This window comes from Sciurus carolinensis, chromosome 5, assembly GCF_902686445.1.
Source record: "Sciurus carolinensis chromosome 5, mSciCar1.2, whole genome shotgun sequence".
Lineage (NCBI taxonomy): Eukaryota > Metazoa > Chordata > Mammalia > Rodentia > Sciuridae > Sciurus > Sciurus carolinensis.
In genome coordinates this window covers 146,116,002-146,238,189 of record NC_062217.1, presented here as the reverse complement: position 1 = coordinate 146,238,189, position 122,188 = coordinate 146,116,002, and the positions used below count along the sequence as shown (strand labels likewise).

The 122,188-nt window shown below is 41.7% G+C and overlaps 3 protein-coding genes, 1 non-coding gene and 1 pseudogene across 4 annotated transcripts; 4 read left to right on the top strand and 1 right to left on the bottom strand.

The window, feature by feature from the left end:
- Nucleotides 1-18,183: 18,183 nt before the first annotated feature.
- On the top strand, nt 18,184-20,547 carry Frat2 (FRAT regulator of WNT signaling pathway 2). The gene has a single exon (XM_047553153.1). It carries the CDS (start codon nt 18,481-18,483, stop codon nt 19,174-19,176), a length of 696 nt encoding a protein of 231 aa, XP_047409109.1. The 5' UTR covers nt 18,184-18,480; the 3' UTR covers nt 19,177-20,547.
- Nucleotides 20,548-30,974: 10,427 nt separating this feature from the next.
- Nucleotides 30,975-33,577, bottom strand: Frat1 (FRAT regulator of WNT signaling pathway 1). Its single transcript, XM_047553095.1, has one exon. It carries the CDS (start codon nt 33,386-33,388, stop codon nt 32,555-32,557), a length of 834 nt encoding a protein of 277 aa, XP_047409051.1. The 5' UTR covers nt 33,389-33,577; the 3' UTR covers nt 30,975-32,554.
- Nucleotides 33,578-48,786: 15,209 nt separating this feature from the next.
- Arhgap19 (Rho GTPase activating protein 19) lies at nt 48,787-95,139 on the top strand. The gene is given in 15 exon segments (XM_047553508.1): nt 48,787-48,848; nt 69,686-69,951; nt 71,400-71,480; nt 73,065-73,193; nt 73,196-73,273; nt 76,119-76,348; nt 77,883-77,931; nt 77,934-77,968; nt 81,882-81,947; nt 83,620-83,811; nt 84,003; nt 86,372-86,469; nt 91,558-91,668; nt 92,609-92,687; nt 94,847-95,139. Coding segments are annotated over 15 exon segments (1,539 nt in total). The 5' UTR covers nt 48,787-48,792; the 3' UTR covers nt 94,915-95,139.
- On the top strand, nt 61,956-62,087 carry LOC124986022 (U8 small nucleolar RNA). The gene has a single exon (XR_007108934.1). It is a non-coding gene; the product is annotated as a U8 small nucleolar RNA (small nucleolar RNA).
- Nucleotides 95,140-101,648: 6,509 nt separating the features above from the next.
- Nucleotides 101,649-103,374, top strand: LOC124985251 (bleomycin hydrolase-like; annotated as a pseudogene).
- The last annotated feature ends 18,814 nt before the right edge of the window (nt 103,375-122,188 follow it).

Below are 122,188 nucleotides of genomic sequence, written 5' to 3'. Positions count from 1 at the left end.
ATTGCAGGGCGAGGTGGCACACACCTTTAATCCTGACTCAAGAGGCTGAGGCAGGAGGATCACAAGTTCAAGGCCAGCCTCAGTAATTTAGTGAAGCCCTAAGCAACTTAATGAGACCCTGTCTCAAAAGGAAAAATAAAAAGAGCTGGGGATGTGGTCAGCAGTTAAGTGCCCCTGGGTTCAATCCCCAGTACCAAAAAAAAAAAGTGACCACTAAGGATGTGCAAAGGTGATCTAACCATGACTGCTGTTAGTACACCTTGTACATAAGGTGCGTCAAATTATCCAGTCCCAGTTTTTCACTGTCCCTGTCCTTTCTCAGGTAATGAAGCATATGCTAGGGAGTCTTGTGAAGTAGGGAGAGGTGCGAGCCAGTTGCCTGGTATTGACATCATTATGAAAGGAAGTTTGAAGCTGGCCTGCATATTATCACTTATTTCCCAGGAAGCTGTTTTCTTTTAAAGGTGGGAGGGGCAGGTGACCTAGAAAGGTTGGTATTAGTGATGTGCCTGACTCCATATTCTTCCGGAAGTAGACTTGAAATGCAAATTATTTTGCTGCAGAGGCAAAAATTAATCTGCCCCAAAAACTTCAAGTGCTTTAAACATGTTACAGAAGTCAATACTGCTTTTGGGTCACCAGTGGGGTGAAGGGGGATCTTAGGAGTGTTCATCAACACAAGAGTCATTCAGTTTCAGGGCAAATAGAAAACTTGAGAACTTCCACTAAGATTCAGATTTACTGTTTTAATTTCATTATGCTTTTGGTGATGTCAAACTGTTGAGATTTTTCTGGGTCTGTCTGTCTGCTCATTCTCAAATAATAGACAGATTACACCTTGCCTGACAACCAAAAAAGCCAAGGTGGTTGGGCCCTGGGGATTGGCAAAGACACACTGAGTGTGTCCCTGCTGTGACACTTCTGAACATGGGCAAGTCAGGTTAGTCCAGTTCCCCACTTCCTGTTCCCTTCTTATGGTTGTGGCAGAGGCTTGGTGGTGACAATTCTGGAGGTTCACTGCTACCAGTGGCTATCTTACTAGGTCCTTAGTCTTTCTTGCAGTCTGATCAGCCCAGAGAGGGTATTTTTTTCTGTTTTATTTGTAACACATGAGAAATTTGCTTTTGATGTTCCAGTAGCCTCTCTCTTCACTCCTGAGGGTCTCCCAAGTTTTTCCCCTTTGGTTGCTTATGTTTCTTCAAAATATAATCTAAATAATTAAAATATCTTCTTATTTTGCTATAAAATTAACAAATTTTCACAGAATATCTATGAAAAAACAGAAAAGTAAAAGGAGACCTAGAATCTGTCCACCAAATTCTCATTTAACCCTAGTGTATTTCATTCCTATTTTTTTTCTATATGGGGCCTATTTTTAATATAAAAATATAGTTTTTAAATGCAAGTTTATTTTCTAAATTTGCACTTGACTACAACAAATTTTTTACCCTATGTAAACACTTCATAAATATCATTTTTTCAGTGATTTTCAGTTTTTTAATTTTTTAAATTTATTTTTATTGTAAACAAATGGGATACATGTTGTTTCTGTTTGTACATGGAGTAACAGCATACCATTTGTGTAATCATACATTTACATAGGGTAATGGTGTTTGATTCATTCTGTTATTCATAAATATCATTTTGGTCTTTTTTTTTTTTTTTTTTTGGGTGCTGGGGATCGAACCCAGGGCCTTGTGCTTACAAGGCAAGCACTCTACCTGCTGAGCTATCTCCCCAGCCCCTATAAATATCATTTTGAATGGCCCAGTTTAAAATGTCTGTCCAAGGGGCATAGCTCAGTTTATTTATAAAAGATCTTTGAGTTCAAAAGTATGTCGCTCCTTGCTTACGCAGGAATTTAAAGTCATCACTAGATGCTGCATCGTGCATAAGCTAGTGACATGATGAATACTCCTTGTTCTATTTTTGATATACATTATTATGAATAGATAGATGACTGTACTCCAGAAAATAACCCTGATTTGGGACAACATAAGATGGTTTGCCATTTCCTGAAATTATGCTTAGTGTAGCTGCTGCCATTAGAAACAGTTACCATGCTGTTAAGAGAACAGCCGAGTCATCCAAGGCCAGGGCCACAGTGGCAGGTTTCCTCTTCCCATCCCAGGTTCCACTGACTGATCACAGAAACACTAGAACAGGATTTTAAGGCTGTAGCCAATCAGCAAATATGAAGATCGGGTGGAGGGTTCGATGGCTTGCCACCAGATACGCACTCCAGAGCCCTGTAAGTCTAAAACCAGGATCAAGTTCAGAGAAAAACCCAGACCAAGGGGCCTATTCAAAAGTGTAATTTATTAATTTGTGAGAAATAAAATTGCCCAAGATACTCAGTGACTGTTTAGGAAATATTCTACCTTGCATTGAAAATCAATCTATTTTAGTATAAAACAGGGCAAAGGGAATCCTACAAGTGATATATTGGTAATGTCATTGAGAAGGGACAGTTTTGTCTCCTGGGGATTTGATTGCATATTGGGCCCATTCTCATTGCAGCCTATTCGTGGTTTGTGCTCCTGAGCCAGCAGATCCTTTCTGGTGTCTCCCAGACTGCAGTCACTTTCCTGTTGTGGAGAAGCTTTTCTGAGGTTTAATTAGGCCCCTGCTTCCTTCACATGCAGGCATGCCTGGATTGAATTTCCAGGCAGAGCTCTTCCGGCTCTCACCAGGGAAAGAGCATGTTCTCTCTGGAGCCTTGTACGGATAACTAATCCTGTCCATCATGTGTGCATTTGAAGGGTATAACTTCTAGAGGGCAGTGTGATATCCAAATTCCAGGGATGTCATCCTGAAGACCCTTAGGTACCAATTACAGAGCTGATCATTTAAAGTCACAATTTCAGAGAGGATCTGAGGCACGGCTGGTGGGCAGATGGGTTTGTGAATGGTGCCAGGAATAGGCTATGCAGTCCTTATGACTCCTCTGCAAGTTCTGCAAGTTCCTGAAACCTCTCTTTTAACCAGAACTGTTTTTACAATGTAGATCTTGGACTTAAGGCCATAGAGCCTGAGTTATATACACAATAGATAACCTGAGACCAACCCTTAGTTGTAAATATGCTCATAAAAATGACAAGGCACAGTGTAGTCCCAAGCAGATTTTACATAGCATGGATCATTGTCCCATAATTCTTATCTAAAAATGTTTTCTTGGGGCTGGAGAGATAGCTCAGTTGGGAGAGTATTTGCCTTGCAAGCACAAGGCCCTGGGTTCGATCCCCAGCACCACCAAAAAAAACAAAAACAAAAACAAAATGTTTTCTTAATCATTCCAGCAGCAAGTTCAACTTGCTTACAAGTAAGTGGGCAGACTGCTTAAGGCAAACAGTCATATTCATCAAGTAGCAAAGGTGATAGCCAGTAATCTAAAGAAAACTCTTCCCTACCCACATGAGGATTGTCACATGAGTCACATGTGTCCCCTTCCTCAGAACCTTGCACAGGGACCTGGTGTCTGCTAGAATCATGGGCAGTCACACCTGATCTACACTGCCAGATCCGAATCTCCTGCACAGATACAGTGGCAATTTGCAGCCTATGCTCCTATAGAGCTCTTCAGTTTGCCCAAGGCATTTGCGCCCACTGTCTCTTTGGATTCCTGTGGCAGTCATATCTAATTATGGTTATCATTAGCATTCCCAGCCAAAGGCAGAGAGGAGGAGTGGTCTGGGTAGAGTCATACAGGTGGCATAGGTGGCACCCAGGCAGGCCTCCAAAGTTCAAGCCTCCACTGCATGACCTGCCCTGGGGAGAGCACAGTGGGTAGACTTCGTTGTGAATTTCCAAATGCTGGGTAAGGTTGGGACACAGTGTCTGATGTCCTTCTTGTTAATTACTTTGCAGGTGCTTTGCTCTGAAATCCCTGAATCTCTGGGATGAAAACCAATTACAAAAATAGGTCTCATTGTACTAGGTGAGAGGAACAAGGAGCTGTGCCAGGGTTGACTTGACATGAGGAGCAGGACTGGGCTGGACCGGGCCGAGTGTTCCTCTTCTGCCTTCAATGAGAGAAATACAGTTGGCCTGCAAATCTTTCCTTTCTTTCCATCATTTTCTTCGACAACCTAGAAGTTAGGGGTAAATCCGAGTGTGTCACACAGACTGGAGAACCATGATGTCATCTGGAGTGACCAGGGAATCTGAAGGCCAGAACTCAGACTAAGGTGGTTCTGGACTGCTAGTATACCCATGTGCCTGGCAGAGACAGACAAATCCTCTAGGGAGGATGGCAACACCATTCTGGGTCCTACATTGTTTCTACAAATAAATTTTCAAATATGACATCCAGTATTTCATCAAAGGTAACTGGCCAGAGCCAGGCACAATGACACACACCTATAATCCTAGGGACTTGGAGGTTGAGTAGGAGGATCCCAAGTTCAAGGCCGCCCTCATCAATTTAGCAAGACTCTTGTCTCATAATAAAAAGGACTAGAGGTGTAGCTCAAGGGTAAGCACCCCTAAGTTAATTTCCCAGTACCACATAAATAAATAAATAAATAGCCCTATTAAGGGCAGAAAAACATGAGTAAGAAAAAGAAAAACCAAAGAACAGGCTCACACTATGTTATAGTTTATATCCCCTTTTCTTTTTGTGGTACTGGGGATTGCACCCAGGGGTGCTCTGCCACTGAGCTACAATCCCAGATCTTTACTTCTGAATTTTGAGACAGTCTGGCCTTGAAGTTGACCAGCTTGCTTGGAACTTGGAATCCTCCTGCCTCAGCCTCCTGAGATGCTGGCATCACAGGTGGCTGCATGGACCAGTGCACCTCCTTTTCAACAGTGATCACTTCTTGGCTGCTTTCCCCGCACCCATCCTGTACTTTTCCCTTTCCAGCACTCTCCATGCAGGGCATAACACAGCCCTGGTGAGGCTGACCCTGGACTGGCTCTGGGAGAACAGCACGTGAGCTATCTACGTAGTCTATGCTTATTTCCATAGACTTGGTTCCAGGGTGAGCAGGTAACGTCAACCAGTCTAATGGGCAAATCACAGCCCTTCTGAAAAAGATGCTGGTACACAGACTACATGCTTTGAATGAGGAAGCATGTCCCCTGGGCACAGCTGCATTGAGGTTCACTAGCTATAGAACAAAACCAATGCCAGGAAGAGCAAGTGAAGAACCAAAAAGAACCCTGGTCTTTGGAGGCATTTTTTGGTTTTGTTTTGGTACTGGGAATTGAATCCGGGGGTGCTTTACCACTTAGTTACATCTCCAGTTCTTTATTTTATTTTTAAATTTTGAGATGGTGTCTTGCTAAGTTGCTGAGTGTCTCACTAAATTACTGAGGCTGACTTCAAACTTGTGATCCTCCTGCCTCAGTCTCCCTAGCCACTGGGATTATAGGTGTGGGTATTAATGATGTTGTTAAGCTGCTAGATGGAGGCTCATCTGGAGCTAGGCCTATCTCTAAAGCAGCAATGTCAATTAAGAATACAAGTCACCTTTGCAAATTTCAATATTCTAGGAGCCACATTGAAAAAGCAAAAAGGAAAAGTTTGGAGCTAATTTTAAAATAATTTTAGGGCTGAAGGTGTAGCTTAGTGGTAGAGCACTTGCCTAGTATATGAGAGGTCCTGGGTTTGAGTCTCACTACCACACACAAAAAAGATTTTTTTAACCTAATTTATCCAAAAATCTCATTTCAACATATAATAATATAAAAAGTTATGAACGCAGTGTCTTACATTTTGTTATTTGTGCTAGGTCTATGAAATGCAGTTTATATTTTATCTGTAAAGACATGTCTTAATTCAGACTAGCTTTGTTTCAAGAACTCAGTAAGTCTGTGGGCTGGAGACTACCAAATCAACATAGCTCTAGAGTTTCCCTTTATTGAGCCACTTAGTTCCCTTAAAATAACTGTAAGAGGTTTATTAATTTATGATTTACACACCATAAAATTTGTCTGTTGTAAGTATGCGATTAATTCTATGACTTTTGGTGAAGTTATAGATTATCCAACCATCACCAGCCTCCAGCTTCAGAACATTTCCATCACCCCCAAAATGCTCCCTAGTGCCTTTTTTTTCTTTTGTGATGCTGGGGGTGGAATCCAGGTCATCGTGAATGCTAGACAAGTGCTCTACCACTGAGCTACACCCCCAGCCCAAACTGGTCAGTTACTCTCTACTCTGAACCCCAGCCTCAGGCAATCACTGGATTGCTTTCTGTCTATAAATTTGCCTTTTTAGATAATTCGTGTAACTGTGATCATATAATATGTGGTATTTTGTGTCTGACTTCTTTTACTTAGCATAGCGTTTTTTAAACATTCACCCAGCTATAGTTTCTTTTCTTCTTCTTTATCCCCCTGCTCCCCGTCTAACCTGGAATTGAACCCAGAAACACCCTACCACTGAGCTATATCCCTATCCCTTTGTATTTTTTATTTTTATTTGTATTTATTTATTTATTTTGGGGTATACCAGGGATCGAACTCAGGTGCACTTGACCACTGAGCCACATCCCCAGCCCTATTTTGTATTTTATTTAGAGACAGGGTCTCACTGAGTTGCTTAGTACCACACTTTTGCTGAGGCTGACTTTGAACTGGCAATCCTCCTTCTTTGAACTGGGGATCCTTCTACCTCAGCCTCCTGAGCTGCTGCAGTTATATATAAGTGTGCACCACCATGCCTGGCCCTTTTTATTTTTTATTTTGAGCCAGAGTCTCACTAAGTTGCTGAGGTTAGTCTCAAACTTGCGATCCTTCTGCCTCAGCCTCCTGAATCTGTGGGAGTACATACATGTGCCACAGTGCTGGCCTCAGTAGTTCATTTTCTTAAATTACTGAATGGTATTCCATTGAATGTATATACACACACATTTCTTTATCTGTTCACTAGTTGATGGACATTTGGATTGTTGCCAATTTTGAAACCATGACTAATGCTGCTATGAATATTCACATGCACATCTTTGTGTGGACATGTTTCCAGTTCCCTTGAATAGAGTCCTAGGGGTGGACTTATTGGGTCATATGGTAAATTATAGTTGCCTCTTTAAGAAACTGCCAAACTGTTTTCCAAAGTAGCTGTACCATTTAACACTCCCACCAGCAAGATATGAGTGTTACCATTTCACTACATCCTTGCCAACAGTTGTTAGTGTCTGGTTTTTGTTTTTGTTGTGTACTAGGGATTGAACCCAGGGGCATTGTACCACTGAGCTACATCTCCTAGCCCTTCCTATTTTTTATTTTAAGACTGGGTCTCCTTTAGTTGCTGAGGCTGGCTTTGAACTTGTAAATCCTCCTGCCTCAGCCTCCTGAGTTGCTAGGATTATAGGCACGCGCCACTGTGCCCTGCTTGATATTTCCTTTTCTTATTGGTAATTTTTAAATAATGGCTTTATTGAGATAGAACTCACATTCCGGCATGCTAGCCAAGTGCTCTACCACTGAGCTATACCCTCTAGTCCAAATCTCACTCTTTGAAGTAAACAATTTTTTTTTATTAATGTATTCACAATGGTGCACAATAGTCACCACTCTGATTCAAGAACATTTCTATCACATGTGTCCAGTAGCCAGTCATTCCTTATCCTTTACTCTCCCTTCTCCCCAACTCTTGGCAACCACTAATCTAGTCTCTGTTCCTATAGCTTTGCCCATTTTGGATTTTGCATATAAATAAAATCATTCATGTGGTCTTTTGTGTCTGGCTCCTTTCACTGAGCATATTTCAAGTTTGATGCAAGCATGATCAGTAATTCATTCCTTCTTACAGCTGAATAATGTTCCATTTTATTACATATCCCTTTTTGTTAATCTGTTCATCTGCAGATAGACCTGGGTTGCTTCCACTTTTTGGTGATGGTAAATAACGCTGCTAGGAATACAGATGTACAATATTTAAGTCCCTGTTTTCAATTCTCTTAGGCATATAAGTAAGGAGGATTGCTGGATTGGATGGTAATTCTGTTTCGTATTTTTGAAGCTTGCAGCCACATCTGCAGTGTAGAGTAACATAATTTAAGGACACTTGGCCCCAAGTTCCTACCTGACATTTCTGTAGGCTGTTTACCTTTTACAGATTTCCCCTTTGTGCAGAAACCCTTGAACCACTATGTTTTAAAATGATTTTATTTGCAACAAAATGAGAAACCCCTGTTAAGGATGCAGGCTTACCAGGGTAGGAACACAGCTGCAGCAGCTGGGCAGGTGCTCCTTCCCATTCACTTCTTTAGCCTCTTTTGCTCTTTCTATGCTGCAGGCTCTCCAGGCAGAGGGCTCTGTGGGATCAGCAGGCTTAGCTGCCGCTGAAGCACTGGCCAAGTCAGAAAATGGGTTCTGGTTAAAAATAAAGTGTAAGTGCCCTTTACCCTCATGCTCCCAAGTCAACTCCCTCCATGAGGCAGGAAGTGCTTTGGAGAAGTAGATAATGCTTTCTCAGTGCTATGGTTTTAATATGTCTCCCCAAATTTCATGTGTTGGAAATTTGGTCCCCAGTACAAGCAGTTGAGAGATGGGCCTTTGGGAGGTGACTAGGTCATGAGGGCTCTAATCAAGGAAGTGGCTTGCTCTGTCTGGTCACGGGATGGCCCTTGCCATATTATGATGCAGCAAGAAGGCCCTCTCATTAGATGCCAAGCAGGTGCCAGAGCCTGCACTTGGACTTCCCAGTCTCCAGAACCGTGAGCTAAATGAGCATCTATTGTTTATAAGTTACCTGTCTTGAGTGTTTTGATTATAACACCAGAAAATGAGCTAAGAGGCTGGGTGCTGTGGAGCACACCTATAATCCCAGTGGCTCAGGAGGTTGAGGCAGGAGGATGGTGAATTCAAAAGCCAACCTCAGCAAAAGCAAGGCTCTAAGCAACTCAGTGAGACCCTGTCTCTAAATAAAATATAAAATAGGCCTGGGGCTGTGGCTCAGTGGTTGAGTGATCCTGAGATCAATCACCAGTACCCCCCGAAAAAAGAATTTTATGACCTGGCACAGTGGCCATGCCTGTAATCCCAATAGCTCAGGAGGCTGAGGCAGGAGGATTGAGAGTTCAAAGACAGCCTCAGCAATTTAGTGAGGTCCTAAGCAACTCAGAGAGACCCTGTCTTAACATAAAATATAAAAAAAGGGTTGAGGAGGTTGCTCAGTGGTTAAGTACCCCTGGGTTCAATCCCCGGTACCACAAAAAAAAAAAAAAAAATTATATGGTAGGCATACAATTAATTATTGCCATTATTACAATAACTAACTTTTGTAAAAGTACTCCCAGTTGAGAACCACTGAATTAGGGTAACCAACTGTCCTGGTTTGCCCAGGACTAGGGGGTATTTCCCAAGAAACAGGGTGTTTGGTCTAAAACTAGTAGAGTCCCAAGCAAATTGGGATGGGTGGTCACCCTAAGTCCAGTCTCCCACTAGCTAGCTGTGTGAGTGTGGGTAGGTTACTTTACTTCTCTAGGTCTCAATTCTCCAGAGATAATATCTTCAGAGATAATTACATTCGACTTGTACATTTGTCTTGAGAATAAAACCTAAACAGTACACAGAAAGTTCAGTATGTGGCACATAATAAAATACAAACATTTAGGTATTATCTAAATTCTTAGCTAATTTAATCTTGTGAGCTTTGTTCTTTTTTGGGAGACAGTAGTTTTTATTTGAATATGTAGGCAGTTCATCTACATCCACAAGGGCTGGGGATGTGGCTCAGTGGTAAAGTGCTTGCCTGGCATGCATGAGGCCCTGGGTTTAAATCCCCTGGCACTGCCCCCCCCAAAAAAAATACATCCACAAATTTATACAATAAAAGTCATACACAAGCAACTCTGCTGGAAAAGAAAATATTAAAACCACACTGTGGGAACTGGGGGTGTGACCTGGTGGTCCAGTGAGTGACTGTCTAGCACGCACAAAGAAGCCCTGAGTTCTGTCCCCCAGCACTGCAAAATGATCAAACAAAAAAATCTCAGTAGAAGAAAGAAGAGAATGAGCCCCAAATGAACAGGTTTTGAGAAGCATGCCTCCAGAAGGCTTAGCTAAGGGACAGGGGCCCTGTTTCCTTGGGGCTGGCAGCCTGCAGGCTCTTTCTTCCCCATTGGAAGAGCTCCTGAGTGGAGTGTGGTGGGTTTTTTTTCTTTTTTTTTTTGGGTGGTGGTGGGGATTGAACCCAGGGCCTTGTGCTTACAAGGCAAGCACTCTACCAACTGAGCTATCTCTCTAGCCCGAGTGGAATGTTTTTAACACACCCATTTTACAAAGGAGGATACAGAGGAAGCACAGGGAAGTGGCCCAGTTCTCCTGTCAGTTTTTTGGAGGGCCCACTGTACAAGGACTATGAGGAAGGGCTAGAAAAGATGGGCCTGAACTCCACAGCAGCCTCAGCAACTCAGCTTCCTAGAGCCAGAGGGGCCTTCAGGTATGAGTCTGAACTCGTTGCTGGGTGAGCAAGCAAGAAACCCTTGGCCCCAGAAGGAAGCTGCTGCCTCAACTCCAGGTGCTGGAGAAATCAGGGCTAGAACCCAGGTGCTGACTCAACCTGGTGCTCACTTCCAAAGCTGTCAGGATGACGCAGGACAGGGCCATGGACAGCTCACCAGGCCTAGGGGCACAGATAAGAATGAACTTAATGTCCACAAGTCTGCATTGCCAAATGGCCAGGTAGCCCTGTGTGTGTGTGTGTGTGTGTGTGTGTGTGTGTGTGTGTGTGTGCGCGCGCGCACGCGCGCATCCCTGCAGTCACTCACGCATGCACAAGCACAGGTGAGGGGGAGGAGTGTCATGTTTTCGTAGGTGAGGTTCTATGGTTCCTTGTGGATGAGATTGCATCTGTCTCCAAGGAGATCCCTGAGGTCACCCACAGCAATCTGAAGTGGGAAAGAGAAGGCCTGAGCGTGGTTGTATATTGGCGTCTGCAGCTGTGTGGAATTGCCTGCCCTTTCTGTGCCCCTTCCCCCAGAAACCGGAAGCAAAGCTTCAGGGGGGACACTCAGGTGGCCTAATTGAAGCCAGCTGCCCTCTCTAGGAGGAACACCTTAAGATCCTGTGAGGGGCTGGGGATATAGCTCAGTTGGTAGAGTGCTTGCCTTGCAAGCACAAGGCCCTGGGTTCAATCCCCAGCACTGGAGAAAAAAAAAAAAAGATCCTGTGAAATGGAGGGCCTGTGGGACCTAGGAAACAGAAAGGGCAGACTGCCCAAAATGAAGCTAACGCAGGTGATCAGGGGCCACTGCTTTCCCATCAGTCACACACTGGCGTCTGCTTCTATGTTCACCTCTTTGAGGTCAGCTTCCTCCTCCCCTGAGCCTTAGCACCTCTGGGGATACTGCTCTTCTAAAAATGCAAATCAGGTCTTGGCCACTTACAGCCCTGTGTCCACCAGGGCAGTTGCCCCTCACCCACCCTTCCCACACCTCCTTCCTGCCCTTCCTCAGCACCTGCTCTGGGGTGCTGCTCTCTTCCCACTTCTCTTTTCCCTATTAACCTTTACTCATCTGTATTAGTTGGGGTTACCTAACAAACCCCCAAACTTCAGCACTTAACAAAATATTTTTTAAATTTTTATAACAATATACGTATCATGGGTTCTGTAACCACAGATTCAATCAAACTCAGATCAAAAACATTGGAAAAAAATAACAGTTGGGTTTGCACTGGACAGAATTTTTTTTTTTTTTCTCTCTCCTTGTCATTATTCCCTAAACCATAAGTACAGCAAAAAAAAAATTTGTTTTTTTGGTACCAGGGATTGAACGCAGGGGCTCTTAACTATTGAGCTACATCCACAGCCCTTTTAAATTTTTATTTAGAGACAGGGTCTTGCTAAGTTGCTTGGGACCTCGCTAATTTCTGAGGCTAGGCTTTAAATTTGCAATCCTCTTGCCTTAGCCTCCAGAGCCGCTGGGATTATAGACATGTACCTCCACACCTGGCAAGATGATTTTAACTATACCAGAGGATGTTCATTCGTGGATTATAAGCAAATACTATGCCATTACATAAAAGGGACTTAAACATCCATGAATTTTAGTATTCCTGGAAGGTCTTGGACCAATGTCCATAGATGCCAAGGGACGATTGTATACAGCTGTTCCTAGTTTGCTCTGTATTGGTGATGGCATTGCTATCTTCTACAAGTGGCTTCCTAGATTGCCCTGAGTATTAACACCCTGTTGGCACAATGGGAAAGAACATTGCATGATCATACAAGGGAAGTTCTTATGGGTCAGCCCACCTCACTTCTGCTCACATTTCACTAGCTAGACCTTCACTTGGCCACATTTATTTGCAAAGGAGATGGGCAGCAATGTTCTAGCGGTGCTCCTGGAGAAGAGAAAAAGGGTGTTTCACAGATACTCTGTCACACTGACCTCGAGGTGCCAGCTGGGTCACTTTCTCCAGAAGTATCTCCTAACTCATTACGACTGGGTTGTCATCCTTCTCATCCCAAAGTGAACCACCACACTTGGTACCTAGTTCTTTTATAACCCATATTTCAGGTAGGGCACAATAAATGTGTTTTTTCCTGTGGAGATTGTATTAGTTTCCTAATACTGCTATAACAGGTTCCCAGAAACTTAGTGGCTTAAAATAACATAAATTATTATCCTCTGGTTCTGGTGGTCAGAAACCTGAAGTGGGTATCACTGGGTTAAAATCAAAGCATCAGCAGAGCTGTGTTCTTTCTGGAGGCACTAGGGGAAAATGTGTTTCCTCACTTCCTCCAGCTTCTAGAGGCTGCCTCCATCCCTGCGTCTTCAAAGCCAGCAACTGCATCACTGCAACGCCCGCTTCCGTCATCATTCTTCTCAGATGCCGACCCACCTCCCTCTTATGAATTTCCTTGTTATCACCTAGATGATCCAGAATCATCTCCCCATCTGAAGATCCTTCCCTTAATCACATCTTCAAAGCCTCTTTTGTCACATAAGGCAACATGGTCACAGCTTGCAGGGATTAGATTTTGTTTGTTGTGGGGCCTAGGTGGCTGGCACAGTGCCTAGGACAGTGAAGGTGCTCTTCAATGTGTGGAATGATGGAATAGGTGGGGTGACAGCCTTCCAAGATGAGTCCCAGGCTATAGTGATCCTACCAGGACATCTTTCCATGAGCCCTGGTCTGACATGCAGCCAGCAGCCCACTTATCTCTCTCTCTTATTCCCTAGATGATCTGATTAGTTGGCATAGATAGCTTGGTGTTTCATCTTCTAAGGTAAGGTTTTAAGAATCAACTTTATTGAGGTAGATTTACATATAATTAATTCTTGCATTTTAAGTATTCATTGCAATTTGACAGAAGTATACACTCATGCAGTTACCACTATAATCAATGATGTGTGTGTGTTTGTAGTTTATTTTGTTGTTTTAGTTTTGTTTTGGGGTTTTGGTTTTTTTGAGACAGGGTCTTACCATATTGCCAGGCTGACCTTGAACTCCTGGGCTCAAGCTATTCCTCCTATCTCAGCGTCTCAAGTGCTGGGACTACAGGTGTGAATGCATGTGCCCATCTAAGTTCTGAGTTTTAAGATGGCACAGACATTGTAATCATTCCCATAATGAGGATTGAGTGGTTTCATCCTCTCCCAATTGCCCACTCCCACTTACCCCTTGGCAATCACTGATCTCTTATTGAAACCTACATTTGTGTTTTTAAAATTTTTTTTAAATTTTTAAAAAAATTTTTAGTTACAGATGTACACAATACCTTTATTTATTTATTTTTATTTATTTTATATGATGCTGAGGATGGAACTCAGTGCCTCATGCATGCTAGGCAAGCACTCTACCACTGACTGAGCCACAACCCAGCCTTAAACCTATAGTTTTTGTTTAAAAAAACAATTTTTTTTTTGATGCCAGAGATTGAATGTAGGTGTTCAAGGTGAATTTAATCATGATCACTTAGTCATTTTCTTAAAAACAATTCCTCTCTGTTTATGCATGGCATTGTATCTGCTTTTCCAGCCTACATCTTTGGCACAAGGGAGAGAGGCAGGTGACCCAGAGAAAGCTTTGGGATGAGAAGGATTACTTAAGATCTTCATCAGGCCCACTGTGGTTCCCTGGCTGCCTCTGAACTGTCATTCACATCCTTGCTGAGGGAAAACAACACCCTAGTTCACCGTGGTCCGAAAAAAAGAGTAACTGGAGAATGGAGTGAGGGAATCAGGCAGTGGAACATTTTCTTTCTTTTCTTTTCTTTTTTTTTTTTTTTTCAGTTCTGTGGATTGAATCAAGGGACATTTTATCACTGAGCTACATCCCCAGTCCTTTTTATTTTATTTTGAGGCAAGGTCTCACCAAGTTGTTGAGATTGGCCTTGATCTTGGATACTATTGCCTCAGCCTCCTTGGTTGCTGGATTTCAGGTTTGTGCCATGGTGCTTGACTAATGTGTTATTTTCAATGTGACCTCAAAGTTGAAAAAGATCAGCCCTGCATTGGAAACATGGTGAAAATGTGATTATTTCATATCAGCAAATAAATTGTGGTTCTAATTACAAAGAATGGATCAAATAACAAATACATCATAAAATTTTTTCATTGAGGTGAAAGTCACATAACCTAAAATTAACCATGTTAGCTTGGGGATATAGCTCAATGGTAGGTCACTTGCATATGTGAGGCCCTGGGTTTGATCCCTAGCACTGGGGGGAAAAAAAAAAAAGTGTACAACACAATGGCATTTAGTGCACACATAATGTGCTACCACCAGCTCCATCAAGTTCCCCAAATTTTCATCACCTCAAAAGCAAATCCAACTCCCAATTAGCAGTCACTTCCCCACCCCAATTCCTCTCCTTGCCCCAGCCCTAAAAAGCATCTGCTCTTTCTTATGGATTCCTCTACTCTAGATATTTCATGTAACTGTAACCTTTCCGGTCTTGATTCTTTCATTTAGTATAATGTTTTGGAAGATAATGTTGTAGTATGTGTCAGTACTTCATTCTTTTTAAGGTTAAATAAAATTCCATTATATAATTATATCACAATTTGTTTATCCACTCATCCACTAATGGACCATCACATAGAATTTTGCCCTTTTGAAGTTAAACATGTCTAAAAGTATGTCTGCTCCCTAGAGTCTAACTCAATTCCAGCACCACCCACAGGCTCCATGTGGTAAGTCTTCCAGAACACAGCATCCCCTATTTTACAAAGTAGGAACCAGAGGCAAAGAAGGATGAAGTGACCGCATCCAGACAGGATTCCAAGCCTAACATTCATCCCATGTTACCCTTGCCAGTGTCTTGAGCGCAGATAATTTAAAACAAGGTCCTCCTGGCCAACAAACTCCTTGGGGAGGATTTCAGTGCAGTCTGCCTGAACACAGAAACCCCTTGAATCCTGTGTTCTTCCCTGGTGTTTCTGAATGCTCTCAGTGTCTTTCCAGGCAGTCAGCCAGTGTGCCAGGCACACAAGCTCTCATTGCTTTCCTTTTTGATATCTTCTCATTACTTTTAATTGCATCAGAGACTTTGGCATCTTGTATTTTGCTTCCTAATCCAGGGCATTTCTTCACCTCCTACAGCTCTCCAGAGGAGTGCCCCCAGAAAATGGAGCGGGCCTCCTGTAATGCATTCATCTCTATAATGAACAGTGTAATATCCACGTCTAGGCATATTTACATACCAATCTGCACACAAAAGCAACATTACAAAGGGAAGAAGGAAGATTTTTTTTTTTTTTTCTTTTAAAGAATGCCATCTCAAAGTTCCATTTCCTATAGGAGTAAGAACACTATTGGAATTATCCTGACAGGAAGACAAAACAACTTCCAGGGATGCTGGGTTAGAGACAATAGCTTCACCAGACCCATTAATGTTTAAAGTCAATGGAGCATAAAACTGCTTTTCTCTACTTACAATCAGGCATCATCTTACAGAGAGGAGGGGGGGAAATTACCATTTTAACTCTACTGAAATCCATAAGCCCTTCCTAATTTTCATTCCCCTTGAAATTCTCCAATAAGTACCATCAGAATGAAAATGAGACACTCTCTCTGGGGCGAATGGCTTCCTATCTCATCAGTGAAGTGTGTGAAGAACCCTCCACAGAGGCAGAGGAGGGAGCTGCCTGCTGGGATGGGTTTCATCACTGAAACCTGCAGAACTAGTTGTGGTGACACACCTTGGGAGCCCCTGGACTGCCTTCAGGAAGGCCCTAAATAATTCCAGGTCAGGGTGGGTAGAAGGCAGAATTTAAGGGACCCCGGCAGTTCAGGGAAGTAATGCCTTCAGGGTATACTTTACGTAGTGGGCTGCTGGGGGAATCTCATCATTAATATATTAGCTGTTTCCCTGGGGGAATTGCTGGAATAGAGCCAGGCCTCTGTTAGTAAACCACTGGACCTAATCCCTCAGTACATTTGTGTAATGCCTGACAAAGCCCGTTCCCATTATCTCATTTGATCCTGAAAACAATCCTCAGAGGGAGGCAGGGCAGGGATTATTTTTTCCATTTTACAAGTGAAAACACTTATAAACTGATTTGCCAAGAGTCCCACACCCAGGATGTAGCAGGAATGAGACTTGAATCTAGGTCTTTGTTCAACCTGTTCAGGGTTCTTTTGACTCCACACAAGACTGATCAAAATATTCCCATCCCCACCCAGGCCTCACAACCACCAGCTTAACTAGCCACCGGGAACTAAAGGACAAGAGTGGCTGTGTACACTACCCACACACCTCTGCCTTGGCTGGCAAATTCTCTGGGAGAAAAAAAATTAATTTCATCTCATCTCCCTGCACCAGAGACCAAAATTAATCCCAGATGGATTTGGATTAAAAAAAAAAAAAATCCAGGCATTAGAAAAATCTAAAGAAAATAGAACTGAATATTTAATAACTTTCTGGAGGCAAGGAGACTCTAAATTTAGCATCATGTTAGAAATTTCAAAGGAAAGGATTTCATAGATCTGACTACATTAAAATGTTATGTATAACTGGTAAGGAAAAAATTGTACAGTCAACAAAACAACAAAACAAACCTAAAGAAATGCTTATATTAAAATATGAAAGAAAAGGGTTAACTTCCTGTACCTAGACAGAAAAACGCCATAGGAAAAATGTATTAAGGAATGATTTACAAAAAGGACGTACAGTTAGTTAACAAATGTTTAGAAAATTGCTCTTACTAAAATCGTAAATTTGTAAACTGACGGAAGATACCAATCCACCTATGAAATCAGTAAAAATTTTTTCAGTAATCAAATTTTAGTGAAGGTGAACACTAGAACAATGATAGGAGGGAACATTTACCCAAATCTCAGAAAGTGATTTCATCAAAAATCTTAATGTAATACCCATATTCTTTGACCTAAAATTCCACTCCTGGGAATCCGCTCTAAGGAAAGAAATGTAAGTACGAAAAAGTTTGATGGACAAAAACTTAAGTCACACACTTATTTACAACGGCGAAATTAGGCAAATAGCAAACGTTAAAGGAATTTAAACAATTACACTCAGTGGAAATTTACGTAATCACTAAAACGTTTTCAAAGTGCATGCAGTAACACGAAAAAAAACTTTGATTGCAATACAAAGTAAAAAAAAAAAGTGTATAACGTTGTACGCGTGGTTGTTTGTATAACATGCCTTTATAGAGAAAAGCCTGAAGGGAAAAAAATCCTAAGGAAAAAATAGTTCAACCATTTTTGAGTCCTATAATTGAGAAAATTTCCCCAGCCCCTATATTTCTATTTGAACCTTAGAAAACAAAAAACAAAAAAACAACTCTTTAGGCAAGCTGTGGTCCTTCCTTTTCTCGCTGTGTGCCTGGGAGGCTTTAATGATTGGGGGAGGGGAAGCCTCCGTGACCCCCACCTCCAACCCATTCCGCCCTCCTTAAAAGTGTCCCTTCTTCAATCGCGATTCCCTCCTTCCTGCCCCGCCCCCACCTCCGCCCCGCCCCTCCCCCCGGGCCCGGGTGGGTGACTGCGGTGCGCGAGGCGGAGAGCAGGGCGGGCCCAAGCCTGCTGACACGTGGGGAGGGAGCAGGCGCCGGCGGAGGAGGGGTTGGGTGTGTGGGTGGGTGTGTCAGTGAGTGGGAGAAACCAACGGTGGCTGAACCGGGTGCGTTTCTTTTCATACTGTTCGAGGGGGCCCACACAGAACGAAAGTGGTCCCCACTCCCGGGAGCCCGTCACAGATGGATAGCCAACACAGACCTGCGAAGGCTCTGGCTGTGGCCCTGCGCTGCCCGCGGCGTCCCGCTCCCTGGCGCCTCCTAGCTTCTCACCCCCGGCTCGGCGCTGTGGTAGAGCCAGTGGACGTCATCCATTGTTTACAAATCAACCCGAGCCGGCAGGATTCCGGCTCCCCGGCTGCAGGCGCGCGGCGCGACAGCCCGGCCGACCCCGGGTTCCGCATCCCCCCGGCCCTGGCCCCGGCCCCGGCCTTAGCTTCAGCCTCCGCCCCGCGACCTCTTGTGCCGCGGCCCACCGAACCCGCGGGCAGCCGAGCCGCCAGCGACGCCCGCAGAGCTTAGTGTGCTCGGGAGGGGAACCATGCCGTGCCGGAGGGAGGAGGAAGAGGAAGCCGGCGAGGAAGCGGAGGGGGAGGAGGAGGAGGACGACGACGACAGCTTCCTCCTGCTGGAGCAGTCGGTGACGCTGGGCGGCTCGGGCGAGGTGGACCGACTGGTGGCCCAGATCGGCCAGACGCTGCAGCTGGACGCGGCGCACGACAGTCCGGCCTCCCCGTGCGTGCCCCCGGGGCCGCCGCTGCAGCCCCCAGTGGCGCTGCCGGCAGACAAGGCCCGGCCCCGGGCCGTTCCGCTGCTGCTGCGACCCGCGTCGTCCGAGGCTGTGGGGCCGGCGCCCTCAGGAGCTCTACGCTGCGCCCTCGGGGACCGCGGTCGCGTGCGGGGTCGCGCTGCGCCCTATTGCGTGGCGGAGCTCTCCTCAGGCCCAAGCGCACTGCCCGGGCCGTGCCGGCGAGGATGGCTCCGGGGCGCCGGCGCTTCCCGGCGACTGCAACAGCGACGATGGACCCAAGCCGGGGCACGCACGGGCGATGACGACCCCCATCGTCTCCTGCAGCAGCTCGTGCTCTCGGGAAACCTCATCAAGGAGGCGGTCAGGAGGCTCCAGCGAGCCGTCGCCGCGGTTGCGGCCACCAGCCCCACGGGTGCCTCTGGGCCCGGGGGCGGACGCAGCGGACCGGACCCGGTCGCCTTGCAGACCTCGAGCGCCTTGCTCTGACCCTGGCCGCTTGGAGGAGGAAGAGGACGCTGCTGCGTACAACTCACAGTGTCCTGTCCCCATCAATCTTCATCTGAAGTCTCGGCTTCTATTCCTGGGAGCGACAGCATAGGCTGCAGGGAGTCACTTGGAGAGATCTCAAACAGAGAAGTTAACCCTAAGCCCGGGCAATGCTGTCCGAGAACTTAAAGCATGGTGAAATACACGGACCAAGGCACGTCCGTATCGCGTTCGAATTTCCCCGACCACCCGGGGCCAAGGACCTGGGATAGACTGGGGGACCTATGGCAGCTACTTGCATCCACTTGTAACTGACCTAGCCCTTGTGGGCATCGTGTGCTTGGATTGTTTAAAGATAGGGCTGGAAGGGCGGGAATCGCGAGGGCTTTCTAACAATACTTGAAAACTAGTGATACAGATACCTTTTCTCGTTATTTGCCGGTGGAGGAGCTTACTGAAAATGGTGCTATATTTGTTGTGCAGAGAAATTCTGGGTTGAAGAAGAATGTAAAATCTTGGCATGGGATGGGTTGGCATCGCCTCTCTTCCTCCACTTAATCGGTTGGAGGAGGTGGGAGATGGGAACTCCATTTAGAGAATGGGAAGGAGGTGGATAATTTTGAAGGTTGGATAATTTTTTGGTTGTGAACTTTTAAATAACTTGACCTTGCCACCCGTGTTTGAAGGTCACATTTGTGCTGTAAAGTGAGAGGCAGTGGGGTTCCTGCAAGAGCTAACTCACCCCTGGTGTCTTTTTCTCTCCAAGAAGAGCTGTCTTGCTTTGCCACCGCTTGGAGTCTCCCGAGGACACACAGGCAGGGTGGGAACTGTGAGGAGAGTTGGTTGCTTTTTCTGTGCTTTCCTCTTTCCAGAACTCCTCCTCTTGCAAGGCTACTCTTGGCCACACCACCAGCTTTCTCAGAAACGGTCATAAACAATCTCCTGTCCTCCCAGCCGACCTTTCTTACTCTGCCCTTTCTTTGGGGTTGGAATGAAGGCCCTGGACGCCTTTCTGCTCTGTTCTGGCGCTCTGGAGTGGTGGGCCGGAGCCTCTGTGTTTCCTCATGCACAGTTATTTTCCTCCTGCCTGCCAGCTCTTTGTGAGTGACTGAAACTTTTTAAAATGTGACTCTCCTCTAGGAGAAACCGCTGGCTTTACCCTTGTGAAACTTGACGGTGCTTTAGTAAGGCACCATCCCTGAACTTTAAGGTAGCTAAACCAGTTTTTTAAAGATTCAATGGCTTGTTCATCCTCCAGATGTAGCTATTGACCGTACACTTCGCAACGGAGTGTCTGAACTTGTGGTGGTCCTGATTTATAGGATTTCTTAATTAAAATGTCTGCTGAATAAATCTGATTTTTGTTTTGGAGCATGGTTTGACTTTTTGGTGGAAGGTGGGGGATGGAAAGAAAAGCCCATAGGGCATACTCTTATTTAATGAAGAGTGCGCTTGGGGTAATTAGGGGGACCTGGGTGAATGGTTGGGGCCGCTGCAGCTCACCTTGAATCCTTGTAGAGTTGCAGCCCTTGAGTGCTCCTGGGTTAATGTTCTACACAATCAGAAAATTAAGTCCAGGTTTTTAGGAGCTACCAGGTGGACTTTTTCTCCTTTTGTGGAAAATGTTCCGGAAACATTTTCTGGACTGAGGGCAAAGAAACATTGTGTCTAGAAAGAGAGGTGGATTTTCTTTTTTCTTTTTTGGTGCTAGGGATTGAACCCAGGGTGCTTTACCACTGAGCCACATCTGCCCTTTTTATTTTGACAGAGTCTCACTAAGTTGTTTAGGGCTTCCCCTAGTTGCTGGCTTTGAGCTTGCCATCTTCCCACCTCAGCCTCCTAAGTCACTGGGATTACAGGTATGTGCTGCGTGTACCATGCTATTGCGCCCAGCAGGAGATAGGTTTTCATTTGAATTTTTTGGGCAAAGCCTACCTGTTTTCTCCTTTTAAGACTAACTCATTGGAGCTGTGGCCTGGGGGAAGAAAAACGGTTTTAGGCGGGCACCATCGCTCACCTGAAATCCCAACAACTTGGGAGGCTGAGGTTGGAGAATACAAGTTTGAGTTCAGCCTCAGCAAGTTAACAAGACCCTGTCTCAAAATAGAATATAAAAAGGGCTGGTGATGTGGCTCAGTGGTAAAGCACCCCTGGGTTCAGTCCCCAGTGCCAAAAAAAAAAAGGGGTGGGGTGGGGTGGGGGGACTTTACAGTGATTTATTTAGTAGTTGTAAAGATGACTTGGTTTGAGCTGGCAAGGGTTGCATTTACCCTCACGAGGGGATGATCCCTTCCTCTTCCCCTCAGCCCCACCTTCCCTGGGGCATATAGCCCTTGCTGAGCCCCTTCCTACTTCCTGTCTTGCCTTTCCAAGGAAAGCTTGGGGGCAGTCCAGTTCTACCTGTCAGCCCCCTGCAGGATCTCTCCTGCCCCATACCCTTCCCACCCTGTGCCCTGTGCACAGCTGGTTAGTACTCTGTGACTGGGGCCTGACCCAACCTTGTTACTTACCAGCTGTGTTGTGGTGATCAAGTGACTGCCCTGAGCTTTTCCCTTTTTTCATTTATTTATTTTTGGTACTGGGGATTGAACTCAGGGGTACTTAACCACTGAGCCACATCCCCAGCCATTTTTTATTTAAAGACAGGGTCTCACTGAGTTCCGTAGTGCCTCACTAAATTGCTAAGGCTGGCTTTTGAACTCTCGATCCTCCTGCCTCAGCCTTCCCCTTTCTCATTTATAAAGCAGTAATGCTTTGTAAGGGAGTTGGGAGGGTTAAGTGAGAACCTGAGGGGTCTGGGAGACTTAAATGTTCAAAACATAACTGCTAATTCTTGGCACTACCACATGGCTTTATGTGCCATGAGGTAAGCACCAAATTTCCATTTTATAGATGACAACATTGAGGCTTAGGTAGTTAAGCGATTTGCTTGAAGTTACCACCTATTGGATGGTGGAGCTGGAATTTGAAACTGGATAGTCTGGCTCTAGCATCTTCTGCTTTCCTCAGTCAGGTCTTTAGGTCATATTGTACCACCTGCATATTGTACACCTGGATTGAACCCAGGGATTTTACCACTGAGCTACATTTCTCTACCCTCCCAACCTTTTTTTGAGACAGGGTCTTGCTGTGTTGGAGAGGCTGTCCTTAAACTTGCAATACCCCTGTCTTAGCCTCCCTAGTCTCTGCAGGTGTGTGCTACCAAACCCCGCTAGAAGACTTTCTTGATACCATTTTCACCTTTGTTCGATTTCTTTGAGTTCTTTAGAACATCCCACAAACCTTAACCCACCAATACTCTGACTCAATAGTAAACTTTTCTTGTGCATCAGTCATATATCTGCACAATGTGGAAATCTGGAATGAGACAGGGTTGAAACATCCTGGTAGAACCCACAGCAGATTTGGAGACTCAGAGCTTCACATGAGGAAACAAGAATTATAGAAGAGAGAGGCCCAAATAACAGATACCAGTTCTTTCAGAACCAGTCATAGGTCCTCTGTAAGGGCTGGGCCAACACAAAGAGGTCTCACTCAGGGCAGATCCCCTGGAGGTCTGCAGCCTGACTGGAATAGCAGGAATGCAATGGGAATGGGAACTGCAGCTGAGGAGAAAAGATCTATGGAACCTGAGAAGCTAAGGAAAGAGGAGACGGGAACTGAGTAGAGAGGAGAAGGCACCCTGGTGCACACTTCTACAAGACTCCAGGACTTGGTGGTAGAGCAGGATTTGAACTCAAGGTTCAAATTGAACCTCATTAACTCTTTTGCCTCCTGTCTGAGCCTACTCATGATCTTTTTTGGGGAGGGGCAAGGATGAAACATCTTAATCTGATGGTAACACAGGACACTGTACAGGGAGCCCTCAGCTTGAAGAGTTGCCCTCCAGATTCTAAATAAGTTCTGGAAATAATTAGATTTGCTAGTCTGCCCTCCACCAGTGACTGGTGGCAAAGTGAATGGGAAAAACATTGTTGTCTGCCCTCATGTCATTTATGGATCCAGTCTTATAATTCACCAGTTCTTCAAATTGAAAACAAGCCAGTCTTCTCTGTACTCTGAAGAATCACTGCCATGAACAACATTCCTGCCAACTTGGGTGCAAAAGCTCTCCTGGATTGTCCCAGGCTTGGAATCTATAGGGACTATGTCCCTGAACATCACTTGGCCTGTCTTCCCAATGTCTAGCCTCTCCCAGACCATGGGAACCACTGGCCTTGAGCATATATTTCACCAGGCCAAGGAAGAATGGAGCGTACTTCAGGTCAATGTAGTGTTCCTTAAGAAAGTCTTCAGAAGTCTACATGAACTTCAAATTTAGAAGGTGGAATCCCTTCTGAAATGCCTAATGACCTCTCCCTTAAGATCTTGCTGGACCCCAATAGCCTTGATGGTAATGAAAGTGCGCTCATTGTTGAACAGCTCCTCTGCAGCTGTTTGGGCTTCAACCCACATTCCTTTCCTCACACACCCCAGCCCTTGCTACTGATCCAGCCATTTGCAAAGGCTGTAGAGTGCCTAGCCCCAGTCCTGGGCCTGAGGAAGTATGTTGTCTAAGAGGCAAAACCATGTCCCAGGTGTTGCAGCGAGGGATAGCCATTCCTAGTACACATGACATTTGCTAGGATATCCCTAGCTGGACATAGCTGAGACAAACTCCAACTTCTGAAGGAGCCAGTTGCCCAAATTCCCCTGATAACTTTGCAAGTGTAGAACCCAGAAGGATTGGAGCAATAGGGAAGTGTCAAGAAGCTGGGTGTATGTGTAGGTGGGGAGGGTTGGTTAGGAGATTCATGTGGGAAGTTACGTGAGTAGCAGCCTGGTGTCTCATAAATGGGAGTTGGTGGGAGATGACAATAAAGGGTGACAATAAAGGTCTGGCAGTTTAAGAGGTGAATAGAGTTTGGGAGATGCTGGCAGGTGGGCAGTGCTAGGCTCTGTCCTAAGTACTTTACAAACGCCAGCTCATCAAATCTCCTTGGGAGGAAGAAGAGAATACGCAAAAGGAGCAGACAGAAAGTAAGAGTAGAACCAATGCAAGTTGTAGGCTGAACTGTAGGGGTGGTGAGGTATGTGAGTATGTCTTTAGGTGTGCACGTGTGTCTACACATAGCTCCATCTATGTTATCTCCATGTATATTCCCTGTGGTCAGGCTATAGGGGTCCAGGGCATGGTCCATCCGATTTTGCTCAGTGACTTACTTTCATTGTCTGTCTTTGAATACTGGAGTTATTTCAACTTTCTTTTTTATCAATCCATTAAGTAGTGTCTTTTGAGTGAGTTTCTCCTGTCCTCAACGCAGCTAAGGAAAAGTACTATTTGGGATGCATCTGGAGAAAGGGTTTTTGTTTTTGTTTTTATTTTTATTTTTATTTTTGGTACCTGGGTTTGAACCCAGGGGTGCTTAACCACTAAGCCACATCCCCAGTCCTTTTTATTTTTTATTTTGAGATAGGGTCTAAGTTGCTTAGGATCTTGCTAATTTGCTGAGACTGGCTTTGAACTTGCAATCCTTCTGCCTCAGCCTCCCGAGCTGCTGGGATTGCATTTGTGCACCATCATGCCCAGCTGGAGGAATGGTTTTATGACTCCAGTGGGGAAGATTTTCAGGAAGCCATTTTTCACCAATATTGGGCTGTGGAATCTAATTTAGACAGTTAAGACACAAGCAGGCAGGCCAAAGGCAGGGCAAAGGTAACAAGATGATAACCAACTTGTGGTTTATTTTAACCCACCCAAATCAATAAGTCAAACAAACTGCCTGAACAGCCTATCAGTTGGGGGTTGTGAATTTTACCTCCTATGAGTCAGTTAACAATTGACAAGGGGAAGCAGTTAAACTCCTTGGTATCAGTTTTAGTTTTCATTCTATTGCTGTGTTAGCCACAGAGAATTCATTCACATGAAACCAACACAAACACACAGCGATCCCAGGCATGAAGGGTTGCACAAGGTTGCTTCAACAGCCAGTCTCTCAGGTCCTGGGTCTTACTGGGGTAGGAGAGTTTGTGACACAGGGCACTGTCCATACCTACAGTCCCCCTGAGCCCTGCTCTTCAAACATTCCCAGACTGAGGACCCCATGACTTTCCACCTCCTCCAGTTGGTCCTTTGCAGCATCTTCCCATTAATTTCTCCCTTTCCTCCAAGTGCATTGGGTCAAGGTCTTGTGTCTCCTGGTAAAGCAAATCCCTCTCTTGGCCTGTTCTCCCTTCTTTATTTTGTGGTGCTGGAGATCAAATCCAGGGCTTTCCTTAAAGCAGGCAAGTGCTTTACTTCTGAGCTACATCCCACTTTCTGCTTTCCCTTTTTAGCATCTCCTTCAGACTTCTAGGCACCTCAGCTCATCATCTCTGTCCTGAGCACCCCACTCCCTTAGCCTCCAGCACTCTGTTGCAATTGCCCCATTTGTTTGCTCTGCAAATATTTACCAAATGCCAATACCCAGGCAAAGTTACTAAATGCAGCTATGTTTCAGGCAGTGGCCAAAGCATTGTATGAGCATTAGTTCAATTAATCCTCACAATAACCCAAGGAGGCAGGGACTTTTATTATTATCAGCTTTATTAGGAGGACCTTGAGGTTAGAGAGGTGAAGAAATCTGCCCAAGGTCACAGGAAGGAGTTTTAAAAGAAGGAGGCAGGAAGTCTGGTTCCAGAGCCCACATTTTTATGGCTACCCAGTACTAAGGCCTCTGGGTTTTCTTTTTTTTCTTCTTCTTTTCAGAATTTTAAAGTTGTAGATGGACACAATATCTTTATATTATTTATTTACTTTTATATGGTGTTGAGAATCAAACCCAGTGCCTCACATGTGCAAGGCAAGTGCTCTACCACTGACCTACAACTCCAGCCCCTTCTTCTTTTTAATGTTGTACTATTTCCCCCTGACTGTGGGTTTTCTTTTCAAAACATCTCTCTTGGGCTGGGAAGATAGCTCAGATGGTAGCGTGCTTGCCTTGCAAGCACAAGGCCCTGGGTTTGATCCCCAGCACCGCAAAAAAAAAAAAAAAAAACATCTCTCTTGTCTTTTCCTCCCTTTCCCGCCCAGAACTTTATCGCCTGGTGCCTGGATGTTGTAACAGCCAGTCACAAATCTGCCTGACCAGAAAGTTTCCCTCTCAGCCCCAGTCCATTCTCCACACCATGTGGCCTGCCAATCTGCCGAAAACATCCTCTTCATCTTGTCATTCTTTTACCATCAAAGAACATATAATCTCTTTGGGAAGAAGGCATGCACATATGAGCCCCTGAGATAACTCTATAATGGAGGTAAATAACAAGAGCAGGGAGAACAAAACTCGAAGGTCACTTCCTGTGAAGAAACTGCATGACTTTCTCAGTACGAATTATAGACAGGAATGGACAGGGCAGGAAAGCCGAACTTCAGCTGAGCACAGAGCACAGAAATGGAATTAGAGGGGATAAATATTCTAATAGGAAATGGGGGTCTTAAGAGCTGGCCCCAGGGCTGGGTAGATAGCTCAGCTGGTAGAGTGCTTGCCTTGCAAGCACAAGGCCCTGAGTTCAATCCCCAGTACTGCAAAAAAAAAAAAAGAGCTGGCCCCAGCTGTCCTCTCTGCAGACCCTACCCTTTGAGATATTCCTTTAACACCTGTGCAGTTGGGGTGCGTGATCAAGACCCTGGTTTGACCTTCAGAATAAACAGGTTTGTGCTTTTTAAGAAACATATTAGGGTCGTCGTTGGTGGCACATGCCTACCCAAGAGGCTGAGGCAGGAGAATCCCAAATTCAAGGCCAACCATGGCAATTAGTGAGACACTATTTCAAAAATATAAAGGCTGGGCCAAGTGCAGTGCCGAATGCTTGTAATCCCAGCAGTTTGGGAGGTTGAGACAGGAAGATTTCGAGTTTAAAGCCAGCCTCAGCAACGTCAAGGCTCTAAGCAACTCAGTGAGACTCTGTCTCTAAATAAAATACAAAATAGGGCTTGGGATGTGGCTCAGTGGTTGACTGGCCCTGAGTTCAATCCCCAGTACCCCCAAAAAATAAAAAATGAAGAGCTGAAGATGCAGCTCAATGATAGAGTGCCCTGTGTAGGATCCCTATTAGCGAAAATACAAAAAACAAACAAACAAACAAAAAACCCAGGTTAGGGTTTGGGGTGTAGTTTAGTGGAAGACTGCTTGCTTAGCATTTGGGAGACCTTAGGTTTAATCTCCAGCACCAAAAAAAGCAAAAGAAAAAAGTAAAGGAACCCCCCACAAACAACAAGAAGAAAGACAATAACAACAACAACAAAAACATTGAGAAAGTCATTAAGAGGCAGGGTTTGCTGGCAGTGGCGGTGCACACCTGTAATTGCAGTGACTCAGGAGGCTGAGGCAGGAGAATCACAAGTTCAAGACCTGTCTTAGCAACTGTGTGAGACCCTCAGCAATTTAAAGGGATCCTCTCTCAAAATAAAGAATAAAAAGGGCTGGGCACATAGCTCAATGTTAAAGTGCCCTTGAGTTCAATCCTCAGTGAGAAACAAAAAGGGAGAGGTTCTTTTTTTTCTTTCTTTTTTTATTTTTCAGTACTAGGGGATTTTACCAGAGCCTCGCATATGCTAGGCAAGCACTCTGCCACTGAGCGATATTCCCAGCAAGAGGCATGGTTTTTTTTACATACCTCAGACTTTAAGCAGTGGCCTTAATTCAATACCTTCTAGGAATGATGTTTCATTATTTGCTATTTGTTTCCAATACAATATCTAATTTAATCTCCACATAATTCTAAGGCTCTGCCCTTGTCCCATTTTGCAGATGAGTTCATTGATATTGAGTTTATGGACTCTGTCCTGAATCACACAGCTAGTAAGGAAGGGCTGCTTGTAGAACCCAGGCTCTCATCTGTTATGTCTTTTGGGAAACACTGTTATGGGCAGGTCATTGTTCTTCCTTCAGCTATGGATGGAAACAATGCACGGGAGAGTTTTCTCCTTTGCCTGCACGAGCTTGTATGGTGTTCAAATGGAGTGCACCTTCAAGAGGAAACCTCTCTGGGCTTCCATCTCTAAATGAGGCAGTAGCACCAGACTGCCAAAGCCGGAGCTCTCCCGGGGCTGACATTCTGTGATTACTGAGCATTGGTGGAAGAGGGGGGAGCTAATTGAGTGAGTTAGTAATTTGGTTGCCAAGGTAACTCTTTCCTGATTGGAAGGAAGGGATCACAGGGTTCAACGCAGACTTTGCTGGATAGGAAAGTGGTGTCTGATCTTCGCTCCATATTTCAGCTTCTGAGCTGGAAAAAGAGAAAGAGAAAAAAAGAAAGGATAAAAATTGAATCCGAATATAGTAGCATTTATGCCTAAATTAGAAAGAAATCTTAGGATGGCAGACTCTGGAATCCTCTATAGGGTGTGGCATTTTTTTCCAAATTACTTGTTGTTTGCCAAATGATCCATGTCATCTTATTTAAAAAATTTTTTTCATTCAGTTTGTAGCTTTGGTCTTTCATCTCATCCAGGCCATTTTCTATAGCTAGCTGTCTTCATGGGATGCTGAACATTTTGTAAGAAAATGGGTATGTCCTATGTGGCGTTTCCTAGCTCAGTCTAGGCACCTGGGGCAGAGCTTTCCAGGATTCCAATGGCAGGGCTACCAATTTGGGCAACTGCAAGGGTGTCATTCATATTATGGTGTATGTGCAGTGTTGTGCAGTGAACAGTGCTGGATCCTGTAAGATGGTGTCAAGTTATTGGAAAGAGGCCTGAACTGGGAGCCCATAGACCTGAGTTCCAGACTCAGCTTGATCTCTGATTTCATAAATGACTTTGGTAGGTCACTCTGCCCTGCCCAACTCCCCAGACTAATTTTGCATTTATAAAATGGTCTAATATGTAGATCAGTGGTGGAGCACTTGCTTAACTTCCTTAAGACCTTAGGTGTCGGGCTGGGGATATAGCTCAGTTGGTAGAGTGCTTGCCTTGCAAGCACAAGCCCCTGGGTTCAATTCCCAGCACCGCAAAAAAAAAAAAAAAAAAAAAAAAAAGACCTTAGGTGTAATCCCCAGTACACCAGCCCCCCAGCCTAACAGCTTTGAAAGATTATTTATAAAAGTCCTAATTTTTTCCAAAGAGGATTTTGGGGTGAATAGTAAAATTTGATAGGAAGTTTTAGAGCTGAACAGTTACAGGATTCAGGATTATAGGGTATTTCAAGTGTCTTATACGGAGTAGGTACTAGTTTTCTCCAGTTTTCCTTTTTCAAGGATGAGACTGTACTGTGTGAACCCTAAGGCTGAGTTGGCCTTAGCATTCTAGAAGCCAGCATAATCAGTGCAGTGGCATGGAATCATAGGCAGTTTGAGGATGGAAAGAAAGCCTTGGATTGCTTCCAACCCTTGACCGCTAAGATTCTTCCACAGTTAAGAATCTGAGCTAACTCAGGACTGCTCCCATGCTAGGGGTTCCTGACCACTTTCTTCACATGCTCAGTACCCATAGGTAGAAGCCCACTGTACTGTTGGCAGCCCCTTTCTCAGTTTGTTTTAGAGTTTCCATAATCACTCCTCCCTTGTTGGGTAACATGAGACTGAACACACTGCAGTCCTTTCTGGGCAGATAATGGAAAATAGCTTTCTGGGTGTGTTCTGGAGGTAGGTCTCCTCAGAGACCTATGTATTTGAGAGAGAGAATGGGACAAATGAGAATGAGTCAAAAAGGGAGATAGAAACTGGCTGAGGTAGCACATGCCTGTAATCCCAGTTTGGGAGACTGAGGCAGAGGGATCACAAGTTCAAGGGTAGCCTCAGCAACTTATAAGACCCTAAGCCACTTAGTAAGACCCTGTCTCAAAATAAAAAATAAAAACGGCTAGGGATGTGGCTCAGTGGTTCAAATGCCCTTGGGTTCAGTCCCTGGTACAAAAAAAAAAAAAAAAAAAAAAAAGGGTGGTGGTGGTGGAATAGACAATCAGGACACAAACTCACTCTCTCCAGAAAACAGTTTTGGCATCTTGCATCTTGGCTCATACTGTTTTATGAATAGCTGAGGATCCAGTCAGTTGGCCACGTAGGGCTAGTCATGGGAAGGAAGGAATGGGGACTAGATAGCTAGATAGTGTTCATCTCCAGTACATGCCAGTCAGTCACCCTGTGACTTTTATGTCATTATCCCTGTAGTACAAATGAGGAAATGGAAGCCCACAGAGGTTGAGCAACTTGCTCAAGGTTCCCTCCCCGCTTAATAAGTGAACTCAAATGCCAGGTACCCTTTCTGTCACCCAACCTCGCTCCTTCCGTTACTAAAGCAACAGAACAAGAGGGGTAGAGAAGGGTTGCTGTGTTACTGCAGGGACAGAATGGTAGTAAATATGCCAAGGGCAAAGAGGGAGGAGCCCTTTAATAAGCTCCCAGTCAATTTTCCAACACCATTCTTGCACCTTGAGCAGCCTCCTGACCAACAGTTCACTTAAATAACCACAGTAGAAGGAAAAATAAATGATAAGCTGCCCCCGCTGCAATGAGTGGCAGATCTAATATCCTTTGCTAACAGTTAGAGGCAGCTTCATAACACATTGCCATCCCTAGCTAGTAATCCAAAAGCTGTGAGGTTTTGGTGAATGGGATTTGTCCAAAACCTGACCTCACTTTCATTTAATTTCATGCCAGCATTGATACACACCCAGCTGAGCAGACCTCAGTCTAACTAGTGAGCTGCTCAGACACAAAGGCGCTCTAATTATCATCAGCAAGCCAGGCTGACAGGGATTTCAAGTGTTTTCATGTTTATGGAGATCAGAGAAATATGTTCTGTACATCTTTCCCCACTGGTGGCAAGTACAAAATAAAACTGAACAAAAAAACCAACACATTTATTCAAAACAGGTCTTTCAGTTAAGTTAAAATCCTATAATCAGGATAGCCACGATTCCAGACACTCCGGTGCGAAGTGTAGATATGTCAACAGCCACATCTGGATGCTGAACAAGCCATTGACTCTATAAAACTAAAACAACAAAACGTCTTAGTGCCCTCAGAGAGTGAACAGTATGTTCCATGCACTTCACCATGATCACAATGGCAAAGCCTGCAGCTTCTCCATTTGGAGGGTCACATTTTCTACTCGATTTCTTTCACTTACAAAGGCGAGCGGGCACGGCTGGGGGAGGGGAAGGAGGAAATCAACTCCGGCTACCCAGGGAATTGCAGCTGTTATTGCAAATGGCCCCGGAGAGCCCATTATAAGATGCTGTGCTAGGCTGTGTCCCTCGAGTGCCTGTCACGTGGTGCTTCCCTAGCCCCTCGACCCTGCCCCCAGGATAGCCAGCGCCACCCGCTTGAGTAGGGGAGAGAGCCAAAGGGGTGAGGAGGGACCACGGACCATGTCTCAGGGCAGTTTCCATGAAAGCATGGAGCCCAGCCAGGGGCGGTGACCGCCCGCGGGAAGCACAGGCTCCCTGCACCTCCCTACTTCTCCACTCGTGGTGGTGGCGGCGCGCATGTCCTCAGGAGACTCAAGCACTTGCAAAATACAGCGCTCTTCTCTGAGCACAGGCAGACCCGTTTACCCTCCCTGCAGGAGTCCCGCAACGCAGTGAGCGCCCAGGCAACAGTGACCTTGAACTCTAGGAGGGACAGGCAGACTGCGAAAACACATTAGAGAGGACCGGGGTTCATTCCACATCTCACTTTACCCTTCCACCACCCAATATCCGCGCCGCCGCCTACCATACCCACCCCGTGGGTACAGCCCTCACCCAGTACTCTGAAAACTGCAGCCAGTTGCAAAGAGAGGCTTGAGAAAAAGGGTTACTCCTATTCAACCCCAAGAGAGTGTTTTCTTAGTACCGCATTTTCTATATTGAAACCAATACCCGCAAAGTCACAAGATGATATTTTAAGTGTCAAAAATCTCAAATCTGGCAGTTTGGGGTAGATTCCTGAAATTATCGTCTACTCTTGTCCCCTTCTCCCGAAGTGGATCAGGAACCAGCCCTGCAAAGATGAAGCAAGTAACTGGGACCATGCTCCTTCGTTCTGATGCTTGGCGATCCTGAGAAGCGTGAACCGTGGCCACGTGGTCACCTGGCTGGCCCAGAAGCTGCGCGGAACTGCACACTGAGCGGCCAGGTCCGGTCACGCCAAATAAGGAGTCCTACTAAGTGTGAGCTTGGGGTGCGCTCCATAAAATGTCTTAAATAGGGCTAACCAAGTCCTGGATTGGGGACCTCGACCTCAGTTCCCCACGAAAACTTTCACGATTTTTTGGTTCCCGGTCTTCGTTAGCTTATTATTATTATTATTGTTATTATTATTAATTATTTCTACTTCCAAAAGCTAGAGTTCTCCAGTAGTCTGAGCAGGGTCACAGCCCTCAGAGGAATCCCTTGCCTCTACAGTTAAGAGGCTGGCGTGGTGGCCACCTTGGCTGTTAGCTGCCAGGCACAAGAACACCGTCTACGGTTATGAGCTGCGCCCTTCTGCCGGACGCCCCAGGGTCACTGCAGGCCGCTCGAGGGCTTCGGGGTGAAGGGGGCTCGTGCACTGGAGCCGACAGAGGACCCAAGAGAGGGTGTTGGGGAAGCTTTGCATGTAACTGCAGCCGTCGCGAATGAAGCCTTCTGACTGCCTCCTTGATGAGGTTTCCCGAGAGCACGAGCTGCTGCAGGAGTTGGTGCGGATCGTCGTCGCCACTGCAGGTGTCGGGCTGGGACCCGCGTCGCTGCTGCAGTCGGCGGGACGCGGCAGCGCTCCGTAGCCATCCTCGCCGGCACGGGCCGGACAGAGGCTGCGGGATGCCCTGTTTGCCGGCTTCCGGAGGGCCATCAAGGCCGGGCTGAGAGGGCAATGGAGATAGCGCGCTTGGGCCTGAGGAGAGCTCCGCCACGCAATAGGGCGCAGCGCGACCCCGCACGCGACCGCGGTCCCCGAGGGCGCAGCGTAGAGCTCCTGGGGGCGCCGGCCCCACAGCCTCGGACGACGCGGGTCGCAGCAGCAGCGGAACGGCCCGGGGCCGGGCCTTGTCTGCCGGCAGCGCCACCCGGGGCTGCAACGGAGGCCCCGGGGGCACGCACGGGGAGGCCGGACTGTCGTGCGCCGCGTCCAGCTGCAGCGTCTGGCCGATCTGGGCTACCAGTCGGTCCACCTCGCCCGAGCCGCCCAGCGTCACCGACTGCTCCAGCAGGAGGAAGCTGTCGTCGTCGTCCTCCTCCTCCCCCTCCGCTTCCTCGCCGGCTTCCTCTTCCTCCTCCCTCCGGCACGGCATGGTTCCCTTCCCGGGTACCCTAAGCTCTGCGGGCGTCGCTGGCGGCTCGGCTGCCCGCGGGATCGGTGGGCCGTAGCACAGGAAGACGCGGGTGGAGGCTGAAGTCGGGGCCGGGGTGCGGGTGACGCGGAAGCCGGGACCCGCCAGGCGGTCGCGCCGCGCGCCTGCAGCCGGGGAGCCGGAATCCTGCCGGCTCGGGTTGATTTGTAAACAATGGGTGACGTCTGCGGGCTCTACCACAGCGCCGAGCCGGGGGGGTGGGCGCCCGTGGCGGTTAGGATTCCTTTAGGGCTGGGGTCCAGAGTGAAGCCTGGGTGCCTCTGAGCTCTATAACTTTGCCTCCGGTTTGTGCGGGTCCCCTGGAGTGCTGATCGTGGCTCCCTCAGGTGGGCGTGATTGGCATACCGGAAGATAGACACCCTGGCGGACTCTGTTGGTTCCTTCCACGCACAAGCACACACACTTCCACACACTTCCATACACTCCTTCTCTCCGTACGTCAATTCGTCTGGTTTTAGCATTTGCGTTTTTGAGGTCAGGTTGCCGGCGTCAGGAGAGGGTGGCAAGGAGAGCGAGTCAGACTGAGAATCGGTGTGACGATTATGGAAACGAGGCTAACAGAGACGAAAGGAGGAAGGGGACCCTGTCCTGCAATGGGGGTGGTGGAGTTGGAAATGGCAAAGAAAGGCCACAGATGAATGTTTCTTGACTGGAAGCCTGGGTGTGTGGGGGCCGGGACTGGCATTATTGGAGAGGAGGAGATTGCCGGTCTTGGGAGAAGCTGTGAGCTGGAAAGTTTTTAGAAGAACGCATCAGCCCAATGGGGAATATCTTCTCTGAGGGGGTAGCAAGAGAGGAAAAGATGAGGCGTTTGGATGAGAAGGAAGCCACGGGGCCATCTTAACCCTTCAAAGTATCGCGGTTGATTTAATAGTTAGCCAAGACTTCATTTCTTTTTCCTTTTCTTTTCCTTTTGTCCTGGGGATCGAATCCAGAGGTTACATTCTCAGCCATTTTTTAAAAATTTGAGACAGAGTCTTGCTAAGTTGCTTAGAGTCTTGCTAAGCTACTGCGTTGGTCTGGAAGTTTCGATCCTCCTGCCTCAACCTCCCGAGTCTCTTGGTTTATAGGCATGGGCCACGGTGGCTAAGATTTCTTTTTTTTTAATGTTAATTTTTAATTTATTGGTTTATTGATTTTCGTTTCTAGGGCCAGAATCCAGGGCCTCAAGCATGGTAGGAAAGCACTAAATGTTTTGCCAGTGATCTATACTCCCAGCCCAAAATTTCATGTTTCAAAAGCAGAAAGGGCAGAAAATAATCCTTTATTGTCATGTTGTGTTGAAATCTTTAGACCTTTATTCAAAATCCTAAATTCCCCAGGCATACCTTTCAAACACTATACTTGCAGGTAGACTAAGCAGGGGCCCAGCCAGTGAGTGTCTTGCTGGTGGAGCTGCAGCTACTCAGAAGGCTGAGCATTTGGTGGCCAGCAGGCAACATGGCAAGACCCTGCATCAAAATAAATAAATAAATAAACAAACAAATAAATAAATAAGAAGGAAAGAAAGTCAGCCAGGGGAGAGAAATTATCAGGCCTAGTGCTGGGGATCATACCCAGGGTCTCATGCACACAAGGCAATTACAGTACCACTGAGCTATACCCCATCCCAGAAATATTATAAACTTGTCCTTTACCAAAAAAATTGAGTGTATAAGTAAAATGAAAGAATCATATATGTAAATTGTCCATCATTAAAGTTGTTTTAGCTGATGTGGGTGTTGCACCCCTGTAGTCCCAGTAAACTGGGAGGCTGAGGCAGGAGGACTGTGAGTTCAAGGCCAGCCTGGGCAATTTAGCAAAATCCTATCTCAAAATAAAACAAAAAAGGGGCTTGGAATGTGTTGGACACAGTGGCGCAGGCCTATAATCCCAGTGACTTGGGAGACTGAAGCAGGAGGATGACAAGTTCAAAGCCAACCTTAATAACTTAGCGAAGTATTTAGTAACTCAGGGAGACCCTGACTCAAATAAAAAATAAAAAGGGGCTGAGGATATGGCTCAGTGGTTAAGCACCCCTGAGTTCAATGCCCTGTGTCAAAAAAAAAAAGGGGGAGGCTTGGGATGTAATTCATTGGCAAAGTGCCCCTCAGTTCAATCCTCAGTACTGAAAAAAAAAAAAAAAATAGCCATAAAGCAGTCACACAAACACACAGAAGCCAACTAGGAAAGTTTGGGCTATGTGCAAGTTGTAGGGAGCTCCTTTAAAATTTAAACTTTAAAGGTGTTCTTTAAAAATTTAAAGGTGTTCCTTTAGAAAAGGAGGTGTGATGGGGGATACAGGTAAGTCCAAAACAAGCATCTTTTTTTTTTTTTTTTGTGGTGCTGGTGATCGAACCCAGGGCCTTGTGCTTGCAAGGCAAGCACTCTACCGACTGAGCTATCTCCCCAGCCCCCAAACAAGCATCTTGGTGGACATTTCCCAAGATGACAAGTACAGAACCAAAATTTAGGAAGGGTAAGATGGAGCAAAGAGGGGGAAGAGCTGATTGAAAAGAGCTGGTTTATTTTTGTCAAGAGTGGAGGGAAGAATGTCAGAGGAAAAGGGATTTAGAAGAAAGTCATTGATTTCTAAATCGAGGAAATCTGTACTTTTATGTATTTTCATAAAGCCCATCATCTCATTTTAGTGGATTCCTTAGGATTTTCTGTACAGCAAATCACATGGCATTTGCAGATAGAAATAGATTTGGGACACGAATGGTATGAATCTACATTGTGCAGAACCATAGAAACGAAAAGATGTACCCCATTTGTGTACAATGAATCAAAATGCAGTCTGTAAAAAAATAATTAAATTTTAAAAAAGGTAAGAAATAGATTTGGGGGTCCTGGGGTTGTGGCTCAATGGTAAAGCACTAGCTTAGCATGTGTGAGGCACTGGGTTCAATTCTCAGCACCACATATAAATAAACGAAAAAAAATAAAGGACTATCAACATCTAAAAAATATTTAAAAAAAATAGAAATAGATTTGCTTCCTTTATAGTCTGGATGCCTTTTATTTTTCTTGCCTAATTGTCCTGACTAGAAACTCTAAAACAATTTGAATACAAGTGGTGAGAGCAGACATCCTCATCTTGTTCCTGATCTTAGGGGACAGCATTGTCTTTCACATTAGGCATGATGTTAACTGTGGGTTTTCTATGGATAGATGACCTTTAATCAGGTTGAGGACATTTATTTCTATTCTTGATTTGTTTTTTTTTTTTTTTCTTTTTGTCATGAAAAATTTATCTCCTCATCTTATTTATGAATTTGTTTATTTTTCCTCATCTTGACATGTTGTTCATTTGAGAGTAGGCTCAAGCAGCTGTTTACTGATTATGGTATTTAGAACCTTCAGAACTTAATTATGTAAAATATTGGAATGGGATCGGGAGGTGAAAAAAATAAAATTTTAAGATGAAAAGAATTAGTAATACCATTTGTGTTTTTATTCTCTGACTCAAAATTTAAAAGTCTCATGCATCAATAAAGGCATGAAAAATGAAAAATAGCATAAACACTTCGGAAAAAATTCTGGCAGTTAGTTTCTCATACAACCAAACATAGACCTACCCTGTAGCATGGTTCCACTCCTAAATATTTACCCGTATTTGCACATGGGGTCTACATCAAGGCTTATAGGCAGGTGATCATAGCAACTTTATTGATAAAAGCTAAAAACTGGAAACAAGTGTTCATCAATAGGTAAATAGATAAGCAACCTAAGGGACATTCATACACTGATGATGAGAGTACAATTTAGTAACAGAGTCCTGAATATTGCTATACTTAGAAATGTGGATGAAGACCCAAACCAGAATCAGCGCAAAAGAAGCCAGAGAAAAAAGAGCACAAAGCATATGATTCTGCTTATATGAAATTCTCGAACAGGCAAAGTAACTTATGATGGGAAGAAACTCAGAAGACTGACTACATTTGAAGAGGCATGAGGGAAACTTGGGACTGGTCATGATATTCTACATCTCCATATCTTGATTTGGGTTTCTCTGTTAGACCCATGTTAAAACTCATCAAATGGTGCATTTCAGAATTTATTGTAAAATTTACACGGAAAGTAAAAACTGTAAGCAAATATTGAAGTCTAGTTAATAGACATGCTAATAAGCTTAAAAATGGGTGATGCTTGCAATTAAGTACAGGAAAATGTGAGATAGATTAATACGTGGATAGAAGGATGGTTAACAGGTGATAAAGTGTTTATAGCAAAGTATTAATGTTGCAATATGATCCATCAATTCTACTACTAGGGATAGATATCCCTGAAAGAATGGAAAACATACACTTACACAAAAATATGTACACAAACATTGAGAGCAGCGTCATTCATAATGGCCCAAAAGTAGTAACAACCCAAATGTTCATCAGCTGATGAATGGATGAACAGAATGTCTTATATTCGTACAGTGGATTATTATTCACCACAAAAAAGCATAAAAGTGTTAATCCATGGAACAACATGGATGAACCTTGAAAACATGCTGAATAAAAGAAGCCAGGCACAAAAGCCAACATATGATCTCATTTATATGAAATGTCCAGAATAGACAAATCCATAGAGACAGAAAGTAGATTAGTGGTTGCCAGGGGATGGGAGGAGAAGGGAATTAGGACTAACTGTTAATGGGTACGGGTTTTCTTTTTGGAGTGATGAAAATGTTCTGGAATTAGGGATGATGTTTGTGCCACATAGTGAATATACGAACCATCATTGAAGTATGCACCTTAAAATGGTGAATTTTATGTTATGTGAAGTATGTCTCAACTTTTTACATGTTTAAAAATGTTAATGGTAGAATCTAGGTGCTGGTGCTGGACAAGAGGGTGTTCACTGTCAAATTCTTTTAATTTTGTTGACCATTAAGATTTTTGTAATCCAATGTTAGGATCAGCAAACCTCAGAAAAGAGATTAATTGTGTGACACCTTTTAGAACTGCCCAGGGCACAGAGGACTCTCGCTGATTGTTGGGAAGGGGAGATGGGAGGAGGGAGAAGTATCCACCTACTTCAAGGTTGGCAGGTGCCCACAGAGGACTCACTCACGTAGGGGTGAAAGGATGTTGGCATCTGCTACAGTTGACTAAATCCTCCACTGTGGAGGATTTCAAACTGTACTGGGAGGATAAGACAGGACTGTTTGCAAAGCCAGCAGCAGCCCTGAGTGATGATCCTAGGAAGCAGCACAGCAGGTGCAGGGTTGCTTCTCCGCTAGTCCCTTCTTGCCTGTCAGTTACCTAAACAGGGAAGCTCTGGAGCCGGGCTGGCTGGGGAGTAGGGATTCATACTGAGAATTTTAGAGATTAGGGAATTCAAACTGTGATGCTAAGAGGTGTCAATGAGGTTTTAAACACCTATCAGTAGAGGAGCTCAGGGAGCTGTGGAAGGCAGAAGTTGAAATGTCTTAAAGCTGCTCACTGGGCAGGGAAGATAAGCAGCCACTGGCTAAGTAGGGTGCTAGAGTCATTGGATCTAGAACCCAGTGGTTATAATGTCCACATAGCTTTGGGGTTGACACTGATGCCACAGTGTGGAGTATTTTGCAATTTATAAAAGGAAAATGGACTCAAGGTTGGAGAGGTAGTTGGAGGATTGCAGTCGAGAGGTGGGAGACTTGTGCAGTGTTCTGTGTTGAATAGTGTTCAAGATCACTATTCCCATCACTCGAGAACCTACAAAGGAAATAGGAACTTTTTAGGAAATAGGAACTTTGCAGAGGTAATAAAATTAAGGTGAAGTCATATTGGGTGAGGGTGGGCCCTAATGCAGGAGCTGGCATGCTCATCAAATGAGAATATTTGGACACAGAGACATGCCAGGAGAAGCACATGTGGTGACAGAGGCAAAGATTGAATTTCTGTTGCCACAAACCAAGAACACCAAGGAAAATGAAACAAGGGATTATACTTATTGTTGCAACTCACACTGGCAGCTCAAGGACTGAGAGTCTCTGTAATGGATGTTGGGTCATGCTAGGCCCCGGAAGCAAGAGTGAAGAGATGGAAGGATGAGCGGTCATCAAATCCCTCACAGTTCATGGTTCACAGGGGGAAATGGCCACGTCAAGACCACATGAGGAAGACTCATATAGGCTGAAGCAGTTAGTGTTCCCATTTCTAAGACGTCACTGCCTTTTGCCAAATGGGTGCCAGTGAACTGAAGAAACAGATGCTCAAATTCAGCGTGTGATTAGTTGTAGGTGTCAAGGAGAGGCAGTCTGGAATTTGCAGAGACTTCACGACCATCTGGATGCCTGGCACAGCTGTGCTATAGACAAAGTTTTAAGTTAGGAAATAACTGCTGGGTAACCTAATTCACTATGTATTTTAAATTCTGGCTTTAAAAAATTTGAATAGATAATACAGCTACATGGTTCAAAATTCAAAAGGCAATAGAGCATCATCTGTTGTGTGCTCTTCTTGAAGTTATTCTATGCACTTTATTTATATTCTACCTTCCCTTATTAGATAAGTAGAAGCTATATGGGGGCTGCTATTTGTCTCCTAATTACTATTCTTCCAATTCAGAACCCCCAAGTTGTAGCTGCATCAGAGCCACAAGACATTTATCAACTTCTTTTGCAAAGAGATGTGGCCATGTGACCAAGTTCTGAACAGTGAGAGGGATATAAGTAAAAAGTCTTGTGTCACACTTTTAGAAAATTTTCCTGTGAGGAAGAGGGCAAGACTCTCTCTCTGATACTGGAGATTGAACCCATGGGTGCTTTACTACTGAGTTACAACCCCAGCCCTTCTTATTTAGAAACAGGGTCTCACTAAATTGCTTAGGGTCTGGCTAGATTTCTGAGGCTAGACTCGAACTTGCAATCCACCTGCTTTAGCTTCCTGAGTCACTGGATTACAAACATGCACCACGCTGCCTTTCTCTGTTTCATTCACCTTGGTGCCTTGAATGTGGATGTGATAGAGTTCTAGCAATCATATTAATCCATGAAGATCAGGGATGAAAGGTCAGTGAATATAAAGGAGTCTCAAGATACAAATACAATCCTAGACTGCCTACCTCTGAATCTCTTTTATGTTGGAACAAAATAATTTTCTATTTTGTTTAGGTCAACCAGGACTGTTTTAAAGATAATACTAACATAATCAGAAAATCTGCAAAGGTGGTTTGGAAAGTACCAAACAGGCAGTACTATCAGCAGTGCTCAGAGCAAGAAAGAAAGTAGATAATAATAGTAACTACCAAATATTGATGATTATTTTTTTTTCTTGTGGTATTGGGGATTGAATGAGGGGCACTTTACCACTGAGTTGTTTTTAATATTTTTTATTTTGAGACAGAGTCTCACTAACTTGCAAAACCAGTCTGATTTTGTGAACCTCTTGACTCAGCCTCTTGAGTTGCTGGGACTCTAGGTATGTACCACTGTGCCAGGCAAATGTCAATTGTCCTTAAAAGTTTAATTGAAAAAAAAATTTGATTGAGATATAATTTACATATCATAAAATTCACTCATTTGAAGTGTATAGTACAAGCCAGGCATGGTGGCATATGCCTGTAATCCCCACGACTTGGGAGGCTGAGGCAGGAGGGTTGAGAGTTCAAAGACACCCTCGGCAATTCAGCAAGGTCCTAAGCAACTCAGTGAGACCATGATTCTAAATAAAATATAAAAAAGCGTTGGGGATGTTGCTCAGTGGTTCCCTGGATTCACTCCCTGGTACCAAATAAGTAAATAAATAGTACAGTTTAATAACTTTTAGATATTTACAGAGTTGTGCAACCATTACCATAATCTAATTTTAGAATTTTGCATCACCCCCCAAAGGGAACTTTGTACCCATTAGCTATATTAGGTATTTATTCTATTCCTGGAACCCCAAAAAGTGCTTTACAGAGATTATTTACTTCAGTCTTTCAGTAACTTCTGAGTTTGGTATTATCCCCTTTTTATAAATAAGAAAATCCAGGCCTAAAGTAAACCTACCTAAGATGGCACACACTCCTAGTGCCAGAGCCAGGATTCAAACTCAGTTTTGTTTTGTTTTTTAAGAGACAGGGTCTCACTATGTTGCCCAGGCTGGCCCCAAACTCCTGCCTCAGCCTCCAAGTAGCTGGGACTACAGATGTGCACCACTCAGCCATACTAAACTCAGTTTTGATTGATGTCAAAGTCTGGCCTCTCTAAGGACTATGCAGATGCCATTACCTAGGCTTTGGAAGCTGGTCTTTTAAGCTCTGTCTTGTTCTTACTCCCCGGGGCCTGTGGATTATTCCTGTTAGTGTGTGGGGCAGCAATCATGCCCTATCTGTGATCCCATTGCTGATGCCCTTCACTTTTCCTGGGCCAACCTCCTGGAGGCTGTGTGTGGGTCCCAGCCTCTTTCCCTTTAATTCACTCTCCTGACAGATACTTCCTGGTGCCTGGCTGTGCTACCCTACTAGGAATAGGTCCACACTGCCTCCTGAGCAAAGTCCTCAGCTCCTCAAAACAACATCCAGAACGCTGGGAGGCCCTGCCCTGCTCCACTTATGCAACTTCATTTTGTTCTCCACCCCTGCCCAAACCCAGGGCTCCTGACACACTGGACCCTTGTCCACTTCCAGATGTATCTTCCACGTTCCTGTCTCTGTGTTTGGCCCTGTTCTTCATGTACAGAATTCCCTGCGCCAGTCTCTGCCGGTCTAAATCTTACCCACTCTAGCTACAAACCTCCATGATGCTGTCTCTGCTCTTGCCAATAGACAGTGTTTCCTCCACTCTGTCTCTGCATTCCCACTCCATTCAGTTCCTCCAGTGGAACTGACCCCCAGGGTGTTATCCTAGCATCCTAGCTGTGAACCTGATTATTTTAATTTTTATCTATCTATCTATCTATCTATCTATCTATCTATCTATCTATCTACCTATGATGGGGATTGAATCCCAGACACTTTGTCACTGAGCTACATACCCAGTATTTTTTGTTTTTTCATTTTGAGACAATCTCACTGAGTTGCTGAGAATGGCCTCAAAGTTGTGATCCTCCTGCCTCGGCCTCCCCAGTCACTGGGATTATAGGCATGTGCCACTGTGGCTTATTTATTTGTTTTTTTGAGGTACTGTTTGAAACCATAAACTTTAAAAAAAAATTAGAGCTTTATAGTTATACATACTAGTTGGGTTCATCCTGACAAAATCATAAATGCATAGAATTTGATTTCAGTTTGTGATTCTCCCATTTTCCCTCTGCTTTTCCTTTTCATCCTCCTCCCCTCCCCCATTCTCCTTTCTCTACTCTGTTAGTCTTCCTTTTGCTCATCATTTATTTATATTTGATTGTTGAAACTAGAGACTTTTGGTCACTGAGCTACATCCCCAACACTTTTAAAAAGCGTTTTTTATTATTTCTGCTGTACTTGAGCAGTACTGGAGATTGAACCTAGGTTCTTGCACATGCTAGGCAAATGTTCTACCACTGAGTTACAGCCCTAACCCAAATAGCTTCTATTTTGAGACAGGGTCTGGATAAGTTGCTCAGGCTGGCTTTAGACTTGTGATCCTCCTGCCTTAGCCACCTGAATCACTGGGATTACAGGCATGTGCCACCATGCCCAGCTGAATCTGTCATTTTTAATTGTACAGAATTGGATAACTTTCCCTTTGTCCCTCTGAGGCCCTGTCCCCACTCAGGTCCTGTGGCCAGTCTTGGAGAGGATTTCACAGCAAGGCAGGAGACAGAGTTTTCTTTTTTCTGCATGTGGAATAATATAGATGTTAGCATTTCAAGTGTGTCTGAAAAACATAGAAGCATTAGGTTTTGCCCAAAACCAGAATAAGCAGGTGCCTGTGAATACAAGGAGACCAGGTATCATAGTTTGGGTGTGGAACGTTCCCCAAAGGCTCCGGTGTTGAAGACTTGGTCCACAGTGCAGCATTGTTCAGAGGTAGGGTTTTGGGGAAGAGATTGAATCCTGAGGGCTCTGACCTCATCGATAAGCTAATCCACCAATGGGTTGTGGTTGAATGGACTATTGGGATGTGGTAGAAACTGTAGGAGGTGGAAATTGGTAGGAGGAAGAGGTTCCCTGGATTGGGGGGGGGGGTGCCGTGGGAGGGTAGATCTTGCTACAGAACTTTTCCTCTCCTGTCTCTGCTTCCTGGTCACCATGGGGAGAGAGAGCAGCTGCTCCACCACACCCTTCCTGCCATGGTGTTCTGTCTTACCCCAAACCCACATCCATGGGGCCAAGGGACTGAAACCGCTGAAACTGTGAGCCAGAATAAATCTTTCCTCCTCTAAGCTGATTTTCACAGTGATGAAAAGCTGATTAATACACCAGGGAAGCAAAAGATTGGGAATGATTTACATCCTTCCAACAAATCTGGTTTCTGTTTCTGGTAGGCAAAGTCAGTTTCCAGTGCTTGCAATCCTGACTGACAGAAAACTGAATGTTCAACCAAAGGGGATGGTTTCAATAAAGGGGACACCTGTAAGGTGGAACACCGAGGTCAAAAGAATCATGTCAGATCTATGCCTACTGACATGGAAAGGTCTCTGACAAATACATGAGGACAGTAGCACAGTATATTACCTTTATCTGAAACTTAAAACAAAATGATGTGATTCTCTATGCTTCTGTGTATTGCCACGAGAATGAAATGCCACAGGAGAAGGGCTTAGTTTTGTTCTTGATATATCCACAGGTCTTGAACAGTGCCTGGCACATAATAGTCACTCAATAAGTATTTGTTAAGTGAATGTATTGTATAGAAAAACATCTGGAAAGATACATTTTGAAATGATATTTCAAAGACTGTGTCATGATAAATACCAGTTAAATGGCAAAGAAAGGGGGGAAATGGGTATGTATTTGGGTATGTAATTTGGTTGGACTGTTAGCTACTTTGATTTTTGAGATAGGGTCTGGCTTTTTTGCCCTGATTGACCTCAAACTCCTGAACTCAGGCCATCCTTCTGCCTCAACCTCCTGAGTAGCTGGCATTATATGCGTACACCATTGCACCTAGCTATTGTTGGCTATTTTGATAACAGAACAGCATCACATTTTTTTTTTTTTTGTACCAGGGATTGAACCCAGGGGTGCTTTATCACTGAGACATAGCCCCAGCCATTTTATTTATTTATTTTTAAATTTTGAGACAGGGTCTCATTAAACTGCTGAGGTTGGCCTTGAACCAGCTGACCTCCTGCCTCAGTCTCCTGAGTTACTAGGCTCATAGGCATGAACCAGAGATTTTTGGTTTTAAAAAATGCTTGTCACCCTACTCTTCAGCAGACTAAATATTGACCCAAGGTTCAGAAACACAACTGACACTTTTATATTTTGTTATGGGCATCAAAATGTCCTGCTTTAAGAGGGAACAAGAACAAAGTGGAGGCCTCAAGGATGCTTCCCGGGACTGAAGTCCTCTGCCTTAACTGAGGATGAAGTTAGAGACTGGGTTCACCAGCTGATCCCCCTTCTCTTTCTTTCCATCTTGTTCCTTTTGAAAAACTTCCTTCCCAATTTCCTCCTTTCTTACCCTCCATTGTCCTTCATTGTGTGTGACTCTCATGTGTTCATTTTGTCTCCCTGAGACTATTATAACTCCTTGAGGGCTGGGGTCACTTCTCTGTGAACTTTTGTTCAGCTGGGCTGCTGGAAACCTGATGCCTTTACTGTCTTGAATTCTTCTGGATGGGGCCACCTTTATCACCAGGCAGACAACCTGTACCTGAATAGGGTGAGGATGACCTCAGGGGAATCGTGACACCCTTGTGGAAGGAAACAAGGTGTGTAGGCGCTCAGCGGAGTGCATATTTCCACAGCACTCAGCAGTGATATTTGCTTCTAATCAGAAGTCACAGTGGAACAGTTGGTTTTGAGGAGAAACACACCCCTCACAAAAGCAACCAGTTAAACTGTAACTATGGTGTAATGTACGCTCCTTATCACACAGCCGGGGGAGAGGTGTGCTCTCGAGAAGGCAGTGTGGCGTCAATATTCTTCATGTTATCTTGGACATTTATCGAGTCTCAGTATGTGCCATCCACTGTGCTTCTAAGCAGCTTTTGAGAGATCTTCTCATTTAATTTTCAGAACTATCCAGTGAGAATTATATTATCCTCATTTTACAGGAGAGGAAATGAGATCAGAATGTTCAGTAACTTGTCTGAGCTCACACCGATTCAAGTGAGGACCTAGGATTTGAACCTGGACTCACCAAGTCCAGAGCCCACCCTTGAACTACTGTTATCTCCCTCCAAATTATACAAAACTGCGAATTTTCATCAAAGCAAATGAACCAGAAATATAGTCCCTTGGTTTTCTTTCTAGTTGCAGTGGTAATACTTTCAAGTGTTCAATGTTTCTTCTTTTGTGAAATCGTCCATTTAATTCAATCAATCAATCATGTTCTGGGTCCTGGAACAAAACTTTTTAAGACTTTTGGGGGAAGGACAGAAGTTGAAATTTGGGTGTGTGCATGGGGGGGGGGGCAGGGTACAGAGGATGGAATCCAGGAGCACGATGCCTCTGAGCTACATCCCCAGTCCTTATTATTTTATTTTAAAATAGGGTCTCACTAAGCTGCTGAGGTTGACCTTAAACTTGGATTCTCTTACCTCAGCCTCTGAGTTGCTGGAATTACAGGCATGTACTAGGCCTGGCTTAGGTTTGTATATATCAGCATTAACACAGGCTGGATTTTCCAACACCGTCTGGGGTTCACTGAAAAGTTTCACCAGCAGTGGTGTGCACCTGTAATCCCACTCACTTGTGAGGTTGAGGCAGGAGGATCGGAAGTTTGAAGTCAGCCTGGGCAACATAGAAGACTCCTAACTAAAAAACAAAACCAAAACACCCCCCCAAAACAAAAACAAAAACAACAACAAAAAAACAAAAGGAAAGAACAAAATTCACCTAGGGGCAAACACAGCTGGTGGTCTAGCTCAGTGGTGAGGGGCTTGCCTAGCATATCAAGACCCTGGGTTTGATTTCTAGCACTACGGAGGAGGAGAAGAAGAGAAAGAAGAAAAATGTCCTGGATATGTTTGTATGTTTGTTGAATTTTATGTTTATTTAAAAAAATTTTTTTTGTAGTTGTAGATAGACAGCATGCCTTTATTTTATCTATTTATGTTTACGTGCTAAAAGATTGAACCCGGTTCCTCACAGGTAAGTGCTAGACAAGTGCTCTGCCACTGATCTACAGCCTAAGCCCCTTATGTTTCTTTTCATGTATTTACTCAATAAAGATGATTTGTTAGTTGTAAAACTAAATGTAATTTATTTGGATACATTTATCAAACTTTTTTTTTTTTTTTTTGTGGTACTGAGGATTGAATGTCAGGCCTTGTGTGTGCTGAGTACTCTACCACTAAGCTACATTCCAAGCTCTTTTTAAATTTTATTTTAAAACAGTCTCAGTAAGTTGCCTAGGCTGGCCTTGAACTTGTGATCCTCCTACCTCAGCCTCCTAAGTCTGGGATTATAAGTGTGCACCTCTGTGCCCAACTTCAAATTTTTAATATAAAGTCATCAATTGAAAAAATCTATTAGGACATGTGATTCCATTTTTAAATTTGGATAATATAGTCTGAGGACTTGTTTTCATTTATTTAGTAGATATTTACTGAATGACCATTCTGTACCAGATACCATGGAAAGAAAACCAGATGTAGTGGCAGGAAGGCTGACTGGGAATGCTCACATGAAATAAATAACCACACAGACAAATATATAAGTTGTGATAAGAGCTATGAAGGAAGAAGAATTTATGAAAATATAGAGGGGACATTGATTTACATATTGGGGCTATGAAAGCCTCTGAACCAGTGACATTTAGTCAGAGACCTGAAAGATGGTAAAGCGAAAAAATGGTCCAGTCAGAGAAAAACAACACATGTAAAGGCCCTGAAGCAAGGCAGAATTTGTTGAAAAATAAAGTGTATGGGTAGAGCTTTGTGAAAGAGAGGGAGAGTGCTGGAGACTCTCAGATGAAAGAACATCAGAAGGAACAATAGAAAAAAAAAATCTCTTGAAAAGTTCAGCACAGAAAACAAAATAGAAAAAAAGGTTAATGTTTTAAATTTACAGTGTTCTCACATCTGTTGCCTCAGTTAATTCTTACCAGAAGCCAGTGACCCTGAGGGTAAGCAAAATTATGGTTATTTCTACCACTGAGGATTAAGGTTCAGTTAGGGACAAATTCAGGCAGCTCTTGGTTCCACAGTTCACACCAAAGAGGCAAACTCTGGAAGCCAAAAGGGAATTGGTGGAATGAAGCCCAAAAAGAAGGCTTTGGATCACATCCAAGAGTAAGTACAGTCATCCCTTGTATCCGTGGGACATTTGGTCGCAGGATCCCAGTGGATGCCAAACCCAAAGATGCTCAAGGCCCTTATATACAACCGAATAGAATTTGCTTGTAACCTAGTCAGATCTTGTCTACTTTAAATCATCTCTAGATTACTTAAAATATCTAATGCTCTTTAGGGAATGATGACAAGAAAAAAAGTGTGTATGTGTTCAGGTACAGACCCTCGCCCAGGGAACATTTTGAATCTGCTGTTGGTTCCGGAAGGGAACCAGCAGAAATGGAACAGACTGTACTTGGTTTCCATTCCTGAGCCTCCTCTTCTAGGTCTCTCTCTCTCTCTGTATCAAGACAGAAAAAATTCTTGCTCTTTAGAGAGTGACTCTTTTTTCCCTGGGTACTGGGGATTGAGTTCAGGAATGCTACATCCCCAGCACCTGTTCCCCCCACCCGCATCCCTTTCTTCTTCTTCTTCTTTTTTTTTTTAAGTTGTCAATGGACCTTTATTTATTTATATGCGGTGCTGAGAATTGAACTCAGTGCCTCACACTTGCTAGGCAAGTGCTTCACCACTGAGCTACAACCCCAATCCCCGGTTCCCCTTTTTTTGAGACACGGTTGTGCTAATTTATTCAGGTTGGCCTCGAACTTGGGTCCTCATGCCTCAGCCTCCAGAGTAGCGGGATTACAGGTGTGCACCATCGCGCCGGCTTAGGGTGACAAAGTGACTTTCAAATTTCACAGTTCTGAAGTTGTATTCACATATCAAGAAAAAAAATTTTGAGCATATGCTGGGGATACTTGACAGGAACCTAAAGTCCTTAGAGTTCATTAAAACGATAAACTGGAGCTTTCCCCGGGCCTCGGGGCTGGGTCTCTCCCGCCCCTCTCTTCCGCCAGGTTGGGGGCCACCAATGACGGTTAGGTATTTGAATAGACCAATAATATGTAGCGAGTCAGGTTGAGGAGGGGCGGACGAGTCATCCAATCGCGTGCGAGATGGGGAAACACCTCAGCCAATCCAAAGCTCGGGGCAGGCCCTGAGGCGGGGCGGTGGAAGTGGTTTCTGACGAAGATGGCGACTGAGGCGCGGAGTGAAGGGGAGGTGCCAGCCCGGGACTCCGGCCGGAGGTGAGCCAAGTTCTTGGTCCAGCTGCCTAGGAAACGAAGCCCTGGGCTGCTTGTAGTACCGCCCTTGCCTTGGGTCACGGTGACCCATGGGCCGGACTTTCTTCCTTTCTCGCCGGCGTTTCGCGTTGTCGCGCTGCCTGGGCTGACCGATCCTGCAGCTGCCCGCTGGAGGTCCGCGCGCCGCGCTGGGCAAACCGACCAGCTGCTGGTGGCAGCGCTGCCCGCCTTGGCGCTGAGTTTTGGATGGCTAGGAAGCTGAAACCCAGAGCTGTTTAGCGAATTCCCCAACGTCACACAGCGTTTTAAGTCTCCTACAGTTTATGCCTTTAAGTCAGAGCCAGGATTTGAGCGTTAATTAGAAATGAATTTGCGTCCTCGGGTTAGCTTTTAAAACTCTCTCACTTCACTTTCTTCATCTGTAAACGAACATACTGAGGTCTCTTTCAGAAAATGTCAGGAATGGATAAACCATCAATTTAAAGCTCCAGTACTGAGCCTAGCAAATAATAACCACTAGATACGTGATAGATTTTCTTTTTTCCCAGTAGAAAGCTGAAGAATAGATCGGAGCATGACTTTATTTCTACAGAAATAAACACGTACACCGAGATTTAGCGTTTCCTGGAAAGAATTTCTGATGGACTTGCCCCAGTCTTAAGACTGAAATTGTCTTAAATGTTTACAAATATCTATATTTCTACATCTGTCTTTCTGTCCGTCTGTCTGTCTGTCTAGGTAGAGTTCAATAGAATGGTGCCTTTTGCACTGATAGGAGAGTCCAAGAGTCTTGGCAAACAGGGTTAGTGAGCCTGCTTCCTTCTGAACCAAGATGGGTTCGGTTGGAGTGTCATTTAACATTTTTACACGGAAGTTTCATGCTCTGAGCTGCCCATAGTGGTTGATCATTTTTGTTTGAAAACTGTATAGGGGGTGCTGGGGTTGTAGCTCAGTGGTAGAGTCATTGCCCAGCACTTGTGAGGCACTGGGTTCCATTCTCAGCACCACAAAAATAAGTGAATAAAATAAAGGCGTTGTGTCCATCTACAGCTAAAAATATTTTAAAACAGCAACAAAAAACTGTATAGGGGATGGATACATCTGATTAGCTCATTCCTCATCCAACTGTAAATCCTGGACTGTGATGAAAACCTGAGACAAATAAAATACTATGCTATAGCAAGAGTAGTTTGAATTCTTTTATAAGATTTTGCCAGTGACATTTAAATTTTGAGAATGTTAGTTACACGATCAGTATTCCATATTGTTAAAGAGAAGATTTTTTTTTTTTCTTTCTTTCTTTTTTTTTTTTTTTTTTTTGTGGTACCACAACATCGAACTTGCATGTTAGGCAAATACTCTACCACTGCACTACATTCCCAGTCTTTTTTTAGATTTTATTTTGAGACAAGGTTTTGCTAAGTTGCCCAGGTTGGCCTGGAACTCATGATCCTCTTGCCTCAGCCTCTGGAGTAGCTGGGATTACAGGTGTGGGCCACACACCTGGCAGTTTGGTGTTTCTGTAAGACTTTATATCACATGTTTTCATCTCAGATTCCCAGTCCTTAGCTTTGTATAGGTGATCATTAATGCATTAGTAATAATCTTTGCCATTTCTAAGACACAGACAGTATCTTGTGATGATAAATAACTATGCCAATTCTCCTTTGCCCTGTAGATACTAATCTGATATTTTCTTGGTGGTGTGGCCCCTTGTATTTCATGAAGAAGAGAAAAGAGTTGTCGGATTTGCACAGATCAAGACATTTGAATTTTGAATGGAGTATGTGTGTGTGTATATATATATATATATATATATCATCTATTTAGAGCTCTCTTGTTTTCTATTCCTTCATCAATATCTTCAGCCTGCTTCTAATAAATCAGGAGTGAGAACTGGATGAAGTGTTGTACACCTGTAATCCTGGTAACTTGGGACGCTGAGGCAGGAAGATCACAAGTTTGAGGTTACCCCAACAACTTAGGACCCTGTCTCAAACAAACAAACAAACAAACAAACACAGGGACTGGGGATGTAGCTCAGTGGTAAAGTACCCTTGAATTTAATTCCCAGTATCATTGGGAGAAAAAAAGAAAAAAAGGAATGCCTTAATTTTTTTTTTTTTTTTTTTTTTTTGAGACTAGTCTCATTATTTTGCCTAGGCTGGCCTCAAGTTCCTGGACTCAAATGATCTTCCCGTTTCAGCCTTTCCAGTAGTTGGGACTGCAGGAATGTGGCACTGTGTCCAGCCTTGAATGTCTTAAAAAAGATTTAACTAAGGGAAAGCTGTTCTGCTTGTCACAGAGTCTTAGATCATATTTTGACTTGATGATGGAGAATGACTTCTTCCCTCCATTTCTTGTCTTTATCAGATAAAATGATGCTTTAAAATTTAACCTACTTCACTTTCAAGTACTCTTAACTGGACAATACTAAAGGGGAATCCATAAATAGAAGCTATCCATTCTACCAATAGTAACATAAAAATAATAAAGATTTTTAAGAGAAAAAACTGAAGCAGGAAAGGAAGTAACTACCTCATTCCATAAATGGCAGTAGGGAACTAGAACCCAGTACTTTCTGAATTGAAAAGAGACATACAAAGGCTGGGATGTAGCTGTGGTAGAGCACTTGCCTAGCATGCTTGAGGCCCTGGGTTCAATTCCTAATACCAGAAAAAATAAAGAAAAAAAGTCATAAAAAGAAAGTGCTAACTATTATTAGAAGGAGAGGGAGAAATTGATAAGAGTCACAGGCATTTTAACCTCAATATTTACTGGGAAAAAACAAAGTCTGCTATGAGCCAGAAAAAGCAAACAGGAACGCATAGGGGTGGAGGGATGCAAAGCAAGCCACAGTGGTGTGTCAGCCTTTGTGAAGAGTGAATGACAGTCAGTATGCCACTTGTATCCAAGCTGTAGGGCCCAAGTCTGCAGCTTGAACTTAGGAACTAGAAGCTTAGGAACAGACTAGGATGCTTGGAGGATGAGGAAGGTGTCTGAAGATGGAGAAGGGGTCTCCTGTTTCCTTCTAATTTACATACATCTTAGAGTATGGAAAACTGGTTAGTTCCTGAAGCCTTTAAAAAAAAAATGTTCCTCTTTAATAAGACAGTGTCAAGAAAAGTGACAAGTGGAGCATTTACTGATTTCAGGAACACTTGTCTATTCTCACATGCATAAGTTAGGTGGGAAAATCTGGTTAAAGTATCTGAATCCAGTGTCATATTTGTGCTGTCAGATTCTATCTGAAAGGTAATGAGGAGTAGATTTCTTCAGGGGATTTTTTTGAGTTTGATTTTATTTTACATTTTTGTCAATTATCTGACTTAGAGAGTTTTATCATTATTTTTATAGATAAGGCCAATCTGGTGGAAGGAGGGGGAGGAGGAAAATAGAATTTAAAAATTAATCTCCATAAATGGTAAGTGGCCTGAAACCACATGAAACAAAATAAATCCTATTGAACTAGCTTACTTTGATTAGTCAAAACAAGTGGGTTGGGGCTGGGGATGTAGCTCAGTGTAGAGCACTTGCCTACCATGCTCATGGCTCTGGGTTCTGTCCCCAGGACCATAAAACAACAATAACAACAAGAATGGGTTGATGGTATCATAATAGGAAATTTCTACTTTTTTTTTTTGTTGTTGTTAGCTGGTATCTGTAAACATTCAATTTATTTTAAAACTCTGAATTCAGCCTTCTCTGTTTAAATATGTTTTACCTTTCCATTCTCTTGCCTATTTTCAGACACTGCATTTAATATTGATCTCTTTTGAATAGTAATAGAATTTGGTAACAGGGACTCAACTAAGATTTGATCCATTGAACAGTGTCTACTCAGTGTCCAGTGCTTATAAAAATATTTAAAGTTTTTGATACTGAAATAGCCATGGCCTTGACTGAATGATAACTTTATTATAATTGGGAATTGTTGTTATAATTGGTAAGATGAAAGGAGGGGAGAGTCTTGAAAGAACTTGGTGTTTAGCTTAGTGTGTTTTAGAATTACAGGTAGCAACCTTGGATTTTCTTCCTTGACACTTGGTTTTTCTTTCTTCTGTCGAAGCCCAGTATTTAAAAAGAATATATTTTTTGTTATTTAAGAATTGTGTTAAAAGTCTTATACCATAAGTGGGCATTGCAGTGACTGCTTGTAACTCCAGGTGGTCTGGAGGCTGAGACAGGATGATGGCAAGTTTGAGGCCAGCCTAGGTAATGTGGTGAGACCCTGTCTCAATAATATATTTTAAAAAGGACTGTAGCTGTAGCTCAGTGTAGAGCTCTTGCCTAGTATGTGGCCTTAGGCTCCAGCCCCAATACTGCAAAACAAAATGAAACAAAAATAACCTACATAACATAAAATTTATCATCATAACTCTTTTTAAGTGTACTGTTCATTAGTTTTAACTGTAGTTTTATTTTGTGCCTAGCCATTTTTTGTCCACAACTTACAAATCCACTGAAGCTTTAAAAATATACTCCCCCATTATAAATTTATATTTATTATAGAAGTTAAAAAATATGTAGAAAAGAAAGAAAAACAACCATTCTAGTTCAAGTGTGTACATACAAATATTGTTTATATTTAGATGGATTTCTTCCAGTGCTTGCTCTGTTATTCCCATTCTCTCTCTCCAGAGGAGTTGTAATGTTTTTCAACCAGTACATGGAGACACAAAATGAAAATTGTGTCCCCTGTCTTTATCATCATTTTCAACTGTTTCTGTTTTTATTTGTGGTGATTTTTATTATAGCTTTGTTTGTTTGTTTATTTATTTTACCTACTTACAGTACTGGGAATCGAACCCAGGGCCTAGGGCTTGTGCTCTATTGCTGAGCCGCATCCCCAGCCCTTTTTTTTTTTTTTTTTTTTAAATTCTTTTTTTTTGTTTAATATTTTTTTAGTTGTCAATGGACTTTATTTTATTTATTTATTTATTTATATGTGGTGCTGAGGATTGAACCCAAGGCCTCACACGTGCTAGGCAAGTGCTATACCACTGAGCCACACCCCAGCCCCCCAGCCCTTTTTATTTTATTTTGAGACAGGGTTTCGCTGTGTTGCTTAGGGCATTGCTAAATTGCTGAGGCTGGTCTTGAATTTATAATCCTCCTGTGTCAGCCTCCAGAGTTGCTGGGATTACAGGCATGTGCCACTGTGCCTGGCTGATACTTTAACACATGTATGCAATGAGAAATGATCAGGGTACATGGATATCTACCACTTCAAACATGTATCATTCCTGGTGCTGGTAACATTCAAAACCTTCTAGATAGCTATTTTGAAATACCCATAATTGTTGTCAACCACAGTTACCTTACTGTAATATAGAACATTAGAAGTTGTTCATCCTGTCTACCTATAGCCCCTGTACCTTTGAACTAACCCTTTCCATCCTCCCGTCTCCCTCCTAGCTTCTAGTAACTACTATTCATAAAGAAAAAAACAACCTTTCTAGAAAGATGGTAGGATTTATTTAAGCCAAGCAGAATTTGTTTGCTTTCTAGTATCCATCTATATATACATGTTGTATAATACTTTGTTTTGGATATCATAAATGTATGGGGAAAGGACATTGTTTTATGAGAAAATGCATTTGTAAGATATTTATTTTATAATAAGTAGATAGATAGCAGCAAACAACTTTAGATTCTGGTGCTGGGTGTTGTGTGTAATTAAATATTATTTTCTAAGTGTCTTAGAAAGGCTTTGGGAACTAAAAGTGGTTATTCTAGGAAGGAAGATATACGGAGAAGAAAAACTATCTGCTAAACTATGGAGATCTTTAAGAAGGTGAGAATTTGTGAATTTCTTTCCATTGCTGCCTTTGGTAGTATATATCATATAGTTTGGCATCTGCACTGTATGCTGATTGTTTTGTTATAATTTGTAAAATGGAGCCACCATGTTTTGCTGGGCAAATGCATTAAAAACAGATTTACAGTTACCAAAAATTCTCCTCCAATCTCTTTCTCTGTTTTAAACAGGCATGACTTTTAATTATCTGCTTAGTAAATGCTAGTCCAATGCTTTGAATTTAAAACTGTTTAAAAATATCCATGTGTATGTAAGATTATATGCTGTGTGTTTTGGGACTAGGAGAATTTAGAAAAAAGCCAGGTTGATTTATTCAATGTTATTTAATTAATTGAAGCCTAAGAGTGGAATTTTGTTGCTTCCATTCAATTTAAAAGATATTAGATTTTAAAGTCTCATCTTTGGGATGTAGTTTTCTGTTTGACTAGTAGGTGTCATTAAAAAAATCTTTGTTATTCTTTAATATTTGGTAAATAAATTATATGCAAAAAACAATAGATGCAAGGTATGTTATAAAATATAATGAGCATCTTGAACCTTCCTCCAACCTAAAAACTAACATGTTACCAGTAACTTTGATCTGTTTGTGTACTCCTTCCTGTGCCATCCCCACAGGATGTATAGTCTTTTTATCTTTCCTCTTTTCTTTTGCTAGGGATAGAACTCAGCCTTGCATGTTGTGCCAGGCAATTGTACTACCACTGATTACATCCCTAGCCCTTTTAAAAAAATTTGAAACAGGTTCTTACTAAATTCTCCAGGATGGTTTCAAACTTGTGATCCTCCTGCTTCAGCCTCCCAAGTAGCTGGTATGTCAGGTGTGTCCCATCATGCCCAATAATTTTCTGGCTTAGAGAAGTTGTTTATCACACAATTTTTATGATGAAAATATATTTTAAATAGTTTAATATCTCTGTGGGTGACTTAATAATATTTTGTTTAACTTTGCTTATTTTTGAGATTGCATTGTAGATTTTTGTGCATTATAGATTTGAGACATTTTTCATTCAATATTGTGCTTCTAAGATTTATCCAAAGAATAAAAACAGCAACAACAGCAAAAAATCCAAGATTTATCCATCCTGTTTGTATTGTTAACTGTTGAGGTGGGTCTTGAATTTGCCTCAGCCTCCTGAGTAGCTGGGATGACAGGTGTATGCCATCATGCCAAGCAAGGACTGGCTTTTAACAGGCAATTTTGACAGGAGTTGAGTTAATGGGGAAGGATTATTTCTTCTTGTGGAAACAGAATTCAGATTGTTTTAGCGAGGTCTCCTGAGTACCAGGTATACTTGTGAAAGAGCATGATGCCCTCAGTGCCCAAATCTCAGTTTACATTTTTCTGATCTTTGCTGATTTTCACTGTCCATACTTTTTGTTTTTGGTACTAGGGATTGAACCCAGGGGCAAACCACATCCCCAGGACTTTAAATTTTTTTTTATGTTTTGAGACAGGGTCTTGCTAAGTTGCTCGGGGCCTTGCTAACTTGCCTAGTTTGGCCTCAAACTTGAGATCCTCCTGCCTCAGCCCCCTGAGCTGCTGGGATTGTAAGCGCGGGCCGCTGAGTCTGGCACACATCTTTTTAAAAGGTTGTCTTTTACTGGCCTCCATTATCCAGGCACTATCTTGTTTTAGTTTTATAACTGGTTGAGCATACCTCCTTTGTCTGGCTATAGTTCATTTGCCAAGTTTTGCTCCTTTGACTTCATTTCTTTATTTTTTTCCCTTTATGTTTACCCTCACAAATGATCAACTTTGGTTTGCAGATGACTCCAAGTCTATGTTTTTAGCTCCAGAGTATTCTCTAAGAGAGTGTTTGTTTCTAACTTCCCATTAGACACATTCGGTTTCTTTCTTTTTTTTTTTTTTTTTGGCGGTGCTGGGGATTGAACCCAGGGCCTTGATGCTTGCAAGGCAAGCACTCTACCCACTGTGCTATATCCCCAGCCCCCACATTCAGGTTATTTCAAATCCTGCTTTGGAAATTATGATGTACTGGCACAGGATTGTCACTTTCTCTTGTCTGACCTAATGTAAGTCTGGGGATGTAGCTCAGTTGGTAGAGTGCTTGCCTCCCATGCACAAGGCCCTTGGTGCAGTCCCCAGCACCACAAAAAAATAAATAAAATAAAAAAGAAGTTAAGTCTGTAGATTTATTTCTTCTTCACTAGAAGAATGAAAAGATTTTAACTGGAATATGAAGACCCCTTCTGAGTCTTAACGTTTAATATTTCTTATCTAAAAATGTGACCTTTTCAAGATTTGATTTCCATCTTGGTTTCCCAATTTCTCCTTGTAAGTGTACCCTTATGCTTAGTATGTGGGAGGTCCTGGGTTCAATCCCCAGCACCAAAGCCAAACAAAATAAAACTAAGAAGCTTTCGAAAATTGGTACGGAAGGGAGAAGCACAAGAGATAAGAAATATTTTAAAAGGAAAATATAGAAAGGGTGCCTTTCTAATAGGGGCTAGTAACCATAGTGCAAAGGCATACCTTGGGGAACAGTTGGTGATAGTGAGCCCTTCAAGAAGTGATCCTGGAGAATAGAGGCTATCCTCAGATTGGTTAGGGAGGCAGAATACCCAAAGTGGTAACTCTGTCTTGTGAAGGTGAAGATACAGAAGGGAGGGCTCAGTTTCATATTAGTGGCAAGCGGATTCCACATTTATATTTGTTAGTATCCTTTCAGTTATATGTGCAGAAACTTAAACTCAAACTTGCTTAGACAAAATGAGACTATTAATTAGCTCAAGAAATGGAAAAGCTTTGGGGTTAGATCAAGTTACAAATCTCAATGTTTTTAGGTATCTGCCTCTTGCTTTCGTATATTTGGTTTCCTCTATATTTCTTTCATAAGAAAGTAGGTTCTCTGTAAAAGGTGGCAATAATGGACCACTAACAACATCTCACCAGTTTAGCAATTTTAGCCTTTACCAAGAGTCTTGGAGTTGAGTCTTTTCCCAGTTTGGCATTTTGGATCTTTGAATCAGTGAAGGGAACAGAATGTTTCTGTCTTTTAAGCCTGGATCATGTGCCCCTACCTAGTACCTGCCCAATCATAGGGATTGAAAGATGGGGAGAAATGATCACCCAAAGGAAAATGGGGGTGCTGTTACCAGAGGAAGGGAAAAATAGTGGGCAAAACCAACAGATGTTCATTATACTCTTTGTACTACCCATGTTTATTTCTGTTTGCTCAAGGTTATGTTTTGAAAAGGGCTTGCCATTTAATGTGTGGAGAAAGCATTCATGTTTCTTAAACAAGTAAAAACCAAAGAAATAGCTCCTTATTTAAATACTAGTTGCCCCTTCCCCATCCAAATCCTACTCATCTTTATGATCTGGCTCAAATCTGGACTCTTGTATAAGGATGAAAGATTTTCTCCTACTTCCGAATTCTTTGAGCCTTTACTGGACCATGGATTAGGCAGCTAATTATCTTGTGTCTTTTTTTTTTTTTTTTTTTTTTTTTTTTTGGTACTGAGAATTGAACCTGGGGTGCTTTAGCACTGAGCCACATCCCCAATCTTTTTTATTTCTATTTTGAGACAGGGTCTCTCTAAATTGCCAAGGCTGACCTTGAATTTATGATCCTCCTTTCTTAGCCTCCTGAGCCGCTGGGATTACAGGTGTACATCACTGCACTCAGATTATATCTTTTGTGTTGTGGTCCTTAGCTACTGTTTAAAATCTTGTAGAGCTTAGTGAAATTTAAAGCTCTTTGGAGGTTAAATACTTACTTTCTTATCCCTATACCTTACTATATATGTTTTTTGGGCAGGGGGATATGCAAGTTAAAAATGGAACTCAAGTTCTTACACAGGTTAAGCAAGCACTGTAGTATTCAGCCACATTCCACCCTACTTTACAATTTCTTAAACTTACAAAGCTCTCAAGAGACCTTAGTTGGGTTGATTTTAAATGACATATGAGTGATTTTTTTGTTTGATTTCTTTGTCTCAGAAAAGTAATTCACTTTCTTATGCTAGTTGATGAAGACTGGTGGTTAGCCATGTAGTATGCTGAGTATTTCTGGCAGACTAAAAGTAGAGACACTCTTAAGAATTTTTAGTATGTGAACTTGTGTAGATATAAACAAGTCATATGTCTGAGCAAAAGCATTGCCGTTCACTGGGGAGAACGTATTATTCTGGACTTCGGAACAAATGAATGTAGAAGTAGTCTCATAGAACTGACTCTGATCATGCATAGAAGTATTTCTAGTTTGAATTGCCTGAGACTCATGGTGTTTAAAGTATGTAGGAAAAGAGGTTTGCCAAGCTTTGCCTCTATTTTTCTGAGGATAAATAGCGTTTAGATAAATGATAAGAGGGAGACTATACATACTGTCAGTGAAGTGTCCTGTAGAACTTTCTCCATTTAAACAGGGAACTTGACGTTACTTTTCAGATACAACTAATCTCCTTCCCATTGTACAGTGGCTTGGGAGAGAAGGATTAAGGAAGGTGTTAATAACAATTAATTTAAAATCTTGTAACACCCAAAAGTATAAAAGTTACCAAGGAAATAAGTCAATAAATTGGCATTTTTTTAAAATTTATTTTTAAAATTTGAGATGAGGTCTCTTAAATTTCAGATGAGGTCTCTGTATGTTGCCCAGGTTCCTCCTGTCTCAGCCTTGCAAGAAATTGGGACTCTAGGTGTATGTCATAATGCCCAGCCATAAATCAGCATTATTGATACTCTGAGAAGTATAATTAACCATCTTGATTGAGAGCAATACATTGTCATTCCAGAGAACAAAGTCTTAGGTGTCCAAAAATGTTTAAGAAGGTAAGCAAGCTACCAAGGATTTTTTCTTCTCTCCAGATAGGTTTTCTTTTTCTTTTTTTTTTGGTGGAGGGGATTGACCCAGGGCCTTGTGCATTGGACTCAAGCACTCTACCAACTGAGCTATATCCCTGGTCCCTCATCTCTAAATAGTTTGCCAGTTTAGTTTAGGTCAGGTTGCTCTAGTATCTTGAAATTAATTTAAGTTGCATATTGTTGGGAGTCTAAATTAGAGATAAGAAGTCCATATTACAAAGCCTTGGACAGTGCCTTTTAAGGGCAGACCTGAGTGTGTAAATGTTTTAAAATTTTACCTAAGATATTAGATACTGTTGTAGTACTACTTATCAACTTTGAACTGTTTTTGGTATTAACAAAATCCTGCCAGCTTGGGCACAAGTGGTCTGTTTTGTCTTCTGTATATACAACTTTCATGATACCAACTTAAATTTGATATGCAGAAAGATAAATAACCTTTTGGTTGATACTTGTGCATGTTCCTTATCTAATAGCTCCCCAATAAAGTGGTATATTTTAAGTCATGTTTCAGTGCCTGTTATAGTTGAAGAAGCAGTAAGAGAGTACATACTTCTCTCAGGGTGGTAAGTTGGGCTTAGACAACTTTAAATATAGCTCATATTTTGGTAGATGCTGCCAAGGTTGTGGTTCTTGGAGAACAAATCAAGTTAAGCAATTCACTAGGGAGGAAATATTTCGTTTTGTGGGTATGCAGTTTTGGTAGTCGTCAGCCAAAAGATACAGAATGAATGCAGGTTTTTTTTTTTTTTCCACTGCCTTGAATTTTGCAAATTCATAGGTTCAACATACCTCAAAAGCACTTGCATTTCATTTTTCTGTAATTGATTTTTCAACTGTGGATTCTGTTTCCAGCCCTTATTAAGTGTATCACCTTACGTGCAGGGTACCATCTAGTGGTAAAATCAGTAATTGTAGACTATAAGTAGGTTAAATTAAAATTACTCTTTTTGTGTGGTCTTACCTCTGTGATTCTTTAGGATATCTAACTAGAGCCCTTGCTATCTCTGTATGCCTACAAACCTAGCTGCAAATTCTCCTGGTTCTGATCATATTGATGCAAAAACTTTTTTCAGGGATGCTAGGACTCAAACCCAGGGCTCTGCCATGTCAGGTAAGTGTCCTACCACTGAACCTCATCCTCAGCCCTACAAAAACTTCTGTGATGAGGAAAATAACTTTTAATATATACTTTGATTTCCATAATTTATTTTAATTTTTATTATTTTGGTGCTGGGGATTGAAGCCAGGGCCTTGCACATACTAGCACATGCTTTGCCTCTGAGCTACACTGTACTCAACACCTCCATGATATTTATGTCAGGTTGTAGTGAGATTTAGGCAAAAGCTTCTTGATTTCTTTAAAAAAATTATGAAATGTTGATCGTATATACAAGTATATAGAATAATACAATCAATACTCTTTTCTGCACCCAACTTCACTAATTTGTTTTTTTTTTTTTGGTACCAGGAATTGAACCCATGGGTGCTTAACCACTGAACCACATCCCCAGCCCTTTTCATTTTTTATTTTCATTATTATTATTATTATTATTATTATTATTATTATTATTTTTGGTTATGGGAGATTGAACTCAGGGGCACTCAACCACTGAACCACATCTACAGCCTTATTTTGTATTTTATTTAGAGACAGGGTCTCACTGAGTTGCTTAGTAACTCGCTTTTGCTAAGGCTGGCTTTGAACTTGTGATTCTCCTGCTTCAACCTCCCGAACCCCTGGGATTATAGGCATGTGCCAAACTACTGGCTCATATTTAATTTTGAGGCAGGGTCTTGCTAAATTGCTTAGGGACTCTTTTCAAGACCAGTCCTAGCAACTTAGTGAGGCCCTAGGCAATTTAGCAAGACCCTGCCTCAGCCTTCCAAATTGCTGGGATCATAGGCATGTGTCACCATTCTCGGCACACTGGACATTCTTGTTAGTAGTTTTTGGTGCGTGTGTTAGGTATGGAATAGAATTGTTGGATCATAGTTGTACACTTTGTTTAACTTTAGTAGAGAAGACCAGTTTTTCAGAATGGTTGCACCAATATATAGCACCAGTATCAATATAATAGAGATCCTGTTGCTCTCTCCTAAACCTGGTGGGGTCCATCTCTAATTTTGTGTGTGTGTGTTAGTGGGGATTGAACTCAGGACCTTAAATATGCTAGGCAGGTGCTTTGCCACTGTGCTACATCCCCGGCCTTTATTTTTTTATTTGAAATAGGATCTTACTAAATTGTTGAGGCTGGCCATGAACTTGGTGATCCCCCTACTTCAGCCTCTCAAGTAGCTGGGATTATAGATATGTGTCACCACATCTGGTACAATCTCTTTAATTTTTGCCATTCTAGTGGTTAAAAGTATATCATTGTTCTAATTTGCATTTTCCTGATGTCTAATATGATTGAACAGTTTTTTCAAAGTTGGCCATTTGGCTGTCTTTTAAAATTCCAAGTCAGGTGGGATAATCCTATTCCTCCTTTTGGAGGGCAGATATCAAACATGATGATAGGAGTTCACATGATATGCTATTAGTGTCCCTGCATAATCACAACTTACAATACCCTGATTAATCCTATCTGATTCGTAAAGAATAAAAAAAAATTGAGGAATAAAATCCCATGCCCATTTTTTAAAAAATTGGGTTGTTTATAAAAATTCTTATCAATCTGTGGACATTCCTTTTTTTTTTTTTTTTTTTTTAAGGTATTGGCAATTGAACCCAGGGGTATTCTACTACTGTGTTACATCCCAAGTGCTTTTTAATTTCTTATTTTGAGACAGTGTCTTTCTAAAATTGTTCAGGCTGACCTTGGACTTGGAATCCTCCTCCCTTAGCCTCCTGAATAGCTGTAGTTATAGGTATGTTCCACTTTGCCTGGAGTAATTTTTTTTTTTTTTTTTGTACTGGGGATTTAACCCAGGAGTGCTTTACCACCGAGCCACATCTCCAGTCCTTTTAATGTTTTTTTTTTGAGACAGGATCTCGCTAAATTGCTCAGGGCCTTGCTAAATTGCTGAGGCAGGTCTTAAACTTGTGATTCTCCTGCCTCAGTCCCCTGAGTTGCTGGGATTACAGGCGTGGTCCACTGCACCTGGTTGTGAATTCTTAGTATATTCAGGATATGAGTCCTTTTTTGATTATTTATATTGCAGTTATATTTTCCCATCCTGTGTTTATTTGTCTTAATTATCACATTCTTATTTTAATGAAGTCAAGTATATTAATATTTTTCTTTTTAGTTATATTTTTTAGGTTTTATTTAAACATTATTTCCTCGGAGTTTAAGAAACAGCTCATGTTGAAGCGCGCTGGCTTATCATGTGCGAGGGCCGCGGTTTGAATCCTTGGCACCTCAGAGGAGAATAAATATTATTTCCTCACCTTGAGTTCAAGAATATGTTCTTCTGTGTTTCCTTCTAAGAGGCTTATTGTTTTGCTGTTAGATCTATAGTTCACGTGGAACTGATTTTTGTGTATAGTGTGAGATAGGTATTTTTTTTTCCCGTGTAGATATCCAAGTGTCTCTGTGAAAAGATCATATATTTCCAGTGCCACCTTTGTCCTGAATTTAGAAAAGTAGAAGGGGCTGGGGTTATGGCTCAGTGGTAGAGTGCTTGCCTAGCATGTGTGAGGCACTGGGTTTGATCCTTAGCACCACATAAAAATAAATAAACAAATAAAGGCATTCTGTCCATTAAAAAAAATTAATTAAAAAAAAGTAGAAGAAAGTAATAAAGAACAGAAGCTAATGAAAGGAATAAACATACAATAGAGAGGTTCAACAAAACCAAAAGTTGGAATCTTGACAAAGCTAATGAAATTGATAACCACTAATAATCATAATTTTAAGAAAGAGAGAAAACATAGATTACCAGTATCAGGAACAAAGATTTGGGGTTTATCACTCTGGAACCTATAATCCTTAAAAAGAAGAGGATAATATAAATAAGTTTATGCGAAATAGACACTTTTCTAGAAATATACAATTTAAGAACATTATGCAAGGAAGAAATAGAAAACACAAATAGTCCTATAGTCTAAAATAAACTAATATATAATGGAAAACCTTCTTAAGAAGAAAATTCTAGGTCCAGATGGCTTCATCAGCTAGTTTGACCAAACATTTAAAGAAGAAATAACACCAGTCTCACGTGAACTTTTTCAGAAAATAGAAAAATAAGACACAGTCCCTACCTAACTTTTGTAAGGCCATACAACCCTGATATAAAACCTCTCAAGTAGCTGGGATTACAAATATGTGTCACCACATCTGGTACAATGTCTGGTACAAAGGCATTATAAGAAAGAAAAATTCCAGACCATTCTCACTTGTGAATGTTTAGAGAGAATCTGAAGAAACTGTTTCAGCAGTATGTTAAAATGATAATATAGCATAAGTGAATTTGGTTTATTCTAGAAATGCAAGGTTGGTTTAGCAGAAAGCTAGTGATATTCACTACAGTAGAAAAATAAAGAAAAAAAATATCATCTAATAGATATACAAAAAGTATTTGATCAAATTAAACACTGACTCATAATTTTAATTAGTAAATACATACATACGAGATTTCACCCAAGTTTGATACTTTTTACCAAAATGATAGACAGAGAAAGATAACCATTTTAAAATTTGCTTTACTGTGATAAAGCATGTTTATTAATCATTAAGGCCTTGCCTTATACAAATCACTGATCTTGTTATTTGACTAATTTTTCTCTTGAATGTCCTCATTCTTATGCTTACTAATAAATTTTGGTTACTAATTCTTTGTTAGTTATATATATGACAGATGTCTTTCATTATTTTAAAGTTTTACATTTATTTGTGCATTTTTTTGTTAGGAACGGGTATTATGTTGCCATGAATAAAAAAATACAAAAGAGGGCTGGAACCCTGGATTAAATTTTTAGCACTTCAAAAAAAACACAAAAATTCAACAAAAACAAACAAAAAACAACAAAACTTTGTTTAAAATGTCATTTTTTTATCGAAGTTTTAAATTTTAATGTAGGTAAATCTATCACCCCTTTCTTTGTGGACTGTGCTTTTTACATCCTCTTTAAGAAACTCTTGCCTGGTGCTGTGGCACATGCCTGTAATCCCAGTGACTTGTGAGGCTGAGACAGGGAAATCACAAGCAAATTCAAGGCCAGCCTCAGCAACTTAGCAAGACATTGTCTCAAAAAAAAAAAAAAAAAAAATGCTGGGGTGTAGCTTAGTGTTGGAATGTCCCTGGGTTCAATTCACAGCAAAAGACTGAAAAACAACACAATGACAACAAGAAGTAAGCTCTTAAAAAAAAAAAAGGTAAGCTCTTCTGTTGCCTCATTAATTTTAGGGACAGGATCTCTCTAAATTGTCCTGGTTGTCCTTAAACATGAGATCCTCCTGCCTGAAGCTTCCTGAATTGCTGGAATTACAGGCATGTGCCATTGCACCTGGCTAATTTATTGTTAAATACTGTTTTCAGGATTGGAGAGGTAGCTTAGTGGTTGAGCACTTGCCTAGCACTTGTGAGGCCCTGGGTTTGAGCCTGAGCCATGCAAAAGAGCAAATAAATTATTGCTCTAGAGTTTTTAAAGTTTAGTTTTTCATATTTAGATCTTTATTCTGTTTGAAATTTATTTTTTGTGTATGATGTGAGGTAGGGATCAACCCTCCCCATATATTGTAAAACTGTTTCTTCTTGTGCTCTTACATTATGGAATTGTTTCATGTAATACAACTTTGAGTGGTGATGGGAGTCTCCTGTTGAGCTTCATGTGTATGTGTTGGCAAATACAGTTAACTGGTCCAGTTTTTTTATTCCTGTTTTGTTCCCTACTTGCAAAAGAGTGCTCAGAGTCCTAATAAGTATTGCCTTTCAGGCCCCATAATGTGTCCTTGTGTTGTCCAGCATGTCTGGAATTTGTGTAGGCTGTGCTGGGGCAGGGAAAGGAGAGTTCCTGTGTCACATAAAGGAGAAAGCTTTTTTCCTGTCTCTTCGGTTTACCAATGCCTCATCAGAAGCTTTCAGCATTTATGTAAGAAATTTATTTATTTTTCTTGAACTTGGAGCAAACTTGAAGTTTGTTTTAAAATATTAAAAAATAAGGAGTTGTTTTTGCTTAAATATTGTATTTTTCTCTAGTTCTAGAAATCTCTGAAGTTCTTGAATGTGTTCCTTGATATTCTTAGCCTTTTCGGCATTGCATATTGTTTGGAAGGGGATTAGTGGACTTTGTGATTCAGGAATAACTTTTATAAAATAACCTTCGTGTCTTATCTTCCATTTTCCTTCTTTTAAAACCATTCCCATGTCTTAAATACTGTTTTATTTTCTACAGTCAGAAAAAGTGAGAAAGAGGTAAAACAAACAAAAAAAAAACTAGCTTAAAGAAAAATCAAAGCATAGCATAACAACAAGTAATGAACTTGGGAGGGCAGAGGGGAAAAACAGAGGGGAAAAGAAAGGAAATTGTTTATGTGTTACTTACATGTTAGGACTTCCAAGGTATTCTTTTTCTTGTATTTGGTACAGAGAACTAGGGGCAACCTGAACTCTTCACCTGTTCAGGCTGTTCAGGAGGGGTCTTGGGACTGATGGCCAGGTAGGAAGGACTGTTGAGAAACTATATAGCTAGGGACTTTGTGCTTATAACTCCTTTTTTTAGTGCTGCAAGGGTCAGCTGTGATAGAAGTTTTAGAGTCTTAACTTGAGTCATGCTCTGGACATTGAAAAAATTCTGTAGGTTTTATGTGTATATGTGATTTCACTTCAGGAATGTAATGGATGCTTTCCATATATACTTTTATGTTTTAGAACTATTTGATCTGAAATTAGTTATTCAGACTTCAAAGGGATTTTAATTCCTGTAAAATTCCACAAATGATTAGTTTAGGCTCTATAAATTATGTTTCTTTTTGGTACTTACACATTTCCTGATTTTTTTGGTTTTCTCAGTAAGTAGAATTTCTCATTGGCAGTGATTTAAAATAATAGTTCTATATTGATTCTTATTTCTTGCCTGAAATAAACTGACTTCAAAAAAAGACTCTTGTGTCCTGCATGGTGGCATACACCTGTAATGCAACTCTGGTGTCTGAGACAGGAGGACTGAAAGTTCAAAGCCAAACTCAGCAATTTAGAGAGGCCCTAAGCAACTTCTTGGTGAGGCCCTGTCTCAAAATGAAAAATAAAAAGGACTGGGAGTGTGGCGCAGTGGTTAAAAAAAAAAAAAGCTCTTGGACTGGGGTTGTGGCTCAGTGGTAGAGTGGTTGATAGCATGTGTGAGGCACTGGATTTGATCCTTAGCACCACATAATAAATAAATAAATAAATAAATAAATAATATAAAGTTTAAAAAAAATAAAAAAAGGCTCTTACTGGCTAGGTGCTGGAGCACCCACCTATAATCCTAGTAATTCCAGCTACTTGGGAGGCTGAGCAAGAGAATCACAAGTTTATTGTCAGCTTAGCAATTTGGTGAGAACCTGTGTCGAAAAGCAGTCCTCTACTGCTAAATTTGACTAGCTGAAAACACCAGTGGTTAAAGCACCATTGGGTTCAATCCCCAGTATAAAAAAAAAAAAGTCTTTGGTCTAAGATTTAAGATGAAAGTGTTTCTAATTGACTTATATTATATTATTCGCATCTTTAAGTTTATACAGGAAAAATAAGCTATTTTGGTGTATAAAAAGGTTGAGGAGATAAACATGCTAAGCCCCTCTCTGAGTGACTTTTTGATTTGAGAACATACATTCATAGTTCTAAATTTTTTTTTTTTTTTTTTTTTTTTTTTTTGGTATTGAATGCAGGGGCCCTTTACTACTGAGCTACATCACCAGTCCTTTTTATTTTGAGACAGGGTTTTGCTAAGTTGCCCTGTCTCAAAGTCTGGCCTGGAATTTGCAGTTCTTCTGCCTTAGCTTCCTGACTCACTGGGATTATATTGGATGCAACCACACCCTGCCATAGTTTTAAATTTTCATGTAATTTCTCAGAGTACATTATAATTTTAGAGCCAAGAAAGAATCTACTAGCCACCAACTGCAAATTTGGGCTGTTGATTAAAATGATTTAATACTTTTTCATGTAAGTAGAGTTGACTTTGAAATTTACTCATGCCTTGTTTTCATTATACTGTTATTAAAAATTATTCATGTAGTGTTGGTAAAGTGTTATTATTGATTAGTTATAGTTAATATTTAGAGGGTGTCATTTTTCCTTGAATATTGCTTTAGTACCTATGATGTAGTAAACAACTTTTAAATTGATTGTTTTTATTGTGAAAATGTTTGTGCAAGTCAGGTCAACTTAACTTTGCTTGAATGAGATGTGATAACTTGTCCTTTCTGACTTGTGTTTATCTGTTCATTGGTTATATAATAGATGACTTTGTATAATAAGGTTTAGGACAAGACATTAGAGTTAATTAGTGATGGGAATAAACAATGATATATCTGCTAATAGAGATGGGATAATACAGTTCTTTTTTTCTTTTTGTGGCACTAGGGATTTAACTTATATCCCCTGTTCTTTTTATTTTTAAGTTTGAATTTTTTGGAGGGGGATACTGGGGCACTTGACCTCAGGGGCACTGACCACTGAGCTACATCCCCCAGCCCCATTTTGTATTTTATTCAGAGACAGGGTCTCACTGAGTTGCTTTGAACTTGTCATCTTCCTGCCTCAGCCTCCCAAGCCACTGGGATTATAGAGTGTGCCACTGTACTCAGCTTATGTTTGAAAATTTTTTTTTGTATTGAGAATTAAACTCAAGGATGCTTTACCACTGAGTTAAATCCTCAGTCCTTTTAAATTTTTTATCGAGACAGGTCTCACTAAATGCCTAATATGGTCTTGAACTTGTGATCTTCTTGCTTCAGCCTCTTGATAGCTGGGATTATAGGAATGCATCACCACATCAGGTTAATAATACAGTGCCTAAATGTAAAATATTAGAAGTAAAAAGGGATCCAGTAGTTAGGCCTTGGGAAACAAAAAACAGAGAAGAAAGTATTTCTGAGTGTCAAAGAGCTTTGCCAGGAGTATAGTCAAATGTAATGTGGAAATAGAAAACCAGTACAGGGACCCTAGGGAGAAGAAACTTTCTGTGCAAAGGTAAGACTTGGGTGATGGATATGTCAGAGGCATCCAGAATTGAACAATTTTAAAATAAAACTGGGTTAGGGTTATAGCTGTAGTAGAGAGTGTACTGTATGCTTGAGGGCCCTGGGTTCAATCCCCAGTGCTGCTAAATACATACATACATTCATAAATATATAATAAACTAATCTGTAGATCTGAACAAAAACTGAATATCTATTTATGTACCTGTTAACTGTCTTCTAGTCCTATGAAAACTTTTTTTTTTTTCTCCCTGCCTATTTGTACAAACAGCACAGGGAGGATATCCGTCCCTACAGACAGGGGCCTAGAAGCACTCCAGTCCTATGTCCTCACATTCTTAGGCAGAAGCTTTTACTATGGAACCTTTGCAGGGTCCTGGGCACCCTTTTGGAGTGGGAGTGGGAGCTGGAGCCAGAGCTGATACTGAGCTGGAGTTGCAGCCTGAGTCTTGGCTTGGGCTTGGGTTTTGGCCTTTGCCTGGCAGAGCCTGCTTCCTTGGCATGTGGGCACAACAAGCACACTTCCGAGCTTGGGGTAGCAAGGAAGGCAAGGCAATCGAGCTTGAGGCTGGCACCCTTTGGCATCTTGGGCTTAACCTCTTTAGGCTTTAGGAGGGCCTTAATAGCCTTGGCATGTGTACTCATGGCCTTGGCATTGTTTGCTTACATCTTTTTCAGGCCCTTGTTGTTGTGCTTCTTGGCAAAATGCCTATTTCTCAGGAACTTGACATCTATCCCCTTAAAAGATTCTTATATTTGTAATTGGGTTTCTTGATACCATTTCTGTGCCATTTTTGGGACTGGTTATGTGTGGTATGGTTCTTGTACTTGGCCATGTCAGCTCTGTAAGCTACTGCTCCTGGAGCAGTTGTGACCGGAAGAGGGAGGACTATGAAAACTTTTTTGCTGTGAGGAACTGACAAGGGCAGTTGGCTCAATTAGAGGGAAGGTCTTTGGAAAACCTCAGCCTGTGTGTGGACCCAGGGACCAAATAGTGCATCAGGTGGGGCATAAGAATGCATACAAAAATGATCCCCGCAAAGAGTCTTCTTTCATTTTTTTTCAGTGATGCCATCTGTAATTTTGTCATCTGCAATGATTCTTCCCTTCGAGGTCAGCCCATTATCTTCAATCCTGACTTTTTTGTGGAGAAACTGCGACATGAGAAACCTGAGGTGTTTCACCGAGTTGGTGGTCAGCAATATCACAAGACTTATGATTTACCTGGAACGGAGTTGGCTCAGCTGATGGGGGAAGTGGACTTAAAGTTGCCTGGTGGGGTCGGCCAGCATCAGGATTCTTCCCGGTCCCTAATGTCTCTCAAGCGGAAGGGTAGGAGATGTGTCTGTGAAGTTGGGCAGATGTCACTGGCTCCTCAGGCTTTACTCTTTTTTTGCCCTTTGAGACAAGGTCTGTCTATGTTGCCTAGGCAGATCTTGAATTTCTGGAGTGATCCTCTGGATCCTCTTGTCTTAACTTCCTGAGTGCTGGGATTATAGGTGTGTACCACCACCACTTCCAGCCTTCCCTTGGCTTTACTTCTAACATCAGAACATTCACTGAGGAGTTGTAATTAACCCTGATAACATTTTTTTGATCATTTTTTTTTCCTCATTTGAATGTTAAGTACTAGTAATAAAAATTATAAAACTAGATAAGTAAATAATTAAACTAGGGCTAGAGTTGTGACTCAGTGGTAGAGCGTTTGCCTGGCCTGTGTGAGGCCCTGGGTTCAAGGCACCACATAAAAATAAATAAATAAATAAAAGATTCATTGACAACTAAAATAATATTTAAAAAAGAACATAACAAAAAAAATATTTAAACTAAAGGAACTATATTAAATCCCTGAGAGATTGACATGATTAGTTTAGGTAGTTAACAGGGTCATCTTAATTTGGGGGCTACATTAATAGTGTACTAAATAATATTTAATTTTCCAGATTTTCTTTTGAGATGGTATCTTGCCTGGCCTGAAACTCCTGGGCTCAAGTGATCCTCCTGGTGTGCATAACTGTAGGGCTGTAATTATTATAATAATAATATTAAAATAATAATTTAAAAAAAGTTACATAGCTGAAGAATAAAGAAAGCCTGGACATTTTTTATTGCAGTACTTCTCAAATGTTTTCATTCTATGGAATGCATTGATAAGGCAGGTACCTACAAATCACCCAAAAAGAGGCTTCCCAGAAATAAAGAAATAACACAGCTTTTAAAAAAATTATTGTTATTTTTTTAGTAGCAGATGGACATAATACCTTTGTTTTATTTATTTTTATGTGGTGCTGAGGATGGAACCCAGTGCTTCACATACTAGGCAAGCACTATACCACTGAGCTACAACCCAGCCCCCGTAGCCCAACTTTTGATAACATATTCAAGAGGTGGTATTTTATCAAATATAAGGAAATCATTAAGGTAGAAAAAAATGCTTACACATTAACAGGTCAAGTCCCTGTAGCTACTCCAGTGGATAATCAATCATAGTTTAAGTTGTTTTTGGTTTGTTTTTTAATTAAATAGTAACATGCTAGGTATTGTTATTTAAATAAGAAAATGGTCTTTGCCTTGAAGAAACCTACAATTTAATACTGAACTTAGAGTTGGTTGAGAATTGATCTGTGTTTTCTGGTACACTGCCATTGCTAAACTTTTTGTTTGTTGACCCTTTGAAAACATTTGCTGAACTGTGAAATGTGCTGCTTGAGTGGTTTTAAGTATGATAGTTTTGTACTATTTATGTGAAATATCGCTCTATCCTTCATATGGTTTTTCAGAAAAAGGAGTGGTATTCGGATCCCCACTGACAGAGGAAGGCATTGCCCAGATATACCAACTGATTGAATATCTGCACAAAAGTAAGACTACTCCAAGTTTTATTGTTCTTTGTTAAATGAAAAATAGTCAGTTTTCCATTGAGAGCCAACTACCATGAGGTGTGTAGAAGCAACAAAAGAACTAACCAGTGATAATTAATTTCAGGTGGCAGATTTTTAAGTGTATTTCCTTTTAAACTTCATCTTATGTATTGATTTGCCATATATTCTCAGATGTATATAAATTGCATAGTGCCTATGAAATTACATTTACTCCTTTATACAGACGTTTCTTTTTTAAAGAATTCATTGTCCTCCAAAGAATCATGACATTTATTCAAGGGAGCATAGTACTTTTCATCTTTCATATTCAGAATTAATATTCTTTACCTAATTTCCCCTCCCTTCCCTCCATTCTTTCCTTCTCTCTTTCTTTGCAGTACTGGGGCTTGAACCCAGGGCTTCATGCTTGCTACATTCCTAGCCCTTCATTTCATTTTTTAGGAGTCATGCTATTCATGTCATTGCTCTAAGTGCTTGGCACAGCTGAGTATGTGTGACATATGTGACGTTATATGATGCCTAGATAAATTCAACATGTGTCTTTAGCCAATCCAAGTCTTTGTTTATAAGTTATTTACATGGCACATTGTGCTAGGAGTTAGAACACAGGCTGTGAACTAGCAGCTTGAGTTTGAGTCATTTGTATTTACGTTTTGTTTGTTGGCAAAGGATTACATTAAAAATAAAATTAGTTATCAGTGTTTTAAAATGGGGGAGAGTCCAGGTTTTCAACTTCTTTGGGTGGTAGGAAGATCTAGCATCCTTGGGCTCTATTTCCACTTGGACACAATCAGCTGGAGCACAGGGATGTTCTCCAGTTTAATATGGTTCCCATTTAGTCCTTTACCGTTACCTGCTTGGCCCTGAAGGCATGTAAATTCAGATCCCTAAATAAGGGGGTTATACAAACGTGAAAACATGGACATCTGCTTCTAGATCAAGCCAACTGTATGTCTTCCCCCTATCCTTTTTCAAATCTCCTTAAATAAGCATAGAACCTGGTTAGAAGGGAAGAATAGTTTAGTTGAGATGACCCTAAGCTTCTGGGAATCTCCTAGCCTGAAAGCTGATCTAATGTGTTAGAGTTCTAGTTTCTGGACCAGCACAGAGACTCTAGGTTTATTCTGAATTGGAGAAATCAGTTTAAGGAGCAACAAACCTCTACAGATGAACTTAGCTGCTACAGAGTGTGGGAAGAACAAGAGGGAAGGGGTCCTCAGGAAGATTTGGTTTTTCTTTCTTTTTTCCAATTTCATTCTGATCATTGACTTGGTTAAATCCAGAGGTCTCTGTAGAGTACTGTAGGAGGATGAATGATTCCTGACAGGAACATCTTTCAGTTAGGTATTCTCCAGGTGTTCAGGGATGTCCAGATATATCTCCTCAGGGTTCCAGTGGGTTCCAAACTTCTCTAGAAAAAAAAAAGGCAAAACCCTCTTTTAAGAGTTTTATAAAACGTCTTTTAAATGAAAAAGTATTACTTAGACTATATATATTAATCAAAAATTCTCTCGGCTTTTTTTTTTTTTTTTTTTTTTTACCTGTTTCTTCTATGCTAAGCAGACTTGCGAGTAGAGGGTTTGTTTAGAGTACCAGGCAATAGTGTCCGACAGCAGATTTTAAGGGATGCTCTCAATAATGGAACTGATATTGACTTGGAATCAGGGGAATTTCACTCAAATGATGTTGCCACTTGCTGAAGATGTTTCTAGGAGAGTTACCGGAGCCCCTGTTGACCCATAAACATTTCCATGCACACCTCAAAATTGCTGGTGAGTAGGAGATATATACACATTTCTTTAAATTTGGTAAAATCCTTTGGGATTTTTCTGATTTGTAACCCACTGTAATACTTCTGCTGATACTATTTAAAACTCTGTGATATTGCTAGGTTTCTCTGGATACTCATAAGTATTGGCCAGTTAAGTTTGATTTAGCTAAGTTAGGTCTGGGAGCCTAGCATAGTGCTTTGAATGTTTTAGTTGCTCGATAAATAAATGCTTTTCATTGTATTGTATTGTATGAATTCACTGGGTTCACACAACTCATATAGTTATAGGTTTGGTATGTTTGCTTTGTTTTGGCTAAGTATTTCTATGTCTTGTTGAGATTATCTGCACTTACAAGTTTGTTTTGAAAAAATCATTTGTGTTTTGAATAGGTAATATATTCACATAGTTCAAAATTTAAAATGTTCAAAGACTATATAATTAAAAGTCTCTTTCCCACTCTTGTTCCCCAGAACCTAGTTCTGGGGACCCGTGCTATTGATTTTAATGTAGCTTCCAGAATTATTTTGTACACATAGCAATGCCTACATATATTCCTTTTCTCCTCTTTTTATGGAATGGTAGGGTATTACACACATGGTTCTGTGATTTGCTTTTTTCACTTAATGTATCTTGGAGAATGTTGTATTTTACTCATAAGTGGTTTCCTCATTCTTTATGACTTTGTGGTAGGAAATTAATTCTTTATTTGCACAGCCATTATGTTGCCATAGGCTCTAAGTGTACATAGCATCAAAATCCATGCTGCGTTTACTTACTTTTCTGCCATTGAGCATTTCTTTCCCCTTTTTTTTTTTTTTTTTTTTGGTACTGGGGATTGAAACTAGGGGTGCTTTACCACTGAGCTACATCCTCAGCCCTTTTTAAATATTTTTTTAAATTTTGAGACAGGGTCTCAGTAAGTTGCTTAGAGCCTTGCTAGTTTGGTGAGGCTGGCATAGAACTTGAGATCCTTCTGCCTCAGCCTCCTGAATTGATGGGATTACAGGTGTGCAACATGGTGCCCCTTATTTTTTTCCTGTTTTCTAACTTTAAGGAACAGAGAAATATAGTGATTTTTCCTTGGATACTTTTTATTATGTGTAAAAACATGCTAGTTTTGAATTTTTAAAAATCTAACAAGATTGGTCTTTTCTTTTTATTTTTTTAATTTGGTGTTTGGGATTGAACCCAGGGGCACTTAGCCTCTGAGCCACATCCTTAGCCCTCTTTTGTATTTTATTTAGAGACAGGGTCTCGCTGAGTTGCTTAAGGCCCACTAAGTTGCTGAGGCTGGCTTTGAATTTGAGTTCCTCCTGCTTCAGCTTCCTGAGCTGCTGGGATTACAGGCATGTGCCATGGCACTGGGCCAGATTAAATCTTTTTTAAAGCATTTTCACTAGCAATCTAGATGGTACCAATGAGTAGTACTGCTAGAATGTTATGTATTTTTACACTTACTATGGGGAGAAATAAACTGGTTGAGCTTTGGAAAAGATTTAGAAAATACTGATAGATTCTTTTTTTGTGTTAACATAAGGATGCTTGTTTTCATTTGCTTTCCTGTTGAGTTCATTCATTTAGTGCAGTTTTTGAAATCTTCTGCTTCACTGCTCCTTGATTCCTGGAGAATATATTAAGGTGTGGCCCTGTTGCAGCATTTGATATATCTTGTTGATAATTGGAAGGAATTTTTGGTTTCAATTTCATAATAACAGAATGCATTTTCTAGAAATATTATCTGCCTTTCCTGAAATTATTATTGAGATTAAACAATTTAACACACTGAAATGATTTTCTGATCTATATAAATTACATCCAAATGGTTGTTAGTATTCTTTGAAATTCTGATTATGCAGGGGATTGTTTTTTATTGATAACCTATGTTGCAGCCAGGCTCAGTGGTGCATGCCTTTAATCTCAGAGGCTAAGGCAGGAGGATTGCAAGTTTGAGCTACTTAGTGAGACCCTGTCTCAAAATAAAAATTAAAGGGACTGGGGATGTAGCTTAGTGGTAAAGCACCCCTGGGTTCTATCCCCAGTACCAAAAATAAGATAACCTATGTATCCTGTTAGAGAGGAAACAATGGTTTTGACCCCATGAGGAGCTGCTTGGATCATCCTGTTATCAGGGTATAATTCACTCTGATTTTCTTTTAACCATAAAATATTTGATGAGGAAAAGGGGAGGGGGTAATCATGTGTGGACATGTTTTCATTTTTCTTGGGTATATACCTACAAATGGAATTGCAGGGACATATGGTAGCTCAAACCTTTTAGGGTACTGCCCAAATGTTTCAAGAGTGCTTATACCATTTTACATTCCTACCAGCAATATAGAAGGGTTTAATTTCTCTTTGCCAACATTTGTTAGTCTTTTTGATTATAGTCATCCTAGTGGATGTTAAGTGGTATCTCATTATGGTTTTGATTTATATTTCTTGATTGCTAATGATACTGAGCATGCAAATGCTTATTGATCATTTATTATTATTATTATTATTATTATTATTATTATTATTGTTTTGGTGGTGCTGGGGATGGAGCTTAGGGCCTTACACATTAGTGTTTTACCAATGAGATGTATCCTTAGCCCATTAATACATTAATATGTCCATGGTTGCACTGGAAGTACCTGGCAAAGCCCATCCTCTCACTTTCCCCAGTGCTGGGGCTCAAACCCAAGGCCTTGCACATGCTAAGGTGTTATAATTTTTAAATTTTGTTTGTATTTGATTCTTTTTTCTCCTTTCTTTGGTGGGAGTTGAAGGGAGGATAATAGTAATAGTATTGATTTTCTTGCTTTTATTTTCTCCCTCCTTCTCAATTCTTTCTTTTGTTCTTAAGATTTGATGCAGTTTGATGATAAAGGAAACAAGACCAATATACCAGATAAAGAGCGACAGATTGAGGCTCTTCAGTTACTCTTCCTCATTCTTCCCCCACCCAATCGTAACTTGCTGAAGTTATTGCTTGATCTCCTGTACCAGACAGCAAAGAAGCAAGACAAGAATAAGATGTCTGCTTATAACCTTGCCCTTATGTTTGCACCCCACGTCCTATGGCCAAAAATGTGAGTGTTGGAGGGGGGAAGAGTAAATATTGCTTGGTTTTCTTGGGCTGGGCCTCATCCTGTGGCTCTACCTTGGTGAGGTTATCAAGGGTCCAAGGTCCAGAGCTTTATTAGTTCATTCAAGAGTCATCAGGCTTGAGGGGGCCAGTTCCTGTAACCTTACTTATAAATCAATTTCTGATAAACCTGTGTGGGAACTTGCTAGTGAAAACTGTGTGGAAAATTCTAGTTACTAAATAAACTAAAATACTCATTTTGACTGGTCAATATGATTTTTTTTTCTGATCAGGAAAACTTCCTTGGGAAATCAGATTAATTTCTGAAGATTGGTATAAATTTAGACTAGAACTCTGTGACTTTCCTGGATAATGTCACCTAAGTTTTATATAAAATGACACAGAGCAGTCATCTTGCCTTGTCCTCCTGTTTCCCACAGATATGGTTTCCTTGGATACAGCTGAATGTGCTTTTTCTTACTGAGACACATCCTCTCAGTGACTTAAATAAGAACTAAATTATCTGAAGTCTTTTAAACAAATGTTTCATCTGAAGGCACATAGTTATATTTCTGCCCATTTATTGATTAGGTTTTACTGTATGATGGAATTGTGAGCTAGGGTTCCTGGCTTGGAAGCTGCAAACAACTGATGTTACCTGTATCCTTTACCCTTTCTATACTTAGGCCCCTTCTCTGTGAACAGGGCACAATAGTAGCCTTTCCACTTACCTTACAAGGTTGCTGGGAAGGCAACAGAAATAGATGTGTTGTAGTGACTTATAAATAATTTTTGAGATTATAGGAAATGAGAAAAAGAAAGTAAGGGAAAGAGATGGTTTTACCTAACAAGTAGCTAGTAACAAAATAATAGAAAGCTCTGGGCCAGAAAGAGCCTCTGGGTGGGTTGGGGAGGAGAGAACACACCAACACTTGCCCATACTAAAAGATTTAGCCTTATAGTGGAGAATATTAGAACCAGGTAACCAAGGCTGTGGGAAAGGAGAGAGTAAACTTGGTTATAAAAATAAGTATGTAAGGGGTCCTAGGAAGAGCAAATAGATAAAATAACAAAGATAAATGTGGAGGATGAGGAATTTGGTATAGTAGAGGTGCTTTAGTTCTTAAAAAGAGGCAGCAGAGAGAAGAGAATGGAAATCAATGACAGTTTGTGTTTTTAAGGAAAAGATGCCATCTTTGGTATGGGTCAGTAGTGACGGTGCTCCTTTGTCTTTAGAGAAACTCCAGTTTGAATCCTAGGCTGGATTTTCTTTAATTTTGCTTACATGTCTAATTCTCAAGCAGAATTAGGAAATGAAGATTGGTTCTCATGAATTTCCTGGTCACTGTAGGGAAATATCATTGTTCTAGATTATGGTATATCCAGTGGGAAGCTGCTGAACTAATAAGCCTTCCTAGAATCAACCATTGTATTTAGAGTTCCTTTTGTTAAGGATAGAAATGACCGAGCGGTTGAAATTGGCTTATTGGGAAATAGTACTTCTCAGCTCTTACTGCTCTCTGTTCTCTTTCCTCTGAATAGGTCACTGCAAATGACCTTCAGGAAAATATCACAAAGTTAAACGATGGGATGGCTTTATGATCAAACACTCCCAGAAACTTTTTAAGGTAGGTAAGGGATGGCATTTGGTTAGTAATAGGACAAGGAAGATGGAGCGAAGTTGAATCTTAGATAAAAAAAAAAGTGAGCTCCTGGAGGAGGAGGGTCCAGGCTGGCACTGTAAACCAGAATGGACAGTGGGAAACCCTCCCAGGTGGGAGGAATGGGAGGCCCAGTAGGTTCCAGTCCTGGGGTAATTGGCTCCACCCTCGAAATCATCCTGCCTTTTCCTGAAAGGCAGCACATGCTGGCAGCTGTGCAGTTTTATCCTGCCTGCTTCTTGCCAGTGGGATTTTGAGGGTCTGACAGTCCCCTTTTATTTTGTACTCTTTGTCCCTTTCAGGCCAAACAGGCGGTGTTTCTGCCAACATAATTTTCTCAAGGACTTTGTGGGTCCTTCTTTGGATTGCAGTGGGGTTCATTCTATTAGACAAAAGCCACATATACAAATCTTTGAAGATAAATCCTCTACCTTAGTCTCCTGCTGCTAAGGCCCAGGGACAATCCATTTAAGCTTCCTTAAAGGCCCTCTGGTTCATTGAGAGAGTTTGGGAGGCACACTCTTCCTCTCTTGAAAGAGCGCTTTGTGTGACTGAATACCCTGACCTTTTCATGTTTCTAAGGTTTTAGCAAAAGATTGTACAGTCCCATGCTTGGTCTTTAGAATATACCTACTTGATAGTGAATCTCTTAATTTTTGTATCTTTTGCCATCTGGAGAGGCCAAGAATTTCTAGGATCAGCAAGTTCTGATTCCTTTTTTCTTGTGATAAAATACTGATAAAATTTATCATCTTTACATCCGTCCTCTTATTTTTTGGTACTGGAGAGTTAACCCAGGGGCATTTTACTACAGAGCTACACATCCCCAATCTTTTTATTTTAGTTTTTTGAGACAGGGTCTCACTAAGGTGCTTAGGGCCTTACTAAATTGCTGAGTCTGGCCTGGAACTTGGATCTTCCTGCCTCACCTTCCCAAGTCTGGGATTATATGTGTGTACCAACATTATTTATTTGGGTTTTATTTATTTATTTATTCTTATTTTAATTTTTATAGACTGCATTTTGATTCATTGTACACAAATGGGGTACATGTTTTCATTTCTATGGTTGTACATAATGTAGATTCACACCATTCATGTAATCATACATATACCTAGGGTAATAACGTCGGTCTCAGTCTACTATCTTTCCTTCCCTCACCCCCTCCCACCTCTTTTCCCTCTACACATCCAAAATTCCTCTATTCTTCTCTTGCCACCCTACACCCCTGTATGTATTATCATCCACTAATCAGAGAAAATATTCGGCCTTGGTTTTGGGGATTGGCTTATTTCACTTAGCATGATATTCTTCAACTCCATCCATTTATTAGCAAATGCCATAATTTTATTCTTCTTTATGCCTGAGTAGTATTCCATTGCATATATATATACCATAGTTTCTTTATCCATTCATCAATTGAAGAGCATCTAGGTTGGTTCCACAATCTAGCTATTGTGAACTGTGCAGCTATGACCACTGATGTGGCTGCATCACTGTAGCATGCTGATTTTAAGTCCTTTGGGTATAAACCGAGGAGTGGGATAGCAGGTCAAATGTGAGTCCATTCCAAGTTTTCTAAGGAATCTCCACACTGCTTTCCAGAGTGGCTGCACCAATTTGCAATTCCACCAGCAATGTATGAGTGTGCCTTTTTCCCCCCGACATCCACGCCAACACTTATTATTGCTTGTGTTCTTGATAACAGCTGTTCTTATTGGAGTTAGATGAATCTTAGGTTGGTTTTGATTTGCATTTCTCTAATTACTATAGATGATGAGCACTTTTTCATATATTGTTGATCACCTGTATATCTTCTGTGAAGTATTCACCCAGTTCCTTAGCCCATTTATTGATTGAGTTCTTTGTATTTTTGGTGTAAAGTTTTTTAAGTTCTTTATAAATCTTGGAGATTAGTGCTCTGTCTGAAGTGTGCATGGAAAAGGTTTTCTCCCACTCTGTAGGCTCTCTTTTCACATCATTGATTGCTTCCTTTGCTGAGAAAAAGCCTTTTAGTTTGAATCCATCCCACTTATTGATTCTTGCTTTTATTTCTTGAGCTCTGGGAGTCTTGCTAAGGAAGTCTGGTCCTAAGCCAACATGATGAAGATTTGGGTCCACTTTTCTTCTGTTGGTGAAGGGTCTCAGGTCTAAATCCTAGATCCTTGATCCACTTTGAGTTGAGTTTGGTGCAGGGTGAGAGCAGGGTGAGAGATAGGGGTTAATTTCATTTTACTGCATATGGATCTCCAGTTTTCCCAGCACCATTTGTTGAAGAGGCTATCTTTTCTCCATTGTATGTTTTTGGCACCTTTGTCTAGTATGAGATAACAGTACTTATGTGGGTTGGTATCTGTGTCCTCTGTTCTGTACCATTGGTCTACCTGTCTGTTTTGGTGCCAAAACCATGCTATTTTGTCACTATTGCTCTATAGTGGAGTTTAAGGACTGGTATTATAATACCTCCTTCATCATTCTTCCTGCCCAGGATTGTTCATTTTTCTTGTTTTTGTTCACTTTTAGAGATTGCATTTTCTCCTTATGGATTTAATTTCATTTTTGAACCTATAGTATATTTACATGATTCAAAAGTCATAACTACAAAAAAAAAGGAAAGAGAAATTGTAGTCCTTTCTCTAGTTTAATTTTTTTTTTTCTCTTTTTTTTGGGGGAGGGTACTGGGGATCGAACCCAGGGCCTTGTGGTTGCAAGGCAAGCACTCTACCAACTGAGCTATCTCTCCAGCCCCTCTCTAACCATTTTTATTATTTTCTGCTTTATCTTCTTACTTTTTCTTTTTTTAAAAGCAAAGTAAATGTACATACATGTTTATATTCTTACTTCCCCTTCTTTCTTACCACAGGTAGGTCATATACTGTTCTGAGCCTTATTTTTCTCACTCAGTAGATCCTGGAAATCCCTCCATATACTTCATAAAGTCATCCAGCTTGCCTTCCTCCCCTTTTTTTCTCTTTCTTTCTTTTCATTCTTCTGTCCCTCTCTTTCTGTCTTCTCTGTTTCTCTCTTTCTTATTTAATGACTGCATACTAGCAAGTTGTATGGATTTATGAAAATTCACCAACTAGTTTCCTATTAATGAGCATTTAGGTTGTATCTGATCTTTTTGTTGTTGTTTCAGTATTGGGGATTAAACTCAGGTCCTCACGTATGCTAGGCAAGCAGTATACCAGTGAATGCATTCCTGCCCTTTTATTTTTATTTTGAGACAGAGTTTTTCCTAAGCTGCTGGGGCTAGCCTGGAATTTGTGATCCTTCTGCTTCAGCCATTGAAGTCTGTGGGAATATGTACCGCCAGACCCCACATGTGTCCAATCATTTGATTAATCTTAAGTAATTGTTTTATGTTTCTGGAGTTATATCTTCAGGATAGATTACCAGAAGTGAGATTTCTGGGATAATGGGTAAATGCAAATGTAATTTTATTAGATATTACAATATTCCTCTCCATAGTAATTATATTAGTTTATCTGAATGGTTTTCCTATACAATGATTCTGAAATGTGATCTAGAGATCACTTGCTGTTTGTCAGGTGGGGGATTTTTTTTGTTGTTGTTGAATGCAAACTTTTTTTTACAAATGTTTATATTTTTGTTTTGGCTCACTTGAGTGTTTTCTTGCCATATTTGATTTTAAAAACAGCAACAACTACATTAGTGTCTTCTCATAGTTTTTTCCGTCAAGTGTCTGTTCAGTTGCAAGAGAAAGTAAGCTATGGAATACGGCATTTTGGACAATCTTTGGCCTTTCTAAAGTCATCTACCAGTCATATAAGTTTGAGAACCATTCTCTTTTTGTGAACTGAAAGAATTTTAGGTCCTACTAACCTCTGGTCCTGGTATTCTTTTATCTCCTTTCCAGGCTCCTGCTTACATTCGGGAATGTGCCAGGTTACACTATTTGGGCTCCAGAACCCAAGTATCAAAGGTAAGATAGGAAACTGCTTTTAACCAAAACTAAGAAAGAGTTAAGATTATTGGAGTTAAAAACAAAACAAACAAAACATGCAATTAAAGTAAAACTGAGCAAAAAAAATTTTTTTAAATGTTGTAGCTCAAATTTATCTAGTCATTTTATCACAAGGAGAACAATTGAGAGGAATGTTACAAATTGAAATAGAAATGTCCCTACAGGCAGTATTCTTGTCTGCTGTCAGAGGTCCTCCTCTGGTGGGTGAGAAGGTATCCTCTAAACAAGGGTGATGATGTAGACTGTAGGTTTAAAGTTTTTTCATAAAACCCTTATGCATTCTTATAGCACTTGACATTAGCAATCTGTAAATAACAAATGTATTAAATACTTTACAGTCGTAATAGTAATGAACAGTTTTATGTAATTTGTTCTTATCAGGTTCAGTGGTATGATAAAACTCTGTTCTATCAAATGACTAAAGATTTGAGACCACATGAATTTAGGGAAATGTGTGATGCTTATTGATAGATTACATATGATTATTTAGCTTAATAGTGAAAGTTAAAAAACTTCATAATCATTTTTTTCTTTCGTTTTTGTTTTTGTTTTTGGTATTGGGAATTGAACCCCTGGGTGCTCCACTACTGAACTCCATCTCCCGCCCTTTTTATTTTTTATTTTGAGAGAGAGTCTTGCTAAGTTACTGAGGCTGCTCTTGAACTTATAATCTTCTTGCCTCAGTCTCCTGAGTCTCTGGGATTACAGATACGTACTACTCTGACCACAAGCCCTTTTTAATGAGCTTAATTGGTTTGTCTTGGTTAAAAACTTGAAGCTATCATCATATGCTATTTTTTTCTGCTACTGATTATTTCTCCCAGTCATCAAGCAAATATTTGGCATGACCAGGAAAACAGTATTTGATTTCAAGTAGTTTAATTGGAGTGTAGTTTTTCTTTAAGAGTTGTTGTTTTCATTCCTTTACTGATGCCACATAGATGTCACATTAAATTGTCATGTTTGGGAAAGAGCACCAGCCAAGAAACAATGCCCTTATGCTCCAGGGTGGGACTGTCACTTTAATATCTAGATGACTTCACACTTATAGCTTAATCTCAGTTTTTTCTAATGGGAATGATGGTACTCTGCTTGCTTATTTACCTTATATGATAAGCAGTGAGTATGACTTGAAATGAAAAGTTGCGTTGAAAATTGAACTCTTGCTGGGTATGGTGGCACACATCTGTAATCCCAGTGGCTCTGGAGGGTAAGCCAGGAGGAGCCTAAGTTTGAGGTGAGCTTCAGCAACTAAGCAAGGCTCTACTCAATTTAGCAAGAATAAAAATAAAATATAGAAAATAGAACTTGAGATGTGAATCAGTGGTAAAGTGCCCTGGTTCAATCCCCAGTACCAAAGAAAAAGAAAAAGAAAAGAAAAAATTGTATTTATATAAATGTAATTCTTGGTGGCAATATTCTAAATATATTAGGTTCTCAGGACAGGTTATAGGGGTAGACGATAAATAGGTTCCTTATCTGATAATTGTGTTAAAATTTTCTTATTCTTGAGTGTAAGAGTAGACGATATTCTCACTCTCCCTTTTTTTTTTGTTCCAGGTTTTTGTGGGAACCCAACAACAAAGCCAGCAGGATATATTAATTCACTTACTTTTTAAATTTCCTTTAGGATGATCTTGATCTGACAGCTTCATGTCATGCTAAGTCCTTCCAACTGGCAAAATCTCAGAAACGGAACCGGATAGATTCCAGCTCTCATCAGGAGGAGACCCAGCAGCGTACAGAAGAGGCATTGAGGGAGCTCTTCCAGCATGTTCACAATATGCCAGAGTCAGCAAAGAAGAAACAGCTTATTAGACAGGTGCCCAAAGACAGGGGAGGAGTGAGGGGCTTTAGGAATGTGATCACATTCATAGAATCACTAGGGGATATTATTGAAGAATCTCATTTAAGTTTTGGCTCTTTTTGGAACAAGCTTTGGTCCTTCTAGAGAAAGAAATGAAGGCTCTTGGATTTCTTCAGTTAAATTGGAGGATCCAAACATGGTTAGAGTGTCTCTAATTTTGGTCATGTACCAAGTTTTCTTCAAACCAGCAATTAAATATTATGTGCCAAAGTTTAAACTCTTAACAGATTTTTCTGGCAGATAATTTGACTTTCTGAATCTCGGTTTTCTTGTTTGCAAAATGGTAATAGTAATATCCATGTTTCATGGTTGTAAAGATTCAAAATGATGTACATAGAATGGCATAGTATAATAGGTAATTCTCAACAACAAAATTGTTTGCAGTTAGAAAAACACTACAAGTCAAGATCCTAGGCTGTTTTTAGGAGGTAGGAATCTAGTGACTATCTTTGTTTATTTTGGAGCTATGGGAACAAAATTAGGTCCTTCATTTGCTGTTTTCAGCACTCAAAGCCTAGTTTGGGTAAATCCTGACTACTTGGGTAGTTTCTTTCTGAGGAAATTTATTTTGTCTCAGTCTCTCTTGGATTTTAACTGAATAGTCAGGGTCAATGTGTTAGTCAGTTTGCTGTACTGTAGCAAATTCCTGAGGTGTCAACCGACAGTTTTGGATGTTTTGGCTCATGACTTAGTGGCCCTGTTGCTTTTGGGTCAGTGGTGAGGCAGCACGTTGTGGCAGGGTGCATGTGGCAAAACTTTGCCCAAGGCAGGGAAGCTGAAGAAAGAAAAGAGGTCGTGGTTCCATAGTTCCCTTGGAGGTTATAGCCCCAGTGATCTAAGAGCTCCCACTAGGCCCTGCCTCTTAAAGGTTTCACCATCTCCCAGTAGCACAACTGACTGGGGACCAAGACTCTAACACATGGATCTTTGGGGGACATTTCAAATCCAAACTGCAGGAGTCAGCCTTTTAACTTCTCATTCAGCTAGGACTTGGGGAAGAGTCTGTGTTTTTATATATATATTTTTATACTTAATCTGAAGTGTAGGACCAGTTATAAACAAGTACTTAGAAAATGTTGATGGGAGCCATTGTTAACAATTGATAAAGATCTTTTTTTTTTTTTTTGTACTGAGAATTGAACCCAGGGTGCTTAACTGAGTCACATCCCCAGTCCTTTTTAATATTTTTATTTAGAGACGGTCTCGCTGAGTTGCTAAGTGCCTTGCTAAGTTGGTGAGGCTGACTTTGAATTCAAGATCCTCCTGCCTCAGCCTCCCGAGCCACTGGGATTACAGACGTGTGCCTCTGCATCTGGCTTGAAGAAGACTTTTAAGTTTTTTTGGTCATTCTTTTTGAGGTTTCTTTGAGATCTAGTAAATTGTCTATGACTGGAATTTTTCAGGGTATTGGCTGAGTATTGTTGCAGATTCAGAGCCATCTAGTGACTTAATTCTCCATAGAAATTAAAACAGTGACTTCACGTAGGACAGGTATAATGAATTCTCTCAAGAATACTGATAGCTAAAGATAATACAAAGGAAAAGACATTTTTTAAAAGGATCTGGATACACATTGCTAAAGAGCTTCCCAGAACATTTACCAATTAATGTTTTTCTCCCAGCTGGATATGAGAGAACCTCTGTATTGCACTTTTGCCAACATTATCAGGAATTTTACATGTTCTAATATTAAGAATTCTTACTAGCTAACTAGAGGTAACTAAATTTCTTTTTGCTGAGATAGTTTTGAAAACTTCGTAGTACCCATATATAAAATAGTCACTTCTTAAACCTCTAGAATCTGAACTGATAAAAATATACACAAGTTTACAATTGATAATTTTAAGAAGTTTAGTTAGAAAGGGCAGGAAGAGTAGATTCTTCAGTTAGGCACTACATTAACATTGAATAAGACTATACAGTGCCTCTGTCTTCCCTTTTTCCATCTTAGGTTCCTCCACACAAAGAAATGATGTTTGTAGAATTGGAAGTCTGGGTTCTATTTCCTTTAATGATAATTCTGAGCTCTATTTAAACAGTTTTAATCCCTTAAAAATTCTGGTATGCAACTTAATGTTAAATTAAGGACTGTTTTAGGTCATGCCAGTAACTATGTTAAAGATGCTCTATGAAAGAAAATGTGATTTACTAGTAGGAGACCTTGGGGAAATTCCATAAATTCTCCAAGTTTCAATGTCCTTGACTGTAAAATAGGGATAGTAATTCCACATTCAAGAAATAGGAAATATAGGCCCCCTCAGAGTAACTTAATAAAGTTTTTTCATTTTGGAAATACTTCTGCCTTTGTTTTTTGTGGTGCTGGGGATGGAACCCAGGACCTTGCATATCTGTGGTCTTTTGCATTCTATTAGTGAGCTGCATTCCAACCACCATTTCTGCCTTTGTAATTGCTTGTTGACCTACTAATGTACACATGCAGACTCTTTTATTCCTGGATTTTCTGGGTATTTACACTAGGAGAATATTAGTAAGATGTTCTTTGTACTTTCTTTAGTTTCAAAGCAATCTTTGACTCAAACACCAGGGCGAGAACCTTCTACTCCTCGGGTGCAGAAGAGGGCCCGTTCCCGCTCCTTCAGTGGGCTTATTAAGGTAGGTATGCTGTGCTGTCTTTTTCAATATCAATTGTGAGGAAATATAACAGTCTGACTTTATTTATGCATAAACACGTTTTTTTTATTCCTTGGGATCTTGAAAAGGATTAATTTATAAGGGGGTAAAGATAGAATTTGGAAAAGCTTTATTTTTCAAGGCATTTTACTGTGTTTTAAATCAGAGATGGGGCTTTATGAGGTAAGAGAAATAAAGGTTCTTCCTTCTCTTCTGAGCCTGAGGACAGAGTTTTCATTCCTGAACAATGTGAACAGTCTCTTTTGCTTTCTTACCTGCTTTCTAGTACATACTTCTTAATTCAATTTGAAAAACCTGTGGAGACAGTGAAGAAGTTGAGAGATTAGGGAAATTGTTAGAAAAATAGATTTCTAATAGGCTAGTGAATTTTAATACCCCAAATCTTGGTAAACTTAATTTTTTTAGTGTTGTTGTATTCTTTTGTATCAAATTCATTAAAAATCTTGTTTTAGAATGAATTTAAAATATATTTCTGTGCTTTTGCTGCCATGACCATATTTGCAGATTCAGTGGTCAAGTCTTCACAGATGATTTGAACTTGTAGTTGAGAAATATTGCCATAAGGTGGCAGTAGATAACTTGGATATGGGGTTCAAATTTCCATGCATAAACTAAGGCAAGGTTCTGGTTAACTTGGAGAGGTATTAGCAGTATTTGGTGTTCTATCTTCCTTACTTCCGCCCTTCCAGGGGCTCTCTACCACTGAGCTATATCCCCATTTCTTTTCATTTTTTAACTTTTGAGACAGGATCTTTCTTAAGTTGCTGAGGTTCTTGCTAAGTTGCCCAGGTTGACCTCAAATGAGATCCTCAGCCTCCCGAGTCACTGGGATTATAGGCATGTGCCACCACGCCCAGCCCTTTTTATATTTTCATTTTGAGACAGGGTTGCTGAGAAGGGCCTCTAACTTGGAATCATCTAGCCTCAGCCTCCTGAGCCACTGGAATTACAGGGATGTGCCACCACTCTCAGCCTATTTCTTTTTCTTTTTCTTTTTTTTTTTTTTTTGCAGTGCTGGGGATTGAACCCAGGGCCTTGTGCATGGGAGGCAAGCACTCTACCAACTGAGCTATATTCCCCAGCCCCCTATTGTTCTTTTAAAAATTGTTTTAACATTATTAAGATATAAAATTCAGTAACATTAAGGAACCTTTTGATTATAACTTGAAATTTGTGTCTTAAAAAATGAGTACCTTTTGGTGGGCATGATGGTTCATGCCTATAATCCCAGCTGTGTGGGAGGTTGAGGCAGGAGGATTGAAAGTTCAAGGCCAGCCTGGGCAACGTAGGTAGATCCTGTCTCAAAATAAAAAAAAAATTTAAAAGGCCTGGGGATATTGTTTGGTGGTAGTTCCTTAGTACTACCAAAAACAAAATAAAACAACAACAAAAGACTTATAATTTCCCCCCTTTAAGCTGCATCAATTAGCAATTATAGGTTCATTTAACCCTAGTGTTGATTCTTCAAATAATTTGTTAAAGTATAGAATTCATTCTCAATGCTGATCTGCTGGGGTCAGCAGCTTCTGGAATATTAGGCCTTCTTTTAAAAAAAATTTTTTTTGGTTGTAGATGGATACAGTACCTTTATTTTTTTAATTTATTTTTATGTGGTGCCGAGGATCGAATCCAGTGCCTCACATGTGCCAGGGAAGTAAGCCACAACCCCAGCTCTATTAGACCTTCTTGATGTCAAAATTTCCTTTGCTTTCAATAGAGTAAAAAGTTAATCCATGGAATGGGAAACAATATTTGCAAATATTTATCTGGTTAGGAGTTAATATCCCAAATATATAACAAACATCTATAACTCAACAACAGAAAACAACTTCATAGCCAGGCGAGGTGACACATACCTGTAATCCCAGCAGCTCTGGCAGCTGAGGCAGGAGGCTTGAGAATTCAAAGCCAGTCTCACCAAAAGCAAGGCACTAAGCAACTCATTGAGACCCTGTCTCTAAATAAAATACAAAATAGGGCTGGGGATGTGACTCAGTGGTTGAGTGCCCCTGAATTTAATCCCTGGTAACCCCCCAAAGAACACCTTCATTAAAAAATGGACAGTGTCACACACCTGTAATCCCCGCAATTGAGGACGATAGCAAGTTTGAGGCCAGCCACAGCAATTTAGCAAGTCCCTAAGCAACTTAGTGAGACTCTTTCTCAAAATAAAAAATAAAAGAGGGGCTGGGGCTGTAGTTCAGTGGTGAAGTGCTTGCCTAGCACATGTGAGGCACTGGGTTTGATCTTTCACACCGCATAAATAAACAAATAAAACAAAGGCATGATGTCTATCTACAACTACAAAAAATATTAAAAATATAAATAAAAAGGGCCGGGGATGTGGCTCTGTGGTAAAGTCCCTGTGGGTTCAGTCCCCAGTACCAAAATAAATAAATAAATAAGCAAGCAAGCAAGCAAAGGAAAAGAACTTAAATGGACTTTTTTCCAAAGAAGATATATAAATGACTGAGAAACACATGAAAAGGTGCCCAGCATCACTGATCATTAAGGAAATATAAATCCAAACCACAGTAAAATACCACTTCATACTCATTAGGATGGCAGTTATGTATAAAAAAAATAGCAAATGTTGATGAGAATATAAAGAAATTAAAATCCTTATACACTGTTGGTGGGACTGTAAAATGGTGTAGCTACAGTGGAAAATAGTATAATGGTCTTTCAAAAATTAAAAATAGAATTTACTTAATGAGCCAACAATTCCACTTCTTTGTATACCCAAAAGAATTAAAAACAGAATCTTGAGAAGATATTTATATACTTATGTTAGTTAGCAGCATTATTCACAATAACCAAAGGTAGAAGCAATCCCACTGTCCATTGACAGATGAATTTAATAAACAAAATGTGGTATATACAGATAATAGATATTAATCATCCTTAAAAGGAAGGAAGTTCTGACATATGCTACAACATGGGTGGACCCTAAGGAAATTACCTTAATTGAAATAAGCCAGTCATAAAAGGACAAATATAAGTCCACAATAAGAGGTATCTAGACTGGTTAAATTCATTGAATCATAAAGACAGTTTGTTGTCAGTGACTAGGTGCATGGGGGAATGTGTAGTCATTATTTAATGGTATAGAATATCTATTTGGGAGGATGAAAAAGTTGTGAATGGTGGGTTAATGGTTGCACAACTCTGTACTTCATAACACTGAACTATATACTTTAAATGGATAAAATGGTAAATTTTATGTTATGTGTACTTTATCATAGTTAAAAAAAAAATCCCTTTGGTAGAACTCTAGAAATATATTCACCTGCTCAGACATGGCTAGTAAAATGAACATCCTTACTTTGCCCTTTTTCTCCTCTCAGTTGAAAAAGTTTCATTCCTTCAGAATTCTCTGTTCATAGAGATGATTGATAAAAGTTATAGTCAAATTCATGTTTCTTTAACTGAAGTTAGATGGTGTAGTTCTCTGTCTTGGTGAGTTCTTCTGTAGTTAAATTTAGGTGCATTGCTAATTGTTGCTGGAAATATAAATATATAGTGTCCTCTTGCAGCTGCCTGCTTCTTTACTATGAGAGAATTTAGAACTTTATAAAGAGCATATAAATCTATCAGAATAAAACATTTTAGAACAATTCAAAACACAATGTTAGCACATTTTATAAATTAGAGGGGCAAAGTGTTTTTGTTATCAATGAAGAGATTTTTTTGGTACCAGGGATTGAACCCAGGGGTGCTTTACCACTGAGCCACATCCCCAGCCCTTTTCAAAAAATATTTTTATTTACAGGCTGGGTCTCACGGAGTTGCTTAGGGCCTTGCTAAGTTGCTGAGAATGGCTTTGAACTCATGATCATCCTGCCTCAGCCTCTGGAGCTGCTGGGATTATAGGCATGGATGGTGGCTCAGAGATAAAGCACCCCTGGGTTCAATTCTCAGAACCAAAAAAAGGGCCCCAAAGACCAGGTTTTCTGTAGCATTGGTTTTGTCCTGTAGCTAGCTAACCTCAGTGCTTCCTCATTCAAAGCATGTAGCCTGTGTACCAGCATCTTTTTCAAAAGGGCTGTGATTTGCCTGGCTCTATCCTGTTTTTTAAAAAATTTAAAAATTAATTTAAAAATTAATTTTCCCATCAACTTAAGGTCTAATTTATAGTTGACCCCCCCTCCCCAAATTCCTACTTTGGTCTTTTTTTTTTGGCTAGGATATTTTTCCTCCAGAATTCCTCATGTAAATAGTTTAAATAATTTATTTCATCAGTTTGTTCTGAATATTGTTTCTGATATTTATATTGGAAAGTTTAATGTTTTAGTTCTGATATATTCTTTTTTTTTTTTTTTTTTTTTTTTTTTTGAGGTTTTGGAGACAAATTCTTTTTTTTTTTTGGAATGCAGATTTATTATCCAAGGGGGAAAAAAGGAAAAGTTTATCCAAAGATTGTAGTATTGTCACCATCAGCTGTTATAGTAGGTTACATGAGCTTCCAAGCTGTTCAGAGATGAAAAAGCTTTTAGTTGTGCTCTGAATATCAGGGTCGTAATGTGACCTTCTTAGAAAGGCCTGTACCCTCTTGTGGCTTTATTAGGAACTTTTAGTAGAATTCCTCCAAATTTTCTGGTCCTCTGTGAGTAGATGACAAGGAAGCAAGATCTTATAGACTAGTCTACATATCCCTTCATGGGGAGGGGAAGGGACTCTTGACAGCTGCTAGAGATAACACATCTTTGGGGAGAAAAATATATTGGTAAGTAACGGGCATTTCTTTTATGGTTTCAGAGTCACATTGCAGATTGCTTGTGGTATCTGGTTTAAATGAACTATAAAGTTTCTTCTAATGTCAGCCCTTTTAAGTGTGGAGGAAAAGTGTTCACCTGAAGAAAAGCAGTGATTTCAGGTTTTTTGATGTTTGGCCTCCCTTTTATGAGATAGCCTGAGAGGATCCTTACAGAAGTTATTAGAATGAGTTTGTCTATTTTTTTTAATGTCAGGAAATTATAATTTAAAGGCCCTTATAGCTACAATATAACTATAATAAATGTTTGTAAATTAAATATTTTCTTTTCCTAGCGCAAAGTCCTGGGAAATCAGATGATGTCAGAAAAGAAAAACAAGTACCCTACTCCAGAATCTGTGGCCGAGGGTGAATCGAAGAGAGATAGGAAAGAGAATCTAAACTTAGTAAGATGCTATTTTGTGTACTTTCTCTCTGTATGTGTACATTTGTAGAGAGCTCATGTTTTTTTTTTTTTTTTCTTTCTTTCTTTTTATTCATCGGATCTCACTATGTTGTCAAGGCTGGCCTTGAACTCATGATTCTCCTGTTTCAACCTCCCTAGTAACTAGGTTTATAGGCACACATCAACCGTGACCAACTTAAATTTGGAAAAAATTGATATATCGTCATTTGTTTTACTGTTTTACTCCAGGCCATTCAGTTATGCCTGTTTTTCAATTAATCCTTTAATATGCTGATATCTTCTTTCTGTAGTTTTTTGAATCATTCAGGAAGCATATTTTAAGTTCAAAAAGACTACATCTAGTCACAAACACCAGTGACCAATATGGTGTAATAGTTTTGTAATCAAGTGTTGGGAGATTCCACAGGGCAGGTAACATTTGAGCCAGGCCTCCTCTGTTCTGCATTAACTGTGGGGTAGTCCTTCAGGGTATCGGTGGCCTGGCTGCTTCATTAAGCTACCAGTGAATCAATTAAGATTAATGAGATACAAATACGTGAGTCTGAGTAAAACTCTTCACATTGAAATTGAATGTAAATAATTCTTCTGTTAGCTTGGCATGGTGGCACATGCCTGTATTCCAGCCACTAGGGAGGCTGAGGCAGGAGGACTGCAAGTTCAAAGCAGCCTCAGCAACTCAGGAAGGCCCTATACAACTTAACTGAGACCCTGTCTCAAAATAAAAAAACAAAGGTCTAAAGGTCTGGGTTGTGGCTCAGTGATAAATCCCCAAAACTGGGAAAAAAACCCCAAACACCAAAAAATACAAAAACAACAACAACAACAAAAAAAAACCAAAAAAAAAAACCTCTCTTAGCGAAGTATGTGTATAAGCACTGACTCTAGAACATTCAAGCCTCCATAAAATTTTCTTGTTACAGGTATTTTCTGGCTCTCCAGCTATCATGATGACACCAACAAAATTGAAATGGTCTGAGGGGAAGAAAGAGGGCAAAAAAGGTACTAATTATACTTATTGTCTCTTCCTGCTGAATGTACTTATTTAGTCAATCAGTGGCATTTTTTTGAATTCCCAGGGCGATATATTTGGAGAAACGTGAAATGTGAAAATGACAAGGCCAGGTCATTGCATTCTTTCATGAGATGGGTATGCTACTCAGTACTGCCTTATATGCCAAGAGGTAGAGCTCCAAACACAGATCCATCTGGTCCCTGCCTGCTTGGACACATGCATAAGTTACCTTAAGAAATTTGTTAAGCAAGTTAAAAAAAAAAAAAAAAAGTATAACTGATTCACGCCCAACATCATCAGTGTTTGGTGCATGCTCACGGAATAGTTGTGTCCCTTTTCTGTCAGTCTTGATCAGTGAAGCTTGTGTGATGTTAAAGGACTCTGAAAATCATATACCTCATGGGTTTTTTTGAGACTGTTTAGTCCAGAGAGTTTTGTTTAATGGTAAAACTGCTGATTGTCCCATGTTCTCCCAGCAAAAGGCTGCTGTGCTTTTCTCTGGAGTTGGTAGTTCACTGAAGAGACCATGTGATTCGTGTTGGTTCTCATTTAATCCTCATTCCTCTCACCAAGGAAAGCCACTCATTCTCTCTGAACTCCAGTTTTCTCCTCTGAAAATGAGGATAATGCAGGTGTAGCATCCCTAATTAAAAACGGGAAAACTGAAATGCTTCAAATATGAATTTTTTTTTTTTAATCCCCAAGCATTTTGACTTTTAAGATTTTTGGATTTAGGAATATTCAACTGATAATATCTGAAAATCCCCCAAATCTGAAACTTCTGGTCCCAAAAATTTTGGATAAGATATATTTATCCTGTAGTTATATCTACTTTACGGATTTATCACAAGTCTCAATTGAAATAATATTTTAGAAGTACGTTTTAATTGTTAAAGCTGTTAAAGCCTTAACAAGTTATAATAGTTGTTACTGAGGAAAACCAGGTGAGAGTTGGCCTGGTTATATGTAGATGTTCTCTAACTTGATATCCTTGTTTTACTACTGAGACATGAGCATAATTACTATTTGAGACATCAATAGTAGGAAGAGAACAAAAGCCCAATCCTGTGGATGAATCTTCATTCTTTTCTAGAAAATTATATTTCAGTATAGTCTGCTTATCTTTGAATGAATTATCTGAGCTCATGTTTCTGTCCTTCTTGCTTCTCACTTTGGGGCAAGGGCTGTCTGACTTAGGCAAGATCACTGTTTGAGTTATTTATATCTAAATATTTCTGTCTATATGTCCATGAGTCAAAACCAAGTATAAGTTATTTTTGAAGGATATGTTGTTTTGTATTTATTACACCTTTTGTTGCTGTCATTTCTGAAGATAAACAAGAAATAATGTCTTTCTATCTTGAGAACTCTACTTTGGAAAGAAAGAAATGAATTTAGCAAATAAGCCAGTTTATTATTTTATTGAGGAGATTTAGAGCAGGGGTTCTTGGCTTGTTGTCTGTGACCTTCCTAAGGGGTCTAATAAAGTCCCTGGCATTATTGTATTATATTATTTAATTGTATGTGAGTTCATGTGTGCATTTTTCTTGGGGAGAGAACATACAGTTTTTATTAGATTCTCAAAAATGGTAGTGGTCCAGAAAAGTAGAGGTGCACAGAAAATGAATGACCTTTATTCAAGTGGATCAAGCCAGACATTTTCACTTTACTATCTCTGGTCACTTCCTCTGTCCTTCTTGCTGTCATGATGCTACACTATCTTGTTCTCCTCTTTTCTTTAATGCTTTTTTTTTTTTACTATAGTGATTTCCTATCATCTTCCTATTCTTCCTCTTCTTTCTGTTGTCTTAAAAAAATCTATCTTAAGTTCTCTGCTCTTTTCTCCTCTTATTTTTTTCCCCTTTTAGCAGCTTGATCTGCTTCCACAGCCCAGTTCTGTGCTTTTTGTGTTAATTACTCTTAAACCAACAGATCCAGGAGCCTGCAGTGTGTTTCTTCTACACACAGTGAATACAGTCCTAGGTTTGTTTTGATATTGATGTTTATAAAAGTAACAGATATTCTTTAAAGAAGATAATGCAATTTTATGATCACCATAAATAGTATAATCTCTGAAGACTTCTATTTAGCAAAGGGTTTCTCAGCCTTAGCACTATTGACATTTTGGTCACTTAATTTTTTGTAGGACTGCCCTGTGCATCGTGTGATATTCAACAGCATCTCTGGCTTCTACTCACTAGATACCAGTTGTGACAACCCAAAATGCCTTCAGACATTACCAGATGTCTCTTGAGGGGTAAAATTTACCCCCAAATGGGAACAACTGATTTAGCCTGTATTTATTAATGGATTTAAAAAATAACATTATTTTCAGCAATCACAATCTTACCTGTTTTTTAAGTCCAGCCTAAAGCCCCAGATCCTCTTTAAAACCTTCTCTGGCTAACCCAGCCAGATTGAATTACTTTTTTCCTTTGAACTCTGATGCTACTAATCTGGAGACAGTATAATCTATGGTTATTCACTTTACATGTGTTGTCTTATCTCTGTCTGGTTTTCCTTCCGGGAGACAAGGGTCAGACTTCAGAATGTATTTGTGCCTCTGGCTTTTGTAATTCTCTGCCTTCCAATGATGACCGTACCTTGTTCTAGGTGTTCAGCACACACTGACTGATAAAGAGGGGCAGAGCTGTGAGAGCCTGAGCTCTGCATTCACTTAATGCTTGGGTTCAGTTCCCTGCTTTGCTGCTTAATAACTGGATGCACTGGGACAAGTTCACTTGCGTAGGTTGCAGGTCCTTCATCTGTAAAATGGCAGGAGTATTGCGTCATGTACAAGTAGTTGTGAGGAGAAATGAGAAAAATGCATATAAAGAATTTACAGCAGCACCTAGCACTAAATATTCACTTACTAAGTGGTACCTGTTGGTGCCATTAAGATGATTTAATGAACTGGGATTAGGTCAAACGAACAGGTGATGTTTACTTGGTAGAGAATCAAATTCTCAATTAAATTCTTTTAACTCTCAGTTTGGATGACATGTTTAGTATAAATTCCCATAGCTTTTGGGTGGGATGTTTACAAAAAGAAACATTTACACTTGTGTCTAATGCTATTTTTTTTCTTCAACCTAGGATTCCTCTGAAGGATCTCCAGTCATCCACCCAGAATTTTCTCTTTAGTGGGCCAGTTTTTTGTTGTTTTCTTATGCTCACAATGAAACTGGGACTTGCAGCTTGCTTGCTGCATTTGAATTGGGAAGGCCAACTAACACTGTGACCTGACTGACACTCTAATCCCACTCACTGTATGATGCTGCAAACTGCACTTCCTGAGGGAGTGAAGCACGCTCCCTTGCTTTTCTTTTTAATATTATGGGGAAACCACTAACCAGCCACCCAGCTTATACAGCATAGCAAATGAGCAGAACCAGGTGGTGTGTTTAGGCGGATTCTGTTTTTTTAAAAAAACCTGAAATTTGTACTCAAGTACCAGTGATTTTATTTGGACTTTACTCTGTTTTGATAGTGTTGGGGGGTAATTGTTTATTATTTACTTATTTGTTGTTTGTTTATTTCTTTATCTTAAAAGACTTTTTTTTTTTTTTTTTTTTTTTTTTTTTTGCCTTGGTTGCCTAAATGGGCTCTGATAATCTAGATGCCTTTCACCCTTTTTCACCCTGAGCTTTGGGAAAGCTTTCAACTCCTGATTCTTTATTCCTCAGTATCTTGTGTTCAAGGAATGCTTAGCTTTCTTGGAAATTTTTTATTTCTTGGGTCTAAGATTATAGGATGTTTGACCTGAAGTATTGTGAACAGAATTCAGAGGAACACCATATTTTAACAGATTTCAATTTCAAACTGTTGGCCCTCCCCACGCCCTCCCTTCTCTATCTTTCCTTTTCTTCCCCTGTCTTCAGTGATGTAAAAATAATTGTGTGATTGCTGAGGTTGTCCCCTTCATTCAGCATCCTCTCACCTAAAACATCGCTGGTGCCAATGGAATACTTCCATACCAAATCACTGTGACTCAAGAAAAGTCACTGACAGCTTCATAGAGGTGTGCTGATACTGTCGTATGTGGTGGGAAGTTCTGGAGTGTGCCCAGGAAGGGCTGACGTGCTGCAGGTGGGATCCTTTTGCACCTTCCCAGGGGTCAGGTGTGCAGATAGACTCCTTCCTGAGAGCAAGTTGGAATCAGAAGAAAGGAGTGAGCAGTGGTCTCTGCAGAGCCTGTAGGATTTGAAGAAGAGATCGTTCATATTTGGAAGCAGTCGGGGCTCATCACCAGTCTTCAAGAGCAATTGCTATACTTCTCTTCTCCTTGTCAAAGTGGGCATGGGTAGTAATGGGGCTGTAACTTTTGGCTTTTGGGTTGTGTATGTTCATATATGTTTGAGTTGAGCAATGACATGACTTTGATCTTGTGTGGAATATTAACTGTCTGGCGAGCAGCTGCGGCAGGTGAGAATGTTGAGGTGTTGCCCGACTGTGTTAAGCTACATAACCATTCCCACCCTGCACACTGGAGCTGAGTCAGGCCTTCTACTGTGGGGAAGTAGATGCCCAGCAAAATATGGTTTGCTGACCTACTTCTACATGATTGAAAATGCTGCATTATTGCCGAAACAAAAGATGATTCTGGCAGCACAGTTTGGCTTTGTGTCTGACTCTTGGTCCTCTCTTCCATACTAAACTGTTTCTTTTGCTGTTGTAACAGCAATAGTGCAGAAAGTGTAAAATTTGGCTTTCTGTACTGATAGATTGGGGACAGTAGATGCATGGGAGTATTAACTGCTTAAAAGCCCCTTTCTCTAGAGCAGTTTTAGGTCATTGTTAAAAATATTAGCAAATTTAATTGTATAGGTTTCTGTTTGATTTCTTTTTAAAAAGTTGCACTTATCTAAAATATGATTATCTGGTTACCAGACTTCTTTTTCTTATTAAGAAAAAAGTTTCTTGCCCCAGATACCAGTGAACTCAGACTCCTTTTGGTATCAAATCAGTGGTTTTCCTTAACTCTTTTTTTCTTTCTTTATTCCTTTAGGTGTATTTCATCCTGGAGTTGGGTGGCAGTCTATTAAACATAGTCTGGCATCAGGTAGAGAGAGCAGAGCAGTGACCAGACACCTCCTTGTCACCTGTTAGTTCTGTGCTGTTTAAGAGAGGTGGTGAACACTCAGGAGATGCTATTTGGATAAATGGAATCAGTAACCCAAGGTGGTGTTCCGGCATGAGGCTATTGAGATATGTTTACCACATGCACATGCTTTTATATAGCTAGTCCCCTGGCATAGTTTGTGTGTGTATTTGGGTCTGTGTGTTTTGTTTATTTATTGAATATACTTTCCCTTGCTTTAAGGGTATTATAGGTCATTTTTCTTATAGAAGCTGTGATTCAGTTGGAAACCAGATTTGAGGAGTAAGCAGTATAACCTTTTACCTTTTAATATGTAACTATTCTGATCCTATGGAATCTTATGGAAAACACAGAAAAAAGCCCTTCCTTATTGTCACAGAAGGTCACGGACTTCCTTCTGATGTGCTGGGCAGATATTTTTGAGCCAGTATTTAACTAATTTTTTAACCTATAAGATGTTTTTTAAATTTGTTTTGTTGTGTTTATTTTTCATGTTGGAACATTCTCTTTGGACGTGTCTTTTCTTGTGACTTTTAAAGTTTTATTTCTTTCTGGGGTCAGCTGCCATGGGTTTTGTGTGGTGTCAGTATGGGGTAGTGTATTTGTGCCTAGGGTGTACAAGCATGAAAGCACAGACCACATTCTTGATTCAGATCTGCACTGGGTGAGCTCCACTGGCGGAATCAGTGGAAGCCAGAGGCACTGAGTTTCCAGCCTTTTACGACGATGGACTTTTGCAGTGGGACCAGTGAATCTGGTTTGAAAAACTTCACTGCAGCAGTTGAAAGGATCATACCTCTTTCAACTTGAGTCAGGGGAACAGGTAATGAATCATAAGTGAACCAGTTGTTCTTTCACAAAGGAGAACTCTTTACCTGGAATATCTACCTAGAGATAGGAATGTCAAGGGGACACCCTTGGGAGGTGGGGCAGTACAGGGCTAGGAACTGTGGTGACCACTGGGTGCTTTGTAGGTGACTGTTTTTTTGCCTACAAGGACGCCAGTTGACCTGAGTCAGAGCAGAGCCATTCTTCCCACCTGAGCAGGAGTTTTGGTTAGCTTTCTTCACAGGAGTCTATGGTAGCATACGGTTTAAAATGGCTGCTTTCCAGGGAAACTTGTGGTCATTGGGGCTGTGCCCTACAGTCTGGCCATGTGACCATGACATATGGGAGGCATCTTCGGGAACAGTGATCTCTAGACTCTGCTTAACAAGAGGCCGGAAGCTGATGGCTCCCTTCAGAAGTTTTATCTGTATAGAACTTTCCCAGCAGAGATCCTCATCCCTTTCCTCCTCTGCCCTGAAACCTTCACACTGAAGGATAAGACCTAGATTTAAAACTGGACACCAGCAGGACATTCCAAAATTTGGGGCAGATTTGGGTTCCTAAGATGCACAAACTCTTGCACCAGTGGTAATTAGCCCCATGGCAAACTCAGCTGTAGAAAGCTGGCCTTTCCAGAGATCTTGATGGAGGAGGGCTAGTGAGAAAGTGGAGCACAAATAGCCCCAGTGCCTGGGTTACCATGGAAACTGGAGTGTGTGAGGCCACAGCCAGAGCCAAAGAGCCATTGAGTTTGCCCCTTACATATTTAGGGACCAGCAGAACCTGCTGGGGAAAACATTCCCTCACCCCAGGGTCCTATGGTCCTAGCAAGGGTTGTTTTTGCACTATATGAACCTGTTCAACAACCGAAGCAAGGTTTCTTAAGAGAAAGTTTCACCATTTTTTATTCATTCTTATTTACTATATATATATATATATATGTATGTGTAATTGTAAAGAAACATTGTATGCATTGTCTTTCTTTTCTATTCATGTAATATTCTGAAATTAAATTTCTTTTATTTCATATTCACTGGTCTCTTAGTTTACATTGATGGGTTATTTTGAAGAGAGAGGTTGCCTCTGAATCTGAGGAACAGAAACCATTTAAGAAAGGCTCCTCTGGCCATTGTGGTGGCATACAGCCAACAATCCCAGTGATTCAGGAGGCTGAGGCAGGGGATTGTAAGCTCAAGGCAGCCTCAGTGACTTAGGTCATATCTTCAAAAAAAAAAAAAAAAAAAAAAAAAGGGAGTGTAGCTCAGTGGTAGAGCATCCATGGATCAATCCCCTGCACTGCTGAATAAATAAATAAATGTTCCTTTTGACTTGTTTTCCAGCTGGGCGGGTGGCTCAGAGGTAGTTGGACTTGGGGGCAGATAAGAAGTACAAGCCACTGGGCTGTTGAGCTGCCTGATATGATTGAGTGCTTTGCATAAATCTCAGTTTCTCACATAATATCTATTTTCTCACTTAAAAATAAGGAGTGAACCCAGAATAGCCAAAGCAGTCCTGAGCAGGAAGAGTGATGCAGGAGGTATCACAATACCAGACATTAAACTCCACTATAGAGCATAGTAACAAAAATGGCATGGTTTTGAGTCATGTAAATATACTATAGGTTCAAAAATGAAATTAAATCCATAAGGAGAAAATGAAATCTCTAAAAGTGAACAAAAACAGGAAAAAATGAACAATCCTGGGCAGGAAGAATGATGAAGGAGGTATTATAATACCAGACCTTAAACTCCACTATAGAGCAATAGTGACAAAAATAGCATGGTTTTGGCACTAAAATAGACAGGTAGACCAATGGTACAGAACAGAGGACACAGATACCAACCCACATAAGTACTGTTATCTCATACTAGACAAAGGTGCCAAAAACATACAATGGAGAAAAGATAGCCTCTTCAACAAATGGTGCTGGGAAAACTGGAGATCCATATGCAGTAAAATGAAATTAACCCCTATCTCTCACCCTGCTCTCACCCTGCACCAAACTCAACTCAAAGTGGATCAAGGATCTAGGATTTAGACCTGAGACCCTTCACCAAACAGAAGAAAAAGTGGACCCAAATCTTCATCATGTTGGCTTAGGACCAGACTTCCTTAGCAAGACTCCCAGAGCTCAAGAAATAAAAGCAAGAATCAGTAAGTGGGATGGATTCAAACTAAAAGGCTTTTTCTCAGCAAAGGAAGCAATCAATGATGTGAAAAGAGAGCCTACAGAGTGGGAGAAAACCTTTTCCATGCACACTTCAGACAGAGCACTAATCTCCAAGGTTTATAAAGAACTTAAAAAACTTTACACCAAAAATACAAAGAACTCAATCAATAAATGGGCTAAGGAACTGGGTGAATACTTCACAGAAGATATACAGGTGATCAACAAATATATGAAAAAGTGCTCATCATCTCTAGTAATTAGAGAAATGCAAATCAAAACCAACCTAAGATTTCATCTAACTCCAATAAGAACAGCTGTTATCAAGAACACAAGCAATAATAAGTGTTGGCGTGGATGTCGGGGGGAAAAAGGCACACTCATACATTGCTGGTGGAATTGCAAATTGGTGCAGCCACTCTGGAAAGCAGTGTGGAGATTCCTTAGAAAACTTGGAATGGACTCACATTTGACCTGCTATCCCACTCCTCGGTTTATACCCAAAGGACTTAAAATCAGCATGCTACAGTGATGCAGCCACATCAGTGGTCATAGCTGCACAGTTCACAATAGCTAGATTGTGGAACCAACCTAGATGCTCTTCAATTGACGAATGGATAAAGAAACTGTGGTGCCCCGGGCGGGGCCAACCCCGAAGGCGCTGACTCAGCAACGCAAGGGGGGAGTTTTGTCCCTCCGCGACCCCGTTTCTCTGGGCCTCAGCCACCACCGAGCCGGTTTCCTTTTTCCGGCGCTCCGGGTACTAGAGCCAGGTTGGGCCACCTAGGCAGCTGTCCGCGGTGCAACCCCAGCGTTCACCTGAAGAACCCTGGAAACTAACGTTACCCCACTGGGCAGCGTGGGCACCATGAACAACGCGGGTCTGAATTCGGAGAAGGTAGCTGCTCTGATTCAGAAACTGAATTCTGACCCTCAGTTCGTACTCGCCCAGAATGTCAGGACCACCCACGACCTGCTGGACATCTGTCTGAAGAGGGCCACCGTACAGGGTGCTCAGCATGTGTTCCAGCACGTTGTGCCTCAGGAAGGCAAGCCAGTCACCAACCAGAAGAGCTCAGGTTGAACGCTGTTATTTCTTCTTGAATGCTTTTGTGGACACAGCCCAGAAAAAAGAGCCAGAGGATGGGAGACTGGTGCAGTATTTGCTTATGAATCCTACAAATGATGGTGGGCAATGGGATATGCTTGTTATTATTGTTGAAAAATATGGTGTTGTCCCTAAGAAATGCTTCCCTGAATCTCATACAACAGAGGCAAGCAGACGGATGAATGATATTCTGAATCACAAGATGAGAGAATTCTGTATTCGACTACGGAACCTGGTGCATAGTGGAGCAACTAAGGGAGAAAGCTACGCAGGACTTCATGATGGAGGAGATATTCCGTGTGGTGTGCATCTGTTTGGGTAATCCACCAGAGACATTCACCTGGGAGTATCGAGACAAAGATAAAAATTATCACAAGATTGGCCCCATAACACCCTTGGAGTTTTACAGAGAACATGTCAAGCCACTCTTCAATATGGAAGATAAGATATGTTTCGTGAATGACCCACGGCCCCAGCACAAGTACAACAAACTCTACACAGTAGATTACTTAAGCAATATGGTTGGAGGGAGAAAAACTCTATATAACAACCAGCCTATTGACTTCTTGAAAAAGATGGTTGCTGACTCCATCAAAGATGGAGAGGCTGTGTAGTTTGGCTGTGATGTTGGAAAACACTTCAATGGCAAGCTGGGCCTCAGTGACATGAATGTCTATGATCATGAGTTAGTGTTTGGCGTCTCCTTGAAGAACATGAATAAAGCCGAGAGGTTGGCTTTTGGTGAGTCACTTATGACCCATGCCATGACCTTCACTGCTGTCTCAGAGAAGGATGATCAGGATGGTGTATTCGTGAAATGGAGAGTGGAAAATTCGGGGCTGGGGAGATAGCTCAGTCGGTAGAGTGCTTGCCTTGTAAGCACAAGGCCCTGGGTTCCATCCCCAGCACCCAAAAAAAAAAAAAAAAAAAAAAAAAAAAAAAAAAGAAGAGAGTGGAAAATTCATGGGGTGAAGACCATGGCCACAAAGGTTACCTGTGCATGACCGACGAGTGGTTCTCTGAATATGTCTATGAGGTGGTGGTGGACAGGAAGCATGTCCCTGAAGAGGTGCTGGCTGTGCTAGAGCAGGAGCCCATCATCCTGCCAGCATGGGACCCCATGGGGGCTTTGGCTGAGTGATACTGCCTTGGTTCTTTCCTCCTCCCTTGGGACCTGATGTAGCTGCAAAGGACAGATCCAGGGACTGAAGCCAAAGTTACACAGGTGACTGTGTATTTCCACAGGACACAGTCAGACTCTTGGATTTCTAGTCTCCTCCAGGAACCTCTTCGGGAAGTGTGCTTTATGCTGAAACAAAATATTCATAAAGAAAAAAAAAAGGGAAAGATCAGGTCATATTATCTACTCCTCATCTCCAACAGCTCAGGATCTCTTAGCATTTTAATCAGATGTAATTGTCTTAACTCTGTCAAAAAGGTCTTCGGTGGGACTGGGATGTATAGCTCAGTGGCAGAGCGCTTGCTTAGCATGAGCCAGGCCCTGGGTTCAATCTCCAGTGCCAGAAGAAAAAAAAGCCTTCAGTGTCTGTTGTCATAGAGATCACTGAGGTGTGTGGAAAGAAAATGGACCTAATACTCCTTTCTAGTGCAGAGTTGGGGAGGGTCACGTAAGATTTGAACTCTCTAAACTGCATGCTGCCTCACAGATCACCGTCCTTCCTAGATGGCAGTCACTGAATTCAGTTTTTTCAAGGTAATTTCATGTGCCTCTTATAGCTCAAGAATGGGAGGTTGATCAGATCCGACATGATTCCTTCCTGTTGTTCTGAACTGTGGGGGTACAGCTCTGCTTGAGTTAGGTTAACCAGAGGCCTGGAGAAAGTGGGTGGGAGAACCACCAGTACCTGTCATGATCTCAGTTCTCATCATTAGGGGGAGCTCCAGCCAAATGGTTTAGCCTCTGCCTCTGAGTTGGGGGTTGGGTGGCAGGAAAAGGTGATATTCATTCTCTCTGACAACTAGATGGTGCTGAGAAGCTTTTGAATAAAACTCTTTGCTAAATGAAAAAAAAAAAAAAAAGAAACTATGGTATATATATGCAATGGAATACTACTCAGCCATAAAGAAGAATAAAATTATGGCATTTGCTGATAAATGGATGGAGTTGAAGAATATCATGCTAAGTGAAATAAACCAATCCCCAAAACCAAAGACCGAATGTTTTCTCTGATAAGTGGATGATGATACATAACGGGTGGGGTGGGGTGGCAGGGGGTAAGAGAAGAATGGAGGAACTTTAGATTGTGTAGAGGGAAATGGGGTGGAAGGGGGTGGGGGAAGGAAAATAGTGAACTGAGACATTACCCTATGCACATGTATGATTACATGAATGGTGTGAATCTACATTATGTACAACCATAGAAATGAAAAGTTTTACCCCATTTGTGTACAATGAATCAAAATACAATCTGTAAAAATAAAAAGTGTTAAAAGGAAAGGGAGGGGAGAGGAAAGTCATTGATGAAGAAATTGAAAAGAAATTTTAAAAAATTGAAAATGAATGAGAGATACAGGAATAGTAAATACTAGATGTTTAGACAAATCTTGTTGAAATGTTTCTGTCTTTCTTTTTGGGCTGCTGTAACAATACCACAGACTTGGGTGGCTTATAAACAAGCCAAATTGCCAGGTAGGGTGGCCTTCCTAGAGTTCCAGCTCCTTGGGAGGCTGAGGAAGGAGCATTGCTTGAGCCCAGGAGTTCCAGACCAACCTTAGACTTTGCCTCAAAACCCAAACCCAAACCCAAACCCCGCAATGAAACACAAAAACAAGCACAAATTTGTTTTTCTTTCAGGAGACTGGGACATCCAAGATCAGGGTGCTGGTAGAGTTGGTGTCTGTTGAGTCCCTGCTTCCTGGTTCATAGCTGCCATCTTTTCTCTGTAACTCACATGGCAGAAGGGACAAGGATTTCTTTGGGGCTTCTTTTATAAGGGTAGTAACCCCATTCTTGAGGGCTTTATCCTCATTACCTAATCATCTCTCAAAGACCCCCCACCTTCAAATAACCTTACATTGGGGATTAGATTTCATCATGAATTTGTGGGGAACACAGATTCTTGGTTTATTGTAGCTATTGCTCATTAAGTGATTTTAGGTATGTTCCTGAACCCTGTGTCCCCTCACCTGTAAGGTGGGGATCGGTATCCATGTCAACAATGCTAACGTGCTCAGTGGGTGAACAGATAGAAGGCCAGGGTTTCATTTGGAATTTCTGGCTGTGCTTCAGGAGAGCATTTGTCCCTGTGCTTCTATGTGAAGTTTTGTGTCTATTTGCATTTTTCCGGGGAAGAGATTTCAGAGCTTTCACAAGAGTCTCAGAGGAGTCCTTGACCACTAAAATACTGAGAACTGCTAGCCTGTAACAGTGCTGGCAGATGGCGAGTATTCATTAAATGTTAATTCTCTCTGCCAAGGATTAATTTTATAATCAGCAGGATATTGATGCTGATGTAGTTACTTTGATAACAAAAAAGCTACTTAAATCCTGAATAGAAATAAAAGCTCCTCAGTTGTCTTGACTCTGAACTACCCATGTGCTCCTCTGTAAGTCTTGGTCACCTTCACTGCTTAGGTGCTGCTGAGAACTACCTGTTTTCTCCATCTGCCAGGACTTTACAGTTTTATTTACTGTAAAGAAAGGAGTCACGTCTGCTCCCTGAAAGTGAAGGAGGGAGAGGTTTAAATAAAACTGGTAATGCCAAGGAAAAGAAAATGGGCTGGAGAGGACAAGAGGTATTTTGAAAAATAGGAGGAGGATCATCATGCTTTTGAGTGTTCAGCATGTACTCTCTGATCACAGAAAGGAATGAAGAGGTAGACATGCACTAAATAGTGGAAAGAAAAGAGAGGAAAACTGGAAATTGGGAAGAGCCTTGCTGTGGTCTCCCTCTCCTCCTGGGCCGATTCCACCTCCTTCGCCTGCTGGTGTGCTGGCCCACTTTTGCTCCTACCTGCGTTCTTGAATTGGAGGCCTGCAGGGTGCTGGAATGGTGAAGGCTGAACCCCAGGCTATGGTTAAGCATGGAAGACATCATTTAGATGCTTCTTGGAGGCCAGTCTCTTGAACAAAAAAAATGGATTGAGCAGAGGCCAAGCCTAGTTCAGCTTGAATGTTAATATCTTAATGCTTTATCAGCAGCATCCAGTGCCCAGATCCTGAGTCTTGTACTTGAAATCAGGATTAAGGTGAGCAGGAGGATCCATTGGTGTCATTGCTAGCTTCCCCTTTATATTCCCAGAAATACGTTGTATTATTGTCAATGCCTTGGTATTGAAGAATGCTTCATTCATTTGAACCACATCTGTGGGCAGAAGAGAAAGGAAACCACTGTCTGGAAATTGTGAGCCTGAGGGTCAGAGAAGCCCAGGAGGTGGAGCCAGTGGGCTAGAAAAGAGTCAACGTTCAAAGCTGAGGAGGTGAGCCTCTTTTGGGGACTCATGTACCAACCTGGGGCGGGGGAATGTCAATTTTCCACATGGATACAGCTGAGGCTCTCTTGACTCAAGGCCATGGCAAGTACAAATTTAAAGTGGTGCATAAGATTGCTGCATTTCTCATCATATTTTCATGATCTGTGTCCACTGGCAATGACTCAGAGGGGAAAATAATAGCCCTCAAAGGAAAAATATTGATGTGCTATGCAGTCACGTTGCCCAGTGATGAGGGTGTGTTCTGAGAAATGCACAATTAGACAATTTTGCTGTTGTATGAACATTGTAGTGCGTTGCACGAACCTGCATGACCTGGGTCAATTTCCCTGTGGCCTCTGCGATGGGGCCTCGAGGCCATCAAGAGACATGGTAAACACGAGCTGTGTGAAGCTGCTGCCAGGGCAGCATGGAATACCGCTGGACAGTGAGCTGTTCTCTTCAATAAATAGAAGGAGTTCACTCTAAAAAAACAGTATAGTAAATACACCAGTAACGAAGTTTATCATTATTATCAAGTATTACGTACTGTACATAATTGTATGTGTTATACTTTTTTGTGACTGGAAGCAAAGGAGGTTTACACCAGCACCACCACAAATGTGCAATGCATGTGTTGCTCCATGTATGACAGAGACAACATCTCCAGGCAACAGGAATTTTTCAGCTCTGTAATAACCTCATGGGATCACTGTTATCTATGCAATCTGGAGCATGTCTGTAGCACATGTCTGTATGTGGATATATTTTAAGTCATATGTCTAGCCTTAAAGAATGAATCATGCTGGGTGCTGTAGGGCATGCCTGTGGGAGGCTGAGGTGAGAGGGTTGCAAGTTGGAGGCCAGACTCAGCAATTTAGTGAGACCTCCTCAAAATAAAAAATAAAAAGGACCGGGAGTGTAGTTCCCAGTGGTAGAATACCCCTGGTTCAGTCCCCAGTATGAAAAAAAGGACTGAATCACAAATTTAAACATCTTAAGTATAAGTACTATATGTGCTTAATGGTTAACTCTCAAATAGGGAGCTCCTGCCCTATCATGTTGCATTGAGAGCCCAGAGCAGCACGTCAGCATACTGTAAGCGTGAGAAAAGCAGAGGTTCTTCCTTGGATGACAATTCAATATTCTGTTCACTTCTACAGCAGTGAGTGTGTTAAATAGAAGATTCTATTTGTGGACCTGAAACTGCCACCCTGGAACAACCTGTACTTCTTTATAAAGTAGCATTCTTTAGGTGATGTATCCCATGTGACTGTCCCATCAGGGCTGCACTGTATTTGAGGAGCTGTCCAGCAATCACTGTGATAAGAACATTTCAACCTAAAGGCAAATGCCACAGTTTTATAGAGTGCCATCGTGTTCTATTTGCCCACAGTTCAATTTAAAAAGCTGCCCATGAATTTTTCACTGGTTATTCTCTACGTGATCGCTTGAAATGAAATATGACAAGTCATAGTCATATTTCATTTTAAGTACTTAACAGCCACATGTCACTACCCCATTGGACAGAGCTGTCTTCAGGGATAACACTCAGCCACATGTGCCTGTAATCACCACTTCTGCCACTAGATGGCGCAGGTGCTCTGCCTCGCTTACCTAAGCATTAGGCCTAAGAGATTGGGTGGGGATTTCACTTAAATATTCCTGTCTTTGACTTATATGTTTAAATTTTAGCCAGAAGTGAGTCTGAAAGATTCCAAACCATTAAAAACTTACTCTAGAAATAAACACACATAGCTGGGCCTTTGTCTGGGGCCAATCATATAATTGAGAGTCCTACAAGTTAACGCCCATGTATAATACACTTTATTAAAAGATAAATAATAAAAACATGCACATTTAAAGCTTACACATACATTATTAAAACTTAATAGTAAGTTGGGCATGATGGTACATGAGACAGGAGGATCGCAAGTTTGAGGTCAAGCCTGTCTCAAAATTAAAAAAACAGAAAAAGTGCTGAAGATATAGGTCAGTGGTAGAGTGCTAGCCTAGCATGTGGAAGGCCCAAGGTTCAACCCCCAGTTCTGCAAAAACAAAAAACCAAAAACACAGCATCTGCAGCAATTGTTTAGAACTTAGGTGAGCAAAAGTGTTTTTTTTTTTTTTTTTTGCATTTTCTTACATTGTTTAGAATTGAAGGTTATGGGCCTATAAGAAGACCAACTACTGATTATTTAAACAATTCCCTCTTGTTGACTGCACCCAAGGGGAAAGGAGTCCCATCACACTCCCCTTGGTCCAACGCTGGTGCTACTACCCTGGAGTTCCCATTTCATTTCAAGAATGGGGAAACAGCCCCAAGAGGCAAAGAGCCCCCATTCCTGTCACACAGGTGCTAGTGCTATACCTGGAGCTAGGTTTCAGATGTCCCAGACTCTGTCCAGTGCTTGACACTGTGTTGTTGAATGGTAATAGTTGCGGCCATCTCTAATTTCTCATGCCTCTGTAGACAGAATGTCCTGTGCCTGAGAGCCCAGCCCCTCTTGTGCCATTTACAGGCTGAAGACTTATCTATGACTGGACCCAGAAGAGGCCCTCAGAAAATTACAGAGCTAATGAGGAAAGGAAGGAAGAAAAATAACCCCTAGGCATTGTAGAAGTTTATCATTCCTGGAAATGGGGCCAGTCAGCCAGTCAGCTGGTGGCAGACTGATTACACAGGACCTTTTCCATCATGGAGGGGCATCAGTTTTGTCTTCATTGGAACACTTATTCTGGCTATGGATTTGCCAGCCCTTCCTGAAATACTTCTGCCAGCCTCACCATCTGTGTGTTCACGGAGTACCTCAGTTGTGGTCATGGTACTCTGTGTAACATTGCTTCTGACCAGGGAGCTCACTTCGAAGCAAAGGAAGTTCAGCAGTGGACTTGCCCTCATGTGAATCCACTAGCTTAATCACAGGCCCTGTAGCCCAGAAGCAGCTGGCCTGATGGCTCTGTGATATAGCCAGCTGAGACTTGGTTATGGCACTATTTGGTCTGGAAAGTCAGGGTTCTGTCTTACAGGATGCTTGGAATCTGAGACTGTTTTTCCATGGAAATCCAGTGGCAGGGATGGGAGGGGTCTGCTCACTATTTCGGCATTCTTTCCTCCTGCTCCAGCAACTCTGAGCGGCTGGCTCCGTGGCTTGCTTTCTGATGGGGGAAGGTTGGGGGAAAGTTGCTTCAAGGGATGTGATCACGTTCTGTTGAATGGAGCTTGCACTTGGCTCCTCTTGCCTCTGAACCAAAGGGAAAGAGGCTTGCTGCTATAAATAGGGGAAGAAGAAACATGCCTCCAACCTTGGGGGCACCTTTTGGTCTTTCCATGCTCATACTAGAAGTTAATAGTAAACTATAGCAACCAGCCAAAGTTGGCGCCACTAAGGATTCAGACCTTGCAGCAGTGAAGTTCAGAGTCACCCCAAAGGTAGAGGACTTGAGAAGCTCAGGTCTTGGTGGAAGGTAGAGGGAGCCTAGGACACGTGAAGGAAGATGGACACTATGAATATCAACTATGGAGTTGCAGCCATTGACTGGGGACTCTGTCAGTTCTGCGTATTTTCACCTTCTTCTGTGCGTGTGTTAGTGCATTAATGAATTTCTTTTTTCTTCTTGTTTTATATGTGAATTATTGTTAGGTTAACATTACAAATTTATTTGGGTGGGTCTATGACTGAATTTGAGGAATAATTAAAATCTTTCAAAGATAGATGATGTGTATGTTTTCTGGAGTTGACACAATAACTCTTGGGGCTTTGCATGTTGCCTTCCAGCAGGGAAAGCACGAGCCATCTCGTGCAAAGGTTGTGTCTTGGGTTGTGTTGTGTTGAATGGAAGCTTAATGATGGACATGATAATGTGTATGATACATAGCATATTATATACAGCTGAGGTGGGCTGTGTTTCTATGTCTGATTTTGAAGAGTTAGTACAAAAGAGAATGTTAAATATCTCATTTATATTTTTGTTTGGATTACATGTTGAAATGATAAAATTTCAGATATATAAGATTATCTGAAATTTATTATTAAAAATCAGTTTTACCTGTTTCCACCTTTTTTGTGGTTATCAGAAAAATTTAAATCACCTATGAAATTTTATTAGGTAGCTTATACATATGACATTAGATGTAAAAGGCTAAAAAGATATTTAGACCCACAAAATTAAAGAAAATATTGTAAATTATTTATCTGACAATGGACTGGTATCCAGAATGTATAAAGCATTCTTACAACTCAACAATTTAAAAAAATTAAAAATGGGCAAAGTAGCTGGGTGAGTTCTGCACACCTGTAATCCCAGCAACTTGGGAGGCTGAGGCAGGAGGATTGCAAGTTTGAGGCCAGCCTTAGCAACTTAGCAAGGCCCTTACAAGCTTAGTGAGACCCTGCCTCAAAATAAAAAATAAAAAGGGCTAGGACTGTATCTCAGGGGTAAAGTGCCCCTGGGTTCAATCCCTATTACAAAGATAAATAAATAAATAAAATTAAAATGTGTAAATGATCTGAATAGACATTACTTCAAAGAAGAACTTTGAATGGTCAATAGGCATGTGAAGAGATATTTTGCTGCTTGAATCAAAAGAACACTAATTCATGTCTGACCCAGGAGATAAATTCAGAGTCATTCAAGACCCAGTTCAGGGTTGGGGATGTGACTCCATGGCAAAGCACCTTGTCTAGTAAGCAGGAGGCCCTGGGGTCACTTCCCAACACAGCAAACAAACAAACAAACAAACAACAAAACAAAACCCAGCTCAAAAGAAACCTCTTCCAAGAAGGTTTCTCCCTCCCAGGCAGAGCCCTGGTTCTGCCTGCTGAACTCCCATCCCAGTAACCCCTCTCCTGGAGTGCTGACCACATTGTACCACATCTGTAGGATCATCTCTCTCCAGATGGGGAGCTCCTTCAGGGGAAGGACTGTGTCTAATTCACCTTGGCATCTCCCAGGCGTAGCGCAGTGCCTGGACCAGCAAGGACTCAGCACATGGATGGATGGCTTGGAAGGAAAGCTGCCTCTCTTTTGGGCTGAGGGTAGGAGGCAGTACTAGGAAGTTAAACTTGACTAGAGAAACCAGGATTCAGAGAGTGATGGGTGATGGGACAGAGAGTTCTAGAGCTGGGGTGTTTGCATCTTACTATATAAAGTGAAGTTGCTTTCTGAATCTGGAAATCCATCTATCTAGTTTATATATTTTTAATATCTGTTGTGGCCCGCACAGCATCAACAAAGGATTCTCGAGTAGGGACCATGGGAGATGAAATAAAACACAGAGACAAAGAAGATGCAGAGATATTTTCACAAAATGGTAGAGCCAGATGGGACACTGCACTCTGATGGAGGGACAGTGACCCAGAACTAGTTCTGCAAGTTTATTATTTAGGGTCTGATAATCAGGAAGATAAAACTATAGGGGCACTGTAAATTGTTCAAGACTTGTAATTTGTCAGAGGCTTCTTTGTGCACTAAAAAGTTACAGAGCTAGAAACATTTTTTGCAGCTATCCTACTGTTGCAGTGCTAAGAACATTCTGCAATTATCCTGCTGTACCCAGGACAACCATTGTCCTGGGATGTCTGATAACAGCACCAGAGCCCAGAGTCAAGGCCGAAAACTTCCTCCCCTTTGGCAAGGGATGTTTCCCAGGCTTGGCTTTTTGCTCACACTGCAGGATCAGCTGATGACCAGGGGCTCATCCGCACTCCACAAATATCCTAGGTCCCTGACTGAATGTGGGGCCAATGAGTCACTGTGGGAGGGGAATAGGCAGAGGAGAGGCAAGACAGTAAGTCTCTGGGTTTCAGCCACACGGGGAATATGTTGGCAGGCAAACTTGACCACAGAAGGGAGCACCTGATGATCTTTCTCTCTGTTTCTGTCAGACTGTTTCTGGAATCTCCAGGTCCCAAGGAAGCCCTTTCTCATCTGCCCCTCTGACCAAGGCCCACAGGGGCACAGGATGTGCTGGGGCTGAGCTCCCTGGGCCCATGCTGTACCTGCTCTAAGCCAGCAAGGGCTTGGGGGGCTCACCACCCCCATTTCTAGGATCTTCCATTGCTGACCATGGGGGCCCAACAACGGTCCTGAGACCTCAAGTGCAGGTGCTGTCCCAGCACAGGTCTCATACTTCCTGATCCCCAAGGAGGCCTGTGATGAGGTTTCTGCAGAACGTGTTTCCGAGGCTGCCTCCTTTCACCAAGTGAACCTGGAATTTAAGGTTCAGCTATTAGTGTTTAGGTTGAACCACTTGTAGAAATCCATTTCTCGCAGCACCCAGCGCTGGCAAGGGTGCGGTGAGTTGAGAACTCACAGCTGCTCTTCCGAATGGTAGTTTGGTAATAAGTATCGAGTCTTAAAAATTGCCCTTTGTGTTATGGTTGATTTTTAAAGTTGCAATAATGTGATATATTTTTAAAAGAATCCTTATGTTATAGAAATGGTTATTAACATGGTTATGGATGAACTACTCAACATTTGGGATTTGCTTCAAAACAACATATTTGGGTTGAAGGGCATGACTGGGTATTTCTGGAACAAGCTTGGCTTTGAGCTGGTCTCTGTTGGAGCTATGGGATAAGGGTCCAGGCAGGTTCATTGTATGGTTCTCTCGCCATTTACATACATATTTTATATTTCCATAGTCAGAAGTTTAATAATAAAGGTGACTTCGAACTGACATTTCTACCATGGTGACGTCAGTTCAAATCCCCATTGTCATTTAACTGGGCTTCTCTGATTTCAGTCTTGTCCTTCTCAGTCCAGTGGGATCATGCCTCATTTGTGTCCCTGCTCACAACCTCAGGGCTCCCTGAGGCCTCGGGTCAAGGATACTCTTCAGATCTGGCTTAGAACATACTGTTGGAAGTGTAAGGCAAGGACCAGATCACAAGGGGCCTTGTTGGCAACCTCAGAGCCTGGTTGGATCGTCCAGACCCAGGGAGACATTGAAGGTGCTTGAAGTGGGAAGCCCGGAGAACAGCGGGTCCTGATTAGAGTCCTGATTAGGGTCCTGAGGGCTTGAGCAGAGGTCGGAGGCAGTGCTGGGGACACAGGAACAGAGCGACTGCTGTGGCAGGGGTCCAAAACAGTGGCTCCTTGCTCCTCCTCCCTGAAGAAGAGCACAGGAGAGCCACAGAGGGCGGGGTAGGACAGAGCGTGTTCCAGACACTCCTCGGATGAAAAAGAGTTTTGCAAATGGTGCCTCCAGAGGCGGTCACCAGGATGCTATGATACAGCGCGGCCGCTTGGGACGGGGCAGGGCTCTGGTCCCTGTGTCTAGGGAGCTGTGACTGAGGAAAATAGTCTGGCAATGGCGATGAAAAGTCGCTTGTAAGACAGCGAATCTCTTTCCAGCATTCCTTCATTTAGGACTTGACTTGGAGCCAGGGAAGGAGCTGGGGGGATGCTGGAGCCTCCACGGGCCTCCTGGCGGCGGGGGGGCCTCAGCCGGTGAGCGTGGCCCACCAGGAGCACTGTCCTCAGCCTGCAGCTCGTCCGCGGTCCCCGCACGTGCGTCACGCTCTCTCCCCATCCCTAGGAGACTTGCAGTGGGTTGCCAGGATGGAGAGGAGCAGGAAGTCGCTGTGGGAGGCCAGAGGGCCAGGAAGGAGCAAGAACCTGCATGATGGCCGCCAACGACTAATGCGGCTGCGCCACGCCCAGTGTTGGGCTGTTTAAATGTCGCTCATTCAGTCTGAGCGAGGTCGCCTTTCTTCCTTTCCATGGAGCTCGGTGCTTATGCTTTGGAACGCTAATCACGGCTGCAAATGACTCTATGAAACCCACACGTCTATTTGTGTCACGTCTGTCTCCCTGGCTGGGCCTCAACTCGAAACTCTGTGAGGGTGCGATTCTCTCTTTGTCCTCTGCTGGGGCTTCGACATCCCCGTGCTGCCTGGCACACAGCTGGCATGCAATAAGTATGTGCTGAATAAATGAACGACCCTCAGGGCAACCCAGTGAAGCAGGTGCTGCTGTTATCTCGTGGGGCTGGGCAAACCGAATCCTAGGGAGGTCTGATCACCCAGGCCAAGGGGCCGGGATGTGGAAGCCAGGATTAACTCACGGTGCTCAGTCAAGGAGGGGTATGTGACCCAAGCTCAGTCAATAAAGCCCAAGTTGTGGAAAGGGACATACCATGGTTCTAGCTCCTAGTTCAAGAAAGTTTTTTTTTTTTTTTTCTTTAAGAATTAAACCTTTATATTTTATTTGTTTGTTTTTGTGTGGTGCTGAGGATGAAACCCAGTTCCTCACCTATGCTAGGCAAGCACTCTACCACTGAGCTACAACCCCAGCCCTGGATTTTGCTCTTTTTTTTTTTTTTTTTTTAAGAAACAGTTCTGAAGCCTCGCTGTTCCCTGCTCCCCACAGCCCTTTTCCTCCCCATCAGAAGGAGCTCCCACTCCAACTCTGAAGGGAATCACTTCCTCAAATTTCTTTATAATTATATTACCCAAGGGCATCTTCTTAAATTCTACAATTTAGTCTCACACATTTACATATTTTAAAAGATAATTTTATTCTCTAATTGTAGTCAAAACCCCATATAATGTAAAATTCACCATTTTAACCATTTTAAGTGTATAGTTTCATAGTGTTAAGCATATTATTGTGTATCAGATCTTCAGGACTTTCTCACCTTGCAAATCTGGAACTTCACACCTATTAAACAACCACTCCCATGCCCCCTGCCCATGGCCTCTGTAACCATCAGTCTACTTTCTGTATGTATGATTTTTTCCCCCCTTGTGGTACTGGGAATTGATCCCAGGGGGACTTAACCACTGAGCAACATCCCCTTTTTTATTTTATTTTTTAAATTTTGAGACAGGGTCTTGCTAATTTGCTAAGGGTCTTGCTAAATTGCTCAGTGTGACCTGGAACCTTCGAACCTCCTGCCTCAGCCTCCTGAGTAGCTGGAATTACAGGCCTGTGCCATTGCACCCAGCTGTATCTATGAATTTGACTTCTTTAGGTGTCATAAGTGGAAGTACTTGTGGCTGGCTAATGTCACTTGACATAATGTCCTTAAGTTTCATCCATGTGATAGCATTTGTCAGAATTTCCTTCCCTTTTAGGGCTGATGCATTGTATGTCTATACCACATTTCGTTTATCCATTTATCTGTTGATGGACAGTTGGGTTGCTTTGAATTCTTGGCTATTGTGAACAATAATGCTATGAACCTGGGTACACAATTACCCACTTTTTAGTTTGATATGTCTTTTAAATCTCTGTTAATCCAAAGATTCTTCCTCCCCCTCCCCCCACCCACTTCTATGTTTAAGAACCCAGGGCTTTCTACTTGTAGACTTTGCCTCAGTCGCTCTCAATTTTATGGATGGTACGGTTCATCATGCCTTTTCTCTGTCTTCCTAGCAAATTGGAAGTTGATCAAGAGTCTTGATAAAATTCAATTTTCTTTTTTTGCAACAATTGGTGGCCGTGTGTTCTTTCATCAGAAGGTGTACATGATGTGTTATGATGTGTGTGGGGTGGCTGATGTTAACAGCTGCTAATACTCAATACCTACATCACTAATTAATCGGTGGGTTCAAAATGGTGTTGTTCTAATTTGATCATTCCTTTTTCATTAATTAGCAGCACAAACTTCCTAATACTCAGCTAGTGAAGAGAAACCATGTAACAGCCAGTGGGACATAACATTTGTGTGATTTAGATATTTGTCTTTTCCATGAGATGATTACTTGAAGAAGGGCTTGCTGCTTATAGAAATCCATATAGAGATCTTGTGGATAACAAAAGTTGATTGAATTATCTCCTTTTACTCTCTCAAAGTCTTACTAAATTGACAGAAAAAGACTTTTTTTTTTTGAAGGAAAAGACCTGTAAAGATGGGGAAAACAGAAGAGGACAATGGAACACAATTTGGGTAAATTGCAAAATATTTGTCATCTTCTCAGAGTTTGTTGAGAAAGGTACTTGAGAAGCCAACACTTTGAAACCTTTACTATCTGAGGGTGTCTATTTCACCTTTACATTTGATTGACAGGTTGGTTGGATGTAGAATCTAAGTTGGAGAAGGGGTACAGGCTTTGGGGTACAGCAGGCCTGGGTTTGATTCCTGTGTCCCTCATGTCATTAGGAGGGTTTATAAGTCACATGACATCTCTGGACCTGAGTTTTTAAATTTTAAAACAGGGAGGAGACTTGCCCTGGTCCAGATCCCATGGATGTGGGACTCCGCCTGGGCCCCATCTGGTAGGCTGTGAAGAAGCGCTACCAGACCAGACTCTCAGAGCTGGTGACTGACAAGGTGTGGCTGCTCTTGGGGCTGCGACAGGACCCTGGGCACATCGAGGGCTCCCTACAGTCCAGCATTTACTTGTCTTCTCCCTGTACTCCCAGTTAGTGGAGAAAACCTGGTTTGTTGTGTTGGTGGGAAATGGGTGGAATGAAACCCTCACCTTCTCCAGCCGGGGGCTCCCTCACTGAGCTGAGTTGACCCTCAGGCTCTTCAAGGGACTTCCTCCCAGTCAGTGTGGCTCATGCTGTCTTCCTGCTGCTTCCAGATCTGCTCTGCAAGAAGTCGTTTCCTCCTTAGAATGGAACCTGGGCTTCAGGGAAGCTACCGCCAGCCGCACCGTAGGCACCAGTCTTCCTTGAAGCCTGGCTAAGCCATGGAAGATGAAGGGGCACCTTGTCTTTGACAAAGGCGCAGTCATAGGTTGCTTGTCCTGGGAATGGTGTCCATCAGCAATCTACTGTTGTGTGAAATCATAGTGCACTCACGCACACTGGGATGGCTTTGGGGCCAACGGGCGATGTAATCTTGTGGAACCTTGTGATATAAACTATGGCACCACTGCCATGTACACAGTCTCCACCTGGAACATGGTTATGTGGCACAGGTGCCTGTGTGTACAGGAGGGAAAGCTAACAGTTTTGTGTCAGAGCTCAAGTGGCTGGAGCGTGAGGCTGAGGTGGTTCTGAAGCTGAGCTCAGAGAAAGGAGCATGTGATGAATTAGTGCTGCCGCGGGCAAGGACAAGTGGTAGCAGGCCCGCCATGTCCTTGGGGACATGAGAGAAATGATGCCTTCCTGCTTTTATTGAGGTATAACCTCCATAAAGTGCACTAATTTTAAGTGTACAATTTGATGTATGTTTACACATGTGTAGTGTCTGTGTATATATGTGTACAACATGCATATACACATCTACACACATAAGCTGATATGCACACACACTACCACCACCTAGAACAAAATACAGACTATTTCCAGAAACACAAAATGCTCTCCTGTGCCCCTGTCAGTTACTACTGTCTCAAAGACAAACATTATATTGACTTCTATCACAATAGGTTGGTTTTCCTTGTGTTTAACTTCATATAAATGGAATTAAGTACCTTGTCCTCTCATTTCTGGCTTCTTTATTCAGTATAATACTGTACAATTCATTCATATTGTAAGGAGGCCTTTTCTTGCTCATAAATTCATTTTATGTTGCATTATGATTTGTTTATCCATCCTGTTGATCAACATTTAATGTCATTTCCAGGTTTGAACTATTATGAATGAGGCTGCTTTAAATATTATTTTATATATCTTTTGGTGGATTTAACTATATATTCATTATAATCATGTTACCAGGCAGTTCATTGTCTAAATTTTCTCTATTTCCATGTTTCCCATTTTTTCTCCTCCCTTCCTCCCTCCCTCTCTTCCTTCCTCTCTCTCTCTCTCTCTCTCTCTCTCTCTCTCTCTCTCTCTCTCTCTCTCTCTCTCTCTCCCTCTCTTCCTTCCTCTCTCTCTCCCTCTCCCTCTCCCTCTCCCTCTCCCTCTCCCTCTCCCTCTCTCTCTCTCCTGGTTTTTAAACCTAGGTCCTGGCACATGCCAGGCAAATGCTCTACCATTGAGCTATATCCCCAGTTCCAGAACTTACTATTTTCAATTACTTAATTGAACTTTGGTTTCCTGTAGGCTTGAATAAATCTGTAATTCCCCATAATTCTTTCTTGACTTTGCAGGTGTTTGTCTAGGCCTGTTTTGCCAGATGTTAAATCGTCTTCTGCTTTCTGTAGTTCTAGGGTGGATCCAGTCTATTACGGCTAGAAAAAGGTTTTGGGAGACCTCCCTTATCTGCTGATCAGTTCTCCATGCCTGGAAATTTGTTTTTTTCCAGCCTGAAGGGAACAATTTCTCCAAAAATGGCCTATTTTAGCCTGGAAATTTTGCTTTTTTGAAATATCTACTGTGTGTATAGTGTGTATTGAATACTTACATCTGCTCATTTAGTACTTGGGGTTGTGGGAGACTCCAGACTTATATGCTTGTTTCTGATTTTAAAAAGGTTCACATTTCTTATTTCTGCAATGCAGGGCCTTGTTTATGGTAGTTGCACAATAAATATTTATTGAATGAACTTAACAAAAATCATTGAAGAAAATGTTACATAGACTGTAACCAGAGGCCAGGGAAAGTTCCTTCTAGCCTTCAGGCTTTAAGGCAAAGTCCTCAGGACTCACCCTGGCCTTGGGGAGGGACCTGAGGTGGAGACAGGAGTGAGCAGCTCTTATTTTCCCTGCAGAACTGGCTGATTGCAGTAGGCAGGACGTGGACCTGGTCTCTCCAGCCTCCCGCTGCTCTGCTCCCAACAATTGTTAATATTGTTAGATTTCTCAAGTTTGTCTTTCCTAAAAGATAGAAGACCTGGGTTTTTCTGCTCCCATCCCAGTTCATTTCAGATTTACAAACAGTTTTTGAACATCTACTAGGTTCTAGGTACTGGGACATGAGCAGCACAAAAGCTGTCATACAGGTGCCACATAAAGGTGAAAGTTCAACAGGCAAAGCATGGCAGGGAGAGGGTATTCTGCTCGCCCAATCCCCCCTGCGACCTCGGTCAGTTACTTTTCCTCTGTGGGCTCTGTTTCCTTATCTGTACAATAGTGGGGAGGGGTTGCAGAATTTCTCTCTGCTGGGTTGTCAAAGGGGTGCGGCTGTCCTGTGCCCAGGTGCTGTGTACCTGTCCTCCCCAAGGGGAGCTGAGGACAGGGTGGCTGGATGGCTGGGCTGACCAGGGAAGAGCTGTGCTTCCCTGGGTGCAAGTCTGCACTCAGCGCCTCACAGATGGTGCCTGAAACTCCTCGGAGGGCCTTGGAGGGCTTTTGTGCAGAAGCCTTGTTCTGATTGATCCAACAAGGCACATTCCTGTCTGCCTTGAGCTCCCTTAATAGATACCCCACCCTGGAGCAAGTCCAGATGGCCCCACCTGCCCTCCAGCACCCTGCCCTCGCCCCTGCTCTTCCTCCTCAGCAGCGTCCCCTTCATGTCCCTGCACTGCAGCTCTGGGGCAGGAATGTCCTCCAACCCACCCAGGGCCTTGGTTCCAGCTGCTGCCCTGGGCCAGTGAATGTTCCCTGAAGAGGATAAGCCCCTCCAGGGATCCAGATGGACTTGGCAGAAACCCAAAGCAGCCATACAATCGATTTTAAAATAGTCTCTGCCTTCAGAAACCCTGATAAACTTTCCTGACCCCTCTCCTGGTTCCCCAACCCAACTTAAATACTGTAGTGGTTATTTCAAATCCTCAGTACATCAGGCCTGGGTCTGAAAATGGAGCTTTGCCACTGACCAGGTGGATAACTGACTGGCGGGCAGGTGACACTCCCAAGTCTTAGCTTTCTCCTCTGCAAACAGGGGTAATGGCATCTTCTTTGAAGTTACCTGCAGAATCTCATGTCATAAGTGATGTCTACAGCAGGCAATTTTGTCACTGTGGAGTGCAGTAAAGTGGTTCACCACATGACATCTGGATTAAAATCCCCTGTCCCCATCATGGGTGAGGATGAACAAGTCACTTAACTCTCTGGGCAGCTGCAGCTTAATGCCAGTTTTTACTATTGTTTATACTAGTTATTGGGCCTATCCTGGGCAGCTACTCCTTATAAATCTATGATGTGCTTCCAAATGGGATCCGTTTTTCCCCACACATCACAGGAGGGGAAGGTACTGAGGCAGAGGGAAAGTGAGAGAAAAGGGATCATAACTCACTCCTCAGATTAAACTCCCAATGGCTTCCTGTTTCTCTCAGGATTCAGCCCTCCAGGATCTGCCCCTTCCTCAACACTACTTTGTCTCACCCTTCTCCTGCAAACTGACTCCCAGTCATGCCAAAAGGCCCTCTGTCTACTATTGCCTCTGGGTTTTCTCCTACTTTGTTCCCTCCATCTGAAACACTGTTCATTCCAAGTCATCCTTTAGGTGTTGGTTTATAGTCACTACTGGACGCCTTCCCCAATGCCTTAGGTTAGCTACCTCTCCTGTGGACTTTCCTGGCCCCCTATACTGCCCCTAAAATGCTCTTGGCACATGTGCATGGATCTGTCCCCTTGGGATGAAGGACACATCCCAAGGTGCTGTAAGAGCTGCCTGGAGACAGGCTCACAGCTGTCAGTCCTCACTGGGGGTTACCTGCCCAAGGTCAACTCCTTCTAGGGCAGCTCCAGTCCCATGACTGGTCAGTGCTGTGGGATAAAGGCCAGGCACACTTTCCATACTTGGGACAACTGCAGAGGGTCAGCTCACCTTCAGAGTGTCCTGCAGAGCCTACTGAGGCTCTGGTGGAGATGGCCCTCCAGCTCAACATTGCCCTTGGCCCAATCCCGCCTGCTTCTCCACTGCCGGATGGTGATCCCTAGAGCAGTCCGCACAAAATGCTCTGCAAGCTCTTCTCCAGCCTAGATGCTCTTTCCAGGGGCCCCAACCTGTGCCATGTGGTGACTGCTCAATACCGTGGGGTGGCGGTTTACTGCCCTCAGGATAATGCCCAAGGGCCTCCGCCTGGCCTGCAGGTCCTCAGCATCCGACTGCTCCCTCCTTCCACATTATCCCCTTGTTCTGGGAATTCTCTCCCTAGCCAAATATGCCTCCTTCCTGCTCTCTGACAGCCAAGGAGGCTGCCTTCTCTGAGCCTTTATTCTCAAGCTCCCTCTTCCCCAGGATGCCTTTGTAAAAAGTATGTACTCTGCATTATCTGCATCACTCTGAACTAGATATGAGGGAACAAGACGTTTGAGAACTTGTTCACATGGAGCTCCGGCCTAGACGGAGGAGAGGTGTTAGATAAACACGTGATTACAAATGGCCAGCGCCAAGTGCTCTGAAGGGGAGGCACGTGGAACCAGGAGATCACAGAACAGCTGGGGGTGGGGGCACAACGCTGTCACAACGCAGCCCAAGGAGGGCTTCTCCCAGAACGTGCTGCTTACGCTAAGCTAGGTTGAGCATGACTGGAAGAGCATTGTAGCCTGGCGCCAGCATTCACAAAGTGCGTGAGGTGATTCTAAACCCAGGGAAGCCTGTTCAGCTGAGGACCCTTCCCTTCCAGCCAGTTTCAAGGCAGTTGTCAGGGTCACATAATTGTCCACTTGACTGTCTCTCTTTAGTTCACCAGGATTGTTCAGAGGAAATAGAGTGCTTTTAAAAATCCCTTACTAGGAGGGCACAGTGGTGCATACTATAATCCCAGCAACTTCGGAGGTTGAGGCAGGAGGATCGCAGGTTAGAGGCCAGACTTAGCAACTTAGCAAGGCCCTGTTTCAAAATAAAATATAAAAATAAAAAGGGCTGGGGATGTAGCTCAGTGCTACATAAAGTGCCTCTGGGTTCAAACCCCTGTACAATTAAAGAAAATTTTTTATAAGCTCTGTTCTGGTCAAGATGGTGTAATGGGCCAAATTTAACTCTCTGCCTTAAACAATTAAAAAGCCAAGAAAAAAAGTAAAACAACTATTTTCAGACATTAGACAATGGGTAGGTCATATGCAACAGTGATTTCTGAGAGAGGAAAATCAAGGGGAGCCCTGTCATTGTCCTGCCTTAG

Coding starts and splice junctions, on each gene's coding strand:
- Frat2 (XM_047553153.1), top strand. CDS start 18,481: ATGCCGTGCCGGAGGGAGGAGGAAGAGGAAGCCGGCGAGGAAGCGGAG.
- Frat1 (XM_047553095.1), bottom strand. CDS start 33,388: ATGCCGTGCCGGAGGGAGGAGGAAGAGGAAGCCGGCGAGGAAGCGGAG.